At 45.8% G+C, this 144,179-nt stretch overlaps 1 protein-coding gene and 1 long non-coding RNA gene across 3 annotated transcripts; one reads left to right on the top strand and one right to left on the bottom strand.

Moving 5' to 3' along the window:
* Positions 1-32,903: 32,903 nt before the first annotated feature.
* Positions 32,904-39,555, bottom strand: RPS29 (ribosomal protein S29). Its single transcript, XM_069208706.1, has 3 exons — positions 39,399-39,555; positions 38,617-38,716; positions 32,904-33,121 (listed from the first exon to the last, which is right to left on the bottom strand). The coding sequence occupies exons 1-3, from the start codon at positions 39,458-39,460 to the stop codon at positions 33,113-33,115; spliced, it is 171 nt and encodes a 56-aa protein (XP_069064807.1). The 5' UTR covers positions 39,461-39,555; the 3' UTR covers positions 32,904-33,112.
* LOC138260323 (uncharacterized) lies at positions 39,521-131,245 on the top strand. 2 transcript variants are annotated; one of them, XR_011198838.1, is made up of 3 exons: positions 39,521-39,627; positions 55,966-56,063; positions 131,049-131,245. It is a non-coding gene; the product is annotated as an uncharacterized lncRNA (long non-coding RNA). The 2 variants fall into 2 exon arrangements; XR_011198839.1 differs by having other exon boundaries at positions 39,532-39,667.
* The last annotated feature ends 12,934 nt before the right edge of the window (positions 131,246-144,179 follow it).

The raw sequence follows: 144,179 nt of genomic DNA, 5'->3' as shown, positions 1-144,179 counted from the left end.
CCTAAGGGAGGATGGTAATCATGCCTTTCAGGGACTTGTTGAGCCTTTCCACGAGACCATATGATTGAGGAAGGTAAGGGGTGGTGAACCAGTAGGTCACCCCACATGCATCCCACATGGACTTTATGTACGCATGTACGCCTCTGTCAGACACAATCTCCTTTGGGAATCCCACAAGGGTAAATATCCCCATTAGAGCTCTAGTCACCATTGGTGGACTCACGGTACTCAGAGGGATTGCCTCTGGGTAGCGGGTGGCAGGGTCCACCAAAACCAGGATAAACCTGTTGCCTAGGACAGTTTTGAGCTCCAAGAGACCAATGATGTCGATGCCCACCCTTTCAAATGGGGTGCTAATAACGGGGAGTGGGACCAGGGGGGCCTTGAGCCTTTTCCCTGTCTTCCCACTGGCCTACCAGGTTGGGCATGGCCTACAAAATGCATCTGAGGCCACTCGCATTCAGAGCCAAAAATAAGTGGGTGACAAGCCTGGTGAAGGTCTTGTCTTGCCCCAAATCTCCCGCCAGAGACCTTCCTGCCACTCAAAGGGAACCAGAGCTACTGGTAGGTGGCTTTTGTGATTGTCAGTGATTATGACCTGGTGGAATAGAGGGGGGATGACCTGCTCTGCTGACACCAGCTGACCCCTGACAGTAGTCATACTGGATCCTGTGTCACGCAGAGCCTCCATCCTTGGCCCATTAAGGGTGACCCACTGCCTATACGTGGAAGTAGTTGCAGGCATGTGGGCTTTTGGCACCATTTCTTCATCTCCCAGGAACACCAGTGTTACCTCTATCTGCTCACCAAAACTATCTGGGGCTACCTCCTTGAGTGCTACACTAGTCAGCCCAGGTGTCTGCCCTGCAGTGGAGGGCAGTGCCCACTTTGGACACTTGAGTCACCCTTGGAGTGACCATACTTTGTGCACCCTATGCAATGGAGTACAAACCTCCCTTTATTACGGTCTAAGAATCCTGGTTTCTTTTCAGAATCAGGTTGGGACTGGTTACCACTACCTCCTTGGGAATTATTTTGGGGGCCTTTTGAGAACTCCTTATTTTTAAGTTTTTCTCCCCCCTCTTTATACTGGTGGCAACCCTGGCCACCTTTGTGCGTGCCCCCTCCCCCGTACCTTTTTGGACACTCTGGTGCTAGCCCAGACGTCTGCCTTCTCAGCAAGCTTCCTAGGATCAGTCAGCTTACTATCAATCAAGTGCTGGTGCAACTCTGTAAAGCAAACACTGAACATATGCTCTCTCAGGATCAAATTATACAACCCCACATAATCATTTACTTTACTGCCCCGCACCCATCCATTCAGTGCCTTGCTAGAAAAATCTAAAAGTCTATCCAAGTTTGTGTGGGGAGTGTGGTGCTGTCCCTGAACCTCTTGACGGTATTTCTCCAGGGTCAGTTCAAACTTGGCAATTGAAATGGCTTTCATGAGTGGGTATGTGTTACAGTCCTCTGGTTCTAATGTGAGGAGTGTGTCCCTCCTAATTGTTGGAACATGATTCCACAAACCCGCCCCCGATTGATCTTCAGAACCCCCATGGACCCTTAGTGCAACTTCATAGGCATCAAACCATTTGTCAGTGTCATTTCCCACCACATAATTTGGCCCCACATCTTTGGGCATACAAACATTTTTGTCTCCAGAAGGTCCTGTCTAAATGCTGCCACCATCACTGCTGGACTCAGACTGCCTAATCTTTAGCTTCAGCTCTTTCAGACTCAGTTCTTGAGCCAGAAGTAGTTTCTTTTCAGCCAAGGCCCTGTCAGTCTCATCCTGTTTAGATTCTCTTTCATCTTTCCTCTCCTCTATGTTTAATCTGCCCAATTGCAGTTTGAATTCTCTCTCCTCCATCCTTTCCTCTATGGTCAGGACGTGGCTTTAAACACTGTTCCCTGGTTTAGCAGGTGGCACAAATCCATGGGGGTGCAACCCCCCCCCCCCACTGCCATTGGCAAATTGTTCAGGGGAGCTATCCTCTGACCCCTCCACCTCAACATCCTCTTGCCAACGGGCTTCTGCCCAGGCCCTCAGCGCCTTCTGGTAGTCCTCCTTCCTGGAGGCACCCCCAAGTAGGAATTCCCATCCCCTTGCAGAACCCTTTCGGCTGGCTGACAGTGTATGTCTCCAGCTTGGCTAGGTCGAACTCTCCAGCTCCTTGAGACCCATCCAGAGACATGTTGTTCAGGATTAGATGAAAATATCATGCAGGGAAAAAACAAACTGCAGCAAAAAGAGAAAAAAAAATCAGACTGACCTTTCACTGCGGGTAGGTAGTGTACATATAGCTATTGTATGTTACTGCACAAACACAAGTCCTATCCTCACCGCTGATCACCAATGTTATAAAAGGGGTCTCTAGTTGGCAGAGGTATATACCCTTGTACATAGGGACCATAATCCTAGTCAGGGCAAGTCACACACAATCCCAATTATCATGTGCCCACCCTTTGGTAGCTTGGCACTGAGCAGTCAGGCTTAACTTAGAAGGCAATGTGTAAAGTATTTGTGCAATAAACCATGCAATAACACAGTGAAAACACCACAAATATACACCACACAGGTTTAGAAAAATATAAGATATTTCTCTGATTAAATTAAGGTCAAAACGATCAAGATTTGATAAGCACAAGGTGAAATATCACTTTTGCAATGTTAAGAAGATTCTTAAGCCTTTAAAAATCAACAATTGTCTCTTTGTGTGCACAAAATACCTGCTTTGCGTCAAAATTACATGCACGGAGACTGCAGAGGAAGAGATGCGTGATAAAAGGAAGGTGTGTGTTGGATTTCCCCACGTGGCACTGACGATGTGTTGTTTCTTCCCATGCTGCACGGGCTTTGCATCGATTTCCAGCACGCAGTCTTGGGTCCCCACTGCGATGCAGGGTTCTTTTGATGCCCAGGGACGATGTGTGGAAACCCTGGGCATGTGGGACGAAGTCACAGGCGCTGCATCGATCCGGTGGGTGAGGCGTCGGAGTTTCTGTCGCACGGCAGGCACTGCATTGATTCTTCACTCAAGAAGTCGGGCTGCGTCATTCCGGCTCGCTGTGCATCGATCCGGTATGGCTGTGCATCGAAGTTCCAGTCGCAACGCAGGCGCTGCGTTGAACTCCACTCAGGGAGGCAGGCTGCATCGTTCCGGTTCCGAAATGCAGCAATTTTCTTGTTGCTGAGCAGGCTGTGCATCATTTCCGGCAGGCTGTGAATCGATTTTCGCGCACAAGAAATTTCCTTGAAGAGAGGAAGTCTTTTTGGCCCTAAGACTTCAGTAACGGCAGGCAAGCTCGATCCAAGTCCTTGGAGAGAACTTCTCAGTAAAGTCAGAAGCCAGAAAGACTGCAGGGCAACAGCAAGGCAGCAGTTCTTCACAGTTAAAGCAGTCCAGGTGAGTCCTTTGGGCAGCCAGGCAGTTCCTCTTGACAGGTAGCGGGATCTGGTCCAGAAGTGTTTGATCTGGTGGGGTCAGGGACCCAGTTTATATACCCAAAATGCCTTTGAAGTGGGGGAGACTTCAAAGAGTGGTTTTGAAGTGCACAAGTTTCCCTATCAGTACAGGTCTGTCTGCCAGGGTCCCAGTAGAGGGTTTGGCAGTCCATTGTGTGAGGGCAGGCCACTTGCCTTTGAAATGTAAGTGTCAGGCCCCTCCACCCTATGAGCTCAGGAAGACCCCTTCAGTATGCAGATGAGTGTGACTGAGTATCTTCTGTTTGTGGGTGTCTGGGTGAAATGTACAAAGGAGCTGTTCAACCAGCCCAACCCAGACGTGGACTGGAGACAGGCTGTAAGGCACAGATGGATATTAAGTGCAGAGAAATTCTCACCTTCTAAAAGTGGCGTTTCTAAAATAGTAATATAAAATCTAACCTCACCAATAAGCAGGATTTTCTATTTCCATACTAAACATGACCTGTTTACCCCTTTCTGATCAGAATCTACCACTCAAACAGTATATGAACGAATGTTAGCCTATGAAAGGAGCAGGCTTCAAAGTAGTGGAAATCAAACTTAGGAGTTTTCCACTACCAGCACATATAGAACACACAGGAATATGTCCTGCCTTTTACCTACATATCACCCTGCCCTATGGGTTACCTAGAGCCTACCTTAGGGGTGACATATGTAGAAAAGGGGGAGTTTAAGGCTTGGCAAGTACTTTTAAATGGCAAGTCAAAGTGGCAGTGAAACTGCACACACAGGCCTTGCAATGGCAGGCCTGAGACATGGTTAAGGCGCTACTTATGTGGGTGGCACAATCAGGGCTGCAGGCCCCCTAGTACCATTTGAGTTACAGGCCGTGGACACATGCAGTACACTTTACTAGGGACTTAAAAGTAAATCAAATATGCCAATTGGGAATTAACCAATGTTACCATGTTTAAGGGAGAGAGCATATGCACTTTTGCACTGATTAGCAGTGGTAAAGTGTGCAGAGTCCTAAAACCATCAAAAACAGTGTCCCAAACGTGGAGGGAGCCAGGCAAAAAGTTGGGGGATGACCACCCTAAGGCTGTCAGGTCTAACACCTAGGTATGAGACCCTATGGGATGTAAATTTAGTTCTTAGTATGCTTTTGGCCTAGTAGTAGATATTTGGACCTGTAGAAACTTTCTATGAAGTTGGCTTCTTTACTTTGTCTAATACCCTGTTGTCAAGTGGTGGATGTTTAAGCTTTGGAGGTAAGTAACAGAGTATATGATGCCTTTGGGGTACCTTTTAAGATTATCAGGAGACTGAAAACAATGTCTGACACCATATTTTTGCCAAAGATTAATTCTTGCAGATATTTGTGTTTTGTGATTTGCATGAAGGAATATGAATCCAGGATGAGTGAATTCCATCCTGATGGTACTGACCAACTTCTGATTTCCTCTGTGGAACTCTTTGAAGTGGTCTCCTGTGCAACTATTGCAAGGTGGGTAAAATGGACCGTACAACTGGCGGGTGTTGATTTACAGAAGTTTCAAACTCATTCTATGAGATGAGCTATGGCTAGTCAGTCTTTTTGGAAAGGTGGCAGACTGGAGGATATCTTGCGGGCCACTGACTGCTATAATTGTTTGACTTTGTAAGTCAATAGAACACATGCCTGATGTGGTACTGGAGAGCTACCAATATGCATAATGGTGGCCTCCAGCCTTGTAATGAAATAGTGATTGTCCAGATTATATGCCAAGAGAATATGAATTTCATTAAAGACGCAGAGGCTAACATTATCCCACTCTCCCATCCCAGATGTGGAGATATATTTTATATTAGAATGGGGGTATATAAAAAAAGAGAAATAAGAAGTAGTATTTGAAAAGTGTACAAAATAGAGCGAGAGCAAAGTAAAATGTTATGTTTTTTTATGAACATTTAGATGTCGGCTATCTTGCTTTTTCATGTTCTTCAAGCTTTATTAAGTTGGAGTATTAATATTTCCCTTTTTTCAGATAATAACCAACAGTTCGCCTCCTACAAAGAGCTGCATTCCTCTGAGATTTGATGTTGCCAGTGGATTCTGTATTTTCGTTCATCATGAAGGAGGAAGCATGATATTCATTTCACACAGGCAGATTTTTATGAGTATGGACTTATGATTTGTTATGAATGCTCTTGTCTAGAATGTTTAAAAGATGTAAAACATCTTTTAAGTGCTGCGTGGAGTGGCATTAAAGGAATAATGCATAATGTTAGCCTCCGTGTCTTTAATGAACTTCAGGTTCTCTTGGCATATAATTTGGAGAATCACTATTTTACCCCTCCAAAGTCCAACACTTTCTTTACTGTTTCCCTGTTTGGAACGGAAATAATGAACGTTACCCCTCTAAAATCCAATGTATTCCTGACTTTTGTCCTGCTTGGAATGGGAATAGTAAATTTCACTCCTTCAAAATCCAACATTTTCTCTACTGTTGCACAGAGTGGAGGGTGAATACTAAATTTTACCCTTTCAAAGTCCAACGCTTTCCCTATTGTTGCACAGATTGGAATGGGAATAGTAAATTTTACCCCTACGAAGTCCAACACTTTCCCTACTGTTGCACTGTTTGGAGTGGGAATAGTGCATTTTACCCCTCCAAAGTCTAACACTTCCCTACAGTTGTTTAGAAGGCAGTGGGAATAGTAAATTTCACCCTTCCGAAGTCCAACACGTTCCCTACTGTCCCACTGACTGGAGTAGGAATAGTAAATCTAAATTTTTGGAAGTCCCAACACTTTCCCAGTTTTTCTGGTTACTAACCACTCTGAAGTCTAACACTTTCCCTCCTGTTCATAAACTAAAGTGGGAGTAGTATATTTATTATTCTTAGACTTAGTTTTCATATTATTAGTTAAATAGATTTTAAAGCATTAATTATTTTATTTTTATATTTATATTTATTTTATTTGTTTTTATTTTTAACCCCTTCGCTGCCATGCCTTTACCCCCTTAGGTGCCAAGCCTTTTTTGGGCTGTTTCGGGTAGTTTGTGCTTAGGCCCTCATAACTTTTTGTTCACATAAGCTACCCACACCAAATATGCATCCTTTTTTTCCAACATCCTAGGGATTCTAGAGGTACCCAGAGTTTGTGGGTTCCCCTGAAGGAGACCAAGAAATGATGGTCTTTTTTTAAACAAAAATGGGGAAAAAGGGCTTTAGAACAAGGCTTGTGGATTTTTCCCTGAAAATGGCATCAACAAAGGGTTTGCGGTGATACAATCACCGTCTTCCCAGCTTTTAGGAACAGGCATACTTGAATCAGAAAACCACATTTTACAATACAATTTTGGCATTTTACTGGGATATACTCCATTTTTACTATTTTTTCTGCTTTTAGCATCCCTCCAGTTAGTGACAGAAATGGGTGTGAAAACAATGCTGGATCCTGTACAGCTAAACATGTCTGAAAAGTAGACAAAATTCTGAATTCATTTGTGTAGACCCTTCAAGGTTTTCCTACAGAAAGTAACAGCTAAAATAAAAAATAAAAAGAAATTGAGGTGAAAAAAAGAGCAATTTCTCTCCACGTTTTTTTCTACAACTTTTTCAAGCTATGGCAGATTTTTTAAAGCAATATACCGTCAATTCTGCTGGACTCTACTGGTTGCAGGGATATATAGGATTTGTAGGTTCACTAGAACCCTAGGTATCCAGAGCCTATAAAGTGGATGCAACTTGCAATGGGTTTTCATTGTATACCAGATATTCAGCAATTCATTTGGTGAAATATAAAAAGTGAAGAATAGGTATCAACGAAACCTTTGTATTTCCAAACTGGGCACAAGATAAGGTGTTAAGAAGCAGTGGTTATTTGCACATCTCTGAATTCTGGGGTCCCCATACTAGCATGTGAATTACAGGGTATTTCTCTAATAGACGTCTTTTTACACACTGTTTTACATTTCAAAGGAAAAAATGTAGAAAAAGACAAGGGGCAATAACACTTGTTTTGCTATTCTGTATCCCCCCAAGTCTCCCGATAAAAATAATACCTCACTTTTGTGCGTAGGCCTAGTGCCCTGGACAGGAAACGCAACGTGGACACATCACATTTTTACATTGAAATCTGACGTGTTTTCCGGAAAGTGCCTAGCTGTGGATTTTGATCTCTAGCTCAGCCGGCACCTAGGGAAAACTACCAAACCTGTGCTTTTTTTTAAAACTAAACACCTAGAGGAATCCAATATGGGGTGACTTTTGGGGCTTTCACCAGGTTCTGTTACCCAGAATCCTTTTCCAACCTCAAAATTTGACCAAAAGAACACTTTTTCCTCACATTTCGGTGACACAAAGTTCTGGAATGTGAGAGAAGCCAAACCTTTCCTTACACCCAGCGTTCCCCCAAGTCTCCAGATAAAAATGGTATCTCACTTGTGTGGGTAGGACTAGTGCCCGCGACAGGAAATGCCCCAAAACACAACGTGGACACATCACATTTTCCCAGAGAAAACAAAGATGTTTTTTGCAAAGTGCCTAGCAGTGGATGTTGGCCTCTAGCTCAGCCGGCACCTATGGAAACCTACCACACCTGTGCATTGTTTAAAATTAGACACCTAGTGGAATCCACGATGGGGCGACTTGTGGGCCTCTAACCAGGTTCTATTACCCAGAATCCTTTGCAAACCTCAAAATGTGGCCAACAAAACACTTTTTCCTCACATTTCTGTGACAGAAAGTTCTGGAATCTGAGAGGAGCCACAACTTTCCTTCCACCCAGCATTCCCCAAGTCTCCTGATAAAATGGTACCTCACTTGTGTGGGTAGGCCTAGTGCCCGTGACAGGAAATGCCCCAAAACACAACATGGACACATCACATTTTCCCAATAAAAACAGAGCTATTTTTTGCAAAGTGCCTAGCTGTGGATTTTGGCCTATAGCTCAGCCGGCACCTAGGGAAACCTACCAAACCTGTGCATTTTTTAAAACTAGACACTTAGGGGAATCAAAGATGATGTGACTTGGGCTCTCACCGGCTTCTGTTGCCCAGAATCCTTTGCAAACCTCAAAATTTGGCCCCAAAACACTTTTTCCTCACATTTTGGTGACAGAAAGTTCTGGAATCTGAGAGGATCCACAAAGTTCCTTCCACCCAGCCTTCCCCCAAGTCTCCCAATAAAAATGGTACCTAACTTGTGTGGGTAGGCCTAGTGCACACAACAGGAAATGCCCCAAAAACAATGTGGACACATCAAAAATAAGATATTACAAAACTACCTGTTTTTGCAAGCGGTGGGGGCACCTGAGTTTATGGTCCCAGGTGCGTCAGTCATCTAAGGAAACATACCAAACCCAGGCATTTTTTAAAACTAGACACCCGGAGGAGTCCAGGGAGGTGTGGCTTCTGTGGATCCCCCAAAATGTTCTTACCCAGACTCCTCCGCAAACGTTAAATATAGCTAAAAATATCAAATTTTCCATACTTTTCTTTGTAGGAACACTATGGTGGGTTTTATGTACATGGCGGTGGCGGGTAAAGCTCGCATGGCGGGGCACACCACCACATAATGAACGCTATGAGGGCCGCCATTGACGGCCCTCACTCACCGCCAGGCTGCCTCCGTCAGGCAGCCTGGCGGCGTTCGGAATCATTATCTGACAGGGCAGCGGTGCTGCCCCTCGGATAATGATTCCTAAGCCTCCAGCCTTTCCCTGGTGGGTTTCCCCGCCAGGGAAAGGCTGGCGGAAGGGGTGTACGGGGGCACCCCTGGGGGCCCCTGCACTTGGCATGGGCAGTGCAGGGGCACCGGTGTAGTGCCCCATCGCGCAGGTCACTGCCTGATTTTTGGGCAGTGATCTCCGCGACGGGTGCAGCTGCACCCGCCTCACAGAGGCATTGGCGGAGGCTCCATGTGGAGCCGCCGTCAATGTCCCAGCCAGGCATTCCTGTGGGCCAGCGGGCGGAAACAATGTGTCCACCCGCTGGCCCATAGGAATGTTCTTTATGCGGCCGGCGGGGATCCAGGGATGCTGGCAGTCAGTAGTTTGACCGCCAGCATGAACACGGCGGTTTCGACCGCCGTGTTCATAATGAGGGCCTAAGCCTGTACAAATCTTCTACCACCCAATGTTCCCATTGGTTTGCTGATAAAAATGATACATCACTTGTGTGGGTGGCCCAGGTGCCTGCAACAGAAAAAGGCCAAAAATGTGTAGAGATTGAGGGAATAGCACAGCGAGTTGATAAGCACAATTTTTTCTTTTATTCTTTTTTAGGCTGACTCTGCTTTGGGGACGCGCACAAGTGAGATATGATTCTACTAGGGAGACTGAGGGGGAACGCTGGGTGGTAGGAACTTTGTGTTGGTGCGGTGATCCTACAGAGAAAAGTGAGGAAAATATGCTTTTTTAAGCAAATTTTGAGGTTTGCACAGGAGTCTGGGCAAGAAAATGTTGGGGGATCCACGCAAGCCACACCTCACTGGATTCCTCCAGGTGTCTAGTTTTCAAAAATGTCTGGGTTTAGTAGGTTTCCCTGATGACTGCCGTACCAGGGACCAAAAATGCAGGTGATCCTCTCCTTCCCTGGAAAAAAAGGTAGTTTTGTTATAGATCATTTTGATGTAGCCACACATCCTTCTGTGATGTTCCAAACACTAAAAATTGTGAAAAGAAACGCTAAGGTTATGTTAAAAAGATCCCTCACCCACCAGCCAAGTTAGTGACATGCTTCATCATCGGGGTCCCACCCACGACACCATGAATGTCACGTGTGTGCTGCGACGCCCGATTACAGTGGAGCAGTTTTTATCATTTTTACCACACATACTGGTTGGATTTGGTACGACGGCGAGTGATGGTTCAGTAGATCAAATTTTATTAACAAGAGATTTCACAAAAATGAAATGCACTGTTAATAACTAAAAGGCCAAAAAACTGAACAAATGACTGGAGCTCGTGAGCTATAAAGCTGCCTCAAGGCACCAACCGCTTTAAAGTCCATTCACACACCTTTCTTACATGACGTGTTGGAAAAGGCCTTTCTGTTGGGTCATCCCCAGACTTTTTGCCTTCCTCCTTCTCTTTTTCGGACCTAATTTTTGCTGGCTTTAGGACTCTGCGCACTTTCCCACTGCTAATCAGTGCTAAAGTGCACCTTCTCTCGCCTTAAAACATGGTGACATTGGCTCATACCCAATTGGCTTATTTAATTTACTTATAAGTCCCTAGTCAAGTGCACTACTTGTGCCCAGGGCCTGTAAATGAAATGCTACTAGTGGGCTGCAGCACTAGTTGTGCCACCCACATAAGTAGCCCCTTAACCTTGTCTCAGGCCTGCCATTGCAAGGCCTGTGTGTGCAGTTTCACTGCCAATTTGACTTTGCATTTAAAAGTACTTGCCAAGCCTAAAACTCCCCTTTTTCTACATAAAGCACACCCATAAGGTATGCCCTAGGTAACCCATAGGGCAGGGTGCTGGGTAGGCAAAAGGAAGGACATGTGCCTAAATAGTTTACATGTCCTGGTAGTGTAAAACTCCTACATTTGTTTTACACTACTGTGAGGCCTGCTCCCTTCATAGGCTAACATTGGGCCTGCCCTCATACATTGTTTGAGTGGGAGCTGCTGATCTGAAATGAGTAGGAAGGTCATATTTAGTGAAATGCCCTCTCTTACCACATGAGCTACACTCTTGTTTCACTGCAGGGCAGTTATTAGCTAAATGGTTTTTATTATCGCACCTAAAACATCTAACATTCTTACTCTGAATATTTTAACTCCCATCCTTCCTTCTGGCCTTTTTATTACTTTTGAATATTCTTTCACATTGGGTTTGTTCACTATAACTTTAGCTACTGTTTCACTTCAATTTCTTAATTATCTTTTTTTAAGTTGTTTGGCACACCTCCCTGACAATTCAGCTTTCATTACAATCTGCATTACATCGTCACATCTTTCGAGTTAACATCACGATTTAGCCAGTCTTTCCTGGATGATCAGGTTGTCTTATTAACTCATCTTGCATAACCCCAAACCTACAATCTAGTGCTAGTTTTGTCAATGCCATCACATATTCATCTATAGATTCACTTTTTTCTTGTTTCCTATGAACAAAATTGTAAGGGGTTGTGCCAATATACACTTTTGGGGAAAAGTAAACATCCAACTGTACAATAACTTCATTAAACACATTATCACCCACCACATTATCATCCTTAGACCCTTTGGATCCAAGGAGCGTAGCATAAGTCCCTTTTTCCTTTCTATTGATAATGTGCCAATGTGGTCGATGGTAGAAATATAATTCAAGAAATATTCCCTTCCACTGCAGCCAGAATACTGGTGGATTGCCAGGAGCACATAAAAAAATCTTTAGGTAGATGCACTGTAATATTAGGAGCAGGAGTACCCATATTAAAGTGCACTAGTTCTAAGGAAAGCCTTGGTCCAATCTTCACCACTTATGGGGCCATGTAGCTTAATAAAGGCAAGCATTTGTTATAAAAAAAATAAAAATAAAAAATACAGCCAGTAGAAGAGATAAAGAAAGCAGCCAATAAAAGTTAGACACTAGTAAATAAAGCCTTTGGTGAACCAAGCTAGGTTAGCCGGTTACATAAACAGTAATAGTAAAATCAGCAATGCAGTCTGAGTGAAAGCAGCTGGCAATAAATCAAGCAAGGCTTCCATACACAATAAAAGTAGGCGATAAATGAGCAATGCAGCCAAATGGAGCCATGGCAGACGGAAAAAGCAACTGGTAAAAAACAGCGCACCAAAAACACTAATCCTTGCCAATTCCGCTTAAAAATACCTTAATTCTTCACCGGCAAACACCACAAATGCAGAATACTGCATGTGTAAGTTGCAGCACTTCACAATCCTATGCTTGTATCAGGGCGACTAGTGTCTTCGACATGCACTGATGCCTAGTCGCAATCGTCGCTAATTATGTGTAGTAAGTGCGCTACACATACAATGTTAGAAGTACTTTGTGGATAGGCAGAGCGCAGCATGAAACTTTGTCTCTCTCCCTCCAACCTCTGATCTGCCATTACTGTTCCCATCACTGTGACATTCCTCATTTATGACCTATGCACATTCCTGCATTTTCAAAGCAACCATCTACGGTAAGTGGGGCAGATTAATGGAACAGATTTAATTTTAGATTGGAGTGGGGCAGATTGTTTAGACTGGGGCAGATTGTTTTGGCACAGGACACATTGGAGTGTAGCAGCTTGTTTGGGTTTGGAGTGGGGCATATTGTTTGGGACTGGAGTGCGCCAGATTGTTTTTAACAGAGTGGGGCAGATTGGAGTGCGGTGGGAGGACTGGAGTGTGGTGGATTGGGATGAGTGGTTTAGTGAGGCGGATTGGATTGGTCTGGGGTGGATGGGATTGAGTGGGGTGTATTGCGGCGTACTGCACAATTGTGTTAAAGCATAATTTCAGAAATTACACATAAACAATATTGCTTATCACAAGATAATTGTCACCTTTTGAGAACATCGCCCACAAGCAAATACAAAAAAAATCATTAAGCATGGTGAGAAAAGAAGACTTGGCAAACTAAAAAGAAAAAAAAAGCTATAGAAAATAAAACTTTGCAATTTTGTTTGTCCTGCTGGGCACGTTTTGCCAGTCAGATGCCATATGTTTTCAGGGTCCTAGAGGTTAAAAAGAAGAACCTCAATAATGTCAGGAGCAGAAGATTGGTGCTGATTAAGTTGAATCAATCAATCAATCAATCAATCAATCACTGCATTTCTAAAGCACGCTACAAACCTGTCAGGGTCTCAAGGCGCTTGGGGGGGGTGCGCTACTGATCGAAAAGCCAGGTCTTGAGAAGTCTTCTGAAGGCCAGCAGGTCCTGAGTCTGTCGTAGGTTGGTAGGGAGAGTGTTCCAGGTCTTGGCGGCGAGGTAGGAGAAGGATCTGCCGCCGGTGATGGTTTTCCGGATACGGGGAATTGTGGTGAGGTTGGCTGAGCGGAGGCTTCGGGTGGGGGTGTGGAAGCTTAGTCAGTTGTTGAGGTATGTAGGTCCGGTGTTGTGTAGTGCTTTGTGTGCGTTGGTGAGGAGTTTGAAGGTGATCCTCTTGACGGGGAGCCAGTGCAGGCCTCTTAGGTGGGGTGTGATGTGGCTGCATCGGGGGACGTCGAGGATTAGTCGTGCCGAGGCGTTCTGGATTCGTTGTAGTCGTCTCAGGAGCTTGGTTGTTGTTCCTGAGTAGAGGGCGTTCCCGTAGTCGAGTCTGCTGGTGATGAGGGCCTGGGTGACGGTGTTCCTCGTGTCAGGGGGAATCCATTTGAAGATCCTGCGGAGCATTCGCAGGGTGTTGAAGCAGGACACGGAGACGGCGTTGACTTGCCTCGTCATGGAGAGGGTGGAGTCGAGGATGACCCCCAGGTTGCAAGCGTGGTCTGTGGGTTCCAGGGCTGTGCCTAGCAATGTGCGCCACCAAGAGTCATCCCAGGATGATGGGGTGGGTCCGAGAATAAGGTTCAGCTTCAGTCTGCTGTCCTTCATCCAGTCGGCTATGGCCTTCATTCCTCTGTGGAGGTTGGCTTTGGCGGTGTGGGGGTCTTCGGTGAGGGATATGATCAGTTGGGTGTCGTCGGCGTAGGAGATGATGTTGAGGTTATGTTGTCGTGCAACGTGGGCGAGCGGTGCCATGTAGATATTGAACAGCGTCGGGCTGAGGGAAGATCCCTGTGGGACGCCGCAGATGATCTTGGTGGTTTTTGAGCGGAAGGGTGGGAGCAGACACTCTGGGTTCTGTCGGAGAGGAAGGATGTGGTCCAGGCCAGGACCTTCTCTTGAATTCCGGCGTCATGGAGGCGTGCTGATAGGGTGCGGTGGCAGATTGTGTCAAAGGCTGCTGATAGGTCCAGGAGGATGAGGGCGGCTGTTTCTCCTTTGTCCATCAGGATCTTGATGTCATCAGTGGCGGCGATGAGGGCGGTCTTGGTGCTGTGGTTGCTGCGAAAGCCGGATTGGGAAGGGTCCAGGATGTTGTTGTCTTCGAGGTAGGGGGTTAGCTATTTATTGACAATCTTCTCTGTCACTTTTGCCGGGAACGGGAGCAGGGAGATGGGCCGGATGTTCTTGAGGTCTTTGGGGTCCGCCTTGGGCTTCTTCAGAAGGACGTTGATCTCGGCGTGCTTCCAGCTTTCCGGGAAGGTTGCTGTCTCGAAGGAACTGTTGATTGTTTTCCAGAGGTGGGGTGCGATGGTTGTGCTGGCTTCGTTGAAGACGTGGTGAGGGCAGGGGTCGGATGGGGATCCGGAGTGGATGGAGTTCATGGTTTTGATGGTGTCTTCGTCGCTGACGTAAGACCAGACGGTCAGGCGGCTGATGCGGGTGGTGGTCGCAGGGGTGGTGGTCTCGGTGGTGGGTGTGGGGGTGTCGGAGTTGAAGCTGTCGTGGATGTCTGATCTTGCGGTGAAAGAAGGTGGCCAAGGAGTCGAACAGGTCTTGTGATGGTGGGATGTTGTTGGTGTTGGAGCTGGGGTTGGAGAGTTCTTTCACGATGCCGAAGGGCCCTTTGGTGTTGTGCGCGTTGTTGTCTGAGCGGTCCTTGAAGGTATCGCGTGGGCTCTCATTATCCTAAATGAGACTACTGGATTTCTAGGTAGCAGGGTTGTTCCTGGTGTGGGGGACTAAGACTTACCCACTCGGAAGGACCACTGTCACCCCAAATCCGGTTTCGCTCCAGCTAACTAGCAGTGCCTCATCTCTCCCAAGGGGAAGAGATGATTGGGCAGCCGAGCGCATGACATCTTTGGAACTTCTCAGGGAAGTCGTGGTCACTCAGATCCAAACCAGCTCTCTCATTTACAGTATGATCTCATATACAAATTACAAAGGCAGTTTGAGTTTTATAGATTGTTTTAATAAAACGACTGCATTTTAGATATTAAGGCGTGAGCTGCAATAACCAGAACCATACAACACAGTAGGATTGAAATAGTCACGAGGAGAGTGAAACATAAGAATAACGCTATCATGGTGTTAATGATTTCTACTCTCTCTCAGCTAGTTCTATTTCGAGCACAGCATGTTAAGCTTCTAACTTGCCTTTCAGATTCCCTGGGAAGCCATCAACCCTCATACCTGAGCAAAGACCTGTGATCTGGTTCAGCATCTGCAACAAGGCAGTCAGCGTCTAGTTGTGGTTCCCTGGTCGGAATCTCCCTCTCCCGTGTATTAGGACAAGGAAGTGTTTTTATAACTAACATGTCAGTGTGATCACAAAAATGTCCCTACGTAAGAATGCCAAAGACTAAACTCCTACCACGTCTATCGGCAATGTACCAGACTGTATCCTTGACTGAAGCACAGAGTGAACAAGAATGTGTTATTGAGAACTCCAGTGCTGAAGTAGGCTAAACAGTGTGATATAAAAAATAAAACAAGACCGTAGAACTGGCTATTTGAAAAATAACAGTACAAAGCTGAATAAAAAGCATTTAGAGCAAAGTGCACAGAGGCTCTAAGCTGCGAGCAAAGGAATAAAATACATCCAGGGCAAAGTGCACAAAGGCCTAATGCCTGAAGCTAAAGCGCAAAGGATACATAAAACTAACCACACTACACCCTCCCCTTGTCGGTAGCAAGTGCTTCTAATAATATAAAAATATGCCCCAGATACAAAAAATACACCAAATATATTTCGACAAGTCCAGAGGACAGCAAAGCAGAAAACTAATTTAAATTGGGAAGCATGTGACAGTAAAGCCAAATTTGATACAATGTCAATTACAAAAAATCCAATTCTTAGACGGAAGCCACGGAAATTAAGAGATCCTCCACTTCGACAGATGTCAATACCGGAAAATCCACGCCAAAAACTATCATGGAGCAGGTGTGTTCCAAAGCCCCAGAACCATCCAGGGCGGCACCCCGTGCAGGGCCTATGAATGAGACAATACCATCTTCCTCCAGGAAGGGAATCTCATAAACTGCCTCACGAAGCAAACACAACCGCAGTGCACAAGTCTGGGAATGAGCCCTAATCGGGAACATCAACAGATTAGTATCAACCACCGGGGGCGATGTAGTGAGAGACAGAAAGCCAGTGCATGTTCAAACGAGCACCAAAGGCACCGAAACACGGGTTGCACACAATCCAAAACCTGTCGGAATGACAGAGACCAGTCACACTCCAAATGTCCCAGGAGTGTTGCTCCAAAATGCTCCATCATGCGTTCACAACACAGCTGCGCTGACGGGAGCGCCAATATGGGATCTCGTTGCGGTGGGACAGCCATTGCGGAAGAACAACAGCAACAGCAAAACACCAGCCAACAAAGCCAAAGTAATCGGAAATCCCCCAAAAATGCTTCCGAAAATAGAATGAATAGCAGAAGGTATTGAATATGGAAGAGAAGGTATGAGCAAAACCAACATCAACTGCTTTGAAAAAATGTGCAATTCCAGCAGTGCTGGACGCATTAAATATACGTCCCACGAGTTCACCAAAGTGGCTCGGAAAGTTAGTATTTAATAGGGACTGTATTTCCGCTGATGACCTCGCCACCTGAAGTGCGTAGGTCTCGCTTGCAGATGTAAGGGCCACATGCTTTTGAAACAATAGAGCTTTCAGTCTACTCAACTTGTCGAAATTCACCTTGGAAGTAGCAATATGAGGCCAGATGTCCGCTACCTCCCTAATTTGAGTGGGGGGAAACAACACATTCCCGCAGCACGTAACGGCCTTGGTGACAATGACTACGTAAACTATTCCGGCACGCATGCCACAACAGGGCTCACTGTTAAGAAGGACGTAGCTGCCGTTTAAAAGCACCTGGAAAGTGTTTTTAATTACCGGGACTGGAACTCCCTTAAGATAACAAGCTAAGTTTGCAATCGAGGCATTACACGCCCCATGCAAAGACAGCTGTTTACAATCCATCGAATGGCTGACAGAAGTTTCGCATTCGTTACCGCTAAGAAAAACCTCCCTCATACCACTAAGACATCTGTATAGAAAGGGAAGCTCCCACACCTCATGTATGTAAATGTCTCCCAACTTTTCATATCTGCCCACCGGAATATGCTTTAAACAAGAAGTGAATTGCAGAGTGGAGATAGGCAAATTAATAACCCCATGAATCAACCACTCAGCTGACGGAATCTCAGCCACAGTAAAAGGCAACTTCTCCAATTTTTCAATATTTAACATAACATATGTCGCTTCCTTCTAAGCCATGAGCTGTTGTTGACGTGTCAAATTAAAGGAAATAAATATCTCCCTGGCTCGAATGTGCTGCCACGGAACGCGACATGCCTTCAATGTCTGTAGAGTCCAACCCAACTGCATGATGGACCACGTTTGACTCTGTCCATGATATAAAGAAGACATATCAGATTTAATAATGTCTATAGCAGAGGAAACAATGTTGTCAATCGTATATACACGGTCGGATAGGGTATGCATCCCATTATCCACAACAGACAATGCTTGTATCAAATTTTCCTGATCAATTGGCCTTAACCGGGCCGCTGCCTCTTGTTGTGAAAGTTTCCAAATCTCATTATATACTTCATACAAAAATGTTTCTTCCGGGGTACTCTTGGCCCTGACAAAAAATCTTGCAAGTCAATATCATTAGACAGTAACGTGAGATGTGTCTTAACTGCATCTAGCGTGGATGACCTTAACCATTGTTGACAAAGTTTCCCCACGCTATATGTAATAATAATATCAGCATGTTCTGGTGTTATGTAGCGAGGGTCTGCCCTACTAGTCCTGAACCCCCTCGAAGAGGTGACAAAACGTTGATGACACCCATTAGTGTCTATGGGCCACAATAACCACCCACCTGGACATGTCAATGAAGTGTTAAGCGTACCATTCTGGACCCAGTCTGTAAGCTCAGTAAACGTGGCATTAATATATTGCTGCCAATTTCTCAATTTGGAAGGGACAGGTATGCTAGGCAAATTACAATCTCTAATAGTTGCTAAGCCTAAACAGCTAGTCTGTTGTACAGTGTCATTTAAGAAAATCATTTGGACAGGAATAATACATGCCCTAAACAATGTGTCCCTACCCAGCAGTTGCCAATTTTATGTGCCCCAAACGCTTTTCAAATCAGCAGTTTTGGACCAGTATTCATACCCCTCAACCGAAAGTTTGGAAACAAACAAATTTGAATACAGTAATTTAGTATCAATCAATAACATTTGGTTATTAGCATGCGGAGTAACCTTAAAATAGTAAGACTTAGCACTCTGTTGATGATGCCCAGAAAAACATGCAAATTTATCAGAATAAGTTTTAGAACTCCCCTGTGGAGGAGTCGGGCAATGTTCCCATTGCATATACTCAAATATCGATTTAGGGCTACTAGCTTTATGAATAAAGTGGTGTCCATAATAATTGTAACAAAACATGTCACCATAATTATCTCTAAACTGGTAAGCATCTTCATTTTCAAAGACAGTATAATACTGCAAATCTGTCAACATAGAATCAACTGTCTTCACATCCCAATCATCAGAAACAATGCCTGGTATAACAATATCATTCATTGACAATTTGAGAACATACGGTATGTGAATCATCTCAGTGGGGCCATATATATCAAACATCACTCTATCCCACACAATCCCATCCGGAACTGGTACAGCAGAAATGTTCACAAAGGACAAGTCTCTTCGAACCATATGTGACGAAAAATGTGGCTTCAACACCTTCTCCACGTGCTCAATCTCAGGTCGTTCAGGAAGAAAATGACCATGTATTACCAGAAAAAAGGTAACTACAAACCCCAGCCATAGGAAAAGAGTCATCACAGTCATAAAAAGCCACAGATAGTTCCAAGGAACAACAAAATACGTATGTTTGAGCCAACACAGCAGCTTACGTGGACCCAGGGCTGGTGTTGAAGAGGACGAGGAGTCCGACACGATATCATCAGTGGTGTTAAAGCAGCCGGAGTTAGTTCTCACAAAAGGTGCCACCGTAAACAAAGAAGCAGATGGTGGCTCTCGCCTTGGCACGCTGTAAACCACATGTTCAGCAATATCAGTAGAACTTGATCAAAAGATTCCAAATTATTTGCCGTCAGTGGAAATAGCGTCGGTGCAAATCACCTGCAGCTGAACTTCTTCCCCAGTAGTGAGAGGGATTCTGGAACTACTGGGCGTCCCTCTTGGTCTGCTGTGCAGAATCGGCCACATGTTGTAATTTGACATTATCAATGGAAACAAAGCGATTTCCTTTGGCCCCTTGCAACGGTGGCAAAATTACAGTTCTTGTGCCGTGGATCCCTAGCACAGGGACTGGCACTCGATGGGAAGGACCAAATTCCTTTTTCACCACGACCTTTTCACGCACAAGATCCCCAATCCTGGGAATCCAACCAGTAGGCGTTACTGGTTCATCCTTAATTGCTGTGGAGGCAGCATTGGCAGAAGAGTTATCTTCACGGAATTGTTGTAAATCCTGTAAAACAGTGACACGATCATTTATGTCAAAGGGCGTATCTGCCGTCTCCACACCAGGACCATCTAGATCAGGAACATACATTCGTGTTCCAAACAGGCACTCATATGAAGTACGACCCCCCAGGGACCTTCTAGGCAAGTTATTAAGTGCTCTCTGTACTCCATACAGGTGGGCTAGCCAACTACGACCCGTACCTATAACTCTGCCCGTTAAGGATTGCTTTAAATCGCGATTTAAACGCTCCACGACAGAATTTCCCTCGGGATGAAATGGAGACGAGAACTGGAGCTGGAGCCCCAACGAAGCCATGGTGTCCCTGAATGTCTTAGAGGCAAAAGCAGGGCCCTGGTCCGAATAAAAAGCCGCAACTGCATATGTATCGACAAAGATGCGCAAATCTTTAATAACAGTTCTAGCGTCAGCCTAGCGCTGTGGCCAGACCCACACAAATCTGGAGCACGAATCTACAGCAACCAATATATATTTGTATGCACTATCTGGCGTCAGCAGACCACAATGATCCAAGTACACACACTGTAAAGGTTTATTTGATATGAGAAGGGGCGTCTGCTGCGGGCGTCTAGCCATGGAAACTTTAATTTGTTGGCAGACATCACAACAAAGGACATACTGCTTTATCTCTTTATAGAGACCAGGCCACCAATACAGAGCCTGTAATAGTGAAATGGTGGCAGCCACGCATGCATGTGCAGAAGCCGCCCCCTCATGTGCTGCAGTAATTAATCGAGGTCGCTCAATTTTATTGGGCATTTCACGTACACCAACGCCTGGTATTTTAACTACAGCGTTTAGCATACCACCCATACAGTAACAATATTTAGAAGGGAATCCTTTAGGAAATGGCGTGCCATCAGCCGTAGCTTTCATGGCAGCCAACATCTCTGTGTCTGGTTTGGAATTCGAACGAGTTACTGCAGCCACAGTGGCAACTGCCACTGCCGATTTCGCAGCTTCATCAGCCAAAGTATTACCAGCAATGTGTATTCCAACGCGCTGGTGTCCAAGTGTATGCACAACATGGACTTTAGGAAGTGTTTCCTTCAGATCCGCAACCTTCCCCCACAGCAATTTGTGTTTAATGGTGTTACCTTTGGAATCTCTGAACCCATTCAACCTCCAGTAGTGTAAATATTAATTGAAAGACTGAACACAGTAATAGGAATCACAAACCAGCAATGTAAATATTGCCGGATCAGCATGTTCCAAGGCTAACAATAGAGCTTTCAGCTCAGCCAACTGTGCCGTACAATCTCCCAAGGTCTGTGTATAAATATGTTGGGGGCAGAACTCTTCCCCCTCCATATAGCCGCTCACCACCGCACATGCAACAGAATACTGTTGTTTAGTCCCAACTGCTGGTTGCACAGAGCCATCGGTATACATGACCACCTGATATTGGTCAATAGGCAATGTACCAGCGGGAACTGGGTACTCCATTTCATATTGAAGAAATTCTTGAGTCTGCAGTTTAGGGTCAAATATGTAATCTACATCGCGGGTGTAAAGCTTTCGAATTAGGAACACTCGCCTTTGTAACAGCCTCTAAGGCTGGAATCGGGGAAACTACAATGATGTGTTGGCCCTGGGCAAGAGGTCGTTCTTTAATCACAGCCATCTGTACAGCAGTGAGAATTTTCTCAATTTGTGCAAAACGTTGTTCTGCAGCAGAATACAAGTGGGACTTGTATGCTATCGGGACTGTCTCACCCTCATTAAAGGTGACATATGTACACCCAACGGCCCCAGGTATAACCCTGATCACTAGATGTGTTTTATTGTCCCGTGTGTGTAAATGCTTTACTGCTAAGAGATCAGTTTGCAAATCGCGAAGAATATGTGTATGCTCATACGTCCAAAATCTACTCGAAAAATTCGGGCGAATGAGCTCGTATAATGGGTTTATACGTGTAGCGTAATCAGGAATGTAAGTTCTGCCAAAATTAAGATACCCCAATAACGACTGGAGTTTCCTAATCGTATTAGGAGGTTGCAACTGTGCAGATTTCTCCAAAAAGTGTGGCGCTAAGTTCTTGCCCTCATTCGACAACTCACATCCCAGGAAAATGACGTTGAGGAAGGCAATCTTTGATTTTTTTAAATTAAATTTGTAGCCAATTTCAGCAAATCCCACAACAATGCGCGCTACCCGCCTTAAACGTTGCAGTAACTCATCGTCCGTCAGATATATATCATCAACATATGACAAAGCTTCAGGGTCCAACTCGTGCAGAATTTCAGTTACACAAGACGAAAAGAGTCCTGGGCTATTCTTATACCCCTGAGGCAAACGACAAAACTTTTTTGGAGAGCCAAATGCACTAAAGCTCGTATAGTCCCTACTTTCGGGCACTATATTTTGTCCGAAGAATCCATTCGAGATATTTAATGTTGTTTTGTATTTCTTACGCACAATATTATTCATGAGCGCTGCGCTGTGTGAATTTTGTATTGCATATGTGCGTGTATGTCCATTTAAATGTCTGTAATCCACCACTATCCTATAAGAATGGTCCGGTTTAGCTACTGGAAATAAGGGATTATTCATCGGCGAGACACAGGGTACAATTACTCCCTGGTACTCCAATTGTGTAAGTATTTTCCTTACCGATGCCCTTGCTTCAAATTTTATAGGATATTGCAGTTGCGGCTGAGGTTCGCTCTTTATTGGAATTACATGATAAGGGGAATCCCTATCCCACCCTACATGATTTCTGTATAAGGCGGGTGCCTGTGCCAGAGCCCATGTTTTACTATAGGACTCTGCAAGTTCTCCCGGAACAAGTGGTGAGAATGAAGGTGTAATAACCTCCTCCCCAACTGGACAGTCACGAACAAAGTCAGGGGGCCAATCCTGTTCGGCCAGCAGAATGTCATACAATTTGACCACACGGTCCGAAAAGATGGCGTTTATAGTGCGCTCAATGTCCCCTTCTAATTGTAAAGTTACTGTATAAACTCTATCGGGATCAGAGACACGCATATCTGCTATTTCGACTTGCATGAAGTCATCAGTCGCTTTCACCCCCAAGATGCTCTAGAAGTTTCCGGCGAACATTTGTGACCTCTGCCGCGCTGTCTAACAGTGCTGACGCCCATGTCTTGTTCTTCAGAGAACTCTCTTCTTGAGTGGCATGTCTAACTGAGACTGTCGCCACCTTCTTTTTCAATTGCTGTTTTTGTTGGATCGGTTTTTCTTCTTTCTTGACAGAAACCTCAGTTGAGCGTTGTGATTCCTGTCCCGGTTTCACGTACTCTGTTCTCCGCTCTCACCGCCCACCTCTCTCATTTCTCTTTTCCGATGAGTCCTGAAAGGAACGAGATTGGCGTGCATCAGTATATTGATATCTATCAGGCGTCTTCAAATTATCGCTATTCCTGAGATTATACCTAGTCTGTGGGGTCTCCGGTTGCGGAGATTGTCCCCTGTCTTTTTTAGGTGTTTGTTGTTTTTTCTCCCAGCGCTTTTTAGTACCCTCAGGTTGCTGTTGTTTAGTAGTATCCTTACTACTCTTACCCTGTAACTGTGTTTTTTGCGGTCTAGCCCCTAGGCTATCACGACCGATACTCAAATATGTTTCTGCTATTATTCTCGGCAGCTCCCGCTCTTGATTAAGTTGCGGGACGTCTTGAAGACGCATACGCACCACTAGTGCTACTGCCTCTCCTTTGAGATTACTCAAAATAATAGAAGAAACTGCAGCAAAATTGCCCATCAGCTGCATCCCTAAATCTAAGGCTGGAGCAGCCCCATATTCATCCTGAATTTGTTTCCGCACTTCCGGGAGATTAGCCAATGTTGGTGTACCGTGTGCTGTAGTGTAGAGCGCGGCAAACACCGTGCCCCAAGTATTACAATTATCCACAGTAGGAACCATTCCATACGGCAAACACATCATCAATATTCTATGTTTATCCTGAGGTCCCGTATGGGGAAATACTGCTTCCAGCGTATTAATTTTTTGCGATAGCCAAAATGGAGTTTCCTCTCGTTTAGCCGGTTCTTTACCCATAACTGAGTGTACAGAGGCCGGATTGATACCCGGAACCACCGCATGTGGTTGCGCCGGAGCAGCACGCGCTGCGTTAGTATTTAAAGTCTGCATTACAAAACTGAACCAGTCTTCTATATGTAGTAGCTAAGTCTAGATATAAACGACGAACTTCAGCCACCACCAAGTTAGCAACCGCAGGATATGGTGTGTATGTAGCCAATAAAGGCCAGGTAGGACCATCATTACTCAGTGGACCTAACCTAACTTGTGCTACAGTGTGTGGGAGGGCGCCATCAAGCCAATTATGGTGTTCTTGATAAGATAAAGGTATCTCTAAGTATGCATATGCCCTGCATTGTCCAGGAACATTCGCAATAGTGTAGTCATGAAAAGTGTATGTACCCCCATCAACTGCTGGAAATACGACCCAAGAATAAAAAAGCTCTGTTCTATAAGCTGCATGGGCGTCCACCACAAACGTGACCGGACCCCCCTGGTTTGTGAGACCATGTGCTATCAGATGTCCTGTGAGCGGTTGGCGCATATTAAGCGCTATATTCACTACATCAGGATTCGCCATTTGTTTTAAAAACAGCACTAAGTCAGAGAAGGCACACCAATATCGGGGTTTTCCTTTCAAAGTTCAAGCTTGAACAACCGACCACTAAGCAATAGGATGTACCTATATCGTGGTGGCGGAAATCCTCAGCGCCACGGACGTCTCCGTTAACGGAACCGAGGAGTCAATATATACATGAGACCGAGCGAGTCAGTCGGACCCGAAAATTAGAGCCTGCCAATCGTTGGCGGCGCCATGTCGCTTGGGCTCTCATTATCCTAAATGAGACTACTGGATTTCTAGGTAGCAGGGTTGTTCCTGGTGTGGGGGATTAAGACTTACCCACTCGGAAGGACCACTGTCACCCCAAATCCGGTTTCGCTCCGGCTAACTAGCAGTGCCTCATCTCTCCCAAGGGGAAGAGATGATTGGGCAGCCGAGCGCATGACATCTTTGGAACTTCTCAGGGAAGTCGTGGTCACTCAGATCCAAACCAGCTCTCTCATTTACAGTATGATCTCATATACAAATGACAAAGGCAGTTTGAGTTTTATAGATTGTTTTAATAAAAACGACTGCATTTTAGATATTAAGGCGTGAGCCGCAATAACCAGAACCATACAACACAGTAGGATTGAAATAGTCACGAGGAGAGCGAAACATAAGAATAAAGCTATCATGGTGTTAATGATTTCTACTCTCTCTCAGCTAGTTCTATTTCGAGCACAGCATGTTAAGCTTCTAACTTGCCTTTTAGATTCCCTGGGAAGCCATCAACCCTCATACCTGAGCAAAGACCTGTGATCTGGTTCAGCATCTGCAACGAGGCAGTCAGCGTCTAGTTGTGGTTCCCTGGTCGGAATCTCCCTCTCCCATGTATTAGGACAAGGAAGTGTTTTTATAACTAACATGTCAGTGTGATCACAAAAATGTCCCTACGCAAGAATGCCAAAGACTAAACTCCTACCACGTCTATCGGCAATGTACCAGACTGTATCCTTGACTGAAGCACAGAGTGAACAAGAATGTGTTATTGAGAACTCCAGTGCTGAAGTAGGCTAAAAAGTGTGATATAAAAAATAAAACAAGACCGTAGAACTGGCTATTTGAAAAATAACAGTACGAAGCTGAATAAAAAGCATTTAGAGCAAAGTGCACAGAGGCTCTAAGCTGCGAGGAAAGGAATAAAATACATACACAGCAAAGTGCACAAAGGCCTAACGCCTGAAGCTAACGCGCAAAGGATACATAAAACTGACCACACTACAAAGGCGATCCTCTTGTCGGTCCTGATGAGTTGGTGGTGTCTGCGGGTGGCGCTCTTGTGGGCTGTGTGGCTGTCTGGTGCTCGGTCGTGGAGCCATTCCTTCTTCAATTTCCGACAGGTGCGATTGGAGATCCGGAGGTCTTCTGTGAACCAGGCGTCTTCTTGTTGGTATGGTTGGTTGTGGAGGTCTTGAGAGGGGCGAGGGTGTCGGCGCAGTCGTTAATCCACTGTTTGAGGTTAGTCGTGGCAGTGTCTGGGTCAGTGGGGTCGGCGGGTGGTTTCAGGGCAAGGGTGGTAGTCAGTTGGTCTTTGGTGACCTTGCCCCAGCAGCGGCGTGGTAGCTGTTGGGTGCGGTGGTGTGTGGTGGGTTTCCTGAAGGTGAAGTGGACGCATCTGTGGTCGGTCCAGTGGGGTTCGGTGGTGTGGCTGAAGGACACATGGGGGCTTGTAGAGAAGATGGGGTCCAGCGTGTGTCCAGCGGCGTGGGTGTTGTCACGAGCTGTTTGAGTCCGAGGTTGGGAAGGTTGTCGATCAGGGCGGTGGAGTTGGCGTCGTTGTTGTTCTCGAGGTGGAAGTTCAGGTCCCCGAGGAGGATGTAGTCCGTGGAGGTGAGGGCGTGGGTGCTGACGAGGTCGCCGATGGTGTCACTGAACTGTGGTCGTGGTCCGGGTGGTCTGTAGACGAGTGGTCCTCTGAGGGTGGTGTTGGGGTAGGTGTGGATCTGGAAGTGCACGTGCTCGGCGGTGGTGAGGGTGTCGTCAGTGTTTGTCGAGACTCGGAGGATGTCCTTGTGGATGATGGAGAGAGCCCCTCCCACTCCGTTGGTGCGGTCTCTGCGGGAGATCTTGTAGCCCTGTGGGATGGCTATGGCGATGTCTGGTGCTGAGGTGGCGTTCAGCCAGGTCTCCGTCAGGAAGGCAACGTCAGGGGTGGTTGTGTCTAGGAGGTCCCAGAGTTCGATGGCATGCTTACGAGCAGAGCGGGTGTTGAGGAGGATGCAGTGGAGGTGGTTGGGTTCTCTGGTTGGTGGTTTGGTGGGCTGGATGCTGGTGAATCTGCAGTTCCGGCAGGCGAAGAGCCCTTGGGTGCGCTTCGGGGTGGCCCGGTAGCAGGGGTGGTCTCGTCCAGTGTTGAGTGCGTGGAGGGTGCTGGTGTGGGAGTGCAGTCTGGCGTTGCAGGGGTGCGGGGTCCATGGGTCCTGGCACTGGGTGCGGTCCAAGCGCAGACAGGCTTGCCTTTGGCGCTTCCGCACGGCAACCTCCATAATAGGCAAAGTGGGAGGGAGGAGGAACGGGCAGACAATGGGCGAGGGCACAGGAGACAGAAGGTAAAAGGAGGCGGGCCGCAGGGGGGGGCAGCGGCGGGAAGTGGGGGGGCACAGAGGGCAGTGGCGCAAAAGGGAGCGCCTAGCAGAGAGACAAAAAGCAAAAGCAGAATGCCAAAATATGAACAAGAAGTCACAAGACAATTTGGGAGGGAAAAAAAAGATTAGCAGTACAACCAAGAGTCACCAGGGGCGGCGAACCCTCTGCAGCAGCGGGAGTGAGACACGGGCACCCAGGAGGAGTCAGTATTTTGTCTCTGCACCAGATACCGGAACAGAAATAATGCATGGCCTACAGTGACGAATTACAAGGCTTTAAAGAAGAGTGCCACGCAAGCCAAAAAATGGTAAGCAATGGGCGGGTTGAAGCCAAAAAACTGCAGCAAATAAAGTGGCACATACACTTTCATAGAGCTTGACCAGTCAACAAAGTAACAGAGCCAAAGGACTGTGTTTGCTGTGAGACTGCGCACTAAAACGTCTGCTCTAAATCTGGCCTAGATTCTTTTTATACATGGCTAGAAATGGGGTCACTAGTTGGCAGAGGTATACACCCTTGTCCAAGTAGGGACCACAATCCTAGTCAGGGTATGTCACACACAATCCAAATTATCTTGTGCCCACCCGCTGGAAGCTTGGCACTGAGCAGTCAGGCTTAACTTAGAAGGCAATGTGTAAAGTATTTGTGCAATAAATCACACAACAACAGGAAAAACACAACAAAAATACACCACACAGGTTTAGAAAAATAGATTTTTATCTGAATAAAATAAGGGCAAAACGACAAAGATCCAATAAGCACACTTTGAAATATCAAGTTTAAAGGAGTATTAATCCTTAAAAATAAACAGTTGTCTCTTTGTTGCACACAGTACTTGGTATGCATCAAAAATAACACCCAGAGACCGCAGAGGAGATGCATGGAAAATGAGGGTGTGGTGTCTAATTTTCTGATGCGGCACAGACAATGTGTAGTTTCTTTCCACACTGCAAGGGGCTTGCAACATTTTTCACCATGCAGTCTTGGTTCCTCACTGTCACAGTGTCCTTTCCTCGGGATCTGCACATCGCTGAACAAAAGGCCCACCTTCCGGCATCACCAACTCAGAAAGCTATTATAGCACAGAGTTATGATGAAGCTAGTTTAGTGGGGGGGGGGGGGGGGGGGGGGAGGGAATTAAGGTAGGGAACGGCAGGGAGAGAGATCTGAAAAGTAAAGGTTGAAAAAAATATTCATTTACTCATTCATAGAAATGTACCTCATCAATAGGCTCTTGACTAAATGCATCTCCGAGATATCAGATGGAGACCCCTTTTGAAATGAGGGCAAAACCCCATCTTTGAAACATGGAACAAGGGTAAACTATTACCTCAGAATTAAGAGATGGCTTTGTCGTGCCAAGAACTCTTTAAACCAGAGTACTGAAGCGCTTGAATTTGTGCCAAAAGCGCTTTACATCTATGAACTGAAGCGCTTGAATTGTCATGCCAAGAGCGCTTTACATCTGTGAACTGAAGCCCTCGAATTGCTGTGCCAAGAGCGCTTTACATCTGAACAAAACGCTTTGAATTGCTGTGCAAAAAAAAAAAAAAAAGTGCTTTACATCTGTGCGCTGAAATGCCTTTGATCGTTGCGTCAAGGCCGCTGTACTCTAGAAACTGAAAATGTGGTGCTCGTTATGCTACGTGTCGCTTTACCTTTTGGAAGTAATGACTTCCTCCAAACTTGGATTCAGCAAGGCCTTATCGCTACGAGTACAACCTACTAGCTTTTAATGCACCATGGAATCAAGGATACTTTGGTTGGATGACACTATGCCATTCAGGAACTCTGCTCTTCTCCAGAGAAACCCCCACGAGGTCTGGCTGCATCAAAGTATTCAAAATAGTGTGCAACGTGGCTGGGCTTTATAGGCCTGCCACACCCCAAGATGGCTGCTGCCTCTAAAAACATGGGAATTGTAGTACCTTCACTGATAAGTGCGTATGATCCACCAATGTCCTGAACCTGCAGCTCTGAGCTTTGCCACAGGGCAGACAACATTGATGGTCACCTTTTGAACAAGGGAAGACAAGTGGTGTGCATAAAGCTCCGCAGTCGTGCAGCTGGGTTTCGGGCGAGACCTGGACCGCGCCTGGCCTTATTCCTGACAATCACTGCAATATGGGGATATTTTTACACCCAGGGACGATGCAGGAGAAATACTTGACGTGCCATAAGGCACAAGTGCTGCGTCAATCCAGTAGTCAATGGGTCGACTTTTCTTTCACAAGGCAGGCGATGCATCAAACTTCCACTCTGGAAGTCAGGCTGCATTGTTCGTCAGCTGTGTGCCGATTTCTCAGTCGCAATACAGGCAGTTCCTCCTGACAGGATGTAGGTTCAGCAGTCTCCGTTGGTGAAGCCAGAGACCCAATTTATAGAGCCAAAAATGCCTTTTAAGTGGAGGAGGCTTCAAATAGGGTTTTTAAGTGCACAAGCTCCCTTTTCAGTTCCGTCCTGTTTGCCAGGATCCGAGTAGGGGGGTTTATCAGTCCATTGTGTGAGGGTAGGCCACTGGCCTTAGAAATGTGTCAGGCCCAGCACCCTCCAAGCCCAGGAAAACCCATTCAATATGTAGGAGTGCAGGTGTGACTGAGTGCCCTGTTTGTGGTTGTCTGGGTGAAATGCACAAAAGGGAGCTGCAACCAGCCAAGACATTGATTGGAGACAGGTTATAAGGCACTGATGGTTTTGGTTTTAAGTGCAGAGAAATACTTTCTCAAAGTAGCATTTCTAAAATATATAAAATCCATCCTCACCATTAAGTAGGATTTTCTATTACCAATCTGGTCATACTAAACAGGACTGTTACCCCTTTCAGATGAGAATCTACCACTCAAAGTGTATGAGGGCAGTCCTAATGCTAGTCTATGAAAGGAGTAGCCCTCAAAGTAGTGGAAAATGATTTTAGGAGTTTTTCACTACCAGGACATCTAAAAACACATGTCCTGCCTTTTACCTACATAGCACCGTGCCCTATGGGTTAGCTAGGGCCTACCTTAGGGGTGACATTTAGAAAAGGGTGAGTTTAAGGCTTGGCAAGTACTTTGAAATGTCAGGTCTAAGTGGCAATAAAACTGCACACACAGGCCTTGTAACGGAAGGCCTGTGACACGGTTAAGGGGCTACATATGTGCATGCTACAACTTGAGATCTAGATTTAAAGTAAAGGAGAACTGATTGAGCGCCCATTAGTTTGTAGGCACTTGCCATGAATTTCTTACTGTACAGAGAAACTCCATTATAGTCAGGGAATCATGAACCACTTGGGGAGTGGCTCATTTAGGCACTACTGGTACTAATTTATTAATTCCTTTTATTGCAAAATTTGATTGTAATGTTGATACTTTTTAATCTGTATTTATCCTAATTGTGGGAATTTACAAATGAGTGAGTTTGATCAATTCCAAAATAAAGAATATATTAAGTATAAGAAACCGCGCTGTGCCTCCAGGTCATGGGAAGATTGTATTCACATCACTGAAGCACCCCCTTGAGAGCTAGAGCTCGAGACTACATAGGGACCACTGCCTCATAAGCTCTTGATTTTTGTCAGCCACACACATGGCACAATGAAGACAAATTAGAAGATATCTGAAAAAGAAATATGCTGTTGAAACAACCCAGTTACGATCAGTCAACACAGCATTAGAAAGACAGACTAGGCCAGTACCCATGATAACTGAAATATCATGTGGTCATAGGTTTCTGGCTTACATGAGTAGAGCACAATTATTTCTCTATTGCAAAATCGTGTAAAAATATAATTCAATGCTTTGACATGTACAAGGGCCTAGTTACATTAGTGCAGTAGCCCAGGTTATGTAAATACATTAACAGGCCATGCCACTAGTGATGCAACTTCTTGGGAGGTGGAACAGAACCAGAAAATACTTGTTCCCTGTTGGACATGGCTCTAAGAGAATTTTCCTGAAACATTTATGGGGCGAGCGCAAAGCGCTCCGCCCACGTAGCAATCTCTTTGAGCGTCAAACCAAGCCCATGGCACGCCAGAGTCTCATTGGTTCATGGACTTGTTTTTTAAAATCTTTGCTTTCATTAGTGAAAGGCATGCATACATCATGCATTTTCTGGTGTTTAGCCCTCCTCTAGCTCAGCGACCAAGTACTGAAAACATATGAGGCTCGATGTTTTCCGTCTGGTTTCTGGACTACTTTTTCTGACATAGACCCGGTTACTAATTGCACTTTTGCAGATAAAACTTCACTCATAGTGAAACCTATTTCCCTTTGTGTGTCTGCTTTGCACTGATGGCGGCCCTCAGCTCGCTTATGTGAAACTTTTCAGTTTATATGGAAAGAAAGTCCAGTTAGTTATGTGAAACTTATTTTCATTTTCAACATGTGACAAGAAACGCCTGTTTAGGATTTTACAATGCTAATTGCTCTAGCTCAAGCAAACGCAAAACCTGTTGCATTCCAAATGCTTGTTTCTAATAATCTTTGCTGACTATGACCTTAGGGCTCTTTCCCACTTGCAGTGGGAAAGTGTGTGCGTCATATGGTAGGAAGGGGTGGGACAGTTGAGGTACTGTACCCAGAAGGGCCCTGTGAAATATGTACACCAATACCAAGCGCGGGTACGGCCCTGGCTACTAGAGGGGAGGTGCACTGGCTGTGCCACCCCCTAAAAGACCCTGTTAGTCATGTCCTTGGCCTATGGACGAGGCCTGCAGGTGCACTAGCATGCCTGCACTCAGTCCTGATGCAGGGGCCAACTCTAAGCTGCCTTACACTTCCCTGGAAAGCCCAGGCAGTGAAGCTGGTGGAAGGCAGAGGGCAGGGTGGAGATACCAAGGTGTACCCTGTCCAGGCAGGGGAGCACCCCCATGTGTGTTCCCCCCCCCCACCTGATAGGGGGTAAGACATGTCCATTGGGGTGAGCTGGTACTCGACTAGTGACAGTGGGCCATGGACAGCCACCCTGGAAGTGATAGTTGCTGCGCCAGAATAAAGTTTAGGTGAGATATAGGTGTTTGGCTGTCCCTAGATCCAGGTGGTATCTAGGCAGCCCTTGTTGCTTAATAGTTCAGGACGAAGCATGCATGAATAAGCAGTACCTGTATGCATTTTAACAAACTGAACCAGAAATCCTTTTCTGGCTAATAATGCTTTGTGTTATCTTCTTGAAACAGCTGCACACTTAGAGCCCCTGTCCTAACTAAATGAACATAAAAAGCTAAGACTTTCCTGTCTGCCACTTCACGTTCAGACACTTACATTCTCCAAGCATCTACACTGCCTGTATTGGGAAGGGGCCTTCTGAGTAATATTCAGCAAGAGTTGAAGTACTTCCACATGCAGACAGAATACCACTCCGCAGTAGGCAACATATACTCTGGTATAGTAAGCAACATGCTATCTAGTTTTTTATGCAGTCACGGTCTTCTTGTGACAAAGGCCTGCATGGTATCCATTGTTGTCCACACCACACTCAATTCATGCCCCGTGCCATAGGCTATCCCCGTTGCCACTTCTTTAATGACATGTGAATACATAAGTGTAAAATAAGCATTGGTCCTCCCTAAAGGTTAAGCGAGCATTCCACAGCAAAGAATGGCAAGAATAAAGACAGTCTTGCACTTAGGAAGGGAGCGCTTTTAAGCATACCAAACAAGTGAAATGAACTACCTGTGCATAAAGCTCAAATACAATTTTAAGTACAATAGGTACATTAAATTGCCAAAAAGTTAAACATATCCAAGTGTTTGGCTTAAGGACACCAGCCTCACCCAGAAATCCTACCAAACTACAGTACCGAAAGTTATAGTAAATAAATTGAAGGCAACACAAAAACAGACTGCCACCATTTATTTCCAAGCTGTTTACGGAGCAAAAGCATCTTCAACATTCCAGTCATATCTTGACTGCCATTTTTGTAGGATATAACAGCTAAGCGAACATGGTGTGAGCATAGTCCATTTTCTGCATATCCAAAGCGTTCTTCGTCGCTCTTCCCTTAGACTTCCACGCAGCCGCGTTTTTTGTTTTTTTTATTAATTAGCTTAATCCAACTAGGAAAGAAAGAAAAAAAAACATAAGGCAATCTGCTAATACAACAGACTATACATATGCAGAACTATTTTTTTTAAAATAATCGGACCATTTAAAATAAATTGCACAAAAAGATTTATAAGCACTTGTGATGTATCCGACAACTGAACTTTGAAATTCATTCAGGCAAAATTCCTTTGCATTTTTTTTTTTTTTTAAACATAAGTCACCTCTGAATTACCAGCACACCTTATTTGTTCACGGAATACACAGTGGTAAAGAGAACATCCTATACAATTCATCTTTTAGCCATGATCAGGCACCCCCTTAAGGTCTAGATCAGTGGGTTTGCCCTTCGCTTATGTACCTGAACATTGGCAGAGGTATTAATTAACTCATTCATATAAGAAGCACGAAATAACGACAAAGTTGAATATTGGGGTGATATGCAGGGGGTCAATGCCTAACACATGGAGTTCAGCAGTACTGCAGCACTCAACATTCACGCTCCCAGAGCCATAACATCAATTGTGGGTGACAATAGAACATACTGAGGGCAGGTCAACTGATCTTCTCCTAATTTATGCTACTAAACAGTATATTTCATTAGGAGGCTTAATGTCCAAACAGCTCAGACTTTGAAATCGACCCACAAATGCTTAAATGTGGGCCATACCATCCACACATACAGTCGTATCTTCTGCCATACATCCACATGTACAGGGGTGGCAGTACTGGTTGGGATACAGCCTTCGTGCCCTGTATTAATTATGGATAGTACACTGAAACCGCCAAGAACACTACAATTTTAATGCAACTTGGACAAAGTGCACGAGGTCCTGATAAACGAATCATCTTCTAAAATCTATAAGGAGAACCTACATCATACGTAGAAATTGTTCCAGCAAAAAGAAATCTGCTACAAAAGACAGGTCCCATATCTTGGAATCACAGGACATATCTGTTCTGAAGACCAGTTTCTAATTCATTTGGTTACGTGGGTTGAAACAGAATTTACAATGTGGACAGTTTTAATTTGATTGTGAATATAGACACTCAAAACGAATGTCAAGAATGTCATACTATCCCTATCTGGGGGTGGGGCGTGTGTGTAGTATACAGTGCACTATTAATTCACTATATCACTTTTCACTGTACCGTCACCACACAGGAGCACCTAAACATAGTAATATATAAACCTTGCTTTTAAGTAGGGTTCTTTGACTAACTATTACAGTGGAAGTCAGGGGCTACGCTTCCCCCAGAAGGACCATTTGTATTACTAATTGTTTTACCGAGGTCATTGGATTACGGGGTTGCCCTTTTTTCTTAAATCATCTGGATCGTTTAAGGACAGTGCACTTAAACTGCCAAGAACCCTACAATTTTAATGCAACTTGGACAAACCTCACAGAACAGAAGAATGTCTTGGTCCTCCACGGTATATACTTGAAGGGCACAGTGAAAGCCAATACAGTGGTGACGTGGGAATTGCACAATGTTCTGCTAAATGAATCATCCTCTAAAACCCATGCAAAGAACCTACATCATGCATAGCAATGGTTCCAGGAAGACAAGAAAAATCTGCTACAAGAGACTGGTCCCATATCATGGAATCACAGGACAAGTATCAGGGATACCTGACATACTGTAGTTACAAAATAACTCAAAGCTGGTACTAGACAGACTAACGTATACAGCTAAGCTGGCCAGCTACTCAACAAAATGGAGATGCACACTATTTGACTGGGAATGATTCCAAGTTGTATGGCTCTGACTGGGATAAACTGGATAGTACCTAAAACTACATACTAATACCCTCCTGCATACTGGCCTTGCTCCTCATGTCGTCTTTGCTAAGTATGCATACCGACATATACCAGAAAGGACAGAAGTGCACAAAATGCCCACTTATTAACAAATCATGAAGTCAGACTAGGTGGTCATATTCCCCAACTTAAAAGTTTCCTTCCTAACAGCAAGGAAAACTGCCTGAACTCACTGTTGAAAGCGTCAATTTAATTTGTGTTCTTGCTTTTACATTCCAATTTTGGGGGCGGGGCGGGGCTTGTTCCTATCTGTGGATATCAGAGGTACTTTCAGAGTGTAAAGAAAGCACTGAACTATGATAAGGTCATATTGAATAACCATGATAGCCTGACTATTACGAGTGCATGACAGCTCGAGCAGAACCATGGCTGTTAATAGGACAGCGAATTTGTGTAATTGTAACTTTGAATCACTATCTAGGACTTCCCTTCTATAAAACCACAATAATGTAAATGCTAACAAATATGACGCATAGCCCAATTTCACTGGGGGCCACGATTTTAACTTGCCATGCATCCTGCGATGTAGCAAAAGTTCAGTTAGCCACACTGTTTAACCAAATAAGGGCTGTAGGAAAGTACCATCTTGCCTTGCATGTTACCCCCATTTTTCACTGTATGTATGTTTTAGCCCTTGTGTCACTGGGATCCTGCTAGGCAGGACCCCAGTGCTCATAGTATGTGCCCTGTATGTGTTCCCTGGGTGGTGCCTAACTATCACTGAGGCTCTGCTAACCAGAACCTTAGTGTTTATGTTCTCTGCTTTCTAAATTTGTCATTGTAGGCTAGTGACTAAAATTTACCAATTCTCATTGGCACACTGGTACACCCATATAAATCCCTTGTATATGGTACCCAGGGTATTGGGGTTCAAGGAGATCCATATGGGCTGCAGCATTTCTTTTGCCATCCATAGGGACCTCAGGCAATTCTCACAAAGGCCTGCCACTGCAGCCGGAGTGAAATAACGTCCACGTTATTTCACAGCCATTTTTCACTGCACATAAGTAACTTATAAGTCACCTATATGTCTAGCCCTCACTTGGTGAAGGTTGGGTGGCAAGTTAGTGTGTGGGCACCCTGGCACTAGCCAAGGTGGCCCCACATCGTTCAGGGCAATTTCCCCAGACTTTGTGAATGCAGGCACACCATTACACGCATGCACGATACATAGGTCACTACCTATGTATAGTGTCACAATGGTAACTCCAAACATGGCCATGTAACATGTCTAAGATCATGGAATTGTCACCCCAATACCGTTCTGGTATTGGGGTGGCAATTCCATGATCCTCCTGGTCTCTAGCACAGAACCCGGGTACTGCCAAACTGCCTTTCCGGGTTTCCACTGCAGCCGCTCAAACAGGATTCTGCCCTCCTGGGGTCTGGGCAGCCCCGGCCCAGGAAGGCAGAACAAAGGATTTCCTCCGAGAGGGTGTTAAACCCTCTCAAAATAGGTGCGATGGGCTGGGGAAGAGTAGCTGATCCGGCTTCTGTGCACTTCTCCAAGGATTCCTTCGTGCACAGCCTAGCCTGGGTCCCCAGCACTCCTTCCTGTAGTACTCAACCCTCTGAGTTGGACTCAGACATCGTGGGACCCTCCTTTGTGACTGAGCCAGCTCCGGTTCACAAATCTTTCAAGTGCCTGCTCCGGTACTTCTGAGGGGGATCTCCGAGTTGCTGAGCGCCCACTCTGTCTCCTCCAAGGGGAGACATCCTGGTCCTTCCTGGTCCCCAGCACACAAAAACCTCTACTGTGACGTCCCTTGCAGCTAGCAAGGCTCGTTTGCGGTATTTCTGCGTGGAAACACTTCTGCCACCTCCAGCACACCGTGGGACATCTTCCATCCAAAGGAGAAGTTCCTATCCCTTTTCGCTGTTGCAGAACCCTTGGCTTCTTCCACCCAGAGACAGCCTTCTTGCACCTTCATCTGGGGTTTCCTGGGCGCCTGTCCCACCCCCGGACACTATTCCGACTCTTGGACTTGGTCCCCTTGCCTTGCAGGTCCAGGAATCAGTCTTCAGTGCTTTGATGGTGTTTGTGGTTCTTGCAAAATCTCTGTATCGCGACTATGGTGTCCTTTTGGGGTAGTAGGGGAACCTTACTCCTACTTTTCAGGGTCTTGGGGTGGGGTATCTTGGACACCCTGACTTTTCTTACAGTCCCAGCGACCCTCTACAAGCTCCCATAGGTCTGGGGTCCATTTCTGATTCGCATTCCACTTCTGGAATATATGGTTTGTGTTGCCCATAGTCGTGTGTTCACTTATTGCATCCTATTGTAACTCTACACTGTTTGCATTACTTTCCTTACTATTACTTACCTGTTTTGGGTTTGTGTACATATAACGTGGGTATATTACTTACCTTCTAACTGAGGTTACTCACTGAGATACTTTTGGCATAGCCATAAAAATAAAGCACCCTTATTTTTAGTAACTGAGTATTGCGTTTTCGTATGATATAAGTGGTATAGTAGGAGCTTTTCACGTCTCCTAGATCAGCCTAAGCTGCTTTGTCATAGCTACCTTACAGAACGGCAACGACCAAAGCCATGAAAATGTTACTCTGTCCCAGTACTTCTCCCACACTAAGGAAAAAATATGCTGCTGGTGAAGGACTCGAGAGGCGCAACACTACATTAAGACAGACTATCTGCAGCATTCAGCAAAGCGTCCACGGGGAGGGCCATAAGGCAATTAAAAAGAACCAAATCAGGTTATCAACTGTGATCCAATTAATGGAACCTAAGGCTGGGTTTGGCTATAACACATGCAAGTTGATTAGTGTGCTAAATGATAGTTGAGATTAATAGATAGCAGCGCCTGAAAGAAAATACTTTGTATTTCAGCATAAGCTAGTTCCACTTTATAACGTAAAAATAATTGAGGGGGAAAAAAAATAACTTGAAAAGGGACGGCGCAAAAAGAACCGGTCAGCCCTGCAAGGTCTGACGTCAGTGGCAAAGGGATATGCTCATCCAATAAGAACACGTAAAGACAAATATGATATTAATTTAAGAGGCCTGTCCGGCTTAATGCTTTTTACAAACAAAGCTCACAAGCACTCCCTTTTAATTAAATTGCAATTAATAACTACTTTTCAACGGCTCAAAATTCCGCAGCAAGATATTCGGCACTCGTACATGTGTACGTTTCCGTATTTGCCTGTGCCCAGCTACACTCGCCCCATGCTCCCCAGCGACTCCCTTAACCCACGACAGAAGCATCAACAGATTTACAAGTCAGCAGACTGAATAAGGGTTAGAAATACACATCTGGCATTTGCTTTGATCAGTACGTCACAATTTCAATTCTGCATTCATCCTTAGGCGACGTACAAGTACCATTAACCTTGGCACTACGAGTAAAACGCTTTGCAAAGTTCAGAAACAGTGTTGCATTTATCGCATATGGCCTAAGCTGTTATAAACAGAACTAAATGGTCATAGAAACCAGCTCCCATGCGCCTTCCCTTATGACTGGAAAGGAGTGAGCAATTAACTCGTACAGACATGTAGCATAACAATACCTATAACAAAGATCACAACGCAAAGAATTACACATATGGAACTTACATCTCTGAAAGCGACGGTCAAACATTTTACAAGGAAATGTCAAAAAAAGGCTACCAATGGGGGATAAACACAAATAGACAAAGTTAACTGTGCGCGGTTATTAGCTTACCTTCACAAAGCCGATATCTTTGGCATATTGCCTGAAACACTGGCGGCACATATTCAAACCATACTTGCGAATCAGTCCGTGCCTGTTCGAGCACACGCGGCTACAAAAGAAGAGCAGACATTACTATAAGTTACCGTGGTATTACGCGCATCTGAAGTTTGATTCCAATGCACGCTGCCGTCAAGTCATTAACGGAAATGACAAGCAGAAAGCATTCAAAAATCAACAAACTCTTCAACATAAATCCTAGATGTTTTAATTACTACATTGTGTAAGAAACGAAGAGCAAACTACATTTCTCCTCGCCCCTCTTTCATCATACACAGACGTACTTTACATCGCAACCATGGATACATAGTCGCCTTTTTGACACTCCGTATAGTTTAGCATACAGTGGTCGTCAAAAACTGCAAGCAGCCAATACGTGTGCTTTAAATAAGAGCAAATGACTGTGGAAAGAAAGCGCTTTTACAGCGAGTAAAATATGCGATGATGAATCGAGGCAATGACTGGGACGAGGATGGAGTAGCAGTAAAACAAATAGTTTAGGTTTCAAGTGTCAATTATTTTACTGTGTTGCCCGAATGAGCGGCACTAGAAAAAGTCCGCTTCAACCTCACTGGACGTGCAGTACGCCGCCATTTACGTGCCACACGCGGGTTAGTACTACTGCTCCCACTTAAACGATTCTCCTACCCTATTGAGCCCTGAAAAAACCGAGACAACCGGAGGCCACGTGCATCAAAGAAACCCCCTTTCCTAACAGTCCACCACTGACTAACCAGGATCGGGAACCCTGTCCGAACTTCCTTGGGTGGCTCCAGTAAAGCTGCTGGTGACCCATCTTGTTCTTTCACAGATCGCGAAAAGGAAGAGGCGGAGTCTAGCATCACATAATCAACCCATCGGCGTCAGTCCCATCGTACAGTGCGAGAAGCAACTTCCGGTGCAGGAAGAGTACATCCGCCATCTTGCTTGTGGTCGGCGTACTTCTAACATACTAATCTAGAGGTATCGCAAATATGATCGAAACAGCATCGAAAAACTACAGGTGTTCAATTAAAGCACCGTAATGCATGTAATTTATTTTGTATTTTAATGAATATTTAAATCTGTTTGCAGATAATCAGTCGTGGCCCAGAAAAGAACTATATTTTGAATACGTGTAAAACCTAACTACACAATGTGTTATGGTTTTTCTAAAATTCCTATCTTGTTGCAGCCTGTAGGTATCTGTATGCTTTTGGCCGTTGACCTATTTATTACCTGTTTTCCTGAACTTGAAATCTTGCAATTCCATAATGGTCGCATTTGAATATTAATACAGTTAGAGTTCTTTCTTCTGCGGTAGCGTTTTTTTAGACAGGGGAAGTTCTCTCTATAGTGCCCGAAGAGACTGTCAGTATGCTGTACCGTTTACTCTGACCATTGTATCTATTAAGGCTGGGTTTTCCAGCCTTGCTGTACTCCTTAGATGTATGTAATCAAATCATCGTCAGGTGAGAGAGCGGGCGGTGTGCGATACTGGCGATCACAGCCCTACTTAAACATGGCCACTAAAGGCACATGGTCATGTGCGCTGTATGAATCCATTGGTATGCGAGTTATTAAGTAGGAGGCGGGGGTCCTTGGAACAATATCCAATGAGAGCTTGGGAAGTCATAGTGATGTCATTGGTTTACAGAGTCTTCTGTTGTAATTCAGCCCTGTACCTTCGCTGGGCGCGGTGGCGTGCGCCTGTAATCCCAGCTACATGGGAGGCTGAGGTTGTTGGATCGCTTGAGTCCAGGAGTTCTGGGCTGCTGTGTGCTATGTCGATCGGGTGTCCACACTAAGTTCGGTATCAATATGGTGATTCTGTGGGAGCACAGATAAACCAGGTTGTCTAAAGAGGGGTGAATCGGCCCAGGTCGGAAACGGAGCAGGTCAAAACCCCCGTGCTGATCAGTAGTGGGATCGCGCCTGTGAATAGACACTGTAAACCAGCCTGGGCAATACAGTGAGACGCAGTCTTTTTTTTCTGTGTTTACTTACTGTATCTAAATCCATTTTTATTATTGTTTCCATAAATGAAAACGCCTTCCCTAACGAGTAGTCTTTTAAAACTACTTTCCGGGATTCGTTTATGACTCTAGACTTACACAGTACCTTTTTATTAAGGAACTTTAAGTGATCTTACCCCAGACCTATTCACCCCCCCAATGAATGTCACAATTACACGTCCCTGTAACTGTATTCATGTCATACACGGAGAGAGAAAACCGATCTGTAGGTCGTGCACAATATTCATTGCTAAAGCTGTCAGGAAATTTTACCAATGTTCAGTGTTACATACATTATGTTTCTAAAGTCGTCAAATCAACATAGACATAAAAAAAGAGTATATAGTGGCAAAGACATAGTCTTAACAAAACTCACAGTGGGTTTGAAGCTCACCTGTTGCTTACCATTGGTGGGCTTTATTGCCACTCTCAATTGCTTGCTTCTTATTCAATGGCTTACCCTTCTTCAGTTTGTTATTTTTAGGGGCGAGTGCAAAGCGCTTCGTCCCCTGTAGTAATCTCTCTTTGGGCTTCCAACCACGCCCATGTCACGTCAGTCACTTTCATTGGTTCGTGGGCTTGCCTTTTAAAATCCGCTTGCTTTCATTTGTGAAAGGCATGCATGCGTCATGTCTTTTCTGGAGTTTAGGCCACCCTCACAGCACTGGTAAGCTACTAAAAGCACACGAGGCTCAATGTTTTCAGCTTGTGTGCTGTTATGTTATGAAAATCTTTCTCCAGTGACTGTGATGCACTCTAATGATACGATTGCCACTCTCATTGCAAAATTAAAGCTCACAAACCCCCTTCTTCAGTGATGTCTCCACACTGTGATTTGTCACATTTTCTGCTAAAGCATCATCTAAAATTACTGATGATTGTCCTGCTAAGTTTGCAAGCATTGGGATTGTTTTTTACTTTTAGCAGTAGCTCTATGTTTGTTTTGCTAGGGGAAATAGGTGTTTCAAAAAGTTAGGAACATCTGCCTTTTCTGAATCCTTCCATTCTCTTTGCAGCAAGATCGGGAACAACATTATCTTACTTCCCCCTGATCTATGTAGAGCCTCTGACAGTGGTATCAAATGTTTTAACTGATTTTCAAGAAGCATAGGATGATCCAGAGAAAAAGTAGTAGGAGGAGGACAACAACCAGGGTTCTTCACCCTACACTTCTTTCTATCATCATTATCCCTCTTAGAGCAGGGTTACATTTTAGAAGAGTGCTTTCTGTGATCGATGATGAAGCACAATAGAAATATCATTGAGGAACCTCAAGTTTATATACTTATCAAAAACACGAAATCCCTAAAATTGTTTTTTTTAGATTGCTGTTGACATAGTTACTACAAGTATACACAAGAAATATAAATTCATTCTTTGTTTTCAACAATAAAAAAAAAGTAAAGTGTAGGAAGCTGGCCTGGTGTGTGGTGGGTACTTAGGTACTTACCCCTTATACCAGGTCCAGGTATCCCCCCTTAGTGAAGTGTAGGCAGTGGGTATAAGCCAGGCTCTCTAGAGGTAACTGTGGATGAGTAGCCACGGCTTATCTATGAGACATGCAAATCTCATGCAATACCACTGTACTCACACAGCACTTACACACATGAAAGAAAACACTAAATTGTACAATAATAAAGGTACTTTATTTTTGGAACACAATGCCACAAAATACTAGTAGAACAACCCTCCAATAGGAGGTAAGTAGTACACTAAATATATACACTAGCAATCAGAAATAGGCATAGAAAAGGTTAGAAAACAGTGTTTAGGGGGAGCACAAACCATATATTAAAAAAATCGATTGTGAACACATGACACCCACCTAGGCCAGTGGAATGTGTACAGGGGAGCCAGGAGTACTTAAAAACCACAGATGTAAGTAACACAGTGCCCCCCAGCGACCAGGAAAGCAGGAGACCTGTGGAGAGAGGGGGAACCAAGTCCAAGAGTCACAGTGGAGTCCAGGAGGAATAGGAGCTACTACCCACCCAGCTGTATTGCAGGAGTTGGTTGATGGTGATGAAGAACAGGTCAGCACTGCAGCCTTGGAGCCGGAGAAGAGATCCTGATGGATGCAGATGATGTCCCAGGCTGGAGTGAAGATTGCAGAAGGGTGTCGATACAGGATTCCACCAACAAGCCTTGGCAAAGGCAAACTCACAATTAGTGGAAAAGCAGTGCTGCCATTGACCAGCAAGGCCCAGGATGACTCAGCCCAGGAGGGGGAGTCACAAGGGACCCTCAGCGTCACAGAGAGTCCACAGGCGCAGAGTCAGCCCCTGCAGGAGTCCTACAGGACCAGGACACAGGAGTCACAGAAGAAGCCCATGAGGCTCTACAAAAGAGAATCCCACGCTGCCGGAGAACCACGCAGGAGGCTATGCTTTGCAGGAATGAGTGCTGGGGGCTGGAGCTACATGTCGCCTGAAGATCCCTTGAAGGAGGTGCAAACAAGCCTTGGATTCTGCAAGAGACCCAGTGCACTGGGGTACTGCCCTGAGTGGGAAGGCAAGGGCTTACCTTCACCAAAGTTGGACAGCTGGCAGAGAGGACCAAGAGGATACTCCGGACCACCACCCATGATGCAGGATCCATGCAGTTCAAGATAGGATCAGATCCATGCAGCCGTGGTAGGTGTCTGTAAGTGCAGGAGAGTGACTCCTTCACTCCAAGTGAGATTCTGTCTTCTTCTTGCGCAGGCCAAAGAGTTGCTGTCTTCTGAGGATGCACGGCCAGGGAATTGTTGCAAAGCTGGCAGGAGATGTGGAAACAAAGTTGCAGAAGAGTCTTCTTTGTTGGTTGCAGCGTTGTCGGTTCCTGGAGTGTCCAGTCACAGTTTGAGTGGCCAGAAGTCAAAGTGGAGGTTGCAGAGGAATCTTGCTGGAGTCTTGCAAGCCGAATCCGAGGATCCACCCTAGAGAGAGACCCTAAATAGCTCTGAAAGTGGGATTGGCCACCTAACCAGGTAAGCACCTATCAGGAGGGGGCTCTGACGTCACATGCCTGGCATGGACCCTCAGATGTTGCCAGAGTTCCCTGCCAACCTTGGCAACAAGATTTCAGAACCCAGGGAGCCTCTGGAGGAGGTCTGAGCACCACCCCTGGGATGGTGATAGACAGGGGAGTGGTCACTGCCCTTCCCATTGTCCAGTTTTGCACCAGAGCAGGGACTAGGGTCCTTGTACCGGTGTGGACTGGTTTATGCACAAAGGGCACCAAATGTGCCCTTCAAAGCAAACCAGTGGCTTGGGGAGGATACTCCTCCCAAGCCAGTCACACCTATTTCCAAAGGGATAGGGTGTTACCTCCCACTCCCAAAGGAAATCCTTTGTTCTGCCTTCCTGGGCTTGATCAGGAGTGGCAGCAGCTGGGCTGCCTGGAAAACCCTGTAAGACTCGTGGTAGCAGTGCTGGGGATCCTCTAAGGAGCCCCAGAGTGAATGTAATCATACTTTTAATACTTGCAACAGTATTGGGGTATGATTCTGACAATGTTGGGGAGCATTTTGGAGCAATTTGCCATTTTCTCCATTTGTCTCTTCTCAGAAACATTGGCAGTCTTTTTAACCAAAGATTATGAACAACGTTTACCCTGCAATGATGTAATTCCATTTAAACATATTCTTCTACTGGACCCCCTTTAAGCATAAATTGTGCAGCCCAGTTATTGAGAAGAGTTCCAAATTGCACACAATCCTCACTCTTAGGTTTGAAGTTGCCAAAAAAGGTTAAGTAGGGACATGTCTGGCTTAAACGCAATTTTGGGAAGTTTAAAGGTTTGACCAGGATCATACAGAGAATTATTTTGCTGCATCAAATGACAGAAGCCATGACCCTGGTTATCATAAATGTGCACTCATTGAATGATTACCCACTGGTTGAATTCAGGAAGATATCAAATTATAAGAAATACTTCGGTGGATGAGTATATGACCTTTTTTGAAACATATTTGTATTAGCATTCCTTACTTCAGTTGTGTGAAAAGATAACAACAGAACAGTCAAAGTCAACAATATTTCTATAGTTATTGAGAAAAACCTTCAATGAGACATAAGAGACTATGGGCCTGATTACAACCTTGGCGGATGGGATACTCCATCACAAATGTGACGGATATCCCATCTGCCGTTTTACAAGTTCCACATGATATAATGGAACTTGTAATATGGCAGACAGGATATCCGTCACGTTTGTGACAGAGTATCCCATCCACTAAGGTCGTAATCAGGCCCTTTGTAAGGTATTAGGCTTAGTGCATTCAGTAACACGGGACGCCCGAGTCCAAGGCTTATGTAGAATAAAAGGAAAAAGAAACAGAATAAAACAAAAGAGAGTTTGGTAAGTCCCTTAGAGTAAGAGCCCCTTAAAAAAAGCAGGCCCAGAAGATGGCAATCCAACCACTGTGAAATATCTGAAAAGAACTGCCAGTTTTGAAATGTGTTCCCTTTAACATATGTAGCAAGAGTATGTGCAAACCTTTTTTGGGCACAGAATTGTATTGAACAAGTTACTTACATTATGATGTGCTGTAGCATGTTCTGTAAAAGAAGACAGCACCACAATGTCATAGAAGAATGTGAAGACGAAAGAGTGGGAGAAAAAGGAAAATCCATGGCTAAGTGTCTGACTCTTGTGGCCCTATCCCCACAATAAAGTGGTCCCAAATAAAGTCAGAGGTGTTGCTGACCTAACAGTCTTTACCTTCATGAGATCCCAAAAGCATCCAGGTCTTTAAGAGACTTTGTATGTGGGAGAGGTGTGTAATCTCCATTGTCACAAAACACACATCTTGGCAACTGCCAATGCAGGGCCCAATTCACTAAGGTAAAGTTCGATGTTTGGTCTAAGTTTAGGCCAAAAGTCCAACATCTAACTTTGAACACTAGTCCTTTGAATTTGCACCATCTTTTAAGATAAAGGTGTAAACGGGCCTTGAATCACAAGGGCACAAGGTTGGATGTGAAAGATGGTGAAATTTCCTGTTTCACAAAGCAGTGAATTTGTGGGATTACAGGTTAAAGTATTCCTGCCATACAAGTGTGCAGTGCCTAAAAGACCACCTGTCAGGTATTTCTTGATAATTACCCAGTCTGGGATTTCTACAGTAGTGACAAAGTGAAATTTTGGATGTGAAATATGGCGAGTTGTATAATATAATTGTGTATGAGAGAGTTTCAGACCCCTTGACGTCCAAAATACACCAGTTTGCTCACATGAGCACCTCCCGGTCCTAAACTGTTCCTATCACCTGCAGAGTCCCCCAGGGTTTCATGCTTTAGCCTGTAATCTTCAACCTTTAAATGAAGCCACTTGATGCTCTATTCACAACTATGAGCATTGAGATTCACAAAGAAACAGATGATAGCTAATTCTTCTTAGAAGTCTCCTCTGTTTCAGAAATGCAACACCTCAAGCACTGCTTGCCTATCATCAAGACCTGAATGTCCAGAGCCTTCCTCCAGCTCAAATCAATCAAGTTAAAATTCCTGCGGAGAATAACAAATAAGGAACGGTACATAGCTGGCTCAATGACATGACCCTTGAATGTTTTTAACAAAACTGTTATTGAATGCCAAGTCACTTGAATTCACGATGGACACCAGCATCACCCTAAAGGTACAAATTGCCAAAAAAACAAAGACGGTCTGCTACCTGCAATCTCTTCTAACGAAAATGAAGGTTTCTTCCAGAAGGTGACTTCAGAACTGCTGTTTAAGTTGTCACACTTTTGCATCGGGGTGGTTGTAAGACCCGGTTTCACGGCCTCCTAGACTTCACACTGGCACCCCTAGCCTGATGGAACTCCTCTGGCTCCCCTTGCCAGCTGGCATCATATTAAAAAAACAGCTACAGCATTTATAAAGCCATCACATCTAATACTCTGACTTATCTTGCAGAAAACCTCACTATCTCCAGTGGGTCCAGACTAAGAAGTTTAAAAAAGAAAATAATAAAGCAACATGCCTTTCCATCTATGCACCCAGGATGTGGAACAACTCTGTATCTATCAGTACCACTCCAGAGCTGCTCCAGTTTAGGAAAAAGTTAAAGATACACCTCTTTAAAAACACAAATCAGCTACCTCTCCTGTCACTTATTGATTTTATACTTGTATTGACCCTGTACTGCTCTCTGCTGCATTTTGACTAGTTTTGCACTTAGAACTACCAGATACAGCGTTTGCACATTTTACTCCTTGGCTTCATGTTGCCCCGACATACAAATGAATTGCCTGTTCGATAGCAAGTGTCAGTAGGCATGGAATCTAGAATGGTGTCATGCCAAAAAACACGTTTAATCTGTGGAACAGAGCCATTTTTGTTATTTGTACTGTGCGCTACAGTTAGAGATCAGCTTATTCTATTTTGCAAAGTCAAATTCCAACTTGACCAAGAACAGGGCAACATTCTCTGTGACCACAGTACACATGTGTAGGATAATTATTGTGCCCAGATATTACATTCAATGTAGGAACAATTTGAAAGGCAGCCCTGCTGTGGAAGATGGAGACATATAAGAGCTCCTGAGCAGAATTTTAATTTATCTTATTTCTACAGATAAAAAGAAAATCTCTAGACAATCTCCAGTATAATAAGTAATGTAAAGGAGAAGTTAACGAGCACTGGTAGAATTTTGTCAACATAAAAGATCATCTTCAGTTCCCCTGTAGTTGTATGTTCACCTTCGATCTTTGCTGAGTTTCTGATCTCAAACAGTAGAACATCAAGTACTAGCAAAGAGTAAGGGGGAGAGGAACATCCCTGCCCAGTACCCCTACAAATATTCAGTTGTTCAAAGAAGAAATCACTCAATGTACAGTGGCAGCAGAGTCACTGTAAAGGCATTAGACTTTCTTTAGGAACTTCTAACTCACACTCACGGTAGAGCGCTAGAAAACAAAGTGAAGGTTCTCTTTCTTCTGCTACTGCATGTGCTCAGATTCGACCGGTGGTGCCCTCATAAGACCGACTTGGTCGGCCTCATTTTATCTTCTCTCCTCTTCTCTGCATAGAGATAAATCCCCCAGTTATGCCAGGCAGCTACTAATGTTGTGAGGAAGACCCTTTCAAATTCTTATTTACAGGGTCGAAACATTGACTTGACATCAACCACATGTTCATTTAATGAAAGGACCAATAATACTGAGTTACAACGTGATTTGTGATTTATATCATGCTGGTTGATTGCTTTTTTCTTCTACTTCCGTGTGTTGTGCACTGTATATACTCAGGCACATTATCTCAGTTGATCGTTTTTGCACTGTGCCATCACATGTAGCACCTTGATACTTGTTGAAATTGTCATACAAGGAGCTTTTGAATATAATCAATCTAATAATTAAAACAAAATATGAAATGGGAATTCCCATAAAAGGTAGTTGAAGGCTTTTTCAGCGTCAAGGGTGATAGCTATAAAAGCTCATTGAACACTTCATATTTGTTACATTATAATCATATCCATGCCTGATCCGTGATGATGATCAGGCGTTAAGATTAAGCAGTCAGTCTGTTGTACATCTTTTTTGAGTCCTTCTGTGTGAGTTCTTTCTTTATGTCGGATTTGTGGGACTCAGTGGTTGTAGTACTGTTTTAGATAGTAGTGTGTGCCTATGTTCGATAACGTTGAGACTTTGGTTAAAGTCTGCATCTTTGAAGTTTGCTTCTACCTTGCTGGATCGGATGAGTCTTACTCACTTTAAAGAGAGGCATGCAACATTATGGGAGGTGAGTAGTAAATTTTGGTCTGTACTTTGAAAGGAGACATTGTTTAAAAGGTTAGTGAGCACATGTGTATCTTTGTTTATATATTGGATAGCTTTTGTAATAGGTCTATGACTCTACTGCTTTTTATGTTGCACCTTTATTATTTGTAGGACTTACTTTTAACATTTGATCGGTGTATCTGTGGTTGCCCCATTGGTAAGTAAGGTATGTGTCACTTACAGTTCTATGTGTTGTGATCGGTATTTTAGCATTGAGATTACTCATTTTTGTTATTCTTCACTGGGCACAGTTGATATGTTTTAGGGGTATAAATACAGTTTTGTTCTGATACTCTAGTGAACCCCATGAATTTGTTTGTGTTATCCTGATGAATCTGTATAAGAAAATGTACGGTGAAACATATCAAGAGTTGATATATGAAGTGCTCTGTGTTGGTTTTGTTAGCAGTTTGACTGTCTAGTTTTAGACACTTGTTATTATGGTTATGTTTTAAGAATGAATAATATGAATTTACCATATATTGTAGTCCGCTTTTGAGTTTTTGTTTTTAATAGAGCAAAAGGAGTTTGTTGGTTTTAATTGCAGTGCTATAAGGTGACACACTTCCTTGCATTGTTCGTACTGGTTGTAATTAATACAGGATAGTGCCCATTCAGCATTTAAAGTGACGATGAATTAGGGTCCTAGTTAGAATGGATAGTAGAGTGTCTATTGATTGCCTTGTGCACTACTGCGATAGCTGCTCTTCAATGTCTTTTTGCAGGACTAATTGTCTTTGAAGAGTAATGGAACAAGAAAGTTACAGAGCCTTCAATTGGCCTCTCACACAGGTCTTGCATGCAGCCTGCAGGATTTGAGGAGATGAAATGGTGTGTTTGTACAGTGCAATTAAACTCTTCAAGTAAGACTGCAACTTTTTCTTTCCTTCTGGGTTCTTGAAACCTATTGCTGACATTCTCCATCTTTGGTGAGTGGAGATACGAGTTCCTAGAATAACTCCAAGTGAAGCAGGAAGCGGTCTGAGATCCCATGATGTAAATTTTCACAGCATCATACGCTGAGGACCTAAGAACCAGTAGTAAGAAAATACTTAATTCATGGCTTTGCTTCGTGTAGACACAGTAGTATAATGTCTATCAGTTGGGTGGATCAGGTGTGGAGGATCCATAAGGCGTGACATTAAATTAGGTCTGATAAGAGTTCTCTGTTGTTATTAGAACCAGTCTACAAGTTTTCAGGCCTGTCAAGGACAGGGTCTGAGGTCACATCATAGTCACCACCGACCATAACTTTAGAATGTTTAAATTCCATCAAGAGTCTATTGAGTTTAGTGTAAAAAATCCAGTTTATTCCTATTGTAGCACGATTTTAACATATGACAAGTTGAGTGTTTCAGATAAAACGAAGGGGCTACTGGGGGTAAGACCAAAATGTATGGGTTTGAACCTCTACTTTTATATATATTAAAATGGCCACTCCACTATTTCTACATAGAGGACTGGAGGCAGACATCACTTTTCCCGCCCAGTCTCTCTTTCATTTGGCCGATTATAACTTAAATAGCTGAATTGTCTGTAAGAGAACAATGGTTTTTTTTTTAGTAGCTACCTATGTCTGTAGCTTTTTACATTTGATGAATCCTGAGAGACCATTAATATTCAGTTGTTTGGTGAAACAATCTCTCAAAGAAGTAATATATGGGGATTTGTACATCGATTAGGCCTCTAAAATAACATGATTGAGAGTAGCCTTTACTGAGCAAAGAAAAAATGAAGTGTCAAGTGTGTAGATTCAGGTAAACAGATCCAGCCCTTCCAAATACCATGCATCAAGGGTCAATGTATCATATTTTTGTGCTGGTGTCCGCATCATTGCACTAAAAGGCTATATCACACATTTTAACGATTCTATCTCCTCATGTGTGTGACAGACTGCTTTCCCATTTTCTTGAGATTGGCATTAAGGATAATTCCTGTAAATGGTTGAAATCATTTCTGGAGGATAGAAGGCAGAAGGTTTGGTTGCCTCCCTACTTTTCTTCCAGTTGAAGAGTGTAATTTGGGAATGCTCAGGATTCTGTGCTTAGCCCTACTATTTTTAACATCTATATGGCTCCCTTGGCTAAGCTAGTGGAATCCTTCAGAGTTAAGATTGTTTCCTATGTTGATGACACATAGATTTTCTTTGTGTTTAGCAAAGGGAGGGCCATTAACTCTGATACGATTCAGCCATGTTGCTTTTTAAGTGGTTGACTATTAACCCGCTGAAGTGCAACACTGAGAAGACTGAAGTGCTCAGTTTTGGGCACAATTTCATATTAGACTTGGGTATCCACTGGCCTACAGGGGTACCAGCTTCTGACGCCCATGCTGTAAAAAATCTAGGTGTTAAATTTGACAATAAGATGTCTTTTCACACCCACATTAGTTCTTTGGTTGGTGTATGTTTTGGCATCTTACGGATGGCCAAGACACTTTTGTATCTTCTATCCTCGTCCACTAATATTACTGTGATATTGGCTCTGGTGACCCGTTCACACTATGCCAGTGCACTATAGGCAGGGCTTCCTATATACTTGCTAAATAGACTCCAGATTGTTCAGAACGTAGCATCTTGGTTGGTCCTTGTCTACATATTTCCACGCATCTGCATCATTTGCATTGGCTTCCCATTGAAAAAAGAATCTTTTTGCAAATTGGCACTTCTAATGCATAGAGCCCTGTTTTCTGCTCTGGTCCTGCTTACCTCTCTCGGACAGAATTTCTTTTTACAATCCTCAGGGAGCCTGGCGCTTGGCTGGCAACTTTCTGGCTAAGATCCTCAGGATTTATTGGACTTCGACAGGCAGACATTCATTTTCTTTTCTTGGCCTGCGAGGTTGGAACACATTACCCCTTGATTTTCACCAAAAGAAGGATGAGGCTGTCTTTAAGAAAAGCTCAAGATCTGGCTTTTTGAACATTTAGGGCCTGATTACAACTGTGGTGGATGGGATACTCCATCAAAAACGTGACTGATATCCCGTCCGCCGTATTACAAGTTCCATTATATCCTATGGAACTTGTAAAACTGTGGGCAGGATCTCCGTCACGTTTGTCACAGAGTTCCTCATCCGCCAAAGTCGTAATCAAGCCCTAGGTGTTTTGCATCTAAGTAGGCCTTCATTGCCGGGGCACTCTTGAGTGGCCGTGCACTTTATAAATTTCCATCACTATCACAAGGCACTTCAGCTCAGAGCAGTGGTCGGTGTGCAGCAGATAGTTTTAGTGTGAGCAGCACATGTCAAGGAGAGTAGTCTGGTTGTCATAGGCCTTTTAGTCAGATCCTGTCTAAGCTGTTTACTTTAGCAACACTATAACAGCTAGCTGCTTTAGGCCTAGCTGTGGCAGAGCACTCATGAGGTTTTAGACTTCCTTGCTGTTATTTAAGTAAGGGATGATGTCACCTTTCCACACCAAGGAATTCTGGAAGAAGGGAGCCTTTCTCTGCCCATATGTCTCTCCACAGGACCCAGGGATCCAGTCCGTGGTGTTACAGTACTCACATTAGCCCTCTGAGCACTGTAGCAGCACAACTAGAGCAGCGAGAGCAAGTGCTGCCGTTCACTGTTCAAAGCCAGGGCCCCTGCCTACTGCAATGCGCCACCGGCCCTCAGACGAATACATGGCCCTAGTTTTCCAAATTAGTGAACTCTTCTGAAGAGACGAGCATGCGTGCAGTGAGACTGGCTGAAGTTTGTGCTCAGCGCTGAATTGGCACACATAGGTCTGCCTGCTGTATACATGGATTCTCATTGGCTAGACCACTTCGTTTGAACACTCATGTGGTCCTACCACTGTGGCCTGTCATACATACCATGACTAGTGTTCTAATCAGGAAATATTTTGTATGGGCTATGTATATCCCAGTTTGGGAAGATCTTTGTTTTAGCATTTAATTAAGCTGGCCAAATATTTTAGGCAGGGTGTTCATAAAATGAAAAGCTGAGCCAGCATTTAACACCAAAAGAGAGAGACACACACACACAATGATCTCTGCCGTCCGTGTTCAACCCAATGAGCTATCTCATCGAGCTCTACAGTGGTGGTGACCCTCAATGCCATAAACTGTGATGGGGGTTTCATATACAAGCGGTTTAGCCATATGAGCTATCCTGCAATACTCTTTGATATTGAAGCAGGGGCCAATCGACACTAGTCCCTTGTGGCTTTAAAATCGGGAGCTTTGTTAATAATCGGGTTAGTGACCTTCTGCTTCAGAGGTTTTACTGCAGTTTCAAGGCCTATTTGGATCCTGCCGTTGCTCATGGATGTAATGTTTGGTTTTTATCTCTTTACATGGACTTCAACTCTTGGTTTTACTCGCAGAGAAGTGGCATTCGAAATGTCACATATTTTGCAGTATAATGTCAGCAATATGCACACTGCAACCATGGAAATGTCACGTATAAGCGATTTGAAAACTTTGCAGATTTGCAGATCTTCATTCAGTGTACCACAATTATTAGACAGGAAGATATAAAGAGACCTTGATTGAGAACAATAGTAGAGAATCAGGAAAGCCAAGAGGTGCAAGAGATAATAATGTTGTCAAACAGATAATAAGGAGATGGTGTGCTTCTTTTGCATGTAAACCTTTAAACAGATAGGCTGTACTTCAAGCTGTCCCACCTCTGCTCTACAATGAAGAAACAAATTAATCTCATATGGTGGTAGATGTGAGAAGATTCATTTGGGGATCCAAGGTAATATATATTTCTAATTGTGCATCATCCAGCTGAGGAAATCTCATGATCACTAGGAGAATAGACTAGCCTTTTAATGAAGATCTAGGTTCGTCATGGTCTTTGGCCAACAATCCTTTGTCTCCATTGAGTATCTGAAGGAACACAATATAATGTGGATCTGAGGAGTTAGGTTTGAGGGGAGCAGTCAGCATCAGACTCCTTTAAGAGACTGAGGGGTCCTGTATCCATCGCATGGGTATTTCATGCACCCGCAGTTGGTGTTTGTGAGTGTGGTGAGCGGGCCCCACTATTCATGAGAGGCTCGGAGAAAGGTAGGAGCAGACAAGCAGCTCAGCTAAAGGTAGGCTGGTCCATATTAAAATGTACACATATTTTTCTGGGTGCTGGGATGTAAGTGCGCATGCACATGTGTGTGGTTCCCTCACCATTGATTCATAAACCAAGGCATGTGCAGGGTGTGGTCTATTTTGTCTGCCCCGGGGCGCTGACTCTTGTGGCCCACAGTGCATAGTGATTCAGGCAGAGAGCAAGAGCAATCATAGAGAGGACATGCTAGAAAAGTCATGGTGAAAGGGAGTTGCATTTGTTGGCTGCATATCAGTCTTGTGTCCTCCATTCACTATGTATATCGCGCTAATTGAATCTGCGGGAGGGGTTGAGAGGATTTGCCGTGCACGTGTGGTGATGCATTTTAAGCGCTGTCCTTGCTGACTGACACTCGTGCTGCTGGTGAGTGCTTTCTCTTGTACTGATGGGCCTGCTCCATTTTATAACTCTTGTCGTGAGGTTCGTGGGAACATTTCCATCAAACTGCCTGCACCACGGTTCGGCTGTCTGTCATATGTTAAACCATACCAATCGGCTCTCCATTACTCTGCTGCACGGCACGCTTTCTTCCATCTTGCTGACTGCTGCACAGAGCGTGATGCCAGGGGCCACACTGCCGTGTGACCTGTAGTGGTTAACCCAACAGTTTCACCCCCGGTTTTGCACTTAATGCAACATTCACTTAGAGTGAATTGAGCCTTCCTTACAGCACAACAATAAGTAGCTGACTCGTGCTAATGTGACTGTGTGTGCACATGTGTGTGTGAGGGAACGTTAAGAAGATGGCCTCTAGCAAAGTGGCTATAAAGATATTCCACTGATAGTGGTCAAACCAGCAAATTAACAGGGAACGCCTAGGGTCTGCCTTGGTTCCAAGAACCCCTGCATAAGCAGAGCCCTGAGCTGTTTGACTGGTAAATCATACAATAACTTCATAAACATATGATAAAGTGTGTTCAAAATTTAAAAAACGGTTTATTTTTTTAATTTGCCAAAGTGTTTCACCTTATTGAGATGCATTTTTGTAAAATAATGATTGTTTTTAAGCATGAACTTAGAATGATCTTCCTTCAACCTAACGACAATGCTATTGCTCATTTGTCATTTATACTGTATATGTGACCTAGTTTCTTACCATACATGAAGCAACATTATTTTCTATGAAATCAAACATAAGATGTTTTTGTTCAGTGCATATCCGCAACTTGTGTATTTTAAGTTGCACTAATATGTGATAATAATATTGAAAATAGAGGCTCAGTGAAATAAAACATATTTCAAGAACACTGACACAAACCCGTATAGCTATCACAAGCTATATTGCGCTACAGATTTAACACAAAAAATTCAAGTTTTTTTAAAAGCAGCATGCATTGTAGTATTTTATAGGACCAGTAGAGGTCAGCATAGTTTCAAAGAAGTACTGGGAGACTTTACATTAGTTTGCAGTTTGTAAAGAGTGTGACTCGCAGTGTCACAACAGACATCATGAATAGGAGTGTTGCTGGATCAGGTGAAAGGCACACCAAGGGTAGAAAGGCGATAGAGACATCGGCAGTCAGAGATCCAATTGATGAAGAACAGGTGGCGTCTGTGCTTTCAGGGGCATGTAGAATCGAAGAGTGACTTACTGCAAACATGGTGGTCACTGAGGCAGCTCCAGCACTTCCATCATGCACTGGATTCTAGAAATGCAGTCTCCCAGTAAAGCAATCTATACTTCCGTTGGTTGAACAAATGGTTGACAGCAAATACAGTTAGCTGGAACGCACAGAGGGGGGTGTTAAATCACACATTTCAAGCCTAATGCCCCCTTGAAGCTAGAAAAGGAGAGTGCCACAGGCATCTCAAAAGGTTCGCCACACAAAATTGAACCTTTCAGGTAGGCAGGGAACAGATCTGTGGCTAGAAGTAAGCACAAAATACGCCAGGCCATGTTGGAGACAATTTTAAAACTGCTCATCTTTAAGGAGATCAGTCCCCACCTTCACTATCTATTTGACTTGCACTGACATACATACGATTTTTGGAAACTAAGGTACGAAAAGCAAAATAGGATTCCCTTTTGGTTGATAAAGGAAATCTCAAGGATCAATATAACACTGGAAGTGGGTCTGTCAGTTTGAAATGTATCACAGAGAAAGATGAAAGGTTTTAGAACATGATCTGCCATATGTTCCACAAATTATTTAAATAACATTATATGGAAACTTCAGGTAAACTGCTAACTTCACAGGCTCAAAAGGGACTCTAAATCACTATGATTCCCTTATTTGCCAAATATCTTCTTAACATGTGTGTAACACTTTTTCAGTATTGCGGGAATCCCACAGACCAATGTGTTCCCGCCTGCTTTATACATTCTTGTCAAACTAAAGAATTGGGAAGACAACTTTTTAGCTGTCAAAGAAGAGCATATATGAATACAGACCTTCATTCTTGGCTTGTTTTTTATTTACAGCTCACTGTTACAGAGGACACTATATACTTGCTTTTTGCTTTTCAGGCAAGCACGAGGAAGAGAAGATCAAGAATGGTGGGTCTACTGGACAAGCAGAGCAGACACTGCTTACCTCCAGCCTACTAACATTTGTCAGAAAAGAGGTATTTATGATTTGCTGAAGGTTCACATAGGCTTTCCAGCTATGTACCTTGTAAACAATGTCAAAGGTATAAATTGTTGTGGGCCCTAATATTATTTGCGAAGGAGGCTTTATGTTCCTCACCGCCTCCGTGTCCTTCTCCCCACCCTCGCAGCTGCTGCTGCGAGTTCGAGGCCCTTCTCCACCCGCAGGCTCCCGCCTGTGCCTCCTCGCTGGTGGTCAGTGGTGAGCCGTAAGTACTGTCTGTCTGCCTTTGTGTCTGTTTTCCTTTCTTTGTTTCTCTGTTTCTCTGCTCTCTGTTGTTCTCTGTGTATTTGTGCCTTTTTTCGTCTTCTTCATTGTTTTCGCAGCGTTTTCTTGCCTTTTGTCGGCTTTTTCCCCCGTGGTTCCCACCGCTGCGTCCCTGCCCCCCTTGCGTGCCCATTCCTGCCTCCAAGCTGCTCCGCCCCCCCACCTCCCCCTCTTAACAGCACCCGCAGCGCGTGAGAAGAGCTACCCTTGACCTGCTATTGAGGTCAGGAGAAGGCTTCCCACGCCGCACAGCTCCACCTGTTGTGCTCTTGTCCTTCTCCCCACCCTCGCAGCTGCTGTTGCGAGTTTAAGGCCCTCCTCCACCCACAGGCTCCTACCTACACCTCATCCCTGGTGATCAGTGGTGAGCCGTAAGTACTGTCTGTCTCCCTTTGCGTCTGTTTTCCTTTCTCTGTTTCTCTGCTTTCTGTTGTTCTCTGTGTATTTGTGCCTTTTTTCGGCTTTTTCTGTGTTTTCGCCGCGTTTTCTTGCCTTTTGTCAGCTTTTTCCCCCGTGGTTCTCGTCGCTGCGTCCCCTGCGTCCCCGCCCAGCGCCAGACCCCGTGGCCCCCGCGACCCCCGTCACCCAACGCTAATGCCCTCCACGCCCTCAACACCGGCCGATCTACCACCTGCTTCCAGGCCTCACCAAAGCTCACCCACGGACTGTTCTCCTGCCAGAGCTGCAGCTTCACCACTCCCAAGCCACCACCTCACTGCCAGCACCGGACGCAACCACCTCAAATGCATCCTTCTCAACACCCGCTCAGTCCACAAGCACGCAAACTCTGGGATATTCTCAGCTCCTCCTCCCCGAACATCACCTTCCTGACAGAGACCTGGATGAACCCATCCTCAGCACCCGACATCACCATAGCCATCCCAGACAGTTACAAGATCAGCCGCAGAGACCACACCAACAGACCAGGAGGAGGGATCGCCATCGTACACAGGAACACCATCAGAATCTCAACCAACACCGAAGACACCCTCAGCACTGCCGAACACATGCACTTCCAAATCCACATTGATCCCAAGACCACCCTCATCTACAGACCCCCCGGATCTCGACTTCAGTTCATTGACTCCATCGCACTCAAGCCCTTGCTTCCACAGACTACATCTTCCTCGGAGACCTCAACTTCCACCTCGAAAACACCACTGACAGCAACTCCGTCGCCCTGCTCGACAACCTCGCCAACCTCAGACTCAAACAGCTCGTCATGTCTCCCACCCACTCTGCCAGACACACGCTCGACCCCATCTTCTCCGCTAGCAGCCACATCGCCTTCAGCCACACCACCGAGCTCCACTGGACCGACCACCACTGCATCCACTTCACCTTAGATAAACCCACCACTCGCCACCACCTGCAACCAATCCCCCGCTGCAACTGGAACAAGGTCACCAACGTCCAGCTGATCTCTGCCCTCACCCCACCAGCCGGCACCACCGACACAGCCCGGCCGCAACCTCAGGCAATGGATCGACGACTGCGCCAATGCTCTCGTCCAATAAAGAAACCCTCCTACAACCGCGCCGTCAGAAAGGCCACCTCGTTCACCACCGACCTCCGGACCTCCAAATAGGCTTGCCGAAAACTCAAGAGGAAGTGGCGCCAGTAACAGACACCTGCCACCCACACGGCCCTCAAGAAAGCCATCCACAAGCACCACCATCTCATCCAGACCACCAAGAGATCCTCCTTCAAGGAACGTATCAACAGCAACGCGCACAATAGCAAAGAGCTCTTCAACATCGTGAAGGAACTCTCCAACCCCAACTCCAGCACTAACAACATCCCACCTTCGCAAGACTTCTGTGACTCCCTCGCCTCCTTCTTTCACAGCAAGATCACAGACATCCACGACAGCTTCAACACCGAGACCCAACCGGCAGTCGCCAACACCTCTGACTCACCGCCCCCCCACCACACCAACCTCCTGCTCTCCTGGACGCACCTCAGCTACGCTGACGCCACCAAAGTGATGAACACCATTCATTCCGGCTCACCATCTGACCCCTACCCACACTACATCTACAACAAAGTGAGCTCCATCATCGCCTCCCAACTCCGTATGATCATCAACAGCTCCTTCGAGAGCGCCACCTTCCCGGAAAGCTGGAAGCACGCCGAGATCAACGCCTTACTCAAGAAACCCAAGACGGACCCTAAGGACCACAAAAAATACCGGCCCATCTCCCTGCTTCCATTCCCTGCAAAGGTTATCGAGAAGACTGTCAACAGGCAACTGACCCACCACCTTGAGGAAAATGACACTCTGGACCCAGCCAAATCTGGTTTTCGCAGCAACCACAGCACCGAGACAGCCCTCATCACTACTACCGACGGCATCAGGACCTTCCTGGACAAAGGCAAAACCGCAGCCCTCATCCTCCTTGACCTCTCGGCCACCTTTGACACCATCTGCCACCACACCCTGTGCACATGCCTCCATGGCGCAGGGATCCGCCACAAAGCCCTGAACTGGATCACCTCCTTCCTCTCCGACAGAACCCAGAGAGTACGCTTCCCTCCATTCTGATCTGAAGCCACCAAGACCATCTGCGGCATACCACAGGGCTCATCCCTCAGCCCGACACTCTTCAACGTCTACATGGCACCACTCGCCAACATCGTCCGATCTCACAACCTCAACATCGTCTCATACGCCGACCACACCCAGCTGTTCCTCTCCCTCACCAATGACCCCGCCACCGCCAAAACCAACCTCCATGAAGGTATGAAGGCCGTCGCCAACTGCATGAAGAACAGTAGTCTAAAGCTGAAGTCAGATAAGACAGAGGTCCTCATCTTCGGCCCCACCCCCTCCGCCTGGGACGCCTCCTGGTGGCCGTCCACGCTGGGAGCCGTACCAACGCCCACCAACCACGCACGCAACCTGGGTTTCATCTTTGACTCATCGTTCTCCATGACCCAACAAGTCAATGCCGTCTCATCCTCCTGCTTCAACACCCTCTGCATGCTCTGCAAAATCTACAGGTGGATCCCTACCGAAACCAGAAAGACGGTCACCCAGGCCCTCATCAGCAGCAGACTAGACTACGGCAACGCTCTCTACGCTGGAACCACGGCCGTTCTCCAGAAAAGACTGCAACGGATACAGAGCGCCTCCACACTCCCCATTCTCGACATCTCCCGCCTATAGACACATCACAGCCCACCTGAGAGACCTACACTGGCTCCCCATCAACACAAGGATCACATTCAAACTCCTCACTCATGCCCACAAAGCACTCCACAATGCCGGACCAGCATACCTCAATGATCGACTCACCTTCTACACTCCGAACCGTCAGCTCTGTTCCACCGACCTCGCACTCGCCACTGTTCCACACATCCACAGGACAACCACCGGCGGCTAATCATTCTCCTACCTCGCTGCCAAGACCTGGAAGACCCTCCCCATCCACCTACGTCAGAACAAGGACCTACTGACCTTCAAGGGACTCCTCGAGACCTGGCTGTTTGAGCAGTAGCAGCTCCCCTCCTCCCCACGCACCTTGAGACCCTCACGGGTGAGTAGAACGCTCTACATATGCATTGATTGATTGATTGATTGATTGATATGATACAATATGGGCAAGTATTATTGATAAGTCTGCTGGAGGATCAGGAAGCATTTACTTTTTAACCAATTTCTCGGCCAAATAGATTACCCCTCCCCTTCCTATGATTCCCTGCCTTTGGGGATACCACTAAATCTTAGATTTGAGTAATGTGAATGGTTTCCTAGCTCTTCCAACTTGTTTTTCTAATAGGGAGTTCTCCTGTCTACCAACGTTATCTTCCAAATCGGAGACTCGCTTCTTGAGCTGACTGACTTTGTTGGATAAAAGCTAGAGTTTTTTTGTCAGTGCTGGTAAAGTGATCGTGTAAGGAGGGAATAGCCTGTGACTGAGTATTTCCCATGTCCCTGATCTCTGATAGTATAATCTCGAACCATAGATTATGAACTGTCGGGAGAGGAGGAGGATTTTCAGAAATGGAAGCCACTTGAAGAGGAGAGGACAGTGAGGGATCAAGTTAAGCATTAGAGATAGAATATTTGCTATCAACCAGCTCTACAACATTGTTAATTAGGCACCCCTCCTGCATCATCTAAGCCCCCCAATTAGTCTTACATGCATCCCTATCCTTAGTTTCTTTGTTCAGTTCCTTTTCTGATTGTTCAGGAGCAGCAACTGAGTCTGTCTGCTGTGTACTTAAAAGATAAAGCATAATTCAATACCACCAAAGCTTCTGTCCCCTCTACAGCTGATTGTGACTGATGTGGCCTGGGTTTGCCATCCTTGACAAAAGCCTCCGAGATAATAATTGACTCCATAGCCTCTGTAGGTTTTGAAATAACTTCACTATGTGGTCCTCCCACTGCTAAACTCATACACTACAGAAGCCTCTGCAGTAGCCGTAGCACCTGGAGCAATATAGTATATATGCTGCTGGATAAATCGTCTTCCACAAGGTCCCTTATTTCCATTTAAGCAGACTTTGTGCGATGAAGCAACATTTTCTTAGATGGTCCTTTATCTTCAGTTTCCCAACCAGGGACTCCTGAGCGGTTCTTATTCCGGTTTCAAAATAGCCACTAGATTGTCCACAGGGAGACTCTAGGAGAAAGATATTTCATGACTCCAGTATACTCTAATGCAGCAAATCATCTCAGCTGGACAGAAAGGAGGGATGCAGTAGTTTGATTCATCCAGACAAGCTTGGTAAGCTACACATGAATATTATGAGACCCCTATTGCAGCCCAGACAGAGTTAAGCCTCCAACTCCTTGCGGATGAGAGAGCACGCACCTCTGGTTCTCCTAGCTCTCCTTGCACTCCTTTTGGGCCATTTATGACAGAGAGAGACTGAGTTCCCTTTCACTCGACCCCCCGTGCTGTCTGCCACTGTAACCTCACTCAGATGTGGCATACTGCAGCATACTCTGAAGCTCTAAAATTGATTGTGAAACCTTGACCCTACAGATCCAGGAGTTCTTGCTGCTCTGTCAGAGTGCAGTGTGATGGCATAATGGCTTAACAACGGCTACAACAGGCTGAGCACGGCCTCCATGCATCAAGTACTGCCGGAGCACACTCCCAAAGTGCTTCATGGGTTGCAGGTCACAGACAAACCTCACAATTTGGCCCAATATTGGCTTAAGTTACCCTGGCCACACTGCAACAGTATCCACAATGCCTTGGGCCAGACCAGCAATGATGGAGAAGCAGTGAGGCAGAAAGGCAGGGACAGCAGTAGTTTAAACGCCTGGAGAGGCAAGAAAGGGCAGGCATCCAACACAGAGCCTTAGCAGTGCATGATGGGATACAGCACTACCCCCCCAACAATGATGTCTTTCCGATAAATGGCTTTCATATCACCTTAATAGTCAAAGCACTTTATTAGTTTGGTCATGCTTGATATGATCGGTTTTGAATAATTATCTATTTCACACAATAATTTTTAAAGTGAAGTTTATCTCAATAGTAAACATGATTTATTGCCTCTTGAACTCTATTTGTAACAATTCTGATTAATAATATACAACAAAGTTTACTGCTTTTTAATGTACTAATGCAGATTTATATCTGTGAATCACACAATTTAATTTGCACCCGTAGAGGTCAAAGTTTATATACATAAAGTATACATAAGTAAAATGCAGGTGCTCAAAAAGGTTTATTTAACTGAGCACTTTTTAAACTTTTGTTTTCTCATGGTTATGTTATAGTGTCCAGTTCTACCTGGGCGCCATACTCCACAGCAGTGCTTAATGTGTACAAGAATAAGTACCAGGTCCCAACATTTTGCTCAGAAGCCTGCATCTGGCACTGTTGACGTTTGGGGTAACAACTACCAATGCTGCACAGTCTGAATTCTGCTTCCTGCCTCTTTAATCCACTACCCTTCAACCCCTGCCTCTTTATCTAACTCTTAAAGGTTCTTTTTTCAACCATGCTGTCTCCCTTTGTCACCATCTTTTGTCTTTCTGTTTGTCCTTTTTTCTCTCCTTTGGTGTTTTTCTCTCTCTTTCTCTGGATCAAAGTCTAGTGAGAAACAATATGTGCCAGCCACCAAACTTTAGGAGCAGATTTATGAAAAGTGGTGCTGCACCCTCCTTTGCCCATTAGCAACCACCCTGACATCACAATGTCAGGGGTACTAGCGTAATACTTTTTCACACTAGTCCAGCACTTTGCAGGATCAGCGTAAAAAATGTTGATGTTAATCCTGCAAAGCACCCAGAGGCCCATTGAAGACAATGGGAGCCTCCCTTTAACGCTTGCTATTCACTTTTGAAATGCAGGACTGACTCACTCAAATGTGGAATGCTGGGCCCTAGTAGGCAGTGGCAAAGTGTGTGTTCAGGGGTGGGGGAGGATTACAAGGTGTTAGTAGCGCTTCAGCCATAGGTGTGTCCTTGCCAGGGAAGATGGAAACAATGAGACCGATTTAGACTTATTAACATATAATCACTCAATAACAAGCGTCTGCTTAGAAAGCTTGCTCTCCCTCCTTCTCAGTTCTAAAAGCACGCCATTCTTTCCTTACTTTGAATACAGCTCATTTGAAGTTCAGGGGCCTACAAAGTCAAATGTTTTAGATGTAAAGGGGTGAATACTGGCCTGCAAGACTATTTCATGGTTCCTGGTTGTAGCAGGATTAGGTAAATAAAAAAGGGGTTGAAGGCAGCATGAGACAGCTCTGTTTTATGGACCCCTTCCCTTTTGGGAATGGCAGCAAAAAAAAAAATTCAGAGCAGGCAGTGGCCCCACAGACCACTTCCTGCTCTGAAAAAATGAAAAGAAAACTTTTCATTTCTGTTTTTTGAAATGCATCTTGTTTTCCTTTAAGGAAAGCGGGCTGCATTAAAAATATATATATATATATTTAAAATCAGTCACAGACATCTGCTGTCGGCAGCAGCCACCATCCCTGTGAGGGTGGCCATTCTCAATGGGGTCGCAAATTGCGACTTACCTCATGAATATTCATGAGGTAGGTCATTTGCAACCCCATTGGGAATCGCAAACATTGTAAAGTACACTGTTGTACATCTGGTTTTGCGACTCGCAAATTGCGAGTCACTAAGACTTGTAGTTTGCTAGTTGCAAAACCGGATCTTTGTACATGTGGCCCTTAGTGTGTAAACATAGGACCACTGTCAAAGAAAGAACTTACAGAAGGTACTGGGACCAAGTAACCCGAGGTAGGCTGTGGATGAGAACATAGCCAAGGTTTTCAGCACATTTTATGAATGCTTGCCTGAGGCTGAGGAAGGCCCAAACAAACACATTTTGATGAACACTTACAGATTCCCCAAGATGGCAGCAGCAAAAGCAGACCACCTCGAGCAGTGATACTCAAAGTACCGTCCGGGGTCTGCATGAGGCCCTCTTGATGTGTACATGCGCTCCCCTCATCAACAGCAGCATTGGGCTGCAGTTTACCTGACTCAGCACTAACATTAAAAAGATCTTAAATAAACCAACAAGTTTTTATTTAAAGGTTAACTGAAGTTAAAGAAAGGAAGTAACTAGGTTATCCTGGCCCTAATTAACTTTAGGCAAACACCTTTGTTTTTTAAGACATTTTGGACAAGTGGACAAATATGATAAGCTCTCTTCAAAATTAAAAGTGTATTTCATTAAATGCAGAACAACCTTAATACATCAAATTATATCTATGCATTGAAAAGTATTTTTCAAAAGTGATATTTTTCAAAGAAGAATTTACAAACATACATTCTTCCACCCCCACTCTGACAATAATGCCAATAGTGAACTAAGACGCAAGTCAGTTTTTATGTTAAATCTTCTGGCTGGGTCCCTATTATAAATGAACAACATTATTGTTTGTTAAATCAAAAACTGGGGAAGGATTTTTTACAATGCACATCCTGAAGTCATGTATTTTGAGGTACTCTTATAAATGATAACGAAGGTTCACACAGGATCACTCAGTTTGGTAAAGTGGGAAAGCCAGGATTAATCCCAGGTTTTCTGGTTTCACATTGTGTAATTCAGACACTAGATGTATATGCTTTACTTCCCTTACACTCACCTTACCTCCACCAACCTCAATCCCTTGGAACCATAACTTCCTGACCACCACCCTGCTGATATCAATGTGCCCGCCAGACAAATCCCGGAACAAACCTTTTGTTCCCTGGTAAAATGTTTGCAAGTACCCATGACCTTGAGAGACCTATCAAGATTACAGAGGTCATGCCAGAACTAAAGAGACTGAAGTTAGAGAAAGCACCCAACCCAGATGGGGTCTTTGGTAAATTTCACAAGACAATCTGTGGGACTCTGGTGCCTAGCCTGACGAGGTTATATAATTATTACCCAGACCCTGCTCTGATCCCCCTCCATATTCGCAATTCCCAAACTGGGAAAAGAGCACATCCATGGCAGCTGTAGTGACAATATTGTTCCTAACTGTGACGTGAAAATATACATGAGTATCCTGGCAACTTGTTTGGACCCCATTATCCTAGTTTTATTAGACCCAGAAAAATCCCTAGTCATCCAAGATGTATATGGGGGATACTGTTCCTGGCCTTAGACACAGAAAGACCATTTGTCTGTGGAATCTGGCAGTTTTTCCTCTGTTCCTTCTGGTGTTCAGGTTTGGCCAGGAGATGCAGGGCTGCATACTGTCTGCGTATGGGAGACTAATGACATTTGTGAAGGTCAATGGTGTCAGCTCACCCATCTTCCCAATAAGGAGTACCAGGCAGGGGTGCTCTTTGTCCTGACAATAGTGCTCTTTGTGAAAAAAGATATTAGGGGAGTGAAAAATGGGACGTACAAAAATAAAATAAAATAACAAAGTACACAGACAATGGGGGTTATTCTAACTTTGGAGGAGGTGTTAATCCGTCCCAAAAGTGACGGAAAAGTGACGGATTTACCACCAGCCGTATTACGAGTCCATTATATCCTATGGAACTCGTAATACGGCTGGTGGTATATCCGTCACTTTACCGTCACTTTTGGGACGGGTTAACACTCCTCCAAAGTTAGAATAACCCCCAATGTCTTGATAACAATCTCAAGCCTCAAGACTCACTGCCCCTGGTGGTGGAAGAGTTGGGTAATATGGCAAGGTGTCTAGGTTTAAGGTAAACTGCAGAAGTCAAAGCTAATGAACCCCACACTCCCTCATGATTATGTCTGTCAGCTGAAAGCCTGATATTATTCCACAGGATGAGTGATTTACATATCTACCCGGGGATAAGTATATGACTTGACCTGGGCTTCACTGTAATCACACACTATCTTGGTGGGGACCTAGGCACCAATATAATCACTTACTATCTCTGTAGGTTCCTTGGCATCAGTATGAACTCACACTATCTTTTCAGTGACTTGAACATGCATCACAGTAATCATATTCAGTCTCTGTGAGACTCGAACATGTCTATCATCACACACTATCTGTGTAGGAACGTCAGCATGACTATCATCATACACCAGATCTGCATGGACTTGAACATGACTATTGATATCATCACACTCTGTCAATATGTGAATTCATTATGACTCTAATCAAACATTATCTCTGTGGGCTCTTGAGCATTACTACACTCACATACTATCTCTTGGGGTACTTGTACATGACTATAATCTCACACTATATATATATATATATATGTGTGAACTTGAACATGACTAAAACCACACACACTCTACTCGGACCTAGGCATGACTATCTCATCACACACTTTCTATATGTAGAATTGTACAGGACTATAACCACACACTATCGCTACACAAACCTAGGCATCACTATATTCACATACTATTTCTGCAGGGATTTGAAATGGGTATAATTACACACTATCACTGTGGGGTCTTGAACAACATCATCACACACTATCTCTGTGGGGGTCTGGGCATCACTACACTCACCCACTATCTCTTAGGATACTTGTATATGACTATCATCACGCATTATATATACAGGGAGTGCAGAATTATTAGGCAAATGAGTATTTTGACCACATCATCCTCTTTATGCATGTTGTCTTACTCCAAGCTGTATTGGCTTGAAAGCCTACTACCAATTAAGCATATTAGGTGATGTGCATCTCTGTAGTGAGAAGGGGTGTGGTCTAATGACATCAACACCCTATATCAGGTGTGCATAATTATTAGGCAACTTCCTTTCCTTTGGCAAAATGGGTCAAAAGAAGGACTTGACAGGCTCAGAAAAGTCAAAAATAGTGAGATATCTTGCAGAGGGATGCAGCACTCTTAAAATTGCAAAGCTTCTGAAGCGTGATCATCGAACAATCAAGCGTTTCATTCAAAATAGTCAACAGGGTCGCAAGAAGCGTGTGGAAAAACCAAGGCGCAAAATAACTGCCCATGAACTGAGAAAAGTCAAGCGTGCAGCTGCCACGATGCCACTTGCCACCAGTTTGGCCATATTTCAGAGCTGCAACATCACTGGAGTGCCCAAAAGCACAAGGTGTGCAATACTCAGAGACATGGCCAAGGTAAGAAAGGCTGAAAGACGACCACCACTGAACAAGACACACAAGCTGAAACATCAAGACTGGGCCAAGAAATATCTCAAGACTGATTTTTCTAAGGTTTTATGGACTGATGAAATGAGAGTGAGTCTTGATGGGCCAGATGGATGTGCCCGTGGCTGGATTGGTAAAGGGCAGAGAGCTCCAGTCCGACTCAGACGCCAGCAAGGTGGAGGTGGAGTACTGGTTTGGGCTGGTATCATCAAAGATGAGCTTGTGGGGCCTTTTCGGGTTGAGGATGGAGTCAAGCTCAACTCCCAGTCCTACTGCCAGTTCCTGGAAGACACCTTCTTCAAGCAGTGGTACAGGAAGAAGTCTGCATCCTTCAAGAAAAACATGATTTTCATGCAGGACAATGCTCCATCACACGCGTCCAAGTACTCCACAACGTGGCTGGCAAGAAAGGGTATAAAAGAAGGAAATCTAATGACATGGCCTCCTTGTTCACCTGATCTGAACCCCATTGAGAACCTGTGGTCCATCATCAAATGTGAGATGTACAAGGAGGGAAAACAGTACACCTCTCTGAACAGTGTCTGGGAGGCTGTGGTTGCTGCTGCACGCAATGTTGATGGTGAACAGATCAAAACACTGACAGAATCCATGGATGGCAGGCTTTTGAGTGTCCTTGCAAAGAAAGGTGGCTATATTGGTCACTGATTTGTTTTTGTTTTGTTTTTGAATGTCAGAAATGTATATTTGTGAATGTTGAGATGTTATATTGGTTTCACTGGTAATAATAAATAATTGAAATGGGTATATATTTGTTTTTTGTTAAGTTGCCTAATAATTATGCACAGTAATAGTCACCTGCACACACAGATATCCCCCTAACATAGCTAAAACTAAAAACAAACTAAAAACTACTTCCAAAAATATTCAGCTTTGATATTAATGAGTTTTTTGGGTTCATTGAGAACATGGTTGTTGTTCAATAATTAAATTAATCCTCAAAAATACAACTTGCCTAATAATTCTGCACTCCCTGTATGTATACTTGAACAGGACTATAACCACACACTATCTCAACACAGACATAGGTATGACTATAATCACATACTATCTCTGTGAAGATTTAAAATGAGCATCACTAAACACCATCACTATGGGGACTTGAACAACAGTATCATCACACACTATCTTTGTGGGGACCTAGGCATTGGTATAATCACACACTATGTCTGCGGGAACTTTAACATAATTATTGCCACACACTATCTTTGTGGGGACCTAGGCATCACTATATCACACACTATCTCTGTCGAGACTTGAATATGAATGACATCACACATTATCACTGTGGGGATGTAAACATTGTTAAAAATCACACTCTACCTGTCTGGAGATTGTGCATCTCTATAATTACACACACTATCCCTATGGGGACCTAGGCATCAGTATAATCACACACTATGTCTGCGGGAACTTAAACATAATTATTGTCACACGCTATCTTTGTTGCAACCTAGGCATCACTATAGTCACACATTATCTCTGTGGAGACTTGAATATGACTGTCATCACACATTATCACTGTGGGGATGTGAACATTGGTAAAAATCACACTCTACCTGTCTGGGGATTGTGCATCATTATAATTACACACACTATCCCTCTGGGGACCTAGGCATCAGTATAATCACACTCTATGTCTGTAGGTTCCTTGGCATCAGTATAATCACAGACCATCTTTCCAGTGACTTGAACATAACTATTGTTATACACTATCTTTATATGGACCTGGGAATCAGTCAGATTCAATCTCTGTGGGACTTGAACATGTCTATCATCATACACTATCTCTGCAGGAACGGCAGCATGACTTGAACATGACTAGTATTATCATCACACACTATCTGTATGGGGACATGGCTAGAACTATAAACAAACACCATCTCTGTGGGGTCCTGGTCATCATTTCAATTACAACCTATATCTTTGGGTACCTGTACATGACTATAATCTCACACTATATATATAATGTATGAACTTGAACAGGATTAAAACTACACACACTCGCTACTCAGACCGAGGCATGACTATAATCAAATACTATCTCCGCGGGGATTTGAAATGACTATTATTACACACCATCACTGTGGGGACTTGAATAATATTATTTTCACATACTAGCTCTGTTGGGGCCTGGGCATCACTAATATCACCCACTATCTCTCAGGGTACTTGTACATGACTATCATCATAGACTACATATATATGTGGACTTCCACAGGACTATAGCCACACACTATCTCAATGCAGACCTAGGCATGACTGTAATCACATACTATCTCTCTGGTGACTTGAACAACAGTATCACTGCACACTATTTCTGTGGGGGCTTGGGCATCACTACAATCACACACTATCTCTGCAGGGACTTAATCATGACTATCATCACAAACTATCTCTGCCAGTTCAAGAACATTAATATAATCACATGCCATCTTTAGGAGGACTGTCATTACAGGGTCAAGCAAACAATGCGCAGTGTGTAAGTTGATGAAACTTAAACCAGGAAATTCAAACCTGTCTTTCTCACCTAACCTCTTTGTATAGTGCATAGTGCATGGCCAGTCAATTATTTTGTCCACATGCACTTTCCTTATCTCTTAACATTCATAAGCACTTAGCAATGGGCTAGGTGTCTTTGAGTCCCATTACGTGGAAATGATAGGCTACATTTTTCTAGTGGGAAAGGCATTATCATCCATTACTGAGTGTGCCTAAAAAAAACCCATCTATTTACATATGAATAAACTATCATGTAAACTAGGCAGAACACTGAAAAAGAAACATCTAAACATTTGGTGTTGAATGTTTTCAAACATAAATTACAGTTTTGCAGCAAGTCCTCACAAGGTTAGTAACGCATGTTCAAGTCCCCATAAGGATGGTTCTGTGCGCGCAATTAAAGAAAGCTATATTTGCACATTTTAAGCAGGATCCTGTATCCTGATTTTATTCTTTATGCTGTTTAGTTATTTGCATATTTTAAAAAATCTGGGAAAGGTTAGTCCCCACAAGGCAAGTATCCACACAAAGTCCCCACAAGGATGGGATACACACACATTTACACACACACACCCGCCCATATCCCTTAGACCATCTAGTAACCCCCTCCCATGCTCTGGCATTGTCTATTTTACCAAAGCCCCTGCAAGCCTCTCGTATCAACAGTGATCCCTCACAGCATGCCCATTTTTCATATTTGTGGTTCCATACTGTGAGTTGTGGGCCCTTTGGGTCCTTCCTGCGACAAGCGAGTTCCCATTTTGCTAGTAGTAGGGCTAAACCTTGAAATTTACTAGTTGTTTTATTTTTACTTGTGTGTGAAAACCAGTGGAGTAGGCATTGGGCAGGAGTTACTGTGACCGTCTTCTCTATCACCCTTGTCAGTGTTGTGGTGACCCCTATATTCTACTTGAGCTCGTCAAATGTAAGTAAGGATGAATCCCCGAATAGTTGTCCCACTGTAGTGATGCCTGCTGCAGGCCACTCCCGGATCCCTCTCCACTGCCCTTCGTGTGGTGATTCTTTCAGCATATGGATTGGAAGGCCTAGGGAGTACAGAGTCTTAGTAAGTGACTTTCCCAGTGCTCCAGCCCAGCATTTTTGGATGACTGCAAATTCTCTTGTGCCAGGCTGCAGGCTTTGTCCGATTTTCAGTTGCGTTTCAGTAAGTATTGGTAAGGAGGGTACTGAGGGACTCATGTCCCTACTTGCTGCTTGCCTGCCCGCCACCCACTGAGTGTACCATTGGAGTTGAGGGGCTAAGTAATATTACTGAAAGTCAGGCATTGCCAGACCGCCTTCCCTGGACGGTCGCTTAAGGGTTGCGAAGGCCACCCTGTGTCGACTTTCCCCTATATGAAGGACCCCAGTGTGGTGTTGAGCACCGCAAAAAGGGGCCGTGGGATGCAGAGAGGAAGTGTTCCAAATAGATAGAGGAAACAGGGTAGCACCTCCATCTTCAGCAGCACTATCCGCCTATGTACTGTTAGTGGGAGCGTTTTCCAGAACTCTGTGTGGGTCTTCAGTTTTCTCACTGCCAGCTCGATTCATAGCTCGAATGACACTATCCAAGAAGGCTCCAATGAAAGGAAGCCTCTACTAAGGAGTCAGTAACTTTCGCACGGTGATCATGAACCCCACAGAGAAGCTTATTGTTGCCAAGTGGTGGTTTACGACTGGCATTGGCTAGCCTGCCTGCAACCAGTAGTGGAGGTTGGATAATAACTGGTATTGGAAAACAAAAAGATGATGGACGGAATGCTGAACATTGTCAAACATTCAATCAATCAATCTGATTTGTTAAACGCGCTACTCACCCAGAAGGGTCTCAAGACGCTGGGGGGGGAGGGAGGGTGCTACTGCTCGAAGAGCCAGGTCTTGAGGTGCTTTCTGAAGGTCAGAAGGTCCTGGGTCAGACGTAGGTTGACTGGGAGGGAGTTCCAGGTTTTGCGGCAAGGTGGGAGAAGGATCTGCCGCCGGATGTGGAATGATGAGTGTGGGGGACAGTTCCAAGGGCGAGGTTGGCGGAGCGGAGCTGGCATGTAGGGATGTGGAAGTTGAGACGCTCGTTGAGGTAGGTCGGTCTGGCATCGTGGAGAGCTTTGTGACCATGGATCAGGAGCTTGAAGATGATCCTTTTGTTGACGAGGAGCCAGTAGAGGTCTCTGAGGTGGGCAGAGATGTGTTTGTGGCGAGGGAGGTGAGGATGAGTCGTGCTGAGGCGTTCTGGATGCACTGAAGTTTCTTCTGGAGCTTGGCCATTGTTCCTGCGGAGAGGGCATTGCCGTAGTCCAGTCTGCTACTATCAAGGGTGTGGGTGACCGTTTTTCCACAGGGATCCATCTGAACATTCACCCCCAGTCACAGATCTGGGTAAAATCAATCGTCATTTTGCTCACCAGGCCACCCTATTTGGTCTGGCACCTTTTATAAGGCCTCTCTGACTAGGAGAGTCTGTACTTCTTGCAACAAGATAGCCGAGCACTTCTTTGAAAATTGCTCTGATGTGCGGTGAAGATGTGGCAGGTCAGAAAAGAATGGCAGGGTATAATCCTGTTGAATGATCTGAAGGACCCATCAGTCAGATATTACATTTTGCCATCAATGGAGGAAATGTCCTATCCTGCCTACCAAAGGGTGATCATGCACTACTAAGGGTAAACAAAGGCATGTTTGAGAATGATGCAGCTGGGGTAGGAAGCTGGTCAGTTTGCTTCCCCATGCTGTCTGATTTATCCTCAACCCTGACCATAAATGGCTGCTTTCTGTGTGGGGCTTCCGGTATGCCAAACCTCTGGGTTACACCCAAAAGGAACTAACTTGCTCAGGAAACTGTCTAGCAGATGTTGGGAGGCCCGAGGAACACAACGTTGTCTGGCTCTCATTGAGGCACAATCAGTTTTTAACCAAACAGGTGAAATCTGTCAACGGCATATCCATAAGAGATGCCAACAATTCTGTGAATCTCATCCATGTGTGGCATTAAAGCACCACAGTAGTATCAACTACTCGATCAAAGCAATCAGTGGTATTCAGGCAGATAGAATTATATATTTGCCACACCCTGACCATCTTAGATTGTTTGAGCCGGGGAGGTGTGAAATTCTTCGTGGACTACCAAGCATGATATCGCTCACCATGTACCAATGAGCGTGTGTATATTGACCAAGCAGGCAGCTAGCCGATGGGAACATCAGTTTTCCGCCTGCCTGTATTCTCTTTAACACTCCCATGGTGGGACATACAAAATGAACTGGAGTTCAACTTGCTGGTGAAAGTTTGTACCACCAGACTTTCTAGCGTAGAATATTCTGTAGAAAAAAAAAAACAGGCTGTGGTGCATGGCTACCTGCCTATTCACTGGTGGGTAAGAACAAGACTTGGGCTAAAATGACGGGGGCACCGCCAACAGGCTGGCGGTGCCCCGCTGGGCATTCTGACTGCGGCGGTTCGGCCGCGGTCAGAAGTGGAAAACCGGCGGTCTCCCGCCGGTTTTCCGCTGCCCAAATGAATCCTCCATGGCTGCGCCGCCATGGAGGATTCTGACACCCCATACCGCCATCCTGTTCCTGGCGGTTCTCCCGCCAGGAACAGGATGGCGGTATGGGGTGTCGCGGGGCCCCCGTAAGAGGGCCCCAAAAAGAATTTCAGTGTCTGCTTTGCAGACACTGAAATTCGCGACGGGTGCAACTGCACCCGTCGCACCTTCCCACTCCGCCGGCTCAATTCTGAGCCGGCGTCCTCGTGGGAAGGTAGTTTTACACTGGGCTGGCGGGCGGCCTTTTGCCGGTCGCCCGCCAGCCCAGTGTAAAACACAGAATAGCCGCAGCGGTCTTCCGACCGCGGTGCGGTATTCTGGAGGGGGGAAGTCTGGCGGGCGGCAGAATCACCCCCTTAGACTAGTTGCTCATTACTGTGTTGGTGAGGGCCTTATTAAATGGTAGTAAAGCTTCAGAGGAAGTCTGTTCAGGCTGCAAAACCTCTGTAAACTAATTTGTCTTAACTTCCACGGTAGGAAGTTGTAAGTCTTACAAGTCTACTGAATGCCTTATCACCTTCACAAAGGATACATTGTCTTCTGCAGCTGGCCCAAGGGTGGAAACCAACCAATTCTCCAACCCACCAGGGGTGTGTCAGACACACCTGCTATGCAGGGAGGTCGTCTGCCTTCCATACATAAAGGGGGCAGGGGCCCTCTGCTTGTCAGATCAAGGGTATGGGTATTGCAAGGGCCCCCCTCATCATTCTTTGCAGGAGAGCCCCCTAGGGTTTTCTTACACCACTACAACCCACTGTCCTCCTGTAAGTCCATAAACAGATTGTCATCATCTTAATGTGGGGGTAAATCATCCCCACTGTCTCCAATGTCATCTTTAAAGGTTAGGTGACTTTGATCAGTGTCAGAGCCCAAACCAAGTGGTGGTGCACTGATGTGCTCAGCACAGGGTCTGATATCAGAATTGCAAATGAGTCTTTCTCCAGTGTCAGAACCAATATTGCTGTCAAAGAAACTAGTGTAGATTCTGATCTTAAGTTGGAAGTTTGCTCTAAAGCCACAACTGAACCCGACATGTTTGGAGGTACAGTTTCCACGAGGATGGATCCACCAATGATAACCAAACTTGAGACCTCAGCACACCAAGGGGAGCAGGAAGCATGTCAGAGATTTACAATATAGCATCTCTGAAGGTTTCAATCTGTTGCCACATCATCTATGACCCGGGGATGTATCGGAATCAATTGCAGAATCAGCTTCTCAGGAGCTTGGAAGTGAAACAGAGTGGCACCCTGACACCCTCACAATGTCTGATGGAATGTGCACTAGTCATGCTTGGCCTTCTTGTGTTTCCCTTTTGACTTGGACTTACTGGAAGACTTAGAACACAAAGAGGATCTGTTGTGGGTGTGGTCTTGAGAGTGAGAAGTAGGAGTGGGACTTGGATGACTTCCTCTTCCAATGTTTGATAATATACAGGTTTGTCTTATGATCTGGGGTCGACTTGGAGCCGTTCCATGAACCCAAACACCAGATGCATACCTCAGGCAGGTTTGTCACTAACACTTGCTTGTGATAGTCACCACAACATTTTAACCCTGAAGTTTTTGGAGGGGACTTAGTGCTTTTGCATACTGGTTAGTTTTAGATGCAGCATTTTGGAAGAAAAAACACTTGTCACCGGATGAGAGCAAGATGAGAGCGGAGTTCCATATCTACGTGCAAAGAGGCTCAAAAATATTGGAACTGACAAAGGTGTGGAGTGGCAGTTATATGCAGCTCATGTTGTCACTTAAGGAGGGGAACAAAGTCAACGTGAAAATTATGAAGCCATCTCCCTACTAAAGCTTCTGAATCATGTTTGAAGCCTGGGGCTATTCTGAAGGTAAGGAATCTGCAGTTAGGATTTACCATCAGAATTGCTGTGCAATAAAGCATTTTTTTTTAAAATAGCACTGACAAAAGGTTTGCTCTGGTAAGATCACCTTTTTCTCAGCTTGTGATGCTATTAATTGTGTTTGACCAATGACTTTGTGTTTCACCACTGCGCATATTAGTTGCTCAATGTTCACCAGTAGCACATTACAAGTTGTGTTCAGTTTAGCTGCCTATTGGCTTTAACGTGGCATTAGACATTACATTTGGTATTTGGGTTAGCTGCCTATTGGCTTTAACATGGCATTAGCCGTTACATTCTGTATTCAGTTTAGCTGCCTATTGGCTTTGACATGGCATTAGACATTACATTTGGTATTTAGGTTAGCTGCCTATTGGCTTTAACGTGGAGTTAGACATTGCAGTTGAGGCACTGCAGATGAGCTGTGTTTTTCCAAGCTGTGTTTTTCCACAAAATAGACCAAGCTGTGTTTTTCACACCAGACCCTAGCTGATAAGAGCGCGTAGATTTTGTGTTTACCTCTCAATCCAGTCTGAGAACGAGTGAGGCTTGGAGAATTGGCCACTCTCCAAGTTTCTTCGGTCCTCAAACTGAGTTTGCTTTCAAGGGGTGGCTCTGGACAACAGAGTTAGATTGAAACTATCTTGACTTCACACAGGAACCAGACGTCAGTTGTCTGTCCCCGTTTGGGTAGAAAATCTCTTTCTCGCAGTTGAACCGGAGTCATCAACTTGTAGCCCCAGAAAGATGAAGCTGAGTTATAGGCCCTACAGCCTTGCCCTACGGTGATGCAATTTTGACTTTTATTCTTTGCTTTGAAGTTATGCTATAATATAATCACATGTAGTTGCTGTGTACATTGCAACTGAGGAGTACTTTATTATATTTTGCTTTCATTGCTGCAACTACTTTTGAACGTGTGCTTCCAACCTACTAATTTCATCTCTCAGGAACCTCATGGTGAAGTAATAATAACAATAAATGTCTTCTTTAAACTCAGAAGTGCATTCCAGAGAGGTTCTGTAAGCTCGGTCATGAAATAAGAGAAGGAAAGCAGGACACAGCTTTAAGAAATAGTCAGAGTAGGGGAAATGAAACAATTTACTTTCTTTCAGTAACGCTCTTTCTGGTAGAGGCTTTATATAGGTGCAGATTTCTCACCTTTTGAATTTTAACAGGCATCAGACCGCACTGATGCTGTTCTGCTCTAGATATGACATACGGAACCTATACAGGCGTCACTCCCTCGTTCCGTCAGTTGTTTTTTTAGACTGTCTGCTTCCCCAGACATTGAGCTCCAAAAGCAAATTAGTGTGACTAGTGTGCAGAGATTAGATCTCATATTAAAAATTTGAGGCCAACAACAGAATGATGATGATGATGGGAGGGTCAATTAGGAATCTGTGGTTAGAGTGTTACCAAAAGTAAGTAAATTGTTCTTCTGATAGGCACTTTTAGCCACAGATTTATCACCTTTTAAATAGATAACAAAGCATTATCTATTTGGAGGTAGGACCCAAACCAGAAAGTCTTACAAGAGTGAGCGGGCAAAATGCCCCTCTTAGTGACCCTGACCATCTAGACAATAGTGCTTTGTGAATGTATTTAGGGGTGCCCCTGTAGCCACCTTGCAAATGTCTACACAGGGACTCTACATGCTAAAACAGTGGTAGATGCTTTGGCCCTGGTAAAGATGAGCATGCAGTCCTTCCAGAGACTGTTTTTTGGCCAGTGCGTATCAAATCAAGATGATTCTCCTCTTCACAGTCTTGCCTTTCTTCACTCCAGAGAATCCCACAAAGAGCTGATCATCCACCTGGTGTTTGGTAAAATCTATGTAAAAGATCATTACTCTTTTGGAGTCCAAGCAATGCATCCTCTCCTTAGAGGGGTGAGGTGGATAATAGAATGCCTGTAGGGTGATGTTTTTACCGACATGAAACAGCATCCCAATATTCTGCAAGAAGTATGTATGTGTCTCCAGAACCAGTTTTTCTGAGAAGAAGGTGATGTATGGTGGGTTAAGAGTCTGAAACCCATTCACTTGCTGTGTCAATGTGATTGTGACAAGGAGCATTGTCTTGTGTAAGAAGCCACAAGGAACCCTGTGAACCAGCAAAAAGGGAGTGCACATCGCAAATGTGAAGACCACGTTTAGGCCCCACTGTGGCATGACAAAGGAAGAGGGAGGAAACAAATGTAATCCTTTCAAAAAGGGCACAACAACTGGAGAATTAACAAAATGACTAATCTGGCAACTGCAAAAAAGCCAAAAGAGCTGAAAGGTAACCTGAAATGGGCCCAGAGCAAGGCCTTGCCCAGCTAGGAACAAAACACACAACAAAACATCAGATAACTTGGCCCGGAGGGGCTCTAAATTTGTCCTAACAACAGGACTAAACAGTTTTCGTCAAGGAGTGCCTGGCTGCCAAGATTACCTAAACCACTTTCAGAGGAAAGTCAAAGGTGTTCAGCTGTCACCGCTTGACATCAGAGCATGAAGTTGAAGATTGGGAAGGCCAGTGTGCAGAACCTTGCACTGCTTCTGCAACAGCAGATCCTCCCAGAGGGGCAGCCTGATCAGAGGACAGATGCTTATGCCCAGGAATTATGGACTCCTTACTCTCTGTACCCAGTCCAGGGCCACTAGGATGACTTGGACCCCATCAGCCCTGATATTCTCAAAAACACCTGAGTAGAAGTATTGGTGGAGAGGAATACAGGAGCTTTTAGTTCCACTTGAGGTGGCACATGTCCCTACACAAGAGACACCTTAGAAACTCTAACATGTAGAGGTGCTGACATTGCATGTTCTCTGCAGTCGCAAACAGGTCGAGCCAAGGTTCTCTTCTTTTGTGGACGAGACCTTGCAATACTTCCATGTGTTACTGCCACTCGTATTCTGATAGGTGACCATGTCTGAGCTTGTCTGCCTTGCCATTCAATGATCCTGTCAGGTAGTTCATCACAAGCAAAATTCCTCAGTGGTGCAGCCATTTCCAGATGCTCAAGGCCTCCTGGCACAGGGTGGGACCCCATCCCACCCTGTTTGTTGCAGTACCACATGATGGTGGCGTTGTCCTTCAGAATCTGTACCAGCCTCTCCTTGATAGATGGATGAAAGGCTTTCAATGCCAAGTGGATGTCCCTCTGCTCCTGAAGCTTGATATGGAGCTGGGACTCCATCGGAGACCAGAGGCCTCTAATTTGCATCTCTTCCAGATCGGCTACCCAATCCAGAAGTGATGCATCAGTTACCAATATATGCACTGGGGGAAGCTGGTAGGGTAGGAGGGGTCTGTCACTGGTCTACACGTAATGCAGTAGCCACCATTGCAGATCTTTCAGTTTCCTCTGAAATCTCCCCATGATCAGAGTGGTGCTCCTGATGTTGGGCCCACCAAGACTTCAGATCCTACTGCTTGTGCCATCTGGCATGCTCAACCAGCAGGATGCAGAAGGCTATCAATCCGCGCAGCCTCAGAGTCCACCTCACTGAAATCTAGGACCAAGACTAAAAGATCTTGATCATAGCCTGAATGTCCTGGACTCTCTTTCCCAGGGCAAAGGCATGAAACCGAATGGAGTCCAGGATGGCTCCAATGAAAGGGAGCATCCTAGACGCCAGATATGACTTCAGAATGTTGATAGTGAACCCCAAAGATAACAAGAAGTTTGTCAAAGTCTGGAGGTGTTTGACAACACCATGGGGCAAGCTCACTCTGCAGTAGGGGAAGACTGGCATCCCTGACCTCTGAAAATGTGTTGCTACCAATGCAATCACTTTTGTGAACACCTGAGAGGCACTGGTGACACCAAAAGGAAGCACAGCAGACTGAAAATGCTTCTGTCCTACCACAAAGCATAGGTAGCACTGACTGGCCTGCAGGGCGAGTATGTGGAAATAAGCATCCTGCAGGCCCAACACCACCATCCAGCCTTCGGGGTCAAGGGCAGACCAGTCATGGGCCAATGTGAGCATTTCAAAATTTTACTTCCAGAGAAATGTGCATGTTTGGCACCAGAAAGTAGCAGGAATAAGAACCACATCCTACTTCTGGTGCAGGTACTGTTTTGATACTCCCTTTGGCCAAGAGGGCTTGCACTTAGTGCTGAAAAATGTTAAGATGGTCCTCCATTGCTTGGAGGGGGAAGGTGGAAGGTGTGGCAATGCAGAAAGAAAAGACGGGCATAGCTTTTCGGCACAATTTGCAGGTCCCACATGTCTGAAGTAATGACCTGCTAACCCAGAATGAATCATTGGATCCTGTCTCCTCCCGGTAGCTATGCTCCGCTAAGGGCATGCATAAGGGGCTTGGCAGGTGGGGCTGCAGGGAGGGGAGTGTGATCTGTGTGGACTGGTAACCTTGACGACTGGGTGGTGGGAACCAAGGATGCATATTAAAATAGCTGTGTCTCCAGGTATCGATGAAAGTCTACAGATAAAACCGTTTTAATCACTTTGCAAAATTCCCTCATTTCTATAGCCCCATAAGCCTGATCCATATGTCCCTACTGGGATACATTTCGTTTTCCAGTTCTCTAACCAGTTTCTTGCGTAATCTATGAGCAAACCTAGAGATGGCCTCAGTAGTTGTACTGATTTGTTGTAATTGTAGAGTTAGTATGGCAGTCTAGCTTAAAGAGGAGATGAAAAGAATTCCCAAGTAACTAAAAGATTTTTTTTTCAAGCTGGACACCCACATGCAGTAGGTTTTGGACTTAGTATTAGGGCATCCACACGTCATAACATATGACTTATAGAAATCTACTTTCAAATCTAGGTCCTCCGTAAAGGCTAAAAAAGAAATCCAGCAGGGCTTGTAAGCCATTTGCTGTACAGGGAATGAGGACTGCATCATCTGCAAGTAGAATGGGTATTAGTGAGTTCTCATTCAATGATTGTCATTTTGCTTGCATAGTAAGTGGTTAATGATCCTATTTATATAAATTAAAAATTAAAAGGGGGCCAGGGTGGACCCATGTCTCACCCCCCGGGACCCTGGAATGTTCTAATTTGGGAGGTGCATTTACCTGATGGGCCACATCGGATCCCAACCGATGTATCCTGATGCAAGAGTCTTACTAGGATGAGCAGTTCCCTTTCCACCCCCATCGGTTCCATTGCAACCCAAATTTCTGTGCGGTTCACTAAATCAAAAGCACTGGAAAGATACTTTAAAGCCTGGTTTAGGGAGACCTTCTTAGCCATAGCCTATTTCCACCGTCATAAGGTAAAGATTAAGGCACTGCTCTTTAATGCCAATTCCTGGACTAAAATCATATTGTACTTTGTTAAAATATTATTGTCCTCGGCCCAGACGTCCACGTGGGACAGAAGTACCCAGCCCAGAATCTTAAGACTGGAGTCTACTAAAGATATTGGCCGGTAACTGGATGGTAATGATCTATTATCCTTCTTAAAGATGGACACTATAATAGCTGTCCTCCATGGTTCAGGGATAGGGCCCATCACAGTATGTTTTTACATTTGTTAACAATGATGTCCATAATTTAGTATTAGCTTTAAAAATATCGACTTGCACACCATCTGGGCCAGAAGCCTTCCCTGGAATACTTTTTTAATAGCGAGGGCTACATCCTTGACTTTCATCGAATTAAGGAAATCCTGCTGATCATGAAAGTCCATATAGAACATAGTATCTGTTTTCGGTAGGTGAACTTCCCTAATCTCTGAATGAAATATGGTTGAGAAACGGGTCACCCATAAATCAGCTGGGATTATCAGCGGGTTGTGTTCTGAAAAGAAGGGGTGATTTAGTATCTCCCAAAATATAGTGTTATCTTATGCCCTCCCCGCCTTTAAAAGGTCATCCCAGGCGTTACTTCATATTCCATTCTTCTTCGCCTCTAAAGTGGTTTTTAGAAAGGCCCCTAGCATTGTCAATACCTTGGCTCCAACATGGACAAGGATGAAGTGCTGCCTTCAGCTGCTCATGAGTGTTGTGCATGATAGGGTAAACCACCTACAGGTTTACAGGGTGGTACCTCAATAGAAACTAGATTAGGAGTTAATTTTTCTAAAATGTTGTTACAAATCTCTTTGAATCCATTTGGAATAATGCTGGGGTTGAAGTCATAAGACTAGCCTGTTAAAATGTTATCCATATTCTCCCCCAGCTGCTTTTTGCATAAAATCTACCAGATCTACCTTGTCCCATTTTGTTGTTGTTAATCCTATATTTTTGGTGTACTTTATCCCCTGTATTCTTTTTTCCAAACCCATTGGTTTTAATAAATGAGTTCCAAACAGTGACACATGGATTATGGTCACTGCAACATTTAGTCACAATTTCAAAATCTACAAGAGAAAGATCAGACTACATCATTTTAAAATTAATAGTACTCCCTTAGAGTTTCAGACAAAAGTTGGGACAAGGTTGCTTACTCTTTGGATTATATTGATAGTAAAAACCAAATTACATTTCATAATAGGTTCATTCAGAGCTTCGCTGTATGTTTAAAATGAGTCACATTTCCATTATTTAAGTAAAAGAAAACACAGACTGGCTGTTAAAATCACACATGGGAGTGTTGAAATCCCATACCAAAATTAGTGAAACACGATTATTTCTTGGGTGAACATTTACAGCAAAATAAAATATCAAAGTGATCTATCACATCGCTAATGCTATGATTAAAAATATTATAATAAATGTTAATCAACAGTATATCAGCTTTATTATAAAAGGATAATCGTGAGGCCACAAAATTAGAGGAGAACCAAACAACCTTAAAATGTCAGTGCAGAGATGTGAAAAGGAGGACGGTGAGGCTTGATGAGTGAAAGTGTGAAAGCCATCAATGTGGAACTTTTTGTTCATAAAAGTCTCTTGACAGCATATATCACCAAAGTCACTGACACATGATAACCAAACTGGTTTTCCAATTTTGATGCGTGACCTAGCAATGTTCCAAGAGATAAGACTTAAATCCTTAAAAAGGAAGTGACTTTTTTCTCTGAAGAGTTCTATTTTATTACCATTTTTGCACGAGGATTCTGGGACGCACTATCAGAAGCAAACCCAGCTCAGAAGTATACTTGGCAGTCTGTGTGATGTAACATTCAATCAGCCCCATTCATCAAATCAGACGGCTCAAAATGGTTTCTAATGTGACATTGTAACAATCCTGTATTCCAACTTATGGTCTAATGATCCACCCCTTGTTTATTACAAGTGTTTGTTGAAAGATGGTGTGGTCTATAAAAGAAACTGAGTGGATAAACCATTTCCCAACTTGATTTTTAGGCAAATAGTTAAAATGTTGAAGTAAATGTGTGACAAGCATTGGGTTCCTAATGTTTTTCACAACATAGTCCCCTTTTGATTTCTTGCTAGCTTTCCCAACCCATCCGAATGTATGGGTTGAGAGGATCTCATTAAATATATTGTGGTGATAAACCGTTTTGTTACTTAACCATTGTATATAGTCTTATGTTTTACAGCAGTGTCATCCTCGTTTAACCAGTTGATTACTGGGTGTACATCTTCTAGCATAGAGGGGTACGCTCTGGTGACAAAGGCAAGGACTCTTTGCAAGAAAGGAATTCAGGATTTTCCCTCTCAGGATGTTGAAAGTTTGAGCAAGGACCATTTGTCTATATGGGTCCCCTTTACTGGGACACTCCTCTTATTTGGAACAATCCATGGCTTTTTCTGCATTTCCTCTGTTGTATTTCTGGCAAGTTTGTATGTCAGGGACCACAATTAATTGTGCAGGGTCTATAATTCCTGAGTGAGTGAGGAGTACAACCAGCATTATCACTCTGAGTATAGTCAGTGTTTATCGAGTGTAGGGTCATATACGCCAATGAGTGTTCAAACAGTCATAATCTTATCTTTCACTTTTTTTACAAAAGTAACTTAATAAAGATTCCATCTTTTGCGAAAATTGATTACAAAGTTCCACAATACAACTTTGGGTATCCTTTGAAATCGTATTGCACTTATTATTCTCCAATCTGCTATCCATGGGTTGGTCACCATGATGGCATGGATTGCTTAAGGCTGGGTTGAAAGAGTGTTGTGTACAAACAGACTTTCAGGATATCCTAGAGTTGACCTCTTTTTATTTTTATTTTTTTATTTTTTTCAGAGGGGACTTGCTAAACTTGAGATGCTGTCTCCAGGCCTATGCTCAATTCCATGTCTATTGCCTAGGGTAGAGGATCTATGCCCATTAAGTCAGTGTGCCCGCTGCCTTTCCCTCTGGAGCTGCACTCATCTGGGCATTTGGAGGATTCTCCATGCTGTTGAGTATGATGACCTGGGGTTCTAGGGTCAGTTTATGGGATTGCCGTTGTGCACCTTCGGTTCTTTCCTCAGCATTTTCTAATTTGGTTGATATCACCCCCATAACAGTGGGGGCAATTAGCAATAGAGGTCTGTTGGGGTAGCGAGTCTCTTACTCTGTTTAAAGGTTGCAGCCTTTCTTTTACCCATGCATACAGCAAGACACTAACCAAAAAAAAAATAGGTCTACCTTAGAGTTGTGCAAGAGGCCAGGATAATTTAGAGTATGAAAGTCAAGAGTGTAGCCCAGCCCATCCCAGTCTCTTCCAGGCTCAAATTGGCACAGAGAGGCCCGCTCTTGGTATGGTACTTGTCTGGGTGCATGCCCAGGCCCGTCCTGCACTGCGAGGAAAAAGCAGCTGTATAAAGCACCCAAATGGCGCAAGTGACTCCAGCCACTGTCTCCTCCTTAGTGCAGAGCCTTAGAGCCTTCCAGGCCTTAAAGCCCTGGCCCTTGTGCAGCTGACTGGGGGGAAAAGAGTCACCAGAGCAAGGTTTGTCTCATTCTACCAAAAAAGTGTCCGTTATGGCCTTGTATTTTTTTTAAACTGTATTTTATTAGTTTTTAATAAGAACAATAAATACAAAATACAGTGCTAGACTCTTGTACCATAATCATTTTCCTGAATTACGTTTTGTTCACATTGACAGTCTGAATGAGATATGTCAGAAGGCAGCGGCTGCATGCATACTATAGGAATTGTAAGAAAAGATTTGCCTCCAGGACATAGGATGAGGCCGGGCCAGTAATTAGGAACAACATCATTAACCAATATAATGCTAACAACATACCCAAATCTGTTGTCTCACAGACATCCTGACTATAGTGATGAATATTGTCCCTCTCTGCCTTAGTCCCCGCCAGAGTCAGAGTTCTGGTCACCAGCCTCCAGGAATTGAGTCAACAATTGGGTCCACTGTGAAATCTCCTGCGCCGCCTTTTCGTCTATGCGTGCCTGTTTCATCTGCTGTTCCTCTGCTACTCTCCACTCCTGCAGATCCCTCAACCACAGCTCAAAAGACAGTGCCCTTTTACTGAGCCAACCAATGGCTACACGTCGTTTCGCCAGCAATAGGGCCAGCTGTGCACGTTTATACTGCATTTTACAACCCTTGCATCTGAACAGACCATCCAACAGACAGACCTGGGGAGCCTTGGGGTTTAGGAGACCTATACCACTTTCTCCCTGGGGTAGCACTAACCTCCAAAACTCCCGCACCTGCCTACACTCCCAAGCCAAGTGCAGAAGACACACCAAACTCACAGCACTCACATTTCACCCTCTGGTGGGCTCGGTCTTATTTAGTGTTTATGGCTTTACATACGTGCGGTGTAGGAAGTGGAAACGGAGCAATTTAAACCTATTGTTGCATGAAATTGTGGCCACCAACCCCACAGCTCTTGTCCAAACCGAGTAAGGGATGGGAATGCACAGTTCCTGTTCCCAGGCCACCCGAGCCACAAATTATTTATGAGTCATGTCACCCCTAAGCACTCTGTAAAGCAACGAGATCAGATGTCGCTCATGTCCTCAACTAAGCAGCCTGTCCAGTACTCCAAAGGGCCTAGGCTCCTCAGGAAAAATCCAGCCAGGTCTCCCTTGCAACGATTTCTAGTTTAGCATAGTGCAATAAATGTGTTGGACCAACCTCAAATGTGTCCTGGGCTTCCTGAAACGAAATAAATGCTTCCACTGGTTATATATTCCCTGCAACCTAGCATCCTCCTGCTCTCCAATGTTCCATAGATAAGTACCTATCTATATTTCTAAAGGGTGTCAGGTCCCACAGCTGGAGTTCCCTGATGTATGGGGCACGCCGAAGAACCCTCTGCACCACCCATTCCCAGATCCCATCCATGGTTGTTATAAGGTATGGGACTGGAGTGTCGTACCTGAACCCTCAAGTCAATAATTGTGGTAGAGATAGGCCAGCCTCCTTAGCCCCCAATAGACACTTCTTCTGGTTGCTCGAGTCGGTGAGCCATTTGGCAGCATGTTGTAGGTGTGCAGCTTAATCATAACACCTCATATCTGGTATGGCTAGTCCACTCTCCATAAGTTCAGTCATGAGTGTCAATACTGAAACAAAAATGTGGATATAAATGCAGGGAGAGTTTTATGGTCCAGGGCATCAATCACCCTAAATGAACTTATAAGTAAATTAGGATGCACTGTTCCAAAAGAATAGACTCCGTTCCATCAACTGGGGTAGGGGTCTTCTTAGTCCTCACATGCATTAGCCTTCCAGGTACAATACCCCTCACTCACCATTAGGTGACATGCTTCTTCATCGGGCCATGCTCCTTGTCAGGCCGGCACTGCAATACCCAACAGGCCCCACTAAAGGGCTTTTTGCAAGATATCTTTTTAAGAAAAATGCCGATAGTGAGTGGATGTGACAGTGGGTGGAACAAACACAGTTAAAATTGGGAACAGGTGACCAAGATAACTACCTTTAATGTAACCTGACACCCATGCTAAGATTAAAAACAGACAACAGGAACGCACAGAGTATAATGATCTGGTTCCCTACCAAAATAATTATGTGTGTCTGCTCCTTCAATTAGAGGTGTAGCTGTTAGGGTCTGTGTGTGGGTATTTCCTACACTACAGAACTACTGGAAATGGTCAACATGTTTCTCGCCTACAGAAGTTTTATAGATCTAGTGGCGAATCATCAAGACCTATTGTTGTGCCTAACCCTCACTAAAAGAGTAAAAATATTATTATTTATTGTGTAAGAAATCACTAAAATCTTACACTAGAGTTGTGTGTTTCTCAGTGCGGGGACCTAACTGAACAAGAACAAACCAAAGCATGTTAAGATAAGCAACATATAAGCACATACCTGTGAACACACCTTTTGTCCTCAAAACAAGTGTTTAAGGTGTATGTGGAAACAACAAGCCACTTTCATGCACAAAGTGGGGTGGAGTAAACATGTATTCATGCTTAAAACAGAAGAGGGGCATACCCCACAGTGATATTTTTACCCTCCTAGATCAGGTATACAGGCCCCTTGGGGATCGCATGGATGCTGGCTGCTCCACTATCAAGGTAATCAAACAAACAGCGACACACTGCTGCATTTAACAGATCATATTAATGAGCCCAGTAGGCCATCCAGCTTCCTAAAAACACCTCTCTCAGTGGGAAAGGGGAATTCTGGACCAAATATAGGCACCATGGAAGAAAGACCATCTTGGAATAGCGACTCAAAAGATCAGGGAGAGGGGGAGTCAGTTCCAGAATTGAATGGAGCTGGAGAGGCCCGACAACACCATGTCCACATTCTTAAGCTGATACTGGGACTCCAAATTCATGACCCAAATCCTGAGGTATCGGAACCCCTCCAGATCCCACCTGAGTCCAAGATTACTAAGACGGTCCAGGCTCCTTCCGATCTGTGCCCCTAGAGGGAACAGCAGCGATCTATGAGTGTTGACCCTCAGTCCGAGGACGTCACAGAATGAGCTCAACAGCCCCAGCAACAACAGAAGCAATTCTCTAGGGAAATGTAAATATACCAATGCATCATCAGCATACAAGGAGACTACATGAGTGACAGCGCCCACTCTGATCCCCAGGATTTCATCTCTTTGCCGAACACCAGTGCGAGAGGCTTTACAGCCAATGTGAATAGAAGGGGGGACAGGGGGCATCCCTGTGTGTTCCTCTACCCACCCTTCACGGGTGTCATAAGATGTGTCTCCTGTAGGCAGGCAATTTGAGTTTTGTCTCTCTTGAGGAACGAATGGACCCTGTATCTCTTGGCACATCCCTGAAGTCACCTAACATTCCACGTTACAACATTAATGTGTCTAGCCAAAGTGTGAATACTGTGCTCCACCCCCTCAACACCTTCCCACCGTGTGCTCTCTTACATTGTAAAGAACATCGAACAAATGCCCCCCGCCTGCCCCCCAACCTGGGCTCAACATACAAACTGCTAACTAAAACTGACCCTCCCATCCCAGACATGCAATGTAACACTCCAGACTGCAAATCTCGTACGTCGGGGACCCTCAGCCTAACCCTTCTCTCCCACAACAATAATCTACCCCTAGAGTGTAGGAGCAACCCAACAGTGTTGTTCACCCAGTTTGCAAAAGAGTAGTGAGGACCACTTCTCTGTAGCCCTAGTAAATCATAAAAGTACAGTTTCTACTTCCAGTCCAGATTGAACCTCCTCTGGCCCACTTCTCCACCTGGACTCACAGAACTCATAGGATGCTCCACTCCTTGACAGCAGTGTAGGAGGCTGGCCTGGCTTGTAGTGGGTACCAGAGGTACATACACCTTGTGCCAGGTCCAGTTATACCTTATTAGTGTAGAAGAGGTGTTTCTAGCAGCTTAGGCTGATAGAAGGTAGCTATGGCAAAGCAGCTTAGGCTGAACTAGGAGACATGTAAAGCTCCTACTATACCACTTATATCATATGCACAATATCATAAGAAAACACAATACACAGAGTTACTAATAATAAAGGTACTTTATTTTTATGACAATATGCCAAAAGTATCTCAGTGAGTACCCTCAGTAAGAAGCTAAGTAATATACACAAGTTATATGTACACAAACCAAAGTTAGGTAAGTAATAGCAAGAAAAGTAATGCAAACAGTGTAGAATTACAATAGATTGCAATAGGAGCACATAGGTATAGGGGCAACACAAACCATATACTCCAAAAGTGGAATGCGAACCTTGAATGGACCCCAAACCTATGTGAGCTTGTAGAGGGTCGCTGGGACTGTAAGAAAACAGTGAGGGTTAGCAAAATACCCCACCCCAAGACCCTGAAAAGTAGGAGTAAAGTGCACCTACTACCCCCAGAGAGCACAGAAGTCGTGATAGGGGGATTCTGCAGGAAGAACAAACACCAGCAGTGCACTGACAACGGATTTCCGGACCTGAGTACCTGTAAGACAAGGGGACCAAGTCCAATAGTCACGACAGTGTCCAGGGGGGGCAGGAGCCCAGGAAACCCCAGCTGAAGGTGCGAGGAAGCTGCCACCAGTTGGAAGAAGCTTGGAGTTCTGCAAGAAAGAAGAGGACTAGGGACCTCTCCTTTGGAAGACTGATGTCCCACGTTGCGATGAAGCTTGCAGAGGTGTTCCCACACAGAAAGGCCGCAAACAAGCCTTGCTAGCTGCAAGGGTCGCGGTAGAGGTTTTTGGGTGCTGCTGAGGACCAAGAAGGACCAGGATGTTGCCTTTTGGAGGAGGAGACAGAGTGGGTGATCAGCAACTCAGAGATCCCTCACAGAAGCAGGCAGCACCCGCAGAAGCACCCCAACAGGCACTTAGAAGAAAAGTGAACCGGAGTCCACGCAAAGTCACAAAAGGGAGTCCCACGACGCCGGAGGATAACTCAGAAGGTTGTGCACTGCAGGACGGAGTGCCAGGGACCCAGGCTTGGCTGTCCATGAAGGAAATCCTGGAAGAGTGCACAGGAGCCGGAGCAGCTGCAAATCACACGGTACACAGCTTTGCAGTCTAGCGTGGGGAAGCAAGGACTTACCTCCACCAAACTTGGACTGAAGAGTCACTGGATTGTGGGAGTCACTTGAACAGAGTTGCTGTGTTCCAGGGACCACACTCGTCAGGATGAGAGGGGACCCAGAGGACCAGTGTTGCAGTCTTTTGGTGCCTGCGTTAGCAGGGGGAAGATTCCATCAACCCACGGGAGATTTCTTCAGAGCTTCTGGTGCAGGGTGAAGGCAGGCTACCCCTAGAGCATGCACCACATAGAACAGCCGAGAAAGCCGTCAGGATTAGGCTCTACAATGTTGCTGATAGTCGTCTTGCTACTTTGTTGCGGTTTTGCAGGCGTCCTGGAGAAGTCAGCAGTCGATCCTTTGGTAGAAGGTGAAGAGGGAGATGCAGAGGAACTCTGGTGAGCTCTTGCATTCGTTATCTGAAGAATTCCCCAAAGCAGAGACCCTAAATAGCCAGAAAAGGAGGATTGGCTACCAAGGAAGAAGGATTGGCTACCAAGAGAGGTAAGAGCCTATCAGAAGGAGCCTTTGACGTCACCTGCAGGCACTGGCCACTCAGAGCAGTCCAGTGTGCCCCCAACACCTCTGTTTCCAAGATGGCAGAGGTCTGGGACACACTGGAGGAGCTCTAGGCACCTCCCCTGGGAGGTACTGGTCAGGGGAGGGGTCACTCCCCATTCCTTTGTCCAGTTTCACGCCAGAGCAGGGCTGAGGGATCCCTGAACTGGTGTAGACTGGCTTATGCAGAGATGGGCACCATCTGTGCCCATCAAAGCATTTCCAGAGGCTGGGGGAAGCTACTCCTCCCCAGCCCTTCACACCTATTTCCAAAGGGAGAGGGTGTAACACCCTCTCTCAGAGGAAATCCTTTGTTCTGCCTTCCTGGGCCAGGGCTGCCTGGACCCCAGGAGGGCAGAAACCTGTCTGAGAGATTGCAGCAGCAGCAGCTGCAGTGGAAACCCTGGAAAGGCAGTTTGGCAGTACCCGGGTTCTGTGCTAGAGACCCAGGGGATCATGGAATTCTCCCCCCAATACCAGAATGGTATTGGGGTGTCAATTCCATGATCTTAGACATGTTACATGGCCATGTTCGGAGTTACCTTTGTGACGCTATACATAGGTAGTGACCTATGTATAGTGCACGCGTGTAATGGTGTCCCCACACTCACAAACTCCGGGGAATTTGCCCTGAACAATGTGGGGGCACCTTGGCTAGTGCCAGGGTGCCCACACACTAAGTAACTTTGCACCCAACCTTTACCAGGTGAAGGTTAGACATATAGGTGACTTATAAGTTACTTATGTGCAGTGGTAAATGGCTGTGAAATAATGTGGACGTTATTTCACGCAGGCTGCAGTGGCAGGCCTGTGTAAGAATTGTCAGAGTTCCCTATGGGTGGCAAAAGAATTGCTGCATCCCATAGGGATCTCCTGGAACCTCAATACCCTGGGTACCTCAGTACCATATACAAGGGAATTAAATAGGTGTACCAGTATGCCAATGTGAATTGGTAAATTTAGTCACTAGCCTGTTAGTGATAAATGTGGAAATCAGAGAGAGCATACCACTGAGGTTCTGGTTAGCAGAACCTCAGTGAGACAGTTAGGCATCACACAGGGAACACATACAGGGCACATACTTATGAGCACTGGGGCCCTGCCTGGCAGGACACAGTGACACATAGACTAAAACAATATCTATATATATACAGCGAAATATGGGGGTAACATGCCAGGCAAGATGGTACTTTCCTACATGCAGTGTTTAAACATAAATGAACCATAAACTTGAGGTTTAGTGAAAACTCTCTTGAATGAACCCCACCCCTGTGAAGGAAGATGAAGTTAGTTATCCCACAGCACTGTTAAGCATTCAACATTCTTACAGCTAATACATAACCAGATAATAAACCGGCTCATCAAGCCAACTGCCCTAGGATGTCCAATCAATGTCCAGGATCGACCAAATCCAGAGGCTCCCTGTGGTGATCGAGGCCTTACCCACCTTAGAGTATGGGTCTCTCTGTGCCATTGCCATGGATCTCCACCCAATGGGCCCCATGTCCATCTCCCAAACTGCCCCCGAGCTAAGCTCATCCGCAGTGGGAATTTTGCATGGCCCCTTCTTCCCAGTTTCTGTGCGATCCTTGGGCACTTTGTCCCAGACCTCCAACTAGCTCCACACATCCTCAGGATTAACAAAGAAGTGTGGGTTCCCTCCAAACAACACTTTAAGCTTGGCTGGGTACAGGAGCATGGCTCATAGTTTGCTTTTAGCTCCAGAAATGCCTTACAAGCCCCTTGCACCTTGGTTTTATAGTCTGGATAAATAGACATCTTCTGGTTTTCAAACCTGGTTGTGTCCCTTGCACCCCTCAGGATACAGTCCCTGTCTTTATATTTCAATATGCGAGCAAGGATAGCCCGCGGTGGGGTGGGGGGAAGCAGGACACAGCATAGGCACCAGCGCAAGACGTGCTCACTCCGTGATGAACATGGGTGACAACCCGACTGGCCTCAGTCACTCCCGGGTCCACTGCTCCTCTCAGATCAGTTGCAGACCCCTCTTCCCATTTCGGGAATCCCAGAAGGTGGACATTATTCCAGCATGATCTTCCCTCTGCGTCCTCCACTCTTGCCTTTAGGGGCCCCAATCTGATCTTAACCATGGTTACTTGTTGGCAGTGGGTAGCTACTTCCGTCTCCAGTGCCTCTATTGAGGATTTGGCCACCTGGACTTTCCCAGATACCTTGCGGAGATCCGTGCGCAGCAAATTAACTTGAGGGCCACAGTTTCGATTTTGTGTTCTAATGCCACTCTGAAACCCTGGGTGGCAGCCAGGATCTCAGCTCTCGTTGGTTCCCCCTCGACCTGCTCCTGTTCTGGGTCCTCACATCTAGAGGTTTGGTGCGTGCCATGCTGGGCAGTGTTCCCCAGAGTTGTGTAGTGCTGATGGTGTTCCCCTGAGGGGCACCGGCTTGCCTGTTCCTCCCCATGTGGTCTCGGGGGTGTCACGCCTCACATGCTTCCACTGGCACTCAGAGTCCTCACAGCACTCCACCCCCCAGGCAGTAGTTCAGCAACTTATGCTGCAGCCTCAGGCCAGGTTTTAAGTTCCAAGTGCCAGTACTAGCCTGCCCCCAGCTGGTAGAGTCAAAATCAGGTCAGGGTTCAAGTTACCAGCTCCATGTGTAGGAGCTCAGAGTGTTGTGCATGACCATCCACCTAGTGACCAGGGCCCACCCAGGGGCCAGCAACCCTAAAGCAAAGACGACCTGCCCAAAGGACCTCAGGCATCCATTCTTTCCCCCCCAAGGCCCTTCAATCTACAATGAGGCCTCCTCTCCCACTCGCTCCACTTAGGACATGACTCTCCACGGGTAGGCAGGATCCAGGCAGTCATAGGGCAACCGAGGCAGGCCAGTCCAAGTCCACACCTCTAACAGCAGCGCCACCGCTGGGCTAGACTGCGCCGACAAGCCTGCAACGTCCTCTTCAGAGCTGCACTCTCCGTATTGGGCTTACGTAAACAGCGTTGTGCCTCCTACTCACAGAGCTCCAGCTCCCACAAAGCAGTCCACTAGGTGGGCCCCCACACCTCTACACCACTCCACAGGATCTGCAATATCAGGGCCAGATGTTTCTGTACAGTTTCAGGGCCTTCACTGCCTGGAAGCCCGCCGAGGCAACATGGGAGCTGTGTGCCCCGCACAAGTCCAGCCAGCACCAAGCCTTCACAAATCCAGCCGGCTACCCTTGCACAGTGCAGCGCCCTTCCCTGATGGGACATACGGGCTATAGAGCACCGGATGCAGGTCTGCTACTGGCATCAGGACATTCCAGAAAAGAAGGAGTGGCAAGCCCGGAGTTTGCAGTCCCACCCCATACTGTCTATGTTGAGAATGCAGCACGCTGGGCTACCAGGCCTCAGTTGTGGCGTCATAGGACACAAAGAGGTTCTGGACCTCACCTAAGGATCACCATTGGCCCTGGGGTCCCTCTCATCAGGGTATCATCAGAAATTCATACGGTGAGGACAGGATCATGCAGGATTTAATGGAGTCGGTCAGGAGCCTCTCAGGCATGCATCCAGACAGCCATCTTGCTTGGCCACCCGCCACCCCCCCACCTATTATGGTCTTGTTAGATGGTAAGAGACTCAGTAGGGGTCTGCCCTGGCTGAAGAACCTCTGTAAATACATAGGCCTTGACCTTCTAGATGAGCAACTGGAAGTAAAGCACTTCAGCCACCCTACGCATAACCAGGACATAGAAAGCACTCCCCTCAGTGGCAAGGCCAGTGAGTGAGAGGAGACCAGAATCAGGTGATTTAGCAAAGACACTAGCCTGCTCCAGATCATCATATCACTTCCCCTTGTGATAAGGTTGGCCAGTCTGATCACCTGCTTTGTAATAGTTATTTGAATCAGTGCTGAATGGGGACTGCAGGGTGCATATAAGTCCCACTGTGGGGGCAGATCAAGTGGAGGCAAAGCAGCCTCTACTGTGGTTGCAGGGCTACTTTGATCAGGGTCAATTCCAGTGCTGACGATGTCAAAGAGGACAACTGGGGCCTCATCTTCTGGTGTTGATGGAGCCGGCGTCAATGCGCCAGGAACCGGCATGGCATGTGATGCCAGAGGTGGAGTTGAGTGTAGAGGCACCAGCTATGGATTCTGAGGGTCCTGCTGGAGTCAAAAATTAACCAGCCAGTGGTAACCCAGATAGAGAATTCTCTTGGCTCCTTGGGGTCCACAGGCACACCATAGGGCACTGGAAAGAAGCCAAAGAGTCTGAGAATAGCCTCATAGAACTCTGTGAACGGTTTAGGAGTGGCGGACTGACCCAGAAACACAGGTTTTGCTGCAATAAGTTGCAGGATCTGGTCTGAAGTCAAACGACTTCGGAAGCAAGATCAAGATGTATGGAGCCAACCTTGTGCCTTCTAAGGAGAGTGTGAGTTGTAGGAAGGGACTGAGGGGGTCATTCTGACCCTGGCGGTCCATGACCGCCATGGCGGAGGGCGGCGGAAGCACCGCCAACAGGCTGGCGGTGCTTCCTGGGCGATTCTGACCGCGGCGGTAAAGCCGCGGTCAGAAAAGGGGAGCCGGCGGTTTCCCGCTGGCCCAGGGTATCCGCCATGGCGGCGCTGCTTGCAGCACCGCCATGGGGATTCCGACCGCCTTCCCGCCAGCCTGTTTCTGGCGGTGTCCACCGCCAGAACCAGGATGGTGGGAACGGGTGCCGTGGGGCCCCTGGGGGCCCCTGTACTGCCCATGCCACTGGCACCTAACAGGGCCCCACAAAGATTTTCACTGTCTGCTTTGCAGACAGTGAAAATCGCGACGGGTGCCACTGCACCCGTCGCACCCCTGCAACTCCGCCGGCTCCATTCCGAGCCGGCTTCATTGTTGAAGGGGCTTTCCCGCTGGGCCGGACGGCGGTCTTCTGGCGGTCGCCCGCCGGCCCCGCGGGAAAGCCAGAATGGCCGCCGCGGTCTTTCGGGGGGAACCGCTTTGCGGGCGCCGACCGCCGCGGTCAGAATGACCGCCTGAGTCTCTTAGTTTTCTTGTGTATTTTCTTCGATTAGATGAAAGCTTGGATCAAGAGGAAAACTGACCCCTTGAACAACTCTGGTGACCTCTGGATCTCGAACGTCACTGAGTTTGAACTTTGCTTTGCAATGTAAAGTTTCACCTCCCAGTCTTGTATGGCCTTTGGGTTAATCGGCTCAGTTACTGCAGGACTTTGAGTTGTGACCCGACCCCAGGCACCACAGGCATATTTGATGAGCATCCATGACAAACATTTGTCAGCGACATACATTCGGGGCTTAAAACCTGTTATTTTGGGAGAGGCTATGTCCTTTGCATACTGTAAAAAAAAAAAATTGATTGAAGTAAGGGCCTCGGAGACAAGAGGTAGCTCATGTGCGTATCTGATGGCGTGGGAAGAAAGGAACTGATGTCAGCATACAGGAGTAGTGCATGTATTGGCGCCTCATGTCATTTCCAGAGTGGAATGGCAGTAATGTGAAGCTGCACCAAGCCACATACTAGTGTGCAGAGGTACTGCTTTCCACATCCACTCTGACGAATGGGTAATATTCAAAAGGTGAGGCATCTCCAGCTAGATGTCTCTATCAGAAACAACTATTTCTCTTCACAGTTTTTCCAATTTTTTAAGTGGTGGTCAATATTTATCATGTGTGGTTTCTACCTCTTTGCTGTTTGTGAGGGGAAAGGTGTGAAATTGATGGGCAAGCCTGGAAAGCTATACATTTCAGAAAAATTCTGATTTCAGCAAGGGATATTTGTGTAGATAGCTCACGATTTAACCAAATAAACTAATCATTGAAATTAAATATTTGTGAAAGCAGGAAAAAATAGAAATACTGGATAATGTTTTTGGCTGCAATTGTTTGTATTGAAGTCGAATCTACAAAAGTACTAAACTTTAACAGTAGACAGGCTCTCTTGGTAACAGACACATATAGGCGGTCATTCTGACCCTGGCGGTCAAAGACCGCCAGGGCGGAGGACCGCGGGAGCACCGCCGACAGGCCGGCGGTGCTCCAATGGGGATTCCGACCGCGGCGGTAAAGCCGCGGTCGGACCGGCAACACTGGCGGTCTCCCGCCAGTGTCCCGCCGCCCCATTGAATCCTCCAAGGCGGCGCAGCTTGCTGCGCCGCCGAGGGGATTCCGACCCCCCCTACCGCCATCCAGATCCCGGCGGTCCGACCGCCGGGAACCGGATGGCGGTAGGGTGGGTCGCGGGGCCCCTGGGGGCCCCTGCAGTGCCCATGCCACTGGCATGGGCATTGCAGGGGCCCCCGTAAGAGGGCCCCTACAAGTATTTCACTGTCTGCTTGGCAGACAGTGAAATACGCGACGGGTGCCACTGCACCCGTCGCACAGCTTCCACTCCGCCGGCTCGATTCCGAGCCGGCTTCATCGTGGAAGCATCTTTCCCGCTGGGCTGGCGGGCGGCCTGAAGGCGGCCGCCCGCCAGCCCAGCGGGAAAGTCAGAATTACCGCGGCGGTCTTTTGACCGCGCAGCGGTATTCTGGCGGCCCCCGACAGGCCGGCGGCGACCGCCGCCGGTCAAAGTCGGAATGAGGGCCATAGTGTTTGTTGATTGTTCATAATCGAAATACAAAGAGACATCAACCAAGCTACGAGCTACCCCAGACATTTCTGAAAACTAGACAACTGGGCAAATAAGGTATGTTGAGGTTTGTATGGATCAGACTACTTTTTCTAACCTAGAATGCAATGCAAATGTCAAGGTTTATCTAGAATATGCGGCCTCAAAGACTTTCCTCACATTTTTGTGGGATAAAGTTCATAATCTGCAGGGTTAGAAAGAGGTCCACCACCCAGCATTCCCACACTTCTCCCAATAAAAACAGTACCCCACTTGTGTGGGTCGTTCACCTGTGACAGAAAAGGCCCCAACATGCATTATGGAAACATCAAGATATTTGTAGTTAAAACCTCACTTATTCTGGGGATGTGGGTAGCAACATTCTTTTAGCCCAGGGTCTGGTGGCATTGTGGGAAACCTACCAATCACAGACATTTCTGATTCCAAGGTGGTGCGGCTTACATGGAGACCCCACATTTTCTTAACCGGAATGCCAAGCTAATCCTCAACTTTTGCGGAAAGAACAATTTTCCTCATATTTCTATGAGCGAAAGGTCTGTAATCTGCAGGAGTCAACAAATGTCTTGCCACCCAGTGTTTCTCTACTTTAATGACAGTAACATCACCCCCTATTGTGTGAGTTTGCATATTGTTTTCTATAGAAAAGGCTCCAAAATGCAACAAGGAGATACCAAGATTTTTCCTTTGAATTTCAATTTCAATCTTTGTGGGTGTGTGGGTAGCTGCCATATTTGGGCCTAGGGTTAGCCAGCACCCAGGGAAAGCTATAAATGCAATACATTTATGAAAACTTTACAGCCAGGGGAGTGCTGAGGGTGTGGCTTAAGAGGATAAACAGCAGCATATTTTACCCAGAATGCCCTGCAAACATCAAGTGTTAAAGGAAAAAACAGATTTTCCTCACATTTCTGAGGGAAAGTTTTAGAAGCTGAACTTTTAGCAAACCCGGTCTTAACCTTGAAGTGCAGTCAATGTGCAACGGTGATAACAAAAAGGGTAAACCTGTTCCCAGGATTCAGCAGATATCAGCTTATAGGTTACAGTCCTATTGAGTAAAGGCTATTTAGACTGAAAACGGAGTAGGTTTGCAATCACAAACAACATCTTCTCAATGGATATATTGTATGTGGTAAAATCCTGGCACTGTCACAGCAGACTCCTTATTCTCCTCCTTCTTCAATACCAAAGTGCCTTGGGACAAAAATGCCCAGGGTACCTTCTCTAATATGGTGCCTCTTCCAGTGTTTTCTGACCATCTGGGAAGCCAGATTGGGGCTAAAGCCAACAATCTGCCCTCCCCTGGGGTCTAGAAAGACTGCTTGGGCTTCAAGGCTTGGATTTCTTATTGAAGCCATCCTTGTTGATTAGTGTGCTTTTTGCCCCCCCCCCCCAGTGGGGCTGATTGGGGGTAGTTCCCCAAATTGGCTTTGCCAGGGAGTCCCAACAACTGCACTGCTTTTGAGATGAATCCTTGGTGTCTAGTGGGCGTTCTGTCCCATGGGATGTGCAGATTGGATGTAACCCCTAACAAACTGCCGTCCCAGTGTTGCAGAAAGGCTGTTGGTGATCTTGGTGGGAAGCAATAGCCAAGTCTGAAGGGGGAGTGTCCTCCTAAACCTTCAACCCCCTGGGGTCTAGAGGGCACATATCTGCTTGGGGTATTGCCCTCCTACAGTGATCCTCAAGCAGGGAACCAGTAGGAGATACTTTTGGAAAGGGGACATCAGAGGTCTGATGTGCACCCGAAATTTCTGTGGACAGTGAAACTTCTGTCCAGCATCGCTAAAATGTAGTGGTGTGGAGTGTCAGAGTCGGGAGTACAGTGTCATAGAGTTGAGTGGAGGCAAGTAGATTTCAATGGTTCAGTGGCATAGTGTGTCGTGGAATTGTGTGGGGGTGGAATACGGTGAAGAGGGTTGGAATGGATCAGGGTACTGGGGTGGATTGGATTAGAGTGGGATAGATTGGATTGGAGTAGAGTGGGATGGTTGGAGTGGGGTGGGATGGACTGAAGTGATAAGAACAGAGTGGGGTAGAGTGGATTGGGATTTTGTTTGAGTGGGGTAAATTGGAGTGGGGTGGATTAGACTGGACTGGAGTTGGGTGGATTGGACTGGAGTAGATGTCTTTGGAGTGGGGTGGGCTGGATGGATTGGGGTGGGGTGGATTGGACTTGGCTAGAGTGAGGTGGACTGGACTAGAGTAGGGTGGACTGGACTAGAGTGAGGTGGACTGGACTAGAGTGGGTGGGATGGATTGTAGTGAGGTTGACTTTAATGAATTGGGGTGGGTTGGACTTGAGAGGGGGTGAATTAGACTGGAATGGGGGTGAACTGAAGTGGGCGCGATTGGACTGGAGTGGGGTTGATTGAGGTTGATTGGATTGGTGTGTGGTGGATTGGATTGAGGCAGACTGAATTGGGGTGTCGATTGAAGTATTATCAGGTGGATTGGAGTGGAATAGATTTTGTGGGGGGAAGGATGGAGTGGGGTGGATTGGAGTGGACTTGATTTGAGTAGGGTGGATTAGAGTGGGGTGCAGTGGACTAGAGCGGACTGGATTTGAGTGGGAGGATTGGAATGGGGTGGGGTGGATTGCACTGAGTGGGGTGGATTGGATTGAGTGGGTTAGACAGGAGTGGGGTGGATTGGGGTGGGGTAGGGTGGATTAGACAGGGGTAGGGTAGATTGGACAGGGGTAGGGTGGATTAAGGTGGACCGTATTAGGATAGTTTAAGGTGTGTTGGGATGGATTGGAGTGGTGTGGGTGGGTGGACTAAACTGGAGTGGTGTGGATTGGGTTGGCATGGATTGGATTGGGGTAGGGTGGGGTGGATTGGGGTCGGGTGGAGTGGATTGAAATGGAATGGTATGAACTAGATGGTGTGAAATGGGGTAGGGTAGATTGGGGTGGGTTGGATTGTGGTGCGTTAGATTAGAGTGGGGTTTGGTAAAATGGACTGGAGTGGGGTAGAATGCATTGAGGTGGGTAGATTACAGTGGGGTGAGTTGGAATGAGGGGGTGAATTGGATTGTAGTGGGGTGGATTAGATTGGTGTAGAGTGCAGTGGATTGGACTGGTGTGGAGTGGGGTGGATTGGAGTGTGGTAGATTTAGGTGGTGTGGGGTGGATTGGAGTGGGCAGGATTAATGTAAACTGGATTGGACTGGACTGGAGTGGATTGGATTGAGTGAAATGGACTGGAGTGGGGCGGATTCAATTAGATTGGAGGGGGTGGGTTGAACTGAAATGTGGTGGATTGGAATGGTATGGGTTGGATTAGAGTGGTATGGGTTGGACAGGAGTGGAGTAGGCTGTACTGGAGTGGAGCAGATTGGATAGAACTGGATTGGATTGGTGTGAGGTGGAATGTGGTGGACTGGAGTGGGGTGTATTGAGATGGAGTGGGGTGGACTGGAGTAGGATGAATTGGGATGGAGTGGGGTGGACTGGAGTAGGGTGAATTGGGATGGAGTGGGGTGGATCGGAGTGGGGCAGACTGTTGTGGTTCGGAGTGGGACAGATGGTCGGAGTAAGGGAGGATTGATTTGGACGGAGTGTGGCAGACTTTTAGTTTGCAGTGTGGCAGATTAATGTGGGTCAGAGTGTTTTTGATTGGAGTGGGTCTGGTTGTTTTGGATTGGAGTGGGACAGTTTGGAGTGGGGTGAGGTGGACTGGTTTTGAATGGGGTGGATTGGATTGGAGTTGGGCGGATGGGATTGGAATGGGGTGGATTACTGTATACTGGAATGGGGCAGATTGTTTTAGAGTGGAGTGGGGTGGGTTGGGAGGATGGAATCTGGTGGAATAGGATGGAGTGAGGTGGATTGGAGTGGAGCACTTTTTGGTTTGGGGCAGACTGTTTTGGGATTCGGACAGATTGTTTTGGGTTGGAGTATGGCAGATTGTTTAGGATTGGAGTGGGGCAGGTTGGACTGAGGCATATTGTTTTTGAGTGGAGTGGGGCAGATTGTTTCAGACCGGAGTGTGGCAGATTGGAGTGTAGTTGGATAGGAGGATTAGAGTGTAGTGGATTGGGGTGAGTGGTTTGGATTGGAGAGTACCGCATAATTCTGTTTAAGCATAATTTTGAGAAATACACCTAAGAAAGCAATAATGTTGCTTTGGAATATTTAGAACAAGATAATAGTCATCTTTTGAGAACAGTCCCCACCAGCAAAAACAAAACAAAACATGAACAAAACGTGAGAAAGGACTTGTCAAAAATTTTAAAAAATTAACCATAGAATATACAACTTTGAAATCTTGTTTGTACTGCTGCGCACGTTCTTGCCAGTCACACGCCTTTTGTTTGCAGGGCACTAGAAGTTAAAAATAACAAAATAGTACCTCAGTCACATCAGGAGCAGTGGACGCGCACTGATTAAGTTGAATCAATCAGTGCTTGGTCCCTGTGCCATGGACAGGAACAGAAATGATGTGCCAGCCACAATCTATTATGAGGTTGTTAGGAAGAGTGCCAAGCAAGCAAACAAATGATAAGCAACAGGCGGACACCAATCCCTTTTCTAAACTCAACAGTCTTGCAAGTAATACACATGCATTATCACAGAATTGGCCCTAAATGAAACAAAACATGAGTGAAAAGTGAGAATAGAAGACTTGTCAAATTAAAACAAAGTTAACTATAGAAAATACAACTTTGAAATGTTGTTTGTACTGCCGAGCAAGTTTTTGCCAGTCACGCGCCTTCTGTTTGCAGGGCACTAGAAGTTAAAACAAAATAGTACCTCCATCACGTCAGGAGCATGATTAAGCAGAATCAATCAGTGCTTGGTTCTTGCCCCACAGGCAGGGATGGAAATGATGTTGTGCCAACCAGGACCAATTACGAGGCTGTAAAGAAGAGTGTCAGACAAGCAAACAACTGCTAAGCAACAGTCGGACTCCAAGCCCTTTTTTAAATAAAACAGTGTCTCACAAGTGAGACACATGCGCCAGTGCAAGGTATTGCAGGTTTGACCTTAAAAATGATTGTGGCTCTTCTGTAAGAGTTCTGAACACCTTTTCTGATGTTTTAGAGAAGATATGATTGCCACTCACTGACTACCCTCCCTCGTTTTTTCGGTAGCAGTTTAGGGTTTGCAAAGTGAAACAAATGAAAAAAAACATACTCAAAAACTGCAACTATTCTGTAAAGATTAGTATATTCTAAAGTATATTCTGAGCAGGCATATTCTTTTGTGCCACCATGCTGCTGGGCTAATATACTCAGCTGGTGCATCCACTTTTAACATTTGGGGCCGAGCGGAATTGAAATCAATAGGCACAAAAGATGGTGATTTCTCTAGCCAGCGTAGGTGATCCACCGCCTCCACAACAGATAGGAGATATTAATTTTTGTCTAATTCTTGTGTGATGGCCTACCTTCATACCGCTTCTTGCAGTGAATGCCATAGCAGAACACCAGATCGCCAAATCCCATGCGGCCGTGACCAACTATTGCTAGGGTAAGACACAGACCTTAATTGGTGCTGGATGAATATGAATGAGAGTATATATATTTATACACATGCACACTCACACACACACACCAAAAACTAGGGAGCACTTGCGTGAAAGGCAATTGAAGTGCGCAGGCCCTCTGCCCCAACTTATCAAAGCCCTCAAAAATCTTTTGCTCCATTGCCTTGAGGCTCCCACCTCTCCCACACAAGCTCTTGCATGCTTGTGCCACTTTTTGGCTCTCAGTCTTCGCACTTATGGCATTCTCACTATTCTGTTGCCTTTTGCACTTTACTCACTTTCTCACCCTCTTCAGTCTTTTGTGCCTTTGTTCTTTTCTTGCAATTTCTCACCCTTCTGTTGCCTTTTTGTGCCATTTTTTACACCCTTATAGGCTTTTTTGCTTTTTCACCTCTGTTGCCTTTTTCTGCCTGCACTATTTTCCCACCTCCCATACCCATCCCCTCCATACCTGTTCCTCCTGTACTCCAGACTAGATCAAAGGCAAGCCCATCTGTACCCTGAATATGGCCAGCCCCCTAAGCCCTGGTCCTTCCACCCCCATACGTTACTCCACAGAGCTCCTCCGTTCTTTGAATCTTAGGTGCCCATCTATGCCAACTGGAAGAAGCACTCACCTGCACCCATTGCCACTTCACCTCTAACACAACACTCATTATCCCCAAACACCCGCTCAATAACAGCCCACCTTCGACACCTACCTACAAAGACGCACCACAAGACATTCTAACATGCATGCTCCTCAACACCCACTCTGAGCAAACACGCAGTGGAAATTTGGGTCATCCTACACAATGATGCCCTGGATTGCTTCTTCCAAGGCTGACCTCTGAGTCGGCACCCGACATCGCCATGACGATCGCAGCAGGATACAGACTTGTATATCGAGACCACCGACATAATCAAAAGGAGACATTGCAATTATATTCTAAGACTCCAACTGCACTACAACCACACAAGCTGCAACACACCCTACATTGAGCATCTGCACTTTAAGCTAGATGTCAGCAACATACACTCCAAGTGCAACCCTCGTATACAGACCACCAGGACCTAGAGCCATTTTTCCCAACATCACTGACTTCATCGCCCAGTTTACCATCGACTCCAGCAACTACACCCTACTAAGAGACTTACACTTCCACCTAGAAAACAAGAGTGAGTATAGCACTACATACGCCTCATGAACCTAGTGAACCTGGGTCTCACAACACATCACTGGATGCATACACTCCACCGGACATAGCATCAGCCCTGTCTTCACCATTTTCAACATCACTAAAATCACTGCAACAGTTCCGCTCACCTGAAATGACCATGCCACCATCTAACTCTCTATCAGCACCCCAGGCCTAATCAGATCGACCACCACAAACATGGCCTAACTAAGCCAGAGCAGCATCCAGGACTCCAACAGGGTAGGGAACCTGCACCTGACTCAACCAACCTCCAACAACTTAAACAGCAAAATCAAAGACCCAGGCAAGTGGATTACAAAATGCCCCAACCTCCTGGCACCCCATAAACACAATGAACACAGAGGATTATGAAGCAGGCCAGCTGGTACACAGAGGAACTCTGAGTAACAAAACATTCCTGCAAACAACAGAAAAGAAAATAGATAACGAGCTAGAAAACAACAAAAAGATATGTAAGACAGCTGTGAGACGCTGCCACCAACAAATTGAAGAAACAAAGAACGCTGCGCCAGCAGTGTGCATGGACAACAGCTGAAAAGGAATCTTCGCAATCAAGAAGGACTTCATCTCACCAGTTTCCACCACTAACTACATCACCCCCTTGAAAGAAATAACCACTGAGAATTCTTCAGAGACAAAATCAAAGTCATATAAAACAACTTGTACCCTTTACCAAACCACTGCATCTTCACCACCAGCCAACCCTCAAACACCCACAGAAAAACCCTGATGTACAATGGTCAATGCATTGCTAAAGAAACCCTCAGTAGACCCTACACAACTAGCAAATTACTGTCCGACCTTTTACCCTTTCTGGCTCAAGTGATGGAAAAAGCCAAAATAAACAACTCTCTCACCACCTCAACGCACACCAGCTCCTAGATGCCATAGAATCAGGCTTCCAGCTGAACCGCAGCACCGAGACTGCCCTCATTGCAGGAACCAATGACATTAGAATGATCCTAGACTGTGGAGAGACAGCACAGCGTATATTACTTAACCTCTCCGCAGCCTTCAGCATGGTCTCCCACTGTACCCTGAACAGACGATTTCACAAGACAGGCATACAAGGACCTGCCCTAAACTGTCTTTTTCCTGTGAGGAAAGAACACATCCAAAGAGTCAACCTGCCACCCGACACATTGAAAGCTAAGATCCTCGTATGTGGAGTCCCCCAAGGATCATCCCTCAGCCCAACGCTATTCAATATTTACATGACATGACTTCACTAGCGAACCTCATCAGGTCATACAATATCAACATACTATCCTATGCAGACAATACGCAACTGATAATCTCCCTATCAGACAAGACCCCCCCCATTACAAAAATCAACTTTGACATATGCATGACTGCTGTTCCAGATTGATGATAACCAACTGCCTCAAATTAAACACTGAGAAAACTAAAGCAGTGATCTTCAGAAGGAAAGCCTCTGCCTGGGAGTCCGCTTGGTGGCCAACAAATCTTGGACTCACACCCACCTCCACCCCCACTAACCATGCAAGAAATCTTGGAATCATCCTGTACGACAAACTCAATATAACAGCCTAAGTAAACGCAGTGACCTTCACCCTGCGTCCACATCCTTAGGATACTACAAAATATTTTCGAATGGCTATATGAGAACACCAAGAAAACAGTTACATAATATGCAGGAAGCACTAAGAAGCTCCTGAATCGACTACAGACCATTCAAAACGCGACACCAAAGCTCATACTCAACCTAACTCGTTGCACCCATCTCAGCTTATACTTCAGACCTGCACTGGTTAACAATCCACAAACACAGTTCAAACAGATTGAACACACATACAAAGTCCTACAAACCCCTGTGCTACATACCTTAACAGCTGCATAAACTTCTACACACCTTGAGGGACCTCTGCTCAGTTGGATTCACACTGGAACAAATAACCTGCATCCGCAAGGCCACATGCTGGAGGCTGAACCTTCGCATATATCCTAACCCCCCAAAAGCATGGAACAACCTCCCTCACCTCCTCAGAGCTTTCTCAACACTTCGAGAGTTCCACAGGAAGCTGAAGGCCTGACTCTTTGTTTAACCTCACCAGGCGACAGCTCCCTGCCCACTTGCAAATCGCCTGGATACCCTCAAGGGTGATTAGTGCTAAAGAAATACACATAACATGAGCATGACGTGTACACGGGCATCTTTGCAGTATTTTTGCTGTGTCCACAAAACACAATGCACGTTGCGACTAAATTCAAGAATTATTTTGTAATCAATTACTATTTATGAAGCCACTCTGTAACCAAAAGGAGCTTCACATAATAAAAATCCTCGTTTTACTGTTCACTAGGTACTAACATGAAAAGAACATCTGTAAATACCACTGTGAATTTGGTTCTTACTCATTTGTATTCTTGACGATTATTGTTTATGGTGAGCCCTGACTGCAATGCCTAACCTGACCATAGGGATTACTAGGTTAGATTAGATTTATGGTAGAACGTTCTGAATAATGCCACAGACTCTCCCTGGCTGCAAGGCAAGAGACATATTGCCAATGCACTAAGGGCCTGATTATGACCCTGGCGGACGGCGGAGGCCGTCCGCCAAGGTACCGCCGCTGAATGACCGCACCGCGGTCAAAAGACCGCGGCGGCCATTTAGACATTTCCTCTGGGCCGGCGGGCGCTCTCCAAAAGAGCGCCCGCCGGCCCAGAGGAAATGCCCCTGCAACGAGGACGCCGGCTCAGAATTGAGCCGACGGAGTTGCAGGGGTGCGACGGGTGCAGTTGCACCCGTCGCGTATTTCAGTGTCTGCTTTGCAGACACTGAAATACTTTGCGGGGCCCCCAGGGGCCCCGCGGCACCCCCTACCGCCATCCTGTTCCTGGCGGGCGAACCGCCAGGAACAGGATGGCGGTAGGGGGTGTCAGAATCCCCCATGGCGGCGCAGCAAGCTGCGCCGCCATGGGGGATTCTAAGGGCAGCGGTAAACCGGCGGGAGACTGCCGGTTTGCCTCTTCTGACCGCGGCCGAACCGCCGCGGTCAGAATGCCCTGCGGGGCACCGCCGGCCTGTCGGCGGTGCTCCCGCCGACCCTGGCCCCGGCGGTCTTAGACCGCCGGGGTCAGAATGACCCCCTAAGTTTGTTAGTCTTGTTAGCAAAGACAGGAGTCATGCCCCCTTGCCCAAAGGCCATGCCCAGGGGACTTCTGTCCCCTGGGCATGGCCATTGGGCATAGTGGCATGTAGGGGGGCCCAAATTAGGCCCCCCATGCCACTTTAAAAAAACCAAAAAATACTTACCTGTACTTACCTGGGATGGGTCCCCCCCCATCCATGGGTGTCCTCCTGGGGTGGGCGAGGGTGGCAGGGGGTGTCCCTGGGGGCAGGGAAGGGCACCTCTGGACTCCTTCCATGGTCAGAGACCATGGAAGTGAGCCCACAGATCCCTTAACGCCTGCCCTGTCCCAGGCGTTAAAAAACGGGGCACATCAGGCTGTGTGCCGTTTTTTAAGGCCCGCCCTCTCCTGTGCGTCAAAATGACACGGGAGTATAAATATGGCGCACAGGCCTTAAACTAATTTTTTGGGCGGGCACGCCTACCTTGCATGTCATTAACGCAAGGCAGTTTCCCGCATCCAAAAAAATGACTCACACTGAGTAATTTTGACATCTGCGGGCTCGGGCGTCAAAGTTTAAATATGGGGCAAGGTTTGCGCTGAATGTGCGTCAAAATTTTTGACGCACATTCGGCTCAAACAGAGTGTAAATATGCCACTTAGTACATTCGTTTTCAGTGCTGCTCATTAAAAAAGTGTGGCATTCTGTATTCTGAAGGTGAGAAAAGCCCTGTGCTTGTCCACTCTAAATCACAATGCGTATGTAACCAATAATATGAGCTTGCTTGTGAATTTAATAACAGATTCATGATGCAGAACAGAAGGCATTTAAAGGAGACAACCCCAACGCATTCTCAAGCAACAGGTAAGTAGCATGCAGTCATAGTTGAAGAAAGAAAGGCACTACGTGAGGTTCTGGGCTTGATTTTTAAAGTTTTTCTTTTAATTATTTTGTTTCTAGTATATGGAGGCTCCAATAGATGTCAATTTAAGTTTATGCTCTACAAAAAACAATCCCCAAACCAATCCCAACCCTCCCTTCCCTGCAGTCCCTATAAATCAACAGAGAAAAAGCCTTGGAAAGGACATCAAGACTTTATGGAACACTGTCATAGAAAAACCTGTGGCCAAATCTCCAGGAACAGCGCAGAGGCACGTCTACAGGGATGGTGACAGGGCAATGTTGTTTGGGACGGCGCCAAGGCATCACCAATGATGGCATCACAACAATGCCTTCAGGGACAGCACCAGGGCAAAGTCTTTATGGAGGACACAGAGGTTGATGCCTTCAAGAAACAAGACAGTGCACTGCCTTCACTGATGGCACCAGGACATCATCTTCAAGGACAGCACTGAACAATAGCTCAAGGAGCGGTGCCAAGGCAATTGTTTCTAGAAAAAGCAAGGATCATGTCAAGGAGAGAGCTAGTAATTAGGAGAGCAAGATGCCATGGTACCTTCAATAATATTGAAGGTACCTACTGGACCTACTGGATAGTCAGGAAGAAGCCAGACATGACATCATGGCATGACTGCACCTCCACAAGACCATGGTGGAAACACCAGAACCATTTCTCACTCAACCCGTGCAAAGTGACTAAGAGAACAGTTGTGTCCCGAAGCTCCCACCCACCTTGTACCAGAGAGAAAGACAGATTTAACAACAATTTAGTTCACTATTTTGTGAACGGTTTTACATTTTTAAACCAGTGACCTATACAGAATGGAAGAGAAAAGTCATGTCACCTAACTCGTAACCAATCTGGGCGGGGAAACTATTGAGTGGAAGTATGTGAGTATAGCAAGCGGGAAAAAGGCAGATGTCTTGAAGCACTTTTTGCTTGGACAGTGGACATAAGTTATCAATAGCCATGTTCCTTAAGGAGGGAGAGAGCATGGTAGGTGAGCAGAAGCACGTTTCTTATGAACATGGAGGACACACATTAAGCGATCAAGAGCACGTCTGATGCATAAAAACGCAAGACACACATTTATTTAAAAGGCACCCCATATGTAAAGTGTGGACAACAAAACGTGATCTAGGGCTTGATGCTGCTTTGCTTGAAGTAAATGTCACTTGGTTGCCAGGAGGTCACCTGACAGTCCTGTTTAGATTTCTACCTGTCATTCATAACCAGATGCCAAGTGTGTGTGGGGGGGGGGGGGTTAAAGTCTCTTCTCCCACCACACCATGTTCCTCATAATGGCTGTACACTCCAGGCCTGTGGATGAAACGGAAGAGCTTCATACAAGGCATTTAATAGACATTATCTGATGCAGAATGCTGACAAGAAAACAAAACCACATATAGAGAGAGGGTGGCAGGGAGACAGGACTTTTCCTGCAACAGGAGTGAACGAGTGCACATCAAGTATGAAAGCCGATCAAGGGGTTTAACTTTGCTGCTTTTTCTTCAAAGCCTCCACCAAGTCATTCTTAAGAGCCTCCTGTTTGGATTTATCTGCAAACGTCTGCACAGACCAATGGAGAGAAAAGATAGACCACAAATTACAAAAGCATAACCATGAAATGATTCCTTCCGAAGCCATATTACTTACAGAGGAGCTTTCAAAGACATGCATAAGACATACCTACTTGAGGGCACAAGGGCAGTACCATGTTACTTCAAGTTATAACATATTACAGTTTATTTTGCACTTAATGGCTGACAATAAATTCAACAATTATTGTTCTTGTGCGCTAGTCTAAGTCCTTTATTCCCGCTTGAACAACCCTTTAGAAGTCAATATGATACGACCCTTCTGTGCACCAGGGGCCATATTACAGATGTGCCCCAAGGACGCAGCAGGTGTTTGCGCCCACTTTGTGCACTCTCAGTGCACTTTGGTATTACAGAGGGGGCCGCAAACGCTTCTCTAATCCCTCTTAAAAGTGCAGGTGGGTTGCCACCTGCACAGAGAAACACGGAGCAGCTTTTAATCAGCTGCTCCATATTTTCCTTGAAGGTGCTGCTCTGGGGGCAACGCAGGTTCACAGCTGCCCTGAGGGCAGCGCATCCAACATAACAGGACGCACTTTTCCTGTTTGCACCTGACGCTCCTGCTTAAAGGTGGCACAAACAGGAGAAGTGCGCTCTATCTATAATAGGGCCCCAGGGGCACAACTGACCACTGAATTATAACCCAACAGCAGCACCCAAATGCCATGCATTCAACCACAAAAAGAACAGATGATCGATGGAATGCTGAACAGTGCAAACATTGACCATCAGTCAGAGAGATCTGGGTTTAATCCATTGGTTTTTTTTTGCCCACCACGCCACCCCGGTTTGGACCCAGCCATCTAAAAAATCAGTTGTGACCCTGCTCCCCATGGGAAAAGACCAGCCTGAACTGCCAAGCCAGGTCTTCCCTGGACTGAAAACAAGAATACTGGGACCTGTTTCGGTGCATCACCCCTCATCAACCAGGCTAGCTTGAATTCGGTGGCATAGTGAGCACGAGACCCACATCTGGGCATACCCTTCCCCCCTAAGGCAACAAAAGCAAAAAGAACAGATGATGGACGGAATGCTGGACAATGCAAACATTCACCCCCAGTCACAGAGATCTAGGTTTAACCCATTGTTTTTTTTTGCCCACCATGCCATCCCAGTTTGGACCTAGCCATATGCAAATCAGTCTTATCCCTGCTCCTCATGGGAACAATCCAGCCCGAACTGCCAAGCCATTCAACCACAGCATAGTGTGTCCAAACTCAGACCTCAAAGAGATGCCCTAATCAAACATCAGTACCAAACAACAGGAGACCTAAATCAATCACAGCATGCACACACATAAAACAACCACAGCACCTGTTCACCATGTGCTCTAACTCACCCTCTTGACAAATACACTTGTGTCTGAACACAACACGTGCAGTTATCCACAACTCACCCGCAACACCCATTTTTCTAATCCAGAACTCATGGGTAGTACTTCAATCCCTCTAAATGCTATCTTAAATCTACCCCAGTACTAATAGACAATTCCAATCAGGGTCTAGCACCCTTACATCATCATTCTTTGTCTAACCTTAGTACCCCATTCCCCAATCCTACCAAGTCTCCAACCATGTGTTATTCTTCTACTAGAGTCATGCAAAGTGTGCCTCAAATCAATCCCAAGATACAGGTGTCATGCCATGACAGGGCCAAACCAACCAAGAGCAGACCATGTACCCTATCCCAATCTGGACATCCATTCTATGTCCATCAAAACCTCAGTCATACACTACGTAGCCTAATGTAAGCATCAATAAGTCAAATGTTCTTCACTGATCCTAGCACCCAAAAACAAGTCCTAACCCAACCCTAGCAACCACTCCCACCTTGTTTCAACCCCTAGACTCATAAGACCTCACCTAACAGAAAACTAGCACACATGTATCCTAAGCCTCTAGTCAACTCCAAGACACACCACATACTTTAACCCAGCACCCAATGGCAAGGCCAACCCCTAGAGCCACAATCCATATGCCTTATCCCAATCCCAGCAGTGATGACAGATCTATCAAAACCTTAGCAAAGTCGAACAATACATTGTGTCCTTAGCCAACCCATGCAAGCACAAGCCAAAACGTACAACCTGAATCTAGCCACATCTACTAACCATACTATGGTAATTAAAACATCATGACTCTAAGGTAACTTTAGCTTTTTTACAAGTCTTGCAAACCAGTCTTACCTTTATGCACCATAACTTCTAACGAAAGGCAGTATCCAAACTAAACCAATCCCATAGCTGCAATAATATGCAACCCAACATAATCCCAACATTAAAACAGAGACCTTGAGAAACTACGGATGTACTGAGGCACATGTCGTAACACCAGAACTTTTGCTGTGTAGCTCAATAAGGAGCGGGGTATGTGCCCAACAAAGACGCACTTTACAACCAAAAAGTTATAATCCTCAGAAAGACAGATCACACTCTCACTTTCACTCACACTCTCCATCACTCAATCTCTCACTCAATCTCACTCACAATCAATCTCTCACTCAATCTCTCATTCACACTCAATCTCACTCACAGTCACACTCTCACTCACAGTCAATCTCTCACTCAGTCTCTCACTCAATCGCACTCACACTCTCACTCATACTCAATCTCTCACTCTCTCTCACTTAATCCCTCACACTCTTCACTCAATCACACTCTCACTCAATCACACTCACTCACATTCTCTCACTCAGTCACACTCTCACGCTCTTTCTCACTCTCACACTCTCACTCTCACTCAATCTCTCACTCAATCTCTCACTCTCACTCACACTCAATCGCTCACTCACACTCTCACTCAATCTCTCACTCCACTCAATTTCTCACTCTCACTCAATCCCTCACTCTCACTCTCACTCATTCTGTCACCCTCTCAATCTCTCACTCACACGCTCAATCTCTCACTCTCACTCAATCTCTCAATATCACAGTCTCACTCTCATGCTCACACTCAATCTCTCACTCTCTCTCAATCACTCACTCATGCAATCTTTCACTCTCACTCAATCTCTGACTCAATCTCTCTTTCTCACTCTCTCACTCTCTCTCACTCAATCTCTCACTCTCTCACTCAATCTCTTACTCTCTCACTCTCTCTCTCACACTCTCACTCACTCATTAACACTTTCACACACACTCTCACTCACTCACTCACACTCACTCAATCTCATTCAGTCTCTCACTTACACTCAATCTCTCAGTCACACTCACTCAATCTCTCACTCTAACACACACTCTCACTCTCTCACTCACCAGCACTCACACTCTCACTCAATCTCTCACTCACACTCTCACTCACACACTCAATCTCTCTCTCACTCAATCTCTCACACTATCACACCCACTCACACTCACTCACACTCTCACTCACATTCACTCCATCTCTCACTCAATCTCACTCACTTACTATCTCACTCACACTCTCACTCAATCTCTCACTCACACCCTCACTCACACTATCACTCAATATCTCACTCCACTCAATTTCTCACTCTCACTCAATCCCTCACTCTCACTCTCACTCATTCTGTCACCCTCTCAATCTCTCACTCACACGCTCAATCTCTCACTCTCACTCAATCTCTCACTATCACACTCTCACTCTCATGCTCACACTCAATCTCTCACTCTCTCTCAATCACTCACTCATGCAATCTTTCACTCTCACTCAATCTCTGACTCAATCTCTCTTTCTCACTCTCTCACTCTCTCTCACTCAATCTCTCACTCTCTTGCTCAGTCTCTTACTCTCTCACTCTCTCTCTCACACTCTCACTCACTCATTAACACTCTCACACACACTCTCACTCACTCACTCACACTCACTCAATCTCATTCAGTCTCTCACTTACACTCAATCTCTCAGTCACACTCACTCAATCTCTCACTCTAACACACACTCTCACTCTCTCACTCACCAGCACTCAATCTCTCACTCAATCTCTCACTCACACTCTCACTCACACACTCAATCTCTCAATCTCTCTCTCACTCAATCTCTCACACTATCACACCCACTCACACTCACTCACACTCTCACTCACTCGCATTCACTCCATCTCTCACTCAATCTCACTCACTTACTATCTCACTCACACTCTCACTCAATCTCTCACTCTCTCTCAATCTCTCACTCAATCTCTCACTCAACCTCTCACTCTCTCTCACTGACTCTCAATCTCTCAATCTGTCACTCAATCTCTCAATCTCTCTCACTCACATTCTCACTCACTCAGTCACACTCATTCTCACTCAAACTCTAAACTCACACTCTCCCTCAATCACTCACTCAATCTCACTCACACTCAATCGCTCACTCACACTCTCATTCACTCTCTCACTCTCACTCAATCTCTAACTTAATCTCTCACTCAATCTCTCACACTCTCACTCACATTCACTCAATCTCTCACTCTCTCTCACTAAATCTCACTCAATCTCTCACTCTCAATGTTTCACTCTCACTCAATCACTTACTCAATCACACTCTCACTCAACTACACTCTCACTCACACTCTCTCACACTCTTATTCTCTCACTCACTCACTCTCTCACTCACACTCTCACTCATTCTGTCACTTACTCACACTCAATCTCTCACACTCACTCACACGCTCAATCTCTCACTCTCACTCAATCTCTCACTATCACACTCACACCCACACTCTCACTCTCATGCTCACACTCAATCTCTCACTCTCTCAATCACTCTCTCACACTCACTCTCATGCAATCTTTCACTCTCACTCAATCTATGACTCAATCTCTCACTCTCTCTTTCTCACTCTCTCACTCTCTCTCACTCAATCTCTCACTGTCTCCCACTCAATCTCTTACTCTCACTCTCTCTCTCTCACACTCTCACTCACTCATTAACACTCTCACAATCACTCTCACTCACACTCTCACTAACACTCACTCACACTCAATTCCATTCAGTCTCTCACTTACACTCAATCTCTCAGTCACACTCACTCAATCTCTCACTCACACTCAATCTCTCACTCACTCAATCTCACTCACACTCTCACTCACACACTCAATCTCTTACTCAATCTCTCACACTCTCACACCCACTCACACTCACTCACACTCTCACTCACTCACATTCACTCCATCTCTCACTCAATCTCACTCACTTACTATCTCACTCACACTCTCACTCAATCTCTCAGTCTCTCTCACTCAATCTCTCACTCAATCTCTCACTCAGTCTCTCACTCAATCTCTCTCTCTCATTGACTCTCTCTCAATCTGTCGGTCAATCTCTCAATCTCTCTCACTCACATTCTCACTCACTCAGTCACACTCTCACCATCATTCTCATTCACACTCTCACTCTCACTCAATCTCTCACTCAATCTCACTCACACTCAATCTCTCACTCAATCTCTCACTCACACTCACACTCATTCACTCTCTCCCTCACACTCAATCTCTCACTCACACTCTCACTCACACTCACTCAATCTCTCAGTCTCTCTCACTAAATCTCACTCAATCTCTCACTCTCAATGTTTCACTCTCACCCAATCACTTACTCAATCACACTCTCACTCAACTACACTCTCACTCACACTCTCATTCTCTCACTCACTCACTCTCTCACTCACACTCTCACTCTCTCACTCACACTCAATCTCTCACTCACCTCACTCAACCTCACTCAATCTCTCAATCTCTCTCACTCACACTCTCACTCAGTCACTCTCACACTCATGCTCACTCACACTCACTCAAACTCAATCTCTACTCAATCTCACTCACCCTCACTCTCACTCACACTCAATCTCTCACTCACACTCAATCTCTCATTCACACTCTCACTCAGTCTCTCACACTCACACGCTCATTCTCTCAATCACAGTCAATCTCTCAATCAATCTCTCACGCTCACTCTCTCACTGACACACACTGTCTCACTCACTCACACTCAATCTCTCTCTCACTCACTGACTCTCAATCTCTTACTCAATCTCTCACTCAATCGCTCACACTCTCTCACTCAGTCACTCTCACACTCATTCACACTCTCACTCACACTCAATCCCTCACTCAGTCTCACACTCAATCTCTCACTCAGTCTCACACTCAGTCTCACACTCACTCTCATTCACTCTCTCACTCAATCTCTCTGACTCACTCTCACCCGCTCAGTCACTCTCACACTCATTTTCACTCACACTCAATCCCTCACTCAATCTCACTCACACTCAATCTCTCACTCACACTCTCATTCACTCTCTCACTCACACTCAATCTCTCACTCAATCTCGAATTTATTCGCTCACTCAGTCTCACTCACACTCTCACTCACACTCACAGTCACTCAATATCAATCAATTTCTCACTCTCAATGTCTAACTCTCACTCAATCACTCACTCTCACTCAATCACTCACACTCTCACTCAATCACACTCACTCAACTACACTCTCACTCACACTCTCTCACTCAATCTCTCATTCTCATACTCACACTCACTCTGTCACTCACACTCTCTCACTCACGCTCACTCAATCTCTCACTCTCTCTCACTCAATCTCACTCAATTCCTCACTCTCAATGTCTCACTCTCACTCAATCACTCACTCTCACTCAATCACTCACACTCTCACTCAATCACACTCTCACTCAACTACACTCTCACTCACTCACTCACACTCTCTCACTCACTCTCTCACTCCCACTCTCACTCAGTCACTCTCACACTCATTCTCACTCACACTCTCACTCACACTCAATCCCTCACTCAGTCTCACACTCAATCTCTCACTCAGTCTCTCACTCACTCTCATTCACTCTCTCACTCAATCTCTCTCACTCACACTCTCACCCACTCAGTCACTCTCACACTCATTTTCACTCACACTCAATCCCTCACTCAATCTCACTCACACTCACTACTCTCACTCACACTCTCACTCAATCTCTCACTCTCACACTCACATGCTCACTCATTCTCTCAATCACACTCAATCTCTCAATTTCTCACTCTCACTCACACTCACACTCACTCACTCGCTCACTGACACTGACACTCTCACTCACACTCACTCTTTCACTCACTCACACTCAATCTCTCACTTACTCTCACTCACACACTCAATGTCTCAATCTCTCTCACTCAATCTCTCACTCTCACTCTCACTCACACTCACTCAATCTCTCACTCTCACTCACAATCTCTCTCACTCAATCTCTCACTCTCTCTCACTCAATCGCTCACTCAATCTCTCACTCTCTCACTCAATCTCTCACTCTCTCACACTCTCACTCACTCATTCACACTCTCACTCTCTCTCACTCTCACTCACTCACACTCTCACACTCTCACACTCTCACTCACACTCAATCTCACTCCATCTCTTGCTTACACTCAATCTCTCACTCACACTCTCACACTCACTCAATCTCTCAGTCACACTCTCACTCACAATCCCACCCAATCTCTCACTCTCACACACATTCTCACATTCACTCACCAGCACTCACACTCTTACTCAATCTCTCACTCACACACTCAATCTCTCAATCTCTCTCTCACTCAATCTCTCACTCTCGCACTCTTACTCTCACTCACACTCACTCCATCTTTCACTCAATCTCACTCACTTACTCTCTCACTCACACTCTCACTCAATCTCTCACTTTCACTCACTCTCTCACTCAATCTCTCACTCTCACTCAATCTCTCACCCTTTCACTCAATCTCTCATTCTCTCTCACTGACTCTCTCTCAGTCTCTCACTCAATCTCTCAATCTCCCTCACTCACATTCTCACTCACTCAGTCACACTCTCAGACTCACTCTCACTCACACTCACACTGTCACTAAATCTCTTACTCAATCTCACTCACACTCTTTTTTTTTTAACCTGTTTATTAAACATTATTAACAGGCAGGAGTACATTTCACCTTTCAAGCTGAAACAAAGGGAGGTCCCACGACACCGGAGATCAACTCAGGGAGCTGAGCATTGCAGGACAAAGTGCTGGGGGCCTAGGCTCAGCTGTGTCTTGGAAATGTGCACAGAAGCCCTCGTAGCTGCAGATGACACTGTACATAGGATTACTGTCTGGGGAGGGAAGGCAAGGACTTGCAGAATGAACGTGGAATATTACCACAAATGGGGCAAGTGGCCAGAGGGTCACATATTGCACTGCAGAGGCGAAGAACCCTCACTTTATTTTGACAGTGAAAGTAGAGAGTGAATCTTATCCACTGTCCCCATACCTATTCAGATGAGTCCTGGAACAGGGGCGGATGATAAATGTAATGAATATAAACGTAAAAGCAAACTACGATTACAGACAATAATTTTTTTTTCTCCATCAAGGGGTACAAAAGCAACACAACCCCCAAAAGTAGGAAGGTGGGAAAGGAGTGAGAAGGATATTATGTAACCTTGATTAAATACATGTTGCTGAGGTCTGACCTACTTGTATGTGCAAGAAAGAAATCTACCACATTAGGGCCTATATTTATACTCTGTTTGCACCAGATTTGCGTCATTTATTTTGTCGCAAATTCGGTGCAAAATTAACTCCATAGTTATACTTTGGTGCTAGACCCGTCTAGCATCAAAGTTATGGAGTGTGCGCCATTCTTTGTACGTGAAAACCTACCTTGCGCTAATGACATGAAAGGTAGGCGTTCCTGTGCAAGAAATGACTCTAAGGCATGTGCGCCTTATTTATCCTCTGGCATCAAAATGACACACAGGAGGAGGCGGGCCTTAAAACATGGCGCCAACCCGGCTTTGCGCCGTTTTTAATGCCTTGGTCAGGGCAGGCGTTAGTGGACCTGTGGGCTCATTTCCATGGTGGGAGACCATAGAAGCAGTCCACAGGTGCTCTTCCCTGCACCCAGGGACACCCTCGCCCACCCCTGGAGGACACCCATGGATGGAGGGACCCATCTATAGTGAGTGCAGGTAAGTATTTTTTTTATTTATTTTAAGTGTTATGGGGGGGCCTAACGTGGGCCACCCTACATGCCACTGTGCCCAATGGCCATCCCCTGAGCAGGGCCATTGAGCAGGGTGGGCATGACTCCTGTCTTTGCTGAGTCATTTCCATTGGGGTGACTCTAACCTGACTTGCACCATTCTTTGGCGCACAACCCCCAGTCTCCCCTTCGCCTTCGCAGCCCGGTTACCGTAATTTATTTTGACGCTAAACAGGCCGCAGGGCCGGCTACCGTCATTCCATAAATAAGGTACCCAGCTGGCGCATTGGAATGGCATTAGCCGGCGTTAAACTTTTTGACGCAAATCTGCACTAGCGCTGATTTGGGTCAAAAAGTATAAATATGGGCCTAGATATTTCTGTCGAAGGATAAGTACAGGTTCCATGTGAACCCCAGGAAGACAACATTACTGATGAACTGTAGTTACAGGTTTTCTCCTAAAGCACTGGATTGTTCAGCAAAATCACAGGTTTGAATTAAGACTATCAAGCAATAAATAAAATAGAGGAAGATGGGACTAAGGGGGTCATTCTGACCCCGGCGGTCATGGACCGCCGGGGCCAGGGTTGGCGGGAGCACCGCCAACAGGCTGGCGGTGCCCCGCAGGGCATTCTGACCGCGGCGGTTTTGGCGCGGTCAGAAGTGGAAAACCGGCGGTCTCCCGCCGGTTTTCCGCTGCCCATTAGAATCCTCTGTGTCTGACAGCCCATACCGCCATCCTGTTCCTGGCGGTTCTCCCGCCAGGAACAGGATGGCGGTATGGGTTGTCGTGGGGCCCCTGGGTGCCCCTGCAGTGCCCATGCCAATGGCATGGGCACTGCAGGGGCCCCCGTAAGAGGGCCCCACAAGGAATTTCACTGTCTGCATTGCAGACAGTGAAATTCGCGACGGGTGCAACTGCACCCGTCGCACCTTCCCACTCCGCCGGCTCAATTCTGAGCCGGCGTCCTCGTGGGAAGGTTGTTTTCCACTGGGCTGGCGGGCGGCCTTTTGGCGGTCGCCCGCCAGCCCAGTGGAAAACCCAGAATCACCGCAGCGGTCTTATGACCGCGGAGCGGTGTTCTGGAGGGGGGAACTCTGGCGGGCGGCCTCCGCCGCCCGTCAGGGTTAGAATCACCCCCTAAGTCTCAATTCACAAAGGGATTTCTTAAAGCTGCTTGATTCACTCAACTGATGAGATATGCAGTCCAGGTTGAAAAGCAGAGGTTAGTAAAAGTGCAACTTATAGGTTGCAATCTTTCATGGGTCAACCAGCAGGATTCCCCTACCCCCCAGTGCTGCTTGTCCTGGCATTCCTCTGCTCGAATGTGTCTTTACTCCTCTATTCCAACTAGACCAGACAAACGCATGTCCATATCCACTGAGGCAGGCATGTTTGCCTAACAATTGCTTCTACTGCTTGCATCCAAAAGAAATGAAAAAATTATCCCTTTTATGGATGGCTTCGGTCTTTCCTAGTATAAAATGCGGCACTGTTTAGTGAAACAACGTCTTAGCTGATGTTTTGGGATTTGAAAATAAAGTGGGTAGTATAACTTACTGGTTTTAGGGAAAGCCGCCTGAAAGTAGTTTAGGACTGAAATCTAGGTTAATCTTTAGGATAACAATGCTAATGTAAAATCTAAGTTATAGCTCTCTGGTGAAACATGTGCAACTAACGTGATTGATGTGATTGTCAACAGAGCTGTCTTCGGAGACAGATGTGCAGAATCTGTCATTAAGTCCCAAAGGAAGAGATATGAGCTTTGCAAGAGCTGTGCCACGTTCCCGTGTAGATGATATTGCAAAGACTGGTAGAAAAGTACTAATGAATACACTGGTTTCTTTATCACGCTACAAGTGAAAACAAAAGTCAACTTGGTATTTTTCCTGAAGCAATAACCCACTTTAAGTGTATTGTGAAAGCAGTACTTGTCCATGCGTCAACAGATCCAGCAGGTCTGGCAATCACAGGTGAAATTTCACAGACATGGGATTGAGACCCTCCTGCTGGACAACAAGTCTGTTTCAGTAAGTAGGTTTTAGATACTTACTCTGGCTGCACACAAAATAAGACTGTAATATTTCGAGGTTGCAGTATTTCCAATTCCTAGCTAATCGGGAGCTGGGTTGTCAGCAGCTCGGGAGTTGTGTAGGGATCAACTTGACTTTGTCAACTGATTCAGGTGTACTCAGACACTGACATGTTCAGAAGGTCCGTGAATGGGTAATTCCTCACCCATGTTGGAGTAATGAGTAGTGTGCAGGTCTCTTATCTCAACACAAAAACAGGAATTCGGGGAATGGGTGGAAAAACGTTAGCAAAGGTCCAGGCAATGGCTTGAGATGACACTTCTTCTATTTTGTAGCAGTGTAGAGGAGGTTCATATGGTAGGTGTTCGTTTTATCGTTTTTGGAGCTGGATTTGAAGGTGGAATTTGCTCTGGAGCAACTTAGGGTGGCTGTAGACAACAAACTTAACGTCAAAGCCCAATATAAATATACAGGCAATCTGATATTCACGAGGAGTCTGGGTACAGATATGACTTAAACATGTAGATGAAAATTCAATCATCAACAGCAATAAGATGGACATTCAACAGGACTAAGATCAATTATTACAAATCTTCACAGACAGATAAGAGTAATAGCATACAATCTGAATTTCATGAGCATCAAAGAAAATTAGATGAAGTCAACAGATTAGATTTTCTCTATATAGAACGACAATTGAGTGATTATCACTATACCCACCCAGCTACATACTTTAAGTTTTTTGATTATTTTTTTTTGCAATTCCACTCTATAGACTGCATGTTGGGTTTCAAATCCTATTTTCGCAAACAAATGAACAAAATTCACAGCATAATAAGCAATTATTATCCAAAAATAATTGTTTTAAAAAATAAAACTACAGAGCTTTTAGCATAATTTTAATGCTAGGTGATGTGAAAGCCCGCATCAACCCCCTTATGCCAATGTAGGACATACACAGGGACCTGAATGAATGGGCATCTGTGATCCATTTTCATGTGATGGTCAGTGGGTAAGGTAAGTATAGTTGATAGCATTCCTTCTCTTAAAGGCATTAACTGTCTCCATATCTATATCTATATCTATATTTAACTATATATATCTCATAAAGGGCGGTCACCAGTAGGTAGTTATAGTTATGACCTAGTTTCCATAGGAAAAGCGTTTTTTGACTTTGCTATATCTTTGGCGCCGTTTGATGAATCTTAGTGAAAAACTGTCCTCTAGGGTTTTTTGTGCGTAGAAAGTTTTGGTGTGATCCATCAAGCGGGGGCCAAGAAAAGAGGGGTGGGGGCTGTGGTATCAGGAGTAAAAAAAAAAGTGCACTTCCAATGTTATTTCTATTTCAGGACTGGAGGCGAGGATTATTCGTTCTTTCTTTCTTTATTTTTCAACAGCAGCTTCAACTATAACTACATTGAACTACATTTCCCAAGAAACACAGGGAAAAAACTACAGGTCCCATGATCCCCGCACGGGACCCGCTCAATGACATCCGGGTCGCTTCCCCTGTGACGTCCTCTTTCTTTCCTGCTCACAGCAGCTAAGTACATGTTCCCTTTCTTCTCTTACGGGCTAAATGACTGTGCAGTTTTTCTTTGCAGCAGGCTCCTTTGTAGCCCTAAACGGTGCAGCAGGAGCACAGTTCAGTGTTCTGATCACGGCACACTTCAGCCTCAGGGTCGCTTGAGTGCGGTGCAGTGTTTTTGCTGCTAGGGGCAGTGTCAAGCGAATGCGCCCCGTCAGTTCCAGACTCAGATCTGACAGCCCGCATCACTCCAGTCAGACACGTCTCGGTGCCCCGAGCTGCCTGGAAGCATTACGCCCGCAGCTTGTGGGTCTGTATCTTAGAGGCACCGAGTGTCTTTTTGGCTGAGATTAGAGGCAGTTGAAAGAAGCGTATTCGGTTGTTGGCGCTCTGACACCTTTCACTGCCTCAGACGCCTAGCCCAGGCACTTATAACAATATTGATAGAATTTGCCTGTGTTACTTTCCAGGGCGTGGGGCCCCAAGGAGGGGTTGTACTGAATAGCACTTCACGCTTTTGAATCCGCTACGTGGTAGCTCCCAAAAATCACCTTAGGCAGTCCACCCATCTTTCTCCGGTGTCTCTGGTCCATGAACAGTCCCTAAATGGCACAGGATTATGTAGAGGAGGAGTCCCTTCAGGTCCTCCCAATAAACAATGAATTTTGTCAGGCGGTAGACTCCTCCATTCACCAGGCAGTGGCAGCAGTGATGCAACCTTTCGAGCACCCCTTACTGGAGCTGGCCAGCACTTGCCCTATTCCTTAAGTGGGCGCATTGGATAACCTCTCCTCGGGGGTCCCTCTTTTGAAACACCCGCCTCAGAAGCATAAGGTAGATAGATCTGTGGATCTGAATATCTTTGAGTCCCTCAAGAAGGCCTTTGTTGGGCTAGAGCCTTCCGCAGAAGACAGCCCTCAAGTCCGCAAGATCTACCAGAACTCCCTCTTCTGTTTGATGATGCAGACTACCAGGATGAAGCTGGCAGTCCCGCCCTTGGCACCCTTCGCCCCTGGAGGAATCGAAGGCCCAAAACCCTCTGACTGATATGCTGGACCCCGAGGATCTTGTTCATCCACACTCTTCGGAGTGGTTTCCCTCAGATAAGGCGTCCAAATACATGGCCGGCCACCTCTGCAAACCTTTGAACTCTCGAGCTCAACCCACACATGGCCACCTTCCTCCAGAAGTACTTCAAAGACCCGACAGGTCATGGCGCTTGTGCCAAGATAAATTGCTGGATGTCAGTGGCCCTCTGACAAAAATCCTGGACTTAGCGGAAGAGGCTAAGGCCTCAAATTCTCCCATTTCCCCAGAGATCCTTTTGAGTTGGGCCCAAAGGGCGATTATCTTTTTGGGCAATGCCAGCTGTGCACTCTCCACGGAGAGGAGGCGTTCCTTCCTCCTGAAAGAAGACCTGAAACAGCCCGACACCCCAGGTTTTTTTTAGCAATCCCTTTCTGGTGGAGAAGCAGGACGGGGGGCAACGTCCAGTGATCAGCCTCAGGGAGTTCAATGGCCGGCTGGTGTACTGCCATTTCGAGATGGAGTTTATCTATCATTTATGGGACATGCTGCGACCCAACAACTGGATGGTCCATTTGGATCTGCAGGATGCCTATCTGACGGTCCCAATTTTTCCCCCATCACAGATTTCTGCAATTTCGGTGGAGGCATCAGGTCTTTGAATTCAAAACCCTGCCTTTTGGTTTGTCTTCAGCTACTTGGTGCTTTACCAAGGTCCTCAAGCCAGTGATTGAGGCTTTGGGAGCTCAAGGTTTTCATCTGATAGTGTACTTGGACGATATCCTCTTAATGGATCAATGCCCGCGATGCCTGTCAGACGTACTTCAGGTTGCAGTCACTCTTTTAGAGGACATAGGCTTCGTCATCAACAGACACAAGTCTCTGTTAGTCCCTGCCCGTCAGACTACCTTCCTTGGTTTCCGGATAGATTCGGTTGCAAAATTGTTGAGCCTCCCGCTGCAAAAGATCGCCAAGATACGTCGGGAAATCAGAGAGACCATAACAAAAACCTCCAATTCTCTTCGGCAGATCGCCAGGATAGTGGGCTTACTATCTTCGTCCATCCTGGCAATTTTCCAGGTCCCCTCCACTACAGGGCCCTTCTGCATCTGAAGGCCTCTCACTTGCACAGGAGACTCCAGTACTCAGAGAGGGTCTCCCTCTCTGACATGGTAGTGGACGAGATAAACTGGTGGCTGATGCACATAGATGCCTGGAACGGCCATGCCATTTTCGGTTCCGATTCCGATATGGTGATCGAATCGGACGCCAGCAAATCAGGCTGAGGCGCGCGTTGCGGGGACTCTTGTACAGGCAGAAAATGGTCTCACGAGGAACAGGCTTTGCATATCAATTGCCTGGAGCTCATGGCTGGTTCTTTCGCAATAAAATGCTGGACAAAAGACCGCATTCGCTGTACTGTCCTGTTGAAGATGGACAATCGTTCAGCTGTCAGATATATCAACATATTGGGCGGCTCAAGATCCAAAATGTTGGCCGATTTAGCCAAGGACCTATGGGAGCTTTGTCTCAGCAGGAACATCTCAGTTATGGTGTAGTATCTGCCGGGGGCTTCCAATTCCATGGTGGATTGGTATTCCAGACAGTGGTCAGACTTGAACCTGTGGCGTTTAGACACAGCGATTTTTAGTCGCTTGAATTCCCGGTATGGTCCCTTCACAATAGAACTTTTCGTGTCCAGGCTAGATCATCAGGTACCACGCATCTTCAGCTGGAGGTCGGATCCTCTGGCGATAGCAACAGATTGTTTTCTCCAGGAATGGTCGAAGGAGCAAGGGTATGCATTCCCCCTTTTGTGATGATCACAAGGTTGACAGCAAAGGTTTGCAGACAAGAATGTTCTGATGACTCCATACTGGAGGTCACAAGTTTGGTTTCCAGGTCCTCTGGAACTTTTTTGGGATTCTCCAATCCTCCTACCCCACTTTCCGCATCTCCTTTGGGATCCATAGGGCTCCTACACCCCTCTGGTGATGCGCGGCCGGATGCCGCTCGTGGCTTGGCGGATTTCAGGCAACGCTGGAGAGTCCCAGGGTTATCGGAAGAGGCTGAGAGCATGTTGGCAGTAGCATGGGCAGAGAGAACGAACAAACGATATCAGTCAGCCTGGTTTACATGGGTACGTTGGTGAGTACAAAACAACCAGGATCAACTGGTTTGCCAAGTGGTCCCCATCCTGAATTTCCTGGCCTCCCTAGCGTCCAGGGGGGTGGCCTACAGAACGGTGAATTCTTATAGGTCTGTACATTCAGCTGGCCATCTCCCTTTGGAGGGTGCCCTGGTAGGGGAACAGCCCCTGGTTTGCAAACTAATGAGGTTCATACGTCTGTCTTTGCCGTCTGAGCCGCGCTACTCGGCTCTGTGGGATGTGAATCTCATCCTCAATCTCTTCCTTTCGTGGCAATGGAACAAATATTTATCCCGAAAGGAATTATCGGCCAAGTCAGCCATGCTCTTGTGTCTGGTCTCATGTCGTCGGGTATCAGACGTGAGGTTCCTGGACATTTTGGGCTGCTCCTTCACTCCAGACGGGGTGACGTTCACTATTTTCAGGCGAATAAAAACGAATTTGAGAGTGGTTACTTACCCATCCTTTCTGGGCTTCCCCAAACTATGCGTTCTGCGTTGCCTTAAAGCCTACTAGAGAATGACGGAAGAGTTCAGACCTTCCGGGGAAAAGGATTTACTTATCTCTTTTAAAAAGCCTCATAGGGCAGTCTCACCGCCCACTATCGGGAGATGGGTCCAATGGATCATGCAGGAGGCAGGGGTTAATACCACAATGTTCAGAGCTTACTCGGTATGAGGAGCAATGGCTTCTAAAGCGTTCAGCTTGGGAGCCCCATTGGAAGACATTATCAATGCACCTGACTGGTCTTCAGATTCTATGTTCAAGCAGTTTTATTTTAAACCAGTATTGGATATGGCTTCGTTGGTGGTAAATAAGCTTTGAACGGGCATAATCCTTGCCTCCAGTCCTGAAATAGAATGGAGAATTTCCTAGTAAACACAAAGGAAAGTTTAAATTCTATTAAGGACACGGAGGTGAGGATTATTCCCACCCTTGGCTTATCAACACCATTGCCCAAACCTTGGATTTTATTTCCTGAAGATGTGCTAACTGTTACAGCATAAGGTCTAAGTAATCTTTATGGTTTTCTCGGATCTGCATGCCCTAAGGAAACGGAAGTCATATGGAGTTATAAATGTGTTCTGTCATGCCGCGGCGGCCGCGGCTCTTGCAGCGGCCGTGGCCGCAGGCTCAGGTCGCCGCAGCGCGGCACTCCATACATACCGCGGCTGGCGCGCGGGCCGCGGGTGACGCCGCGGCTGGTGCGCAGGCCGCGGGGGACGCCGCGGCAGGCGCGCAGGCTGCGGGTGCCTCAAGGAGCCTGGTTAGGGGTCTCGGCCCGCGCTGCGCCCCTTTCTTTAAGTTCTGCTATAAAGGCAGACGCGGCAGGGCTTGAGACCCCGAGTGGGTTTCGGGCCTGGCCGCGTGTAGCGCATTATGCGCGTTTACATCTATCTCCCTGCATTCTGCTTTCACATCTGCTCACCACTTACCACTTTCCCCAGTCAAAAGCCGAACCCTTGCACATGGTGGTATTTTGTACCTGCCTTTTCCTTTCCCAGAATGCTGACCACTTCCTCTCTTCCCAGCATGCATTGTTTCCTCTTTTTTAGGTGCATGTACCTGATTCACTATGGCTTTCTTTTCCCCAATCCAAGATGGTGGTATTTCTACTTCCTGTTTCCTACTTCCTGCCTAGGGGTATATAAGGGGAATTCAGCTGCTTGTTCATTGCGTTGCAACACTCCTTGGTGGTAGTCACGCTCTGATTGATTTCTTCCTGCGAATCCAGTGTTTCCTGACCTGTCTTTGTTCTCCAGTCTTCCTGATCTTCAGTCCTAACGCCTTGGTGTCCTCCTTTTGTTTCAGGGAGTTCCTGTGGAGGTTTTTTACCCTACTGGGGTTTTTCCTCTGGGACTCCTTCTGGAGGGCACAGACTGTAGTGGTTTGCTCTTGCCAAACAGCACCGTGGCTACCGGAAGGGGTCGCCCCTACCTCGGACAGAGCAGAACCTGCCGGAACCGGGGCCGTTCCACTAAGCTTCTCAACTTCGACGGTAAGCCCATTGAAAACCGTGACAGATTGCAACGCCAAAAACTCCACTTGCAGTCCGGTATCATGGATAATCCAGTGGCAAACACGGAACCTACGAGCCAGACCCTGCTTATGACGATACAACAACAGGCTCAAGAACTCCAACAGTTACGTACTGAAAATACCGTCTATCGACAAGCCTTTGCATCCAGGACCACAGATGTCCCCTCAGTAGCTTCCACAACACCTCGTTTTTCCGGGATCCTAACAAATTAAAAGAATTCCTGGATGCCTTGACGGTTTACTTTGCCTTTCGCCCCTCGCAATTTGTACAAGACAAGACCAAGGTGGGGTATTTGATTAGTGCCTTATCAGGGCCAGCCTTGGCTTGGGCCACTCCTCTAGTAACCAGAAACGATCCCTGCCTATCTAATTACTCCACCTTTATCACTACTTTTAAACAGATGTTTGAACGCCCTGGACTCGAGGCGTCAGCAGAAGAAGCTCTTTGCGAAGTCCAACAAGGGAATCAAGATGTATTACAATACATCACCCGTTTCAGACAATTAGCAGCAGAAATAACCTGGGTGGAACGTACCTTGGTGACACTGTTCCGTAGAGGTCTCAGAGAGGACATTAAAGATGAACTGGTGCACTCTGCTAGAATAGAGAACCTTAAAGGATTGATGGACCAAGCTCTGACGATAGAATATCGGTTGAATGAACGAAGAATGGAGAAAAAGAAGAGTCGTTTGCCATCTCACTCAGTACCGTCTCGTTCCTTCTCTCATCGTACCGAGGAAGTCCGTCCTGAACCTAAGGGGAGTACCGAGGAAGAACCAATGCAGATTGACACGGCTCGAGGACCTTTATCAGCCAGTGAAAGAGAACATAGACGAAGGAAGGGGCTTTGTCTATATTGTGGTGCAGCTGGTCACCTAATTCGCACTTGCCCCATTCGTCCAACCAAGCCCTTGGGAAACGCCAACTCCCGTCCTCAGTGAGAAGGGTGAGGACGGGATATCGTGACATACCTTCTATTTGCTCTTCCAGGGAGGAAGGAACTGCTCTTTTTCTCTTACCAGTTATCCTTCATCTAACTGATGGCCGGGAAGAAAGAACCTTGGCCTTATTGGACTGCGTAGCCAGTGGCATCTATTTAGATGAAGCCTGGGCCAAAGAACGACAGATAGCACGAATACCTAAGGAAGTACCAGAACAGGTACACACCGTGGATGAATCACTCTTGGCCTCTGGACCTGTACAATATACCACCCCTACCTGCTGTCTACAGTTTGGAAAACACCAAGAAAATCTTTCGTTTGATTTAATTTCATCACCACACCACGTCATGATCCTGGGAATTCCATGGCTCACAAGGCACAATCCTTACATCAACTGGGAAACAAAAACCATTTCCTTGTCCTCTTACTTTTGCCAACACCACTGCTATCACGCCGGGGATTATTGGTCCCCAAAAGGTCTCTCAGCAGCACCTCCTAAGGTGGGATGCTCCATTAACGTCCTACAGGGAGTTCCCAGGCATTATCAGGAATATGCCGATGTATTCCAGAAGCCAGAAAAACCCGAACTGCCACCCCACAGAGAATACGACTGTACCATTCCTTTAGAACCAGATACAGTGGTTCCTTTTGGGCGGATGTACTCTCTCACAGAACCGGAGAAACAGATTCTGAAGGAGTACCTTGATGAGAACCTACAAAGCGGGTTGATTACTCCCTCTTCTTCACCCGCCGGGGCTCCTCTTTTCTTTGTACCAAAGAAAACTAAAGACTTGCGTCCTTGTATCGATTTCAGAGGGTTAAACAAGATCACTATTAAAGATCGGTATCCGTTACCCCTCGTAAAGGACATCTTAGAAGCAGTCAGAGGAGCAAAGAGATTCACAAAGCTGGATCTCCGAGGAGCCTACCATCTTCTAAGAATAAGAGAAGGTGATGAGTGGAAGACCGCCTTTAGAACACCTTTTGGTCACTACGAATATAGAGTAATGCCATTCGGGCTCACTAATGCCCCTTCCATTTTTCAAAGGTTCATGGATTCTATCTTTTCTGATCTTTTGCAATAAACAGTGGTGGTGTATCTTGACGATATTCTAATCTTTTCTGTTCATCCAGAGGAACATTCCAAGCATGTTCGCCAAGTCTTAGAGAGACTCCGACACAATACTTGGGATATTGCATAAACCAGACCGGAGTTGCCATGGATTCAGACAAGTTGCAGGCTATATTGAATTGGCCATCTCCTTCTTCCATCAAGGATACTCAGTGTTTTTTGGGACTAGCCAACTTCTATCGACAGTTCATAGCAGACTTTGCCCAGAGAACCAGCTATATTACTCAAACCCTTAAAAAAGAACATCTAAAGAAGGGTTTTTGTTGGACACAAGACGCAGAGTTAGCCTTCCAGAAATCAAAGAAAGCCTTTATTCAAGCCCCTATCCTACGACACCCAGACACCAGCAAACAATTCATTGTTGTCGCAGACGCCTCAGAAAGGGCCATCGGAGCTGCCCTATTGCAAAGACAAGACGATGATGATTTAGAACACCCTGTATTTTACCTATCACACATTTTATCTGATTCCGAGCGGAACTATTCCGTGTTAGAACGTGAATTACTCGCCTTAAAAACCGCGTGCACAGAATGGAGACACTTTTTTGATGGGATCAAAGGAACCTTTTGAAGCCCGGACAGATCACAGAAATCTACAATGCTTAAGAAACTTTCAGTGTCAAAATAGCCGGCAGGCTCGATGGGCTTTCTTTTTCAGCCAATATGACTTCTATATCACTTACATCCCTGGTTCTCAGAACATCCTGGCGGATGCCTTGTCCCGACGTTATCCTGAGTGCAGCGATTCTACTGTTCAGAACTTATTTGACAACGACAAGATCATTGGGGTAGCACAGACTTTTTTAGACCAAGTCAAGTCCGAATATGCCCGTCTAGACGAAACAGAGCTGAATAAGTTGCGTCCGCAACTGCATACAGATCATGGCTATTATTATCATGACAAGGCCCTGTTTCTACCCACTAAAGTAGTACAAACTGAAGCTTTACATATGTGCCATGATTCCCCTATCGCAGGTCATCGAGGAATGAAAGCTACCCAAGAACTTTTGCTTCGCTCCTTCTGGTGGCCAACTCTCAAGGCTGATACTGAGGCATATGTATCATCTTGTCCTATATGTGCTCAAGCCAAGACACCCCGTACCAGACCAGTAGTTTTACTCCGCCCATTACCAGTTCCCCCAGGCCCATGGCACACTATCTCCACAGATTTTATGTGCGCATTACCTTCCTCAATGGGGAACCACGTAATAATGGTAACCGTGGACTCCTTCACCAAGATGGCTCACTTCTCGGCCTTAAGAAAGTTACCAACGGCAAAAGAATTGGGTCAAATCTTTACTCAAGAAATCTTTCGACTTCATGGGTTACCTCAGGTCATTATATCGGTTAGGGGTCCTCAATATATCTCCCGATTCTGGAATCAATTTTGTAAGACCTTGGGAATCAAGGTGGCCTTATCATCCGGGTTCCACCCTCAAACCAACAGACAGACGGAACGACTCAATCAAGGTCTCGAACAGTATTTACGTAGCTTCTGCAATGCTACACAGAGTAATTGGGCCACCTATTTACCGCTTGCAGAATTCTCCTATAACAACTCCCTACACAGTGCCTCGAAGGTCTCTCCTTTCTATGGCTCCTACGGTTTCCATCCCAAGGCCTTTCCAACTCCCCTGAGAGATAATTCCAATCTTCCTGCCATCTCCTCCTATGTTCGACAGCTACGGGGTATACAACGAGTTATCCATTCCAACCTTGTGGCCACTAAGTCCCGCATGAAAAAGATAGCAGATAGGAGACGCTGTGCGGCTCCTCAATATCGGGTTCATGATAAGGTCTGGCTCTCCTCTAGATTCCTACCTCTCCGACTCACTCAGAACAAATTCAAACCTCGCTTTTATGGTCCCTTCCTAATTCTCAAAAAGATCAACCCAGTGTCTGTGCGTCTTCGCCTGCCCCGGACGTGGAAGATCCACCCTGTATTTCACGTCTCTCAACTGAAACCTTACCGTCCTGATCCTTTTCATATGCACTTACCCTGTCCACCTCCTCTGTTGGTTAATAATGTGCCTGAGTACGAGGTCCAGGAAATCTGTGACTCTCGGTTTTTCCATGGGCGCCTCCAATATCTTATTCATTGGAAAGGATACCCTATGAGTGAGTGTTCTTGGGAGGATGCCTCTTCAGTTCATGCCCCTCTTTTGGTCCGTCGCTTTTTTAGACTCTTCCCTCACAAACCTGGGGCCTCGGGGGGGGGCATACTGTCAAGGGGTGCGGCCGGCGCGCAGGCTGCGGGTGCCTCAAGGAGCCTGGTTAGGGGTCGCGGCCTGCGCCGCGCCCCTTTCTTTAAGTTCTGCCATAAAGGCAGACGCGGCAGGGCTTGAGACCCCGAGTGGGTTTCGGGCCTGGCCGCGTGTAGCGCATTATGCACGTTTACATCTATCTCCCTGCATTCTGCTTTCACATCTGCTCACCACTTACCACTGTCCCCAGTCAAAAGCCGAACCCTTGCACATGGTGGTATTTTGTACCTGCCTTTTCCTTTCCCAGAATGCTGACCACTTCCTCTCTTCCCAGCATGCATTGTTTCCTCTTTTTTAGGTGCATGTACCTGATTCACTATGGCTTTCTTTTCCCCAATCCAAGATGGTGGTATTTCTACTTCCTGTTTCCTACTTCCTGCCTAGGGGTATATAAGGGGAATTCAGCTGCTTGTTCATTGCGTTGCAACACTCCTTGGTGGTAGTCACGCTCTGATTGATTTCTTCCTGCGAATCCAGTGTTTCCTGACCTGTCTTTGTTCTCCAGTCTTCCTGATCTTCAGTCCTAACGCCTTGGTGTCCTCCTTTCGTTTCAGGGAGTTCCTGTGGAGGTTTTTTACCCTACTGGGGTTTTTCCTCTGGGACTCCTTCTGGAGGGCACGGACTGTAGTGGTTTGCTCTTGCCAAACAGCACCGTGGCTACCGGAAGGGGTCGCCCCTACCTCGGACAGAGCAGAACCTGCCGGAACCGGGGCCGTTCCCCTACGCTTCTCAACTTCGACGATAAGCCCATTGAAAACCGTGACATGTTCATGCTGCATACCTGTTTTTCTGCCTATGACTACCTGGGGTGGCTTTTGGCTTCATTGGAATGCTATTTTGTTTTGGCTTAGTTATTAACTGGCATTAGAATACCAGATACTTTCTCTTTGTTTAACAGGAAACGAGGGGTCCAAACAAGAATGAAGAAATGGAAACCAACCTTCTCCTTGCAGTCAAGAAAGACGACGTCACGGGGAAGCAACACGGATGTCATTGAGCGGGTCCCGGTGTGGTGATCATGGGACCTGTAGTTTTTTTCTCTGTGTTTCTTGGGAAATGTAGTTCAAGTTGAAGCTGCTGTTGAAAAATAAAGAAAGAAGGAATAATCCTCCCCTCCGTGTCTTTAATAGTATTGAAACTTTTCTTCTTTTTTACTAGGAACTGTTTCATTCTCATAGGGATTTTGAACACGACTACAGCTTGAACCTTTGGATGGAATTACAGCAAATTTGGCAAAAAGGTAGGTCTTGGTCAGAAAGCACACTTTGGGGGTCATTCTGACCCTGGCGGCCAGTGACCGCCAGGGTCACCGACCACGGGAGCACCGCCAACAGGCTGGCGGTGCTCCCTCGAGCATTCTGACCGCGGCGGTTCAGCCGCGGTCAGAAACGGAAAGTCGGCGGTCTCCCGCCGACTTTCCGCTGCTCGGGAGAATCCTCCATGGCTGCAGAGCGCGCTCCGCAGCCATGGGGATTCTGACACCCCCTACCGCCATCCTGTTCCTGGCGGGTCTCCCGCCAGAAACAGGATGGCGGTAGGGGGTGCCGCGGGGCCCCTGGGGGCCCCTGCAGTGCCCATGCCAATGGCATGGGCACTGCAGGGGCCCCCGTAAGAGGGCCCCACAAAGTATTTCAGTGTCTGCAAAGCAGACACTGAAATACGCAACGGGTGCAACAGCACCCGTCGCACCTTCCCACTACGCCGGCTCCATTCGGAGCCGGCGTCCTTGTGGGAAGGTAGATTTGCCCTGGGCTGGCGGGCGGCCTTTTGGCGGCCGCCCGCCAGCCCAGGGCAAATCTCAAAATACCCTCCGCGGTCTTGTGACCGCGGAGTGGTATTTTGTCGGGGGTAGACTGGCGGGCGGCCTCCGCCGCCCGCCAGTCTCGGAATCACCCCCTTTGTGTTATTTGGTTCAGTAGTTTGAGAAATTAACAGAAATCCAAATTTGTATATCTAGGTGTGCAAATAATTTGCGAATTCTCCTGATCTCATGCAGACATCTGATTGGCTGAAAACACTTCAGCCAAGAAGTACCTGGCGCTGGGTTTGGTGCTTATAGGGAATCGACCACGCATGGCCGAAGGCCGTGTGAGGCAGTGGTTGGATTAACATAAATAATTAAAATTACATAATGTTAAAAAAACATAGAAATTCACTGAAAAAAACAAAGATTACAGGGATGTTACAGTTAGGAAAAAGAATTTTAAAAACATAGAAATTCACTTAAAAAGCCAAAGGTTAAAGAGGCATTGTAGTTAGGATTCTGAATGTACTCGCACAAAACCATAGTTATCTTAAGTAACTATAACTTGTGCCCTCGACATGCACTGCTAATTACTCAAGGAGAAGGGGCAGGGTGTGTGTGAAAATTGTATGCTTTCTTCAAAGTGTAAATGCAGCCTTGAATCTGAGGAGGTGTTGCCCTTCTGATCATTGACTAAAGAGTGCACTATAAGATTCTTAAATGGCTCTTTAAGAGAAAGTCAGATTTTTTTTAGAAAATATTCAATCCCATATCTGCATTTCAACACCCCCCTTACACAGTTCATGTTACGCTCTGGTGCCCAGCTCAATGCAGACTTAGTAAGGAGGTGGGGGCATGCATTTAGCAAAATCGGGGATTTTCGTATCAATGACAATTGGGAAACTCCCTTAAATATCCAGATGGTTGTCAAAAATGACTTTGTTTTGGTGGGATCCTATAACATTATGTTTAAACAGTCTAAATGATCTGGATATTAATGTAATCATTAATGCCCAGGCGTTAGTCTCAGAATTGGTGGATCCTCCTGGAATAAGGAGCACCGGGTCCTGGAGAAGGCTATTGGTGGACAGGGATAAGGTCGATCTGGAGGCAAAGGCAAAAAAAAAATGGGCTCGTCAGGTGGACTTTGATCTTTCAAGTGAGTGCTGGGAGAGAATTAATCATCTAAATTTCTCAGTTCTCAGGGGCGCGAATTGGCATCGAATGATATTTTTCAGTAAATGGCTATTATATCGAACTCCGCAAGCCTTATCCCGTGTGGTGCCCAGCTGTCCTGATCTCTGTTTTCGCTGTAAGGCAGTAGGGGTGGCGGGTTGGATACATGTGATTGGGACACGTCAATGTATACAGGAGTACTGGGAGTGAATATTCAAGATGTGAACAACTATGGCCCTGGTTATTATAACTCCCAGTATCTGGTTGTTGTGCCTAGGCTTCGCCCCCGAGGCAAGGCTCCCTTCCAGGTGGGGGAAACTTGTTTTTATCGCCACTGTGGTTGCCAGATCTCTCTTGTTAAGAAACTGGCGCTCTGAGTTATCTCTCACCCCTCAAGAGTGGCGGAGCAAAATGGTGCTAGTCAGAAATCAGGAAATGAGATATGCTAGTAGAATAGGAAGTGGTAAAAAAAAAATCTCAATTTGGGGCGAATTCTTTTTAGACAATCGTGGAGAAATCTGTTCTTGAGTCACCTATTGAATGAATTTGCATAGCTACCTAATCTTAGTGTTTCTGTTTAGAGCTTTTTCTATGGGAATTGCTGGGGAAATTATTTTAGACAAAGTTTGGGACTGCAATTTATTTTTTCTTTTTTTGTTATCACGGTGGATCCTCATAAAAACTCAATAAAAAGAAAAAAAAAGCAGGTGTTGGGAAAAAAACTGTTTGCTGAAATTTTCAGCACTGTGTGATGAATTGGCACAAAGCAGAAGCTAGGAAGCATTATTTTATTTTGGCGTGGGAAGTTTTGTGCCAGTCCATAAAGGGAGCGGTCAATAAAATGTCTATTTCCTTATAACTCTGGTGCTGTTTGATTGATCTGTGTAAAGTGTGGTAAGGAGTTAGAAATTGATACCAGGGCAGGTATATTAGGTTTCATGAAGATCTAATGACGTCGACAACGCTAACGGCGAGGTCAAAATATTTTGGATACACTATTTGGCATCATTTGATGGAGCTGCAATACATTTGCAATGGACATAGCATGTTTTACCTTCTTTTAGTATTTGTAAGTTTGTGCACCCCAACTTTGAAAGGTGGGGGGGTATGTCAAGTGTTTTGCCAATCTATCAAGGGATGGGGCAAAGTTAAAAGGGGGGCATTATTTAAAATTGCTTAAAAATTTAGCATCAGCAAGAAGATATGGCAGCCATTTAGCAAATTACACCTACTGCAGGTATTTCATGTTTTGTACCTATCCAATGAGGAGAAGTAGTAAAAGTGAGGCTCAAAACGTTTTATATTTGATTATACCTTTGGCACCATCTGTGAATCCGCACAAAATGCGGCAGAGATTTTGCATGCTTAGCTGAATGTTTTCTCAATTTTATGCAAGCCCTTTAAAAAATAGCGGAGATTTCAAGGGGGAGGGTAAGGAGGGCGAAAGAAGTATTCATCTGAGAATACATTTGGCAGTATCTGATGAACGTACACAACATTTGGCAGATGTTTTGTGGGTTTAGTTTCTTTTTGGTTATGCCAAGTTTGGAGCAGATCCATGGTGATTTTGGGGAGGGGGCAAGATAAATGGGAGGGCAATTAGAGATGTATTCACTAATAACTTTAGCACTGAAGCTAAATGGGTACATGGCAGGCCATACACAGCTGGAGTTGAGTAGTCACAGTGGGTTGCAGATAGGACTTGGCCCTGCAGCCAATCCTCTCAGTACGCAGCCAAAGGCCTTGTGCCGCAGTCCCCACAGTGCACGACTGGTTGAAAATGAAGTAAATAATTAATACAATTCCTGAAAGATAACAGTTAAAAAGTGAATTATGGTTCTTGCTCAAACTGTTGAAATTTGACAGTCAATGTTAGCAATGCACACAACACATGCCATAACTCGGGTCACCTGAGTGGCATGCTCAAAACACAAATTTGGCAAATGTACAGAAACAAAAGAGAGATCAAGAGAACAACATGACAGTACCCGCCAGTGGGCGGCATTATTTATACTGTATTAAATTACTTCTTTTGGCATTCAGGAAAAAAAGCACGCATATATCAAATGTCAATAGTGCAAATGAGAATAGTGCAAATGAGAATTAGCAAGCAACCCTACACATTTCGGCAACACCTCACCTTGATCACGGTATGGGTGACAGCAGTGAAAACTGACAATAAAATGTGCTTAAGTTCTCAATCCAATCCAATAACTTTATTTCGGCTAAAAAACCATAAAAGTATGCAAAAAGCACAATATCATAATTAGACAATACCATATTACAGGGAGGAAGTAAACAAAATGTGCCAGATAATGAATTAAGAGACCCCGAATAAGTTATAAAATCGCGAATTTTGTTAAAACGGCATAAACAAACATTAATCTTAAAAAAATCTTTAATTCCTGAAATGTTAAAATATTAACATATAGGGGGTCATTCTGACCCCGGCGGTCATGGACCGCCGGGGCCAGGGTTGGCGGGAGCACCGCCAACAGGCTGGCAGTGCCCCACAGGGCATTCTGACCGTGGCGGTTTGGCCGCGGTCAGAAGTGGAAAACCGGCGGTCTCCCGCCGGTTTTCCGCTGCCCACAAGAATCCAGCTGCGCCGCCATGGGGATTCTGACACCCCATACCGCCATCCTGTTCCTGGCGGCTCTGCCGCCAGGAACAGGATGGCGGTATGGGGTGTCGTGGGGCCCCTGCATGGCATGTGCACTGCAGGGGCCCCCGTAAGAGGGCCCCACTTTGAATTTCACTGTCTGCATTGCAGACAGTGAAATTCGCGACGGGTGCAACTGCACCCGTCGCACCTTCCCACTCCGCCGGCTCCATTCAGAGCCGGCGTCCTCGTGGGAAGGTTGTTTTCCACTGGGCTGGCGGGTGGCCTTTTGGCGGTCGCCCGCCAGCCCAGTGGAAAACCCAGAATCACCACAGCGGTCTGACGACCGCGGTGCGGTGTTCTGGCGGGGGTACTTTGGCGGGCGGCGGAAGAATCACCCCCATAATGTGCCACTATATCTTAAGACCAATCATTTACCAGCTGTTATGTTAAATAATTCTAAAATCCATTTGTTAAAATACACAATTATAACAGTTCTCTAGTTCTTATAGCCCATGCGTTTTGCAGGTATCTCGCAACTGAGAAGACTACCTTATCAGTTGTATCGGTTGTCAAGATACGTAATGATGTCTTGTATTCCCTTATCCCCATTAACCTACATAGCGGAATAATCCACTTCTTCCTGGGGACCAAGTATCTAGGGCAAAAAAACATAAAGGGGCATATTTATACTCTGTCTGCGCCGAATGTGCGTCAAAATTTTTGACGCACAATCGGCGCAAACCCTGCCCCATATTTATACTTTGACGTCCGACCCCGCGGGCGTCAAAGTTCCACCATGAGCGTCATTTTTTGGAAGGGGGAACCAGCCTTGCGTTAATTATATGCAAGGTAGGCGTTACCTTCCAAAAAATGTCATTTTGACGCACAGGAGGGGGCAGGCCTTAAAAAACGGCGCCCAGCCTGATGGGCGCCGTTTTTTAACGCCTGGGTCAGGGCAGGCATTAAGGGACCTGTGGGCTCAGAAGGAGCCCAGAGGTGCCCTCCCATGCCCCCAGGGACACCCCCTGCCACCCTTGCCCACCCCAGGAGGACACCCAAGGATGGAGGGACCCATCCCAGGGAAGTTGAGGTAAGTTGGGGTAAGTATTTTTTTTTGTTTTTTTTTGTGGCATAGGGGGGCCTGATTTTGGCCCCGCTACATGCCACTATGCCCAATGACCATGCCCAGGGGACATAGGTCCCCTGGGCATGGTCATTGGGCAAGGGGGCATGACTCCTGTCTTTGCTAAGACAGGAGTCATGTCAATGGAGGTTGGGCGTAAAAAAAAATGGCGCAAATCGGGTTGAGGCCTGAATTTTGCCTCAGACCTGACTTGCCCCATTTTTTTACACCCAACCTCCATTTTCCCCTACGCCGGCACTGCCTGGTGTGAGACATTTTTTTTGACGCACACCAGTCCGCAGCACCGGCTAACGTCATTCAATAAATAAGGCGCCCGCATGGCGCTTTGGAATGGCGTTAGCCGGCGGTAAAATTTTTGACGCACAACTGCGTTGGCGCAGTTGTGCGTCAAAAAGTATAAATATGGGCCAAAATGTGCAAGTGTCTCTGTGCAGTTCTCCTGGCACTGATGACAAAAAATCAGGTTGCAATCCTCCACGCTCCATCTCGCGGTAAATGCCTTGAGCGGGAGTATCCTTAATCTGAATTTGATAAAGAGAGTTTAGGGGCATATTTATACTCTGTTTGCGCCGAATGTGCGTCAAAAAGTATAAATATGGGCCTCAGTGTATGGAGGATTTACATTATCCATATAGGCCTCGAATTTAGGGCTACATTTATGGTCCAAGAACTGCACAGTCCGACTACCTTGAGTTTTTTTGGACCAGATCTGCACCAAAATGTTCTCCCAGTAGCACCTACTTATGGGCACTTTTACTTCCTTGGTCAGGTTGTGAGGATCTTTCCACACCTCCTCCATTTTAAGAATTTTACACATGTCTCTGATATATCTAAACCAGGGGATTTTTAATGCACGATCATCCATAAGGAGCTCGTCTGTTGCTGTTTGGAAGGTGGACAGGTGCTCAGAAGACCAAAGGCGGACCCAGTACATAAGAGGTCTTAACGCGATTTCATTGTGAACCTCGTTTAGGGCTAAATCAAATCTAAGGGGTGTAAGAGGAGTGCTCATCGGGAGCTGTAAAAAATTGCGTATAAAACGGTTTTCTACCATCGTCAAACACCTGGAATTAAAGTGCCCCCAAAGCTCGGCACCATAGATTGAAGCTGCCACTGCCGCTGCTTTGTAGACTGTGATGGCAGGTGAGATTTCCCCTTCCGAGATGTTGGCGATTTCCTTCCCTATCACTACTGACCTCTGTCTAAGGACTGAGAGACTCTTCTCAATCTGCGCCGACCACTGTTGGTTGTCTGCTAGCCTAAGCCCCAGATAGTCAAATTGACTAACTCTCTCTACCAAGTGGCCTGCAATAGTCATTGTCCCCCTAAATGATTTGTGTGGATTAAAAGCCATAAACTTTGATTTAGTTGGGTTTATTTCAAGTCCTCTACTGGAGCGAAAGTTGTAAAAAGCATCCAGTTCATTTTGTAAGCCCATTGGAGTTCTTGAAATTAAAAGAGTGTCGTCGGCGAACATTAAGGTGGGGACGGGGTTCCTGCTAGCTTTGGAGAATCATGGTTGCAGTGTAACAGCTGGTCCACCGCACCATTAATAAAGAGATTAAACAATGTAGGGGCCAGGACACACCCCTGCCTAACCCCCCTGTTGACCGGTATAGCTTCTGTTAGATCACCACTTTGAGACCAGCGTACCTGAGCGTAGGTCCCCTCATGTAGAAACCTGATCAATCGTAATAATTCTCTATCAATTTGATAGCTCTCAAGGGCATTCCACAGCAAGTCCCGTGGAACCATATCAAAAGTGGCTTGTAGGTCAATAAAAGCCACATACAAGTGGCTCTTATTAAGTGATAGATATTTCCAGCAAAGAAGGTTAAATCTAAATGCTTGGTCTATTGTGCTCACTCCCTTCCTAAATCCTGCCTGGAAGTCGAAGAGGATGTGGAAATCCTCAATCCATGTCTGTAATCTGTTCAGTACCTGCTTACAAAATATTTTTGGGCTAACATCAATTAGACTTATTGGCCTATAATTAGTTGGTTCTTCCCTAGGCCCTTTCTTAAAGATAGGGACTATGATTGCTCCCTGCCACGTAGGGGGGAGTCCTCCACCCTTCAGTATCTCATTACTGAGCGCATTTAGATATAGAGCCCAAGTTGTTGGTCGAGACAAGTATAAGTCTCCTGGAATACCATCTAGCCCAGGAGCCTTCCCTTTACGAACTGATTGAAGGGCCAAAGCTGTTTCTTTTAGGGAAAAGAGATCTAAATAAAATTTTGGTGGTGTCACTATCTCACCAGTTGGTATGTGGGGGGAAAGAGACCCATTAGGTTTTAATATAAGGACGGTAGTGCTGCTAATTGGAGCCACTCTGCATAAGTTTTTAAAATGTGGCACCCAAGATTCTGGCTGGATTACAGGATAATTCTCCACAGTTCGGGAGCTGCCTTTACTTGTCACTAATTTCCAGAATAATTTGAGATTCTTCTCATGGAGTGCAACTACCAGCCCATTCCAGTATTTAGTTTCCCACTCTTTTTTAGTGGTTTTTAGTGCTACTTTGTACATGACCCTTGATTCTCTTATCTCTTGGCGGTTCCCTATCTTCAGTGCTCCCAGTAACTGTATTTTAGCCTGACGGCAGGAGTTGGAAAACCACCTCGATGTTCTGGCCCCAGTTTCTGTCCGCTTCCTTACTACCTGGAAATGTGGTTTTAACCGACTGGTCAGAATGCTATTCAAGTTAATCAAATCCACCTGTACAAAGTCAGTATGTTTCAAGGGAATAAGTGTGGATATAACTATTTCGTAAATTAATAGCTGGAAATTTACATCATCTTCCACCAGTTCCCATTTCACATTTTTGTAGTCATTCGTCATTACTAGGGCATTGCCCTTGACCCACTTTGTCAGTGTTTTACAGCTAAACAAGGTAGTGGAGAAGGTAGTACTCAGAGCTTGATGGTCGCTATCATTACGTGAAAAACCGACCATATCATTGAGAGATTTCCAAAGCGCGTTATCTAGTAAGACATAATCTAGATGGCTCGAGTATAGGCCTCGTCTGTATGTAGGCAGCGCAGGAGTGTCTGACTTAGTGTTCCCATTTACTACTCTTAACCCCTTTACTTTTATTAGATCCTCCAACAAATCTAATGGTCCCCCTGCTTTCTTAGTTGTAGTCTGAACCGGCCCAGATCTATCCCACGGATCAGCGAACTGGGTCCCTTTTTGAAGGTGATCATCTCTGCAATTCAGTTGCATATTATAATCTCCTGCAACAATTAAACCCTGCCCTCCCGGTAAGCAATTCAAGAAGTCTGCTAACATACTTATCAAAGCGATCTGAGCCTTTTGGGGGCCAGGTCTAACATATATGTTTACGAATACTATACGGACGGGCCCCCTTGGGCTGCTAAGTTCAACCTCGACAGCTAGTATATCCCTGGTAAGGGTTGTTAGCTCCCTCGCCTTTGGGAACAAATCATGTTTTAGCCAGGTTATCAGGCCCCCTGATGCCCTACCAGATAGGGATGGAAGTGCAGGCTTCTGGAAGGTCCAGTAGCCTGCTCTATTAATCACGGCAGGGACCCATGTCTCCTGCAATAAGATAATGTGGTGTTGGTCTATGAGGCCACACCAATCAGGGTTGGCTGTTTTTTTAAGCAAACCTGCCACGTTCCATGATAGAAGCTTGACTGATGAAACAGTTCCATCCCCCATCTTTTGCAAGTACTCTCTATTCTCACTTGAATAAGACATATCTCCACAGTACATTTCCTCTGCTTGATCGCTAAAATGTGCTCCTGGCTCTATCTTCGATGTGCCCAATATCTGATTGCTTATTGTACAGGGATTAAAGGCATTTTGCTGGATATACCATCTCTCCTGCCCTTCACTATGGGGGCTTCACGTCAATCAATAGTCGAGGTTGGGCTGCTCGTATGGTCCCTTCTTGGTGTACGTGTGCTAGGGGACGTTGGAGTTTTATGTCTCTCTTTAAAGAACAGATTAAGCAAGGACTGGGGAATTCTCTGGACAAGTGACATTTGGGATGAAGTGCCAGGTCTCGATTTTTCGTCAAGGGCCAGAAGACCCTTTACTAGGCTCTGGCTGCTGAATTTCAGCCCTATGAGGTCTGTTTCTGACCATTCTCTTGAGTATCTCTGGACAGCGACTATGTCATCCCTTATAATAGACCTACACTTCTTTACCCCCCTTATCCAGTGGGTTACTTTATTCTTCAGGGAATCTCCTTGTTCTTTTTGACCGTAATTTAGCTTTGGGACGTTTGTCATATATACGTTGTACTGGCTGTAGTTGGCCTGACTTGCTGGGGTGCGTCGCGAGGGACCTATGGAACTTTCATCTGGGGATTTGTTTCTGTGCACCTCCTGATTAATCCCTTTTTCCTGTCTTGTGTCACTTTTTTTAAGTCAACCACAACAGGAGGTACACTTTCTTCTCCATGGTAATTTTGTGTTACCGCTCCAGCCCTGCTTCCTCTGTGCATTCCTATTATAAATGACTCGACTTGCTGGGTTTGTCTAGGTACAGAGTTGCTCTCAGGTTTAAACTGAGCTTTCCTTATGTCCCCAATTACGGCAGATATGCCGTCCCATTTTTCATGTATCATATGGCTAAAAGAAGTAAGGTACTCCCTGAGGGTCAGAATTTCAGCTCTTATTTGTACTAGCTGGACCTCAACAGGATGTTCCCTCTTAGTAGCTAGATGTGTTAGTGGCTCCTCAGTTTCCCTTGAGGCACTTTTCTCTAAATCAGAGGTTGCCAAAAAGGCAAGCAGTAGAAAACGGTTATCACAATTTATAAGAGGTGATACATTGCCCTGCTGACTTGGCAAGCTCAGCTTGGAGCTCTCTGTTGTATTTGTTGAAACTTCTGGTGGTGTATTTTCTAAATTTGGTCCTTGCAGTAAAGGTAGTGGAAGTTCTCTATTTGCAGGAGTGAAAAAGGATTTTATATAATTGGTGACAGCAGCAACCCCTTTTTTATGGGGCTTAGAGGGCTTGACAGATAACAAACTTTCCACCTCCTCTATTAGATCATCAATTTGGGTCAATGTACAATTTTCAGCTACATGTCAAGGTACCTTCTTTGCCCCCCCCCAGCCCAATGGGATTACCGCTGGCTTTCCTTTTCCCCATCCTGATTGTAAAAATTAGACTCAGATATGTAAACAACAGACAATAAAGGGAAGCAAAAAAGCGCTAGGAAAAAAAAGAAAATCCCCTGCTGGCCAAATGACTATACATCACAGAAAATCCAGAAGGCCTTGAGGGACATATCAGGGGGGGGCCCTGCCCTGCCTCTTCCTGGCAATGACGGGCAAGAACGGGCCCGCCCTTGGCCCGGGCTTCGCCTGGGCGCGTCCCGTAGAGCGGGAGCGCGAGGAATCAATTTATGGTCCCGGGCTCACAGGGCAGCCCCTCCTCTCAGTGCCGTAGGTTCGCGCCTCCCGTAGAGCGGGAGCGCGAAGAATCAATTTATGGTCCCGGGCTCACAGGGCAGCCCCTCCTCTCAGTGCCGTAGGTTCGCGCCTCCCCAGGTGCTTAAGTTAATTAAAATAGAAAAAAGGGAAAATTAACAATATACAGTGGGATGGAACAAAAAAACAAGACATATACATCATCTTGGCATAGCAAATTCATTAGGATAATACCAGTGCAATAGATGAATGGATCAGCCAATGAATGTCTTTCCAAACAATGTTACTCACTAATAATCTCTTTCAATTTGTATAATTCAGTCAAAAGTTCCCACATATGGCCACATCCACAATACACATATGCGTTATAAAATTGGCTTTTTAGCAGGCTTATTGTCAGCAATATTAACAAACGTATCAGGAATGTTCCTGGAGTAATCCAAATCTGGTCTATTTTCATGCTCTTAAAGGATGACTAAAAAGTTCAATTTCTCAAAGGCTTTGGTGGAGCAACAATGCTTCTTTTATGATTTTAAGGAACAGTTATTCAAAGCCATGAGGTCCATACCCATACTGGACTTTGTTAGGTCAGGAGCCCTTAAACTGATCAAGATGCCGACTATGGAGTAACCCATTTGGAAAAGGAGTCCAGGGCCAGAGTTTCATCTGAAGCCCAACTTTATTAATATGTCAGCGGTCCAACGCAGATCAAACAACGCAATCATGCCTCTGTCAGCTCTTTTCGACAGACAGCTGGCAGATAGATTATTTGGGCCATGAAGTTATTTAGATGGTGGCATCATCAGTTAAAGCCTCAAATGCCTTTGGAATATTGGGCCATTATGATTCATAGATGTAGCATGGGATCTTACCACAGATTTACCTCATCCCTGAAGACAAAAGGGAGACTACTAAGGCAATTGTTAAGGAGGAAGCAGTAACATCTGCGCCTATTATTAATGGTGCAATGAATGTATCCGTTTCTGACTTTGAGAAGGTAGGGATGACTCAGGTCGACAACTTTCCTTCCAAAGGTCCTTGCTAGGATCCTGGAAAGGCTATTTGACAAACTGACCCCCATTTGGAAAACATGTGGATGATGCCTTGCAAAACAATAAGAAAGACATGAATACAGCAAAATTCATGCTGTTCTGCAATACGGTTGTCTTGACTCAGTCACTTTTTGTGGCTCACAAAGATCCCAGCCTTACAGGGGAGGTTTTACATCCGACCATAATAACTCTTACAATGAATCATATATGACTAGGGATACACATCCGGCAGGAACCAAAGACAAGGGTATGGCAGAGGAGGAGCACCTTTCAACTCAAGAATGCCCGTAGGACAACCAAATAAGAGCTTGGCTGCTCACAGAGGCTTCTCCTGTCAACTCCATTTCAAGAGGCCAGTCAAAGAATTTCCCTTTTTGCCTCTACATAGGAGTCCATAACATACGACCAATGGATGTGTTAAATTGTACACTCAGGACAAACAAGAGTTTATACAGAAACCACTTGTCTGCCCACCCAAGAAAAAAATCATCTTTACTTGAGGGCACTATGGCGGTCATTACAACATTGGCGGTAAAAGCCGCTTACCGCCGTGTAGAAGACCGCCAACACACCGCCGCGGCCGCGGAATTCCGCCACAGCTATTATGACCCACATCTCGGAATCCGACAAAAATCAGACACCCACACAAGTCCGCCACACCAAAGGTCAGTGATAAACTGGCGAGAAAAAAACCTCCACCGTCACGCCAACAGAAATACGCCCACACTATCACGACACACGAATCCACGCGGCGGTCTTTCAACCGCGGTATTCCATTGGCGGTACACACCGCCACGCTCAAAATACACACACTCTTACAAAACACTCTTACACTCTTACAAGCCAAATTGGACAATTCAAAATACACACACCTGATACACATACACACACCACTCCCACA

This window comes from Pleurodeles waltl, chromosome 9 (genome assembly GCF_031143425.1).
Source record: "Pleurodeles waltl isolate 20211129_DDA chromosome 9, aPleWal1.hap1.20221129, whole genome shotgun sequence".
Taxonomy (NCBI): Eukaryota; Metazoa; Chordata; class Amphibia; order Caudata; family Salamandridae; genus Pleurodeles; species Pleurodeles waltl.
Note: the sequence above shows the minus strand (reverse complement) of the source record. Positions and strands in the feature narration are given on the sequence as shown.

Bases quoted from the DNA above. Each gene is read 5' to 3' on its own strand.
- RPS29 (XM_069208706.1), bottom strand. From the start codon at position 39,460: ATGGGTCACCAGCAGCTTTACTGGAGCCACCCAAGGAAGTTCGGACAG. The intron at 38,717-39,398 runs GTTAGTCAGTGG...CTTCTTTTGTAG, and splicing joins GGACAGGGTTCCCGATCCTG to CCGCGTGTGCTCGAACAGGC.